Source organism: Gobio gobio, assembly GCF_949357685.1.
Source record: "Gobio gobio genome assembly, chromosome: 2".
NCBI lineage: Eukaryota > Metazoa > Chordata > Actinopteri > Cypriniformes > Gobionidae > Gobio > Gobio gobio.
Genome location: NC_137098.1, coordinates 1,797,073 through 1,903,044, shown reverse-complemented (window position 1 = coordinate 1,903,044; position 105,972 = coordinate 1,797,073). Strand labels below are relative to the sequence as shown.

The 105,972-nt window shown below is 44.5% G+C and overlaps 2 protein-coding genes across 2 annotated transcripts; both read left to right on the top strand.

Annotated features, from left to right (window-relative positions):
- Nucleotides 1-27,153: 27,153 nt before the first annotated feature.
- Nucleotides 27,154-46,896, top strand: LOC307119494 (cadherin-1-like). The gene is made up of 13 exons (XM_079805804.1): nucleotides 27,154-27,306; nucleotides 29,815-29,929; nucleotides 32,261-32,496; nucleotides 36,426-36,575; nucleotides 36,662-36,817; nucleotides 37,142-37,289; nucleotides 37,369-37,544; nucleotides 37,631-37,759; nucleotides 37,847-38,032; nucleotides 38,119-38,363; nucleotides 41,119-41,264; nucleotides 41,340-41,564; nucleotides 46,463-46,896. Exons 1-13 carry the CDS (start codon nucleotides 27,259-27,261, stop codon nucleotides 46,705-46,707), a joined length of 2,205 nt encoding a protein of 734 aa, XP_079661930.1. The 5' UTR covers nucleotides 27,154-27,258; the 3' UTR covers nucleotides 46,708-46,896.
- Nucleotides 46,897-66,553: 19,657 nt separating this feature from the next.
- Nucleotides 66,554-95,796, top strand: LOC307139566 (cadherin-1-like; the record flags this gene model as incomplete). The annotated part of the gene is made up of 12 exons (XM_079838575.1): nucleotides 66,554-66,686; nucleotides 69,856-69,970; nucleotides 80,015-80,250; nucleotides 92,843-92,992; nucleotides 93,079-93,234; nucleotides 93,617-93,761; nucleotides 93,841-94,013; nucleotides 94,100-94,228; nucleotides 94,315-94,500; nucleotides 94,587-94,831; nucleotides 95,319-95,476; nucleotides 95,552-95,796. The coding sequence occupies exons 1-12, from the start codon at nucleotides 66,639-66,641 to the stop codon at nucleotides 95,794-95,796; spliced, it is 1,986 nt and encodes a 661-aa protein (XP_079694701.1). The 5' UTR covers nucleotides 66,554-66,638.
- Nucleotides 95,797-105,972: the final 10,176 nt, after the last annotated feature.

Sequence of the window (105,972 nt, the reverse complement as noted above, 5' to 3'; positions counted from 1 at the left end):
GAATTCCCGCGTTTCGCCAGGAGATGGCATCGACTCACACACTTTTTAAGACCAATGATATTGGGCCCACTCACTTGTATCATCTCTAATTGAGCACGTCTGTTTACATACCCTGATAAACACTGATTAAATCGGTTAGTAGCTTTATTTTCACTTCTCTAATATTTTCTTCATATTCATAGAAAATAAATTCCTTTCCGATCTGATATATGATGGAAAAAAGGATCAGTGCGAGTTTGGTAAAAGGCGGATTCGAACCTCTGATCAATTTGCGTCAAATCTTAATGCTAAGCATCTTACCCCTACACTATTGCTACTGATGGAGATTGTGTATTCCGTAGGTGTGTCTTCCTCAACCAGACGTTTAAACAAGCCGATATATTAAATATATTTTTTGTACATTGCATCTACTCCAGTAAAATATTTCTGTTAAAGGACCCACCGACATTTTTTTTTGCTTCTGACGCCCATAATATAAATAGTAGCCTACTATAAAGTATGAAATATATCCTACTACGGTATATACAAATATTATTGTTATTTTTTTAATTAAATGCTTATTAGTTACTTTATTATTCCCCTTTCCAAGTAAGTTCAATGTCACACAAGTAAAGAGTTATAGGGTTAACTTTAAGCTTGTTGGCTCGTTTTTGGAGTAGTGGAGTAATGGAGAATGAGGGTACATAGGGCGAATCGGACAGCGGTAAGTTCATTCATTCAGGGCGCGACTCTCAGTGCGTTGAGAGTACACCGTCTGGTTGAGTGAGAGAACAGGCTTGTTTGAGATGAGCAAAATCTGCGCAGAACCGATCACCGGTGATCAGCGCGAGATGCATGCCGGTTAGAAATGTGTCCGAGGGAGGTCCGCCTTTGTGGGTTATGTGATTGTTGTCATATTTATAAAAAAAAATATATACAAACATGTATGTAGGCCTAATTAAAGTAAAAATGATTGATAAACACGTCTTTCGAATGGAAATAAATAACAAAAACTTTGGGTGTCTTGTTCATAATGTTTATTTTCATATAAAGGTAACAGAACTTAAATTACATCCAGTTTATCAGCAACAAAGCGCACGAGTGTGAATCCCGCGATATCCGCCTTTGATCTCGCAGGTGTCTGATCCACTACGATAAGATAGAACTGTCCGGCTTGCCTGCACTTTTTTCACTCCTCCCCTCACTGCAGCCGCCTAGTCTCGGCTGAATATCAGGCGAGGCGAGGCGCATCTCAAACAAGCCTAACGTTTCAAAAGCATAAGGAGTTGTTTCTCGTTTGCTCTCGAAATGCTCTCGCGGGACTTTGCTGTCATACGCCGATCGGGCATCGAACAAGCATATTCTCCAGCGCGTACATCTAATGTACACTCGTTATTGCGGTGCATGGTGGGATTGAATGAGTACACTCAAAAACGTCCACTATTGTTTCGGACACCACTAAAAATGAATGTTCACTCAAATAGTGCCCTATTTAAGGGTATAGGGGGCGATTTCGAACACAGCCTCAGGCTGCCTCTGAAAACCTAGGCAGTGACTTGTTGCCTCGCTGCCTTATCAGACAATTTTTTTTTTCTGAGAAGATCAATGATATCAGAAAGGCAATCAGTATATCTTCATGCTATGCTGAGGTCAGACAGACTCGTCCACAATTTCAGAAATTAGTCATTATGTCTTATTTCGAAGAAATCGACTGTAAAAGTTTAGAAGAAACGGTACAGCACCTTAAAACATCAACCTGCGCCCTTGACACACTCCCCACTTCGTTTTTCAAAAGTGTGTTGAACTGTTTAGAAGCAGATCTCCTAGAAGTGGTAAACTCCTCACTTCTTTCTGGGACTTTTCCAAACTCCCTTAAAACCGCAGTAGTTAAGCCTCTCCTGAAAAAGAGAAATCTGGATAACTCCATACTGAGCAACTACAGACCAATCTCAAATCTCCCCTTCATAGGCAAAATCATTGAAAAAGTTGTTTTCAGTCAGCTGAACAAATTCTTAAGCTCAAACGGATACTTTGACAATTTTCATCACAGCACAGAGACAGCGCTCATAAAGATAATAAATGATATTCACTTAAATACTGATACAGGTAAATTATCAGTGCTAGTACTACTCGACCACAGTGCTGCATTTGACACAGTCGATCACAACATACTTCTTGACAGGCTGGAAAACGTCTCGGTTATGTATGGTAACCCTCGTTCCCTGAAGGAGGGAACGGAGACGTACGTCAGACGTACCAACGAATTGGGATCACTTCTGGGAGCCCCTATCAGCTTCGAGCTATATAGAACCGGACAATGAACAATTGGCGTGCACTGCGGGTATAAACAGGAAGCGAGAGCAAATGCACGCTGTTTTTCACTGAGGAGCCAAACGTAGTGGCTCAACCTGCAGTGATGGTACAGCAACTGTGGTGACGGGACGTACGTCTCCGTTCCCTCCTTCAGGGAACGAGGGTTACCATACGTAACCGAGACGTTCCCTTTCAGTCGTCACGTTCGACGTACGTCGGACGTACCGACGAATTGGGATCCCTTTGGAAAACGCCATAGTTACTACCACTTCCAGCGCCCAGCGATGAGCCCCTCAGACCCCGATCTGATGCGGGCGGGGAAATTCACGCAGGGAGAGTCAAAGCTGCTGTTCCGCAAGACCCATTCAGCTGATTTTATCGGATAACGCTGGGAAAGCGTGCCTGCGAAGGCCGCTGCGGAAGCCACATCATGCCCAGGGGGAGTTACCATGTGGAGAATACACGTATGGGCTGGCCGTGGGCAGCACAACATACGGAAGTCCCAGGGGTGGCCCCGGCCAATTAGAGGAGGGGGACAACACGTACCTGGGACGGCAGAGGAGACTCTGCCGAGGGAAAGACACGGGCTCGCCGTAGGGAGCCGTACCGTGGAAGAATACACATATGGGACCGCCGTGGGGGTCACTACATATGGAACCCAGCCTAACACAAGTTCCACCAATGCATACGAGTGTTAGACCTGGCGTCGAACGCTCCGCCACGTCCGCTGCCGCGGGTTGCGGAGGACTCAACAGGGTTCGCCGTTCCGGGGAACTCGACTGGAGCAAAATAAGCGCACGCATCCGTCAGCGGTTTGAATCGCCGAATCTCAGCAGTTTGGCGGTTTGACACGCAATCCGAATCATGAATCGGCTTGCTGAATCATAATGCTTCGAAGCTTCATGATGCCTTGTTTTGAAATCGTCATCACTATGTAAGTCGTTATTTAGGGTTTTTTTGCGCACAAAAACTATTATTGCCGATTCATAAAGTTATTTTAGAACCACTGTAGTGAGATGGACTTTGTAACGACGTCTTTAGTACCTTTTAAGGGTCTTGAGAGTGAACCATGCCATTGTGCCAATGGAGGCCTTTCAGAGCCATCAGATTTCAACTAAAATATCTTCATTTCTGTTCCGAAGATGAACGGAGGTCTTACAGGTGTCGAACGACATGAGGGTAAGTAATTAATGAGAGAATTTTCATTTTTGGGTGAACTAACCCTTTAAGCGACAGGAACAGCAAGAGGTTAAGGAGAAAAAAAGACTATTTTTTTATTGCAATACTTTTTCTTTATTTTACTTAAAAGAATTGAAAAACCTTACTTAAACTTAAAACTTTACTTAAAAAAAACTCTTGTACACCTTCCTAGTGTATTGTATAATATAAAAGAAATACTGTATAGTGTAAAGATTTACACTGGCAGCTCAGAGCTGAACAGCAGCATTTAAGTATGAAATTGAATGAATAAATGTAAAAACAAAACACTTCATAGATAAAATATACACTGATTCTTATTAAAGCTGCTGTATTAGTTTTTCAGTCAAGAGCAGTGAGGGATTTTCTCTTTGTCTTTTGTTGTTGTATTAATATTAAAGGGATAGTTCACTCAAAAATGAAAATTCTGTCATCGAGAAATGAATACAGGTTTGGAACAATATTAGAGTGAGTAAATAATGACATCATTTTAGAGGTGAACTGTCCCTTTAAGGACAGCGTGTTCACTATAGGCTGTGCTGCATTAAATTTTCCTTCAAGACCTGCTTTCAAGACCTGCATGCATCTAATATACAGACACGTGCCGATTTTACTTTCACTTTAGACATAACCGACTGTGTTTATGTACACCATGTGTGTATTTGACAGTATTAGCGCAGTAAGACTACTTAGTCCAGTAATCACGTGTTTGACAAGCGTTTAGTGCGTGCGCTCGGAAAAGCGCACATTAAAACACGCCGGCAAGGCTTTAAAACACATGCAAATAATGAACATTCACAATTTTTTTTTTTCCCTGAGGAACACCGCAAACTAAAGGTGCTAAAGAGGAAGAAAAGTGTCCCAGATTCACGGCAACTGTCCTGTCCTTTAAATACGTAAACCACAGCTGTACCCTGGACACCAACCCAACATTCCAGACGGTTGAGAAGAATCTCATGGTCAATCTTATCAAAGGCAGCGCTCAGATCCAATAAAACTAGAACAATATGTGATCCTGAGTCCAACGATAGTAATATATCATTAGTGACCTTAAGCAAAGCTGATTCTGTGCTGTGACAGGTCCTGAAACCTGACTGGAATGTGTCTAAAATATCAAAAGTATTCAAATACAAATAGAAGTGTACGTAGACCACTTTCTCTAAAATCTTGGAAATAAAAGGCAATTTAGAGATCGGTCTGTAATTATTGTATACTGTTTGATCTAAATTAGAATTTATTTAACAGGGGATGAAGAAATGCATGTTTGAAACTGTTTGGTACTACTCCACTCATCAGAGAGCAGTTGATTATAGCTGTTAGGCTAGAACTAACAGAAGGAAAAAACATCTTTAAAAAGATGAGTAGGGGGAATATCCAGTGTACAGCTACCTCCTTTCATTTTCGAGACAATGTCAGCCAGCTGTGCTGATGAGACTGGATCAAAGTTAGAAAACCGCCAAGACCTTACCGGATTAGTCAATAAAAGGGAATGTGAAGGTAACATTGCACTTCTGATCTTTGCAATTTTTCGAGTGAAAAACATTAAAGGGTAACTAAACCCCTGCTCAGAGCTTAACTCCACCCACTGGCAATTTTTAAAAAATGCTGGAAAAGTGGGCAGAGCCCAGCGGAGACAGAGGGGATGAACCGAGGGCGGGGCTGAGCGGAGGGTGTGCACCTGAGACCCGCAGTGACGGATTGATTGACAGCTGTCTGACTCGCGAGTCGCAGAGATGGAGAATGACTGGAGTGACGCCAGCTTTGCAACAGAGCGGTCATTCTCCTACCTTCACCTGAAGTGGAGGAGGGTAAATTGTCTGTAGACACAGACCCAGAGCCTTATCAATGCGAGCCTCTGACTCAAACTGCGTTAACTCCCGATGCAGACTATGCTAGTGAAGCAGCAGTGCAAGAGAACTGACCTAATCTATGAACAGTCAAATCCTTACACTGAATGCCACTAAAAATAGATCAGATATCTGATATACATTCGATTTCATTCAAATGAACTGAATCAATAAGCAGCGCAGGACCAATAAGTTCAGACCTAAAAGCCTATTATAAACAGATTTCCTCAAATAAGTTAGACTTTAGAATATACGCCAGCACGTTACGGTATTGTTGTTCGTTAACGTTACTGCGGCAACCACTTGCGTGTCAGGGTTTGAAAGCATGCCTCATGTTGCCTCTGGCTTGGCGTGCTCAGTTGGGGACACTAAATTTTTCAACTAAACATCGAAATACCTCTAAATAATAAACTAAATTAACCATTTAAACTAAATTACTGATCAAATTATTGATCTAAAGCCCACACTGTCACTGTATGATACTTGAAATTTTTCCAGAATGGCTATACAGCTGAATAAAATTATGCTGCATTATTTTCCTGTTTAACACTGTAAAGCTGCTTTGAAACAATCTACATTGTTAAAAGCGCTATATAAATAAAGTTGACTTGACTTGACTTGACTTGACTCATGTATGAAACTTATCTGTACACATGACGGGCGGCAATAATATCGCAAGAAAAGCCTGACGTGTACTGACAACTACATTATTTAACCGCATTTTCTTCATTACAATGTTAAAGCAAGTGTCAAGTGAGTTTCATTCATAATTTTTCTACTTGATGTAACATGAGGTCCTGGAGTGAAGCCGTTCTCATCATGTGATTGGGGGAAACATTTTTGAGGGCGTGGTGAGCTCGCGCTAGGGGCGCGGATAGTGAGCCGTTGGAAGTACCATCCTACCACAACGTCCAATAGGAAAATTCAACTGCAGTAGCCACCGTTCAACCTTAAGAGGGCAGCACTTTGGCGGTTTTACACCATATTTTATAGAATTAAAACACTTCAAATCAAATCAAATCAAATCACTTTATTGTCACACAGCCATGTACACAAGTGCAACAGCAGGTGAAATTCTTGGTGCAGTTCCGAGCAACATAGCAGTCATGACATGTACAACATTTAAAGCAGCATCAGATTACACATCTGATGCGCCCACAATTACTCACAGCACAGTAAACACTACAATAAATAATTTACACAATGTGAGTGTAGTTCTCACAGCTTTAACCAATATACACATACTTACAATATACATATACTTTAAACAATATACACTAAACATACATTAAACAGTATACATTAAGCTATAATAGTAATAATAATATACAATGTACAGTATCCATTATTATTCACAGTAGAGATCCAATGTACAATAGGTGCTATATGATAAATGATAAATAATAAATTATAATAAATGTGTATATAATGTGTGTGTATCTACAGTGGGTTGTGCTGAGTGATATTCTGTCCGGTGTGTGTTATGATCCTGATGGGTCAAGAGTTAAGGAGTCTGATTGTTTGTGGGAAGAAGCTGTTCTGGAGTCGGCTGGTGCGTGTTCTGATGCTGCGGTACCGTCTGCCTGATGGCATCAGTGAGAGCAGCCCATGGCTCGGGTGGCTAGAGTCTCTGATGATCCTCTGAGCTCTCTTCACACACCGCCTGGCGTAAATGTCCTGGAGGGAGGGAAGCTCACCTCCGATGATGCAGCTGGCCGTGCGCACTACCCTTTGCAGGGCTTTTCGGCTGCGGGCGGTACTGTTGCCGTACCAGGTGGTGATGCAGCCAGTCAGCAGGCTCTCTATGGTGCTGCTGTAGAACCGTGTGAGGATGTGGCGGCTCATTCCAAACCTCCTCAGCCGTCGCAGGAAGAAAAGGCGCTGATGAGCCTTCTTCACAACGGCCTCGGAGTGGACGGACCATGAGAGTTCCTCTGTGATGTGGACACCGAGGAACTTGAAGCTGCTGACTCTCTCCACCGGTGCTCCATCGATGGTGATGGGGCGGTGTTCTCTCTCATTCCTCCTGAAGTCGACCACCAGCTCCTTGGTCTTGCTGACGTTGAGGGAGAGGTTGTGCTCCTGACACCACCGTGTCAGAGTGTGCACCTCCTCTCTGTAGGCCGTTTCATCATTGTCAGTGATGAGACCTACCACCGTCGTATCGTCAGCAAACTTGATGATGGTGTTGGAGCTGTGGGTTGCCACACAGTCATGTGTGTACAAAGAGTACAGGAGTGGGCTGAGAACACAGCCCTGAGGGGCTCCAGTGTTGAGAGTCAGTGGTGAGGAGATGTTACTGCCCATTCTGACCACCTGGCGTCTGTTTGACAGGAAGTCCAGGATCCAGCTGCATAACAGGCTGTTTAAGCCGAGAGCCCGGAGTTTCATGTCAAGTGTGGAGGGCACAATGGTGTTGAATGCTGAGCTGTAGTCTACAAACAGCATTCTCACATATGTGTTCCTCTTTTCCAGGTGGGAGAGAGCAGTGTGAATAGTGGATGAAATGGCATCATCGGTGGAGCGGTTTTTGCGGTATGCAAACTGCAGTGGGTCCAATGAGGGGGGGAGAACAGAGCAGATGTGGTCTCTGACTAGTCTCTCAAAGCATTTGCTGATGATGGGGGTCAGAGCAACAGGACGCCAGTCGTTTAAGCAGGTGGTTTTTGCTTGCTTCGGTACAGGAACAATGGTGGACGTTTTGAAGCATGTGGGGACCACAGACAGGGAGAGGGACAGGTTAAAGATGTCCGTGAAAACTCCAGCCAGTTGGCGCGCGCACGCTCTGATGACGCGGCCGGGAATCCCGTCTGGACCCGCAGCTTTACGGACGTTCACCCGCCGGAAGGATCGGGTTACATCCGCTTCAGATACGGAGAGTGCACTAACCTCTGTATCTTCAGCCGCGAGCTCTCTCTCCGCGAGGGCGGTGTTTGTTCCCTCAAAGCGAGCATAAAAGGTGTTGAGCTCGTCCGGGAGAGAGGCAGCGGTGTTCACGGTGGAGTTTGAGTTCCCTTTATAGTCTGTGATGATGTTAATTCCCCTCCACATGCTTCTGGAGTCGGTGGTGTTGAACTGTCCTTCAATCTTGTCCCTGTACTGGCGTTTTGCTGCTTTGATTGTTTTCCGGAGGGCATAACTTGCTTGTTTATGCTCCTCCGCATTACCGGAGTTAAAGGTGAGGGACCGCGCATTGAGTGCCGCGCGAACATCCCCATTTATCCACGGCTTCTGGTTTGGGTACAGCCGAATTGTTTTGGTCGGAACAACGTCATCTACGCACTTCCTGATGAAACACGTTACGCTATCAGCGTAGACCTCGATGTCGTCATCAGAGGCCGACCGGAACATCTCCCAGTCCGCGTGATCAAAACAGTCCTGTAGCATAGAGTCCGATTGGTCCGACCAGCACTGGATGGTTCTGAGGGCTGGTGCTTCCTGTTTCAGTCTCTGCCTGTAAGCGGGCAAAAGTAGAATGGACGCGTGATCTGATTTGCCGAATGGTGGGCGAGGGAGGGACTTGTAACCCTCCTTGAAGGGGGAGTAGCAGTGGTCTAAAACACGGTTCCCTCGCGTGTTGATGCTAACATGTTGGTGGTATTTGGGTGCGATGCGCTTGAAGTTGGCTTTGTTAAAGTCCCCGGTCACAATAAACGCAGCCTCAGGATGCGCGGTTTCCTGCTCACTCACTGACCTATACAGTTCCTTTAGTGCCCTGTCTGTGTCGGCTTGTGGGGGAATATACACCGCTGTGATGATGACCGCGGTGAATTCCCTCGGTAGCCAGAATGGTCGGCACAGAACCATGAGAAATTCCAGATCAGGAGAGCAGAAAGACTTGATAGAGTGTACGTTCCTCTGGTCACACCAGGATCGGTTGATCATAAAACACACACCCCCGCCTTTGCTTTTCCCGGAGAGATCTTTTTCTCTGTCCATCCGATGCACGGAGAACCCCGTGGTTTCGATGGCTGAGTCTGGAATCTCAGCGGACATCCAAGTTTCTGTAAGGCAGATAATGCAGCAGTCCCTCGTGTCTCGTTGGAAAGAGATCCGCGCTCTCAGCTCGCAGAGTTTATTGTCCAGAGACTGAACATTTGCCAGTAAAATACTGGGAAGCGGGGGTCGGTTTGCGCGGCGTCTTACTCTGACGAGTACGCCAGCTCTACAGCCCCTTCTCCGGCCGCGTCTCCGCGGCCGGGCCACCCAGACAAAGGGTTCCGCTGCTGTGTTTGTAAGCGGCGTGTCGTCGTTGATGAATTTAAAGTCCGGTTTTCGGTGTGCGATTGCCGAACCAATGTCCAAAAGTGTCTGTCTGTCGTACGTAGTAAGGCAGACAACATCCAAGACAAAAAACACAAAAACTATAAACAGAACAAACAAAAAACTACAATGCTTCAGCAGAGCTTGCGACGTTGCGGCCGTCCTCGGCGCCATCTCAACACATATCATATCACATACTTTATACTCAAATGTCAAAACATTTACTCGAATCAATGAACAGCATTAATAAAGCCCCAGTATTACAGATCATTAACTAAAAAAAGTTGGTTTAGGGTTTAGTTACCCTTTAAGAATTCTTCACAATTCTCTTGTGTAGCATCTCTCATAACATTCTTTGAAGGGTTTAAAACAGATTAAATTGTATAAAAAATTACTTTTGGCCGATTAATGTTACCTGAGATTACTTTTGAAAAGAATTCAATTTTTGCCTCCTTTACTGCCTTCTGATAGTTAGCCAGGCACTCCTTTAGTATCTCAAACGAAATCTGAAGCTTATCTCTTCCATTTTTTTTCTGCTTTCCTGCTGTTACGCAGGAGTTTCCTGTGTCACCTCCGCATTCACAGAGGGATCCATCTCCAGAGTATTGACTATGGCCATGCAAACTACATTTCCCATAATGCTGCTCTCCTGGACTGATCACACACCTGCTCTTCATTGATTACACTCACACCTGCACTTCATTTCCACATGTATAAGAATCCCTCTCTCACACCCATTCAGTGCGAAGTCTTGTCTTTCCCTGGCATACATACTGAGCGATTGTCTACTCATTCTGTTTATTCTGTTTATTCTGTTTATTCTGTTTATTCTGTTTATTCTGTTTATTCTGTTTATTCTGTTTATTCTGGTTTAGATCTTGGACTGTTTTTGGAACTCTTTGACCACTCTCTGGCCCCCTTGACCTTGGACTGTTTCCTGGCTAACTGAACTTACTCTGGCTCCCACGACCCTGCACTGTTACCTGTGTTTGAAACCTTGCTGCCTGCCCCGATCATCAGCACTAGCTTACCTGAGTATTCTTTGCCTTGCCCATACCATTCCTGTCTACCTATCAATACCCTAGCTGTGTCCCAATTCAAGGGCTGCATCCTTTGAAGGCCGTGTCCTTTGAAGTGCGTGGCCGACGCGGCCTCCAAAGGACGCACCGAGACTCGTTTACAGTGGAAGGTATAGCGGATTGCGTCACCGCGGCGCGACGAAGGCTGTCCCAATTCGTAGGTCCTTCGAAGGCTCCTTCAAAATACGGCCTGCAAATGCGTCCTTCTTTTCCCATGAAATGAAGGATAGTGGGATGGATGCTTCGCAGCCTTGCCTACCCCAGAATTCATTGCGCGCCGCGACGTCACATTTTTGAAGAGAAATTGCCAGATTACACTTTTAAATGCTAGTATTGTGTTTCAATTTACTCCAGTAATCTAATATATCTACTGATAAAAATAAAATGTTGACTCTATATGTTGCCAATATACGATTTTATATAGTTTACTACATATTTAGTGGTTTTGTTTTTAGGCAGTTGAATATAACTTTAAAGTCCAGTATAAATGTTAATTTCAGTTCTCTTCAACAGCAGCTGTCAACAGTTGCTAAATATTACTAATAATGTAACGAAATGTATTTACTCTGTATTTGAGTATAATTGTGAAGTACCTCAGATTTTTATTCAACTTCATCTCAGAGGCAAATATTGTGGTTTTATGAAAAACTGACTTTTTACACATGATTATTAGATTTCGTTATTAGTTATCGTTTAAAAAAAGAATATAAAAATAAAATACACTGTCTTAAATAAATATGTCTTCTAGATGAGGGATAGGCACCGTTGGTCTTGGAGGGCCGCTGTTCTGCAGTCAGAGTTCAGCTCATAGAACAGTTATGCATGTTAAAATATTTTATGGTTTGATTTGAGGATGTGAGGTAATTTAATTTATTCTTCCCTCTTTCTGAAAACATATTAGCTATATGGCAGCCGTCGAATAAGTCAGCACTGCAAACCTGTTGGTAGACAGTGGAATATGCACTGATCCAGATGATGTCCCGCTGACAGAGGCTTCACCAGGGTCTCCCAGTCCAGCTCAATAAAAGACTACATAAAAACATTTTCTTCCATCTGTTTTATGTACTGTTAATTTTAAAATGTATTTTGTTTTTCTAATCTTAAACGTAACTTATGTAAATAGTTGTAAAAAGTACTGTAAATAAAAATGTATAGAACAATTTATTGTTTAATTTACAAATGAATTGACATAAATGTACAGAATTATTTATTTCATTTACAAATTATAACTTGCATTACAAAAATAATATGTAGAACGATAATATTTAATTTACACATTTTAATTTACAAAACCAAAATTTTAGTTCTCAACAATCTCTCAAGAAGAGAAAACAATCAGTCCATTCTCTCCCTGCTCTCCTCTGTCTGTCTCTTCATGTCCTCCCTCAGTATCTCCATCAGCTCATCCTCTCGGTCTCGTCTCCTCTTGGTGGAGTTGCTCCTCATCTTGGTCATCCTCTGCTGAACTTGGCCCTGGTGTGTCCTCAGGGATGGAGGCAATGAGGACAGTGGGGTTGTCCCAACACCTCATTCATGAAGACAAACCATGGCCAAGTTTCCCAATTCCTCACCTGTCCCAGGACACTTTCAATACTAAGGCAGAGGAAATAAACATGTCACTCAATAACAAACACAACAGCACAATACATTTCAGTAAAGATGTGTCTGTTAACTTGCATACTTTGTTTGTTTGTTTTTAAGTTGTAATTTTTTTTTAACCTGCAAGGCAGGGGTGCAATCTTAAGAAAATTTAAAAAATATGATGCATCAGTAGCCTACAAACATACAAAATACTCCAGAAATCATATTTATAGATACTCAAACTCTATATTCTTTTTTTTGTGGGGTTTGTATAGGATAAAGCCTCCCTATAGCCTACCTACACAAGAACCTATGGAAATACTACAAATGGGTCGTACTCCAATCCACACTGGCCGAGTTTTTCGGCCCGGTAAATAAATACTCATTTGCTGCCCTCATTTTAATAAAGCTGTCATCCATAAAACTTCATCCATAAAACAAAACGAAATATTACATCAGATCACGTAACGAATAAAGCCGTGCAGTGGTAACACAGAAATAAAGACCACCGGCTTTTAAAACGTTTCGTTGGTTATTTGAGTAAATAAAAAAACACAATACTTACATTTATAAGTGTATTCCTCGGCCGCGGGATGGGCAGAGGAATACACTGCGAAGGATCCACTTGTTCTGGTTGGTTCTATCCTTCGCGGCCGGGGAGAAGGACGGTGGGTAGGGTTGCCAGGTCTCTGCAACAAAAGTAGTCCAAAACTCCCAATGCGATTTTCTCCATCGAGCGGCCAAATTCTCCACTGGAGTTATACGTTTGGGGGTGTTAGAGCGGCGAAATCGTACTTATGGGGTAGAAACAAACCCGCGGAAATAATTTTTCACCCGCGGAAACAACTTAAAAGTAGCCTAAATAGCTGAAAAGACGCGGACTTGGCAACACGAACGGCAGGCTGCATTTGAAGGCCCCTTCGAATTGGGACAGCCTTCGTCGCGCTGCAGTGACGCAATCGGCCTTCAAATGCGGCCTTTGAAGGATGCAGCCCCCGAATTGGGACACAGCCCCTGTCTGTCTGACTTTGTCACTAATTAAAGCTGCAAATGGATCTCTATGACTCTGTGGATTCATTACACCTGCACTCTTGTCTAAGAGAGCGGATAGCATTGCTTAACCAAGGTTGAGAGGTTCCCTTACATTTCTTTAATTTAAGAGGAGCAACATTATCTAGGGCAAGTATACACAACTTATTAAAAGCTTCAACCAGCATTTCTGTGTTGTGCCCATCTGAGGCATTGTCTATAAAATGTGATGAATACAATTCAGTAAAAAGGTTTGCAGTTGTGGAATTTATGGACCTCACATAATGTGAAGACTGGGAAGAGGTTGTAGGAACATAAGAACAAACAGCATCAAAAACCACTGAATAATGGTCGGAGATGCCAACATCTGAGACCACCAAATTAGATACAGAAATGCCATATGATAAAACAAGATCTAATGTATGACCTTTCTTGTGGGTAGAGCCAGTAACATGTTATGTGAAATTAAAAGCCTCAATAAGAGAAAAAAATCCATTCACCAATGGCCTGGATGGGCAGCATAAATGAACATTAAAATCCCCAAGGACCAGAAGTTTATCACAGCAAGACACCAATCCAGAGAGAAAATCAGAAAAATGCAGGATGAAATCCTTATTCAGTTTGGGCGGTCTATATACCAAGGCACAGAAAAAAGAATCCAGAGTATCAATCTTTAGTAACTGTACCTCAAAACTTTTAAAAGAGTTTTTTTTTTTTAAATTTGCATTTAAAACAGTCTCTAAAAACAGTGGTAACACCACCACCTTGTCCTGTGGCCCGGGGAGAGTTCAGAAAGTCACAGTCTTTTGGTGTCAACTCACCCAGAGCCATTTGATCACCGGGATTCAACCAATTCTCCGTAATAAACCAAAAATTTAAGAGACCCATTTTTATAGAGGTAATTTCTGACTTTTTCGGCACGACACTGGCAGCATTTTTTAACACGCTGAAATTGTTGACATTGACGCCCCATTTCACAGAAGTTGCACCATTTGGGGGCTGGCATTGTGAAGACCAAATGACCGGAATGTGACCATCAGATGAAGCTGTCTGAAAGCTGTGATAACAGCGATGTGATCAACGATACACATACCGTGGCCGACGCGTAAATCCAAAGGCAGCACAATGTTTATAAACTCCGGCTGGCAAACGGAGCACAGATTTTACACGTAGTAAATCAGATGATGAATAATGTAGACCCATATTGAAGATAAAATAATAGTCTGAGCATGCAGGTTGACAGATAGGATCCGCTTGATGCTGACGATCAGCAGTGAAAGACAAACAAACAAAGACCAGCAGCAGGGGTAACATTATCAGCTCCCGCGTACAGTCTAGAGTCAGTAGTAGACGTTCAATCCTATCATAGATGAACAGAAGACTGACATCAAGCGGCATCCACCTGTTGCACGTCGTTCATCGCTCTTTCAGGTTGACAGATAGGATCCGCTTGAAGCATAGATGAACAGAAGACAGAAATCAAGCCGTATCCACCTGTTCCGCTTCCTTCCTCATTCTACCGAGCCAAGAGAAAAACGGATTGCGTCGCGTAATCTCCACACCGTTAGGACAGTCCTTCAAATCATTTTGAGCCCTTTAGTCATTGAAAAAGGCCACTGGTAACACTTTAAAATGTCTGAAACACCGGAGAGAAGCGGCAGATACACACGCCAGCGTTCACTCAGACCAGAAGCGGAAGAGGGTCAAAAAATAGTGGGAGTTATTTTCCTAGTGTGAAGCTGGGAGACCAGGCCCACTTAGGACGCGAGCACTCTGGCACCAGGCATCGGCGTGAGTTGCAGACTGTAAAATCTTATGAAGGTGTGCGGAGTGGCCCATCCGGCCGCCTCGCAAATCTCCTGAAGCGAGACGCCAGAAAGGAGGGCCACGAGGAGGCCATGCCCCTGGTGGAATGAGCCCTCACGGCCATAGGTGAAGGCAAATTGCGCACCTGATAAGCCGCGGCTATAGCCTGGACAATCTAATTGCTGATTGTCTGTTTAGATACAGGCAGCCCTTAGTGTGCCCTTGGGTGTGCCAAAGCACACCAACAACTGGTCTGACTTTCTCCACTGGGAAGACCTCTCTAAATAAATTCTTAGGGCTTTGATGGGGCAGAGCAGGTGAAGTCTTCCCTCTTCCTCAGTCAGATGAGGTGGAGGATGGAAGACCTGAAGAACCAAAGACCGTGCACCTTGGGCACGTAACCCGGTCTAGGATGTAAGATGGCCTTAACTCCGCCAGGGGCAAACTCCAGGCAAGTTGGCGTAACAGCCAAGGCCTGGAGATCCCCCACTCTCCTGAGAGAGGTGATAGCAAGGAGAAAGGCCACCCTAAGGGTCAGGTTCTTTGCCTCAGCCAACTCCAGTGGCTCAAAGGGGGCTTCGGCCAACCCCTTGAGCACCACCGCCAGGTCCCAGGTTGGGACTCTGGAGCGAGCCGCAGGCCTCATCCTCCGAGCCCCATGGAGGAACCGTAAAACCGGATGGTGCTTCCCCAAAGGCCCATCACCTACAGGCGAGTGGAAAGCCCCAATGGCAGACACCTTAAGGGTGGACCGGGTAAGACCGGCGGAGAAACGATCTTGGAGGAACTCCAGCACTAAAGCCACTAGGCAGTTAACTGGGTCCACCTCACACTCTCTACACCAAGTGGAGAACACATTCCACTTGAGGCTGTTCAGTCTCCTGGTGGAAGGAGCTCTGGAGCTGAGTAGGGTCTCGACCACACCTGCTGACAGGCCTGCCTCTAGGTACCGAGCCCCCTCAGGGGCCAGACCCAGAGGTTCCATAGCTCTGGCCAGGGATGAAATATTGTGCCCCCTACCTGCGAGAACAGATCCCTCCTCAGAGGGACCTGCCACGGAGGGCAGTCTAGCAGTGCTACAATGTCCGAGAACCATACTCGGGTCGGCCAGCGGGGTGCCACTAGAAGTAGGCTGACCCGCGGACCCGCTCCAGAACTCCTGGGAGCAGAATGATTGGGGGAAATGCATACAGACTAGAGTGCGGATCGGGCCGCATTTTTCTGTCCGAGCCCGGCCCACGTCCGACAGAGTAGTAACCGAACCCGACCCGAGCCCGACAGGCATTAAGATATTTATGTCCGAGCCCGACCCGAGCCCGAATGTAGCGCACAGACTCTTCATAGTTGTGAAATTGCTGTTTTGTTTTGCACCGGCAGTGATAGGGTTAACAAAGGGAGTTCAGAGGGGCAGAAACAAATCCTGAAGACGTGTGCGCTTGAGTGAGAGTGTGTTCATCTTCGTTCTGATTAAAAGTTCGGAAACCTCCCTTGTCTGTCATTCTTCAGACATTACACATTTTTTTCTCATACTAATGACACATGTACGTTTGTTCGTGTGGAAAGCCCGCTTTTATTAAGCAACTGTAGGAAGGCATTCTGAAATGATTACAGATGAGCGCATCAGAGCGCAGATGGGGAAACAAATAAATACACTCGTTAACACGGGGCCAAATCAAATAGCCAATTGCGAAACCAAAATTAAATGAACAAAGTTCTACCAAAATGGCCCTGCTAACAGAACAAAACATCAACATAACACAAATGCAGCTTATTGAAGTAAAAATCACTCTTACCATTTTTCTCGAAAACTGTATGCTACTAAACTGCAACATGGGATTTATTTACATAATCCATCCATCAAAGTTTAGGCTAATCCAAGTTATTATGCAGAAAAAGGATTGCATCAACTGTGGATGGCTTCAAGGCTGTCCTCTGCTCGTTGACCTGCCAGCAGCTCTGAAGTTGCGCTGCCAGCCACATGTATATGCACGCACGTGTTGCGCGCTGGTTGCACGTTGTCACAGCTACATAAACAAATTTCCGTGCACAGGAAGACGAATGTTAAGGTAATATTTTTAATTTGTTTTAATCACAAAAACATCAAGTTAAAAAGGCCCATTGGCTACCTACATAAGCTGTTTTAAATTTCAGATGTTCAATGGCTTATTGTGCTGACGTGACCGAGCCCGACCCGAACCCGAACATTATTTATAAATAATCGGGCTCGGGTCGGGTATCCATCCTCTAGTGTGTGTGTGTGTGTGTGTGTGTGTGTGTGATGGGTAGGTTTAGGGGCAGGGGCAGTGTAAGGGGATAGAAAATATGGTTTGTACGGTATAAAAACCATTACGCCTGTGGAATGTCCCCACATTTCACAAAAAAAAAAACCTGTGTGTGTGGGTGTCTGCATGCATGTTGTGTGAAAGCAATGAAAAAATATTTTTTCTGGTCTGGTCTTGGTCTGCATAGACTTCTGTTTTGCTGAATGTGTGAAGAGTTTTGACGACCAAAAATGCTGTATTATGCATGTTTTCAAAAACGTGCACTTTGAAACCTATTCCAAGGTTTGCGTTCTCAGGCCACCAAAACACTGTTGTCGTGTAAATGAACGTCCAGAATGCATTGTTTCTTTGATTTTCTTTCAACTGAAACATTGTATTCACATTGACATGAAAGTCCCCTAAGTTAATAACTACTGATTTTTAAATGGAAACAAATCAATCAAAAACTTACTTAAGCTGGACAATGGCTTTCTTCTAGAGCTGCTGTACAGCAAAAATATTGTTACATTAATTTCCTGTTATCACTGTAAAGCTGCTTTGAAACTATCTATTGTAAAAAGTGCTATATAAATGAAAGTGACTTGACTTGACATCAGGGTTACACCACTATTCTTTACATGAAGTGCCATGGGGTAATTAATGACCAAAGAGAGTCAGGGCCTCGGTTTAATGTCTCATCCAAAGGACGGTGCTTTTACAGCATCACTATACTGGGGCATTAGGACCAAGACAGACCACAGGGTAACTAAAACACCCTCTGCTGGCCTCACTAACACCTCTTGTGTGCGTGAGACATCATTTGAGATTGATGAACACACAGCAGGATCGAGTACAAGAGATAAGCATGAGGTTTTAAAATGGTGACTAGCAGAGTTTTTTTTATATTGTCTGTTTTGTACAATTACATTATTGTTTTATTTATAAGAAGATACTGTTTATCTTAAGTAGTTTTTTTTGTAGTTAATTGTTCTGCACTTTTGCACATTACATTTTTTTTAAACCGAAAGCAATTTAATTAGTTGACTTGTTTACAGTAAATGCTTTTACCCCCTGTATATGCCTCATCGACACGACATCCTCAATAAACCCGTCTCCGGTGTGATGACTCCGATCCTTCAAATATTCCAATCTAATAAAGGCCTCATCGACACGACATCCTCAATAAACCCGTCTCTGGCGTGATGACTCCGATCCTTTGAATATTCCAATCTACTAATTGCCTCATCGACATGACATCCTCAATAAACCCGTCTCCGGCGTGATGACTCCGATCCTTTGAATATTCCGATCTAATAAAGGCATCATCGACACGACATCCTCAATAAACCCGTCTCCGGCGTGATGACTCCGATCCTTTGAATATTCCGATCTAATAAATGCTGTGTGTGTGTGTGTGTGTGAGATGGGTAGGTTTATGGGTAGGATTAGTGTGTGTGTGTGTGTGTGTGTGTGTGTGTGTGTGTGTGTGTGTGTGTGTGTGTGTGTGTGTGTGTGTGTGTGTGTGTGTGTGTGTGTGTGTGTGTGTGTGTGTGTGTGTGTGTGTGTGTGAGATAGGTAAGTTTAGGGTTAGTGTGTGTGCGTGTGTGTGTGTGTGTGCATGCATGTTGTGTGAAAGCAATGAAAAATTATTTTTTTCTGGTCTGGTCTTGGTCTGCATAGACTTCTATTTTGCTGAATATGTGAAGAGTTTTGACGACTAAAAATGCTGTATTATGCATGTTTTCAAAAACGTGCACTTTGAAACCTATTCCAAGGTTTGCGTTCTCGCCACCAAAACACTGTTGTCGTGTAAATGAACGTCCAGAATGCATTGTTTCTTTGATTTTCTTTCAACTGAAACATTGTATTCACATTGACATGAAAGTCCCCTAAGTTAATAACTACTGATTTTTAAATGGAAACAAATCAATCAAAAACTTACTTAAGCTGGACAATGGCTTTCTTCTAGAGCTGCTGTACAGCAAAAATATTGTTACATAAATTTCCTGTTATCACTGTAAAGCTGCTTTGAAACTATCTATTGTAAAAAGTGCTATATAAATGAAGGTGACTTGACTTGACATCAGGGTTACACCACTATTCTTTACATGAAGTGCCATGGGGTATTTAATGACCAAAGAGAGTCAGGGCCTCGGTTTAATGTCTCATCCAAAGGACGGTGCTTTTACAGCATCACTATACTGGGGCATTAGGACCAAGACAGACCACAGGGTAACTAAAACACCCTCTGCTGGCCTCACTAACACCTCTTGTGTGCGTGAGACATCATTTGAGATTGATGAACACACAGCAGGATCGAGTACAAGAGATAAGCATGAGGTTTTAAAATGGTGACTAGCAGAGTTTTTTTTATATTGTCTGTTTTGTACAATTACATTATTGTTTTATTTATAAGAAGATACTGTTTATCTTAAGTTGTTTTATTTGTAGTTAATTGTTCTGAACTTTTGCTCATTGCATTTTTTTAAACCGAAAGCAATTTAATTGGTTGACTTGTTTTACTGTATATGCTCTGCTACTTTTACCCCCTGTATATGCCTCATCGACACGACATCCTCAATAAACCCGTCTCAGGCGTGATGAATCCGATCCTTTTGAATATTCCAATCTAATAAAGGCCTCATCGACACGACATCCTCAATAAACCCGTCTCAGGCGTGATGAATCCGATCCTTTTGAATATTCCAATCTAATAAATGCCTCATCGACACGACATCCTCAATAAACCCGTCTCAGGCGTGATGACTCCGATCCTTTGAATATTCCAATCTAATAAAGGCCTCATCGACACGACATCCTCAATAAACCCGTCTCAGGCGCGATGACTCCGATCCTTTGAATATTCCAATCTAATAAAGGCCTCATCGACACGACATCCTCAATAAACCCGTCTCAGGCGTGATGACTCCGATCCTTCAAATATTCCAATCTAATAAAGGCCTCATCGACACGACATCCTCAATAAACCCGTCTCAGGCGTGATGACTCCGATCCTTCAAATATTCCGATCTAATAAAGGCCTCATCGACACGACATCCTCAATAAACGTCTCCGATGTGATGACTCCGATCCTTTGAATATTCCAATCTAATAAAGGCCTCATCGACACGACATCCTCAATAAACCCGTCTCCGGTGTGATGACTCCAATCTTTCGAATATTCCGATCTAATAAAGGCCTCATCGACACGACATCCTCAATAAACGTCTCCGATGTGATGACTCCGATCCTTCAAATATTCCAATCTACTAATTGCCTCATCGACATGACATCCTCAATAAACCCGTCTCCGGCGTGATGACTCCAATCCTTCGAATATTCTGATCTTATAAAGGCCTCATCGACACGACATCCTCAATAAACGTCTCCGATGTGATGACTCCGATCCTTCAAATATTCCGATCTAATAAAGGCCTCATCGACACGACATCCTCAATAAACGTCTCCGATGTGATGACTCCGATCCTTTGAATATTCCAATCTAATAAAGGCCTCATCGACACGACATCCTCAATAAACGTCTCCGATGTGATGACTCCGATCCTTCAAATATTCCAATCTACTAATTGCCTCATCGACATGACATCCTCAATAAACCCGTCTCCGGCGTGATGACTCCAATCCTTCGAATATTCCAATCTAATAAAGGCCTCATTGACACGACATCCTCAATAAACCCGTCTCAGGCGTGATGACTCTGATCCTTTGAATATTCCGATCTAATAAAGGCCTCATCGACACGACATCCTCAATAAACGTCTCCGATGTGATGACTCCGATCCTTCAAATATTCCGATCTAATAAAGGCCTCATCGACACGACATCCTCAATAAACGTCTCCGATGTGATGACTCCGATCCTTTGAATATTCCAATCTAATAAAGGCCTCATCGACACGACATCCTCAATAAACGTCTCCGATGTGATGACTCCGATCCTTCAAATATTCCAATCTACTAATTGCCTCATCGACACGACATCCTCAATAAACCCGTCTCCGGCGTGATGACTCCAATCCTTCGAATATTCTGATCTTATAAAGGCCTCATTGACACGACATCCTCAATAAACCCGTCTCAGGCGTGATGACTCTGATCCTTTGAATATTCCGATCTAATAAATGCTGTGTGTGTGTGTGTGTGTGTGAGATGGGTAGGTTTATGGGTAGGGTTAGTGTGTGTGTGTGTGTGTGTGTGTGTGTGTGTGTGTGTGTGTGTGTGTGTGTGTGTGTGTGTGTGTGTGTGTGTGTGTGTGTGTGTGTGTGTGTGTGTGTGTGTGTGTGTGTGTGTGTGTGTGTGTGAGAGATAGGTAAGTTTAGGGTTAGTGTGTGCGTGTGTGTGTGTGTGTGCATGCATGTTGTGTGAAAGCAATGAAAAATTATTTTTTTCTGGTCTGGTCTTGGTCTGCATAGACTTCTATTTTGCTGAATGTGTGAAGAGTTTTGACGACTAAAAATGCTGTATTATGCATGTTTTCAAAAACGTGCACTTTGAAACCTATTCCAAGGTTTGCGTTCTCAGGCCACCAAAACACTGTTGTCGTGTAAATGAACATCCAGAATGCATTGTTTCTTTGATTTTCTTTCAACTGAAACATTGTATTCACATTGACATGAAAGTCCCCTAAGTTAATAACTACTGATTTTTAAATGGAAACAAATCAATCAAAAACTTACTTAAGCTGGACAATGGCTTTCTTCTAGAGCTGCTGTACAGCAAAAATATTGTTACATAAATTTCCTGTTATCACTGTAAAGCTGCTTTGAAACTATCTATTGTAAAAAGTGCTATATAAATGAAGGTGACTTGACTTGACATCAGGGTTACACCACTATTCTTTACATGAAGTGCCATGGGGTAATTAATGACCAAAGAGAGTCAGGGCCTCGGTTTAATGTCTCATCCAAAGGACGGTGCTTTTACAGCATCACTATACTGGGGCATTAGGACCAAGACAGACCACAGGGTAACTAAAACACCCTCTGCTGGCCTCACTAACACCTCTTGTGTGCGTGAGACATCATTTGAGATTGATGAACACACAGCAGGATCGAGTACAAGAGATAAGCATGAGGTTTTAAAATGGTGACTAGCAGAGTTTTTTTTATATTGTCTGTTTTGTACAATTACATTATTGTTTTATTTATAAGAAGATACTGTTTATCTTAAGTTGTTTTTTTTGTAGTTAATTGTTCTGCACTTTTGCACATTACATTTTTTTTAAACCGAAAGCAATTTAATTAGTTGACTTGTTTACAGTAAATGCTTTTACCCCCTGTATATGCCTCATCGACACGACATCCTCAATAAACCCGTCTCCGGTGTGATGACTCCGATCCTTCAAATATTCCAATCTAATAAAGGCCTCATCGACACGACATCCTCAATAAACCCGTCTCCGGTGTGATGACTCCGATCCTTCAAATATTCCAATCTAATAAAGGCCTCATCGACACGACATCCTCAATAAACCCGTCTCCGGTGTGATGACTCCAATCCTTCAAATATTCCAATCTAATAAAGGCCTCATCGACACGACATCCTCAATAAACCCGTCTCCGGCGTGATGACTCCGATCCTTTGAATATTCCGATCTAATAAATGCCTCATCGACACGACATCCTCAATAAACCGTCTCCGGCGTGATGACTCCGATCCTTTGAATATTCCAATCTAATAAAGGCCTCATCGACACGACATCCTCAATAAACCGTCTCAGGCGCGATGAGTCCGATCCTTTGAATATTCCGATCTAATAAATGCTGTGTGTGTGTGTGTGTGTGAGATGGGTAGGTTTATGGGTAGGGTTAGTGTGTGTGTGTGTGTGTGTGTGTGTGTGTGTGTGTGTGTGTGTGTGTGTGTGTGTGTGTGTGTGTGTGTGTGTGTGTGTGTGTGTGTGTGTGTGTGTGTGTGTGTGTGTGTGTGTGTGTGTGTGTGTGTGTGTGTGTGTGAGATAGGTAAGTTTAGGGTTAGTGTGTGCGTGTGTGTGTGTGTGTGCATGCATGTTGTGTGAAAGCAATGAAAAATTATTTTTTTCTGGTCTGGTCTTGGTCTGCATAGACTTCTATTTTGCTGAATGTGTGAAGAGTTTTGACGACTAAAAATGCTGTATTATGCAGGTTTTCAAAAACGTGCACTTTGAAACCTATTCCAAGGTTTGCGTTCTCAGGCCACCAAAACACTGTTGTCGTGTAAATGAACGTCCAGAATGCATTGTTTCTTTGATTTTCTTTCAACTGAAACATTGTATTCACATTGACATGAAAGTCCCCTAAGTTAATAACTACTGATTTTTAAATGGAAACAAATCAATCAAAAACTTACTTAAGCTGGACAATGGCTTTCTTCTAGAGCTGCTGTACAGCAAAAATATTGTTACATAAATTTCCTGTTATCACTGTAAAGCTGCTTTGAAACTATCTATTGTAAAAAGTGCTATATAAATGAAGGTGACTTGACTTGACATCAGGGTTACACCACTATTCTTTACATGAAGTGCCATGGGGTAATTAATGACCAAAGAGAGTCAGGGCCTCGGTTTAATGTCTCATCCAAAGGACGGTGCTTTTACAGCATCACTATACTGGGGCATTAGGACCAAGACAGACCACAGGGTAACTAAAACACCCTCTGCTGGCCTCACTAACACCTCTTGTGTGCGTGAGACATCATTTGAGATTGATGAACACACAGCAGGATCGAGTTACAAGAGATAAGCATGAGGTTTTAAAATGGTGACTAGCAGAGTTTTTTTTATATTGTCTGTTTTGTACAATTACATTATTGTTTTATTTATAAGAAGATACTGTTTATCTTAAGTTGTTTTATTTGTAGTTAATTGTTCTGAACTTTTGCTCATTGCATTTTTTTAAACCGAAAGCAATTTAATTAGTTGACTTGTTTACAGTAAATGCTTTTACCCCCTGTATATGCCTCATCGACACGACATCCTCAATAAACCCGTCTCCGGTGTGATGACTCCGATCCTTCAAATATTCCAATCTACTAATTGCCTCATCGACACGACATCCTCAATAAACCGTCTCAGGCGCGATGAGTCCGATCCTTTGAATATTCCGATCTAATAAATGCTGTGTGTGTGTGTGTGTGTGAGATGGGTAGGTTTATGGGTAGGGTTAGTGTGTGTGTGTGTGTGTGTGTGTGTGTGTGTGTGTGTGTGTGTGTGTGTGTGTGTGTGTGTGTGTGTGTGTGTGTGTGTGTGTGTGTGTGTGTGTGTGTGTGTGTGTGTGTGTGTGTGTGTGTGTGTGTGAGATAGGTAAGTTTAGGGTTAGTGTGTGCGTGTGTGTGTGTGTGTGCATGCATGTTGTGTGAAAGCAATGAAAATTTATTTTTTTCTGGTCTGGTCTTGGTCTGCATAGACTTCTATTTTGCTGAATGTGTGAAGAGTTTTGACGACTAAAAATGCTGTATTATGCAGGTTTTCAAAAACGTGCACTTTGAAACCTATTCCAAGGTTTGCGTTCTCAGGCCACCAAAACACTGTTGTCGTGTAAATGAACGTCCAGAATGCATTGTTTCTTTGATTTTCTTTCAACTGAAACATTGTATTCACATTGACATGAAAGTCCCCTAAGTTAATAACTACTGATTTTTAAATGGAAACAAATCAATCAAAAACTTACTTAAGCTGGACAATGGCTTTCTTCTAGAGCTGCTGTACAGCAAAAATATTGTTACATAAATTTCCTGTTATCACTGTAAAGCTGCTTTGAAACTATCTATTGTAAAAAGTGCTATATAAATGAAGGTGACTTGACTTGACATCAGGGTTACACCACTATTCTTTACATGAAGTGCCATGGGGTAATTAATGACCAAAGAGAGTCAGGGCCTCGGTTTAATGTCTCATCCAAAGGACGGTGCTTTTACAGCATCACTATACTGGGGCATTAGGACCAAGACAGACCACAGGGTAACTAAAACACCCTCTGCTGGCCTCACTAACACCTCTTGTGTGCGTGAGACATCATTTGAGATTGATGAACACACAGCAGGATCGAGTACAAGAGATAAGCATGAGGTTTTAAAATGGTGACTAGCAGAGTTTTTTTTATATTGTCTGTTTTGTACAATTACATTATTGTTTTATTTATAAGAAGATACTGTTTATCTTAAGTTGTTTTATTTGTAGTTAATTGTTCTGAACTTTTGCTCATTGCATTTTTTTAAACCGAAAGCAATTTAATTGGTTGACTTGTTTTACTGTATATGCTCTGCTACTTTTACCCCCTGTATATGCCTCATCGACACGACATCCTCAATAAACCCGTCTCAGGCGTGATGACTCCGATCCTTTGAATATTCCAATCTAATAAAGGCCTCATCGACACGACATCCTCAATAAACCGTCTCAGGCATGATGACTCCTATCTTTCGAATATTCGGATCTAATAAATGCCTCATCGACACAACAGTCTTAATAAACCCGTCTCTGGCGTGATGACTCCAATCTTTCGAATATTCGGATCTAATAAATGCCTCATCGACACAACAGTCTTAATAAACCCGTCTCAGGCGTGATGAAACCGATCCTTTGAATATTCCGATCTAATAAATGCCTCATCGACACAACAGTCTTAATAAACCCGTCTCCGGCGTGATGACTCCAATCTTTCGAATATTCCGATCTAATAAAGGCCTCATCGACACGACATCCTCAATAAACCCGTCTCCGGCGCGATGACTCCGATCCTTCGAATATTCTGATCTAATAAATGCCTCATCGACACGACATCCTCCATAAACCGTCTCCGTCGTGATGACTCCGATCCTTCGAATATTCTGATCTAATAAAGGCCTCATCGACACGACATCCTCAATAAACCCGTCTCCGGCGTGATGACTATGATCCTTTGAATGTTCTGATCTAATAAATGCCCCCTTGACATGGCATCCTCAATAAAACCGTCCTCGGTGCGATGACTCTGATCTTTACATCACTCCATATGCCACACCCTTAGACAACCCCGCCCCCTAAAATGCCTCATCGACATGACATCCTCCATAAACCCGTCTCCAGCGTGATTAGCACTCTTGTGGGTTTGCTACTGTTACAATTAAAAACTGTTGAGGGCTAAAAACATGCCAGGAAGACATTGATGTAAGCAACTCAGCTACAACTAATAAAATTGATCATGTGTGTGTTAGATTTATAGTGTCTGAATTATCAAGCATCGACAATAGTCAATCATATTGGCAGCACTGAGGGGTCCCCAAATAAAATTTAGCTTAGAGACTCACAGACTTCTGTTTCGCTTACTGTGTGAAGTGACAGTGGTTTCAGTTTTGACCAATGCGTGTCAGCAACTGAAAAAAAAGGTGAGAATAACAGTTTGGGCTACAATGTTAATGCTGACAGTATATAGATTTTTGGAAAAAATACTTTGGTATAGAATGATTCTTGTTTGCAATTAAAAAAAGAGAGGCAAATAAAAATGGTAAATGATGTATAATTGTGTAAAAGTAATACATCATTTGTCACCATTACTGTTACTACTAACAACACTGTTACACTTGTTACTTTTAACAAGTGTAACAGAGTTGTAAGTCCTTGTTTCCAGTCAAGTCATAACAATACTGTACTACATTGTGAAATACTGCTACTGTACCCTTCACTCACTGAGAAATGTAGGAAGTTTACATCTTTAGTTTAATAATGTTATTTATTTTCTAGTAAATATATATTTGAAAGCCCTTTACATCACTCCATATGCCACACCCTTAGACAACCCCGCCCCCTAAAATGATTACAAATGTCACATGTGAGGGTATTTGTGCAACTCAAGCAATTAAATAGTTGTGCTGTCTTAAAAACCAACAAGGAAGTAAGACCTGAAGGACCTTTCGAGACATTTTGCTTCAAATGGACACAATGAAGATGCGATTGGGAGTTATTATTTTCCTCTGTAAGGTAGGATTTTATCAAGTCTTTATTAGTGTCTGATAGTGCTCATCATGTTCAGAGAATACTCATCTTTATTTTAATCTCACGAAAATATTAATATATGAAATTATAAATGTACGTTGTTTAAGATGTTTAATAAAGTTGAGAGTTAAATATTAAATAGCTAAACATAGTAACATGGGAAAGCATCGTAAGGGGGGAAGAAATCATCTGTGTTGTTGCTGCTGCCTCTTGTATTTTTATATTATGTGTCACACTTATGTTGCCAGGGGTAGATTTTATTAAAACTAAAAGGCTTTTTGGTTCTTTTGTTTTATGAAGGTTATATTAACTTTTTTACTACCTCCTTCTTTTTATTGATTTACCATTGTCCCAGACCAAAACATTAAATCTAAAAATCATGAAAATCTATATATATTAATTATTTAGCCTACATATATTTTTGATAATAGCATTTTACTAACGCATATATTTTACTAACGCATTGGCATATCATTACAAATCTCTGTATGTGTCTCCGGCACCATGTCCTGACAGTACACAAAAAGTTTCAGGGCAACGCCACCTTGTGGTCAGATGTTATAATGGAATGTGCAAAAATGCAAATAACGGACCCACTTTATATTAGGTGGCCTTAACTACTACGTACTAACATTTTAATTAATCATTTGATACAATGCACTTATTGTGTACATACATGATTTTACATTGTACTTACATTTTTAAAATACCTGCATGTAATTACATCTGTAATTAATTTCTGTAGTTACATTTGTAATTACACAGTTGACACTTCCCTTACACCTAACCCTACCCTTAAACTTACCCACACCACCACACCTGTCCCTAACCCTACCCTTAAATTTACCCACACCACCACACCTGTCCCTAACCCTACCTGTATCCCACCTCAATATCAGCAAAAGTGTTTTGCAATACAATTTGAACACAGTAAGTACATTGTACTTATTGTTTGATATAAGTACATAGTACTTAAGGCCATATTACGCCCCGCCTCTAGGGGAATATAAAGACAACACTAAAGAGGCGTAATAAATAATTGGTTGGGTTGTGGAAATGGAATCCCAGCACGCATCCCTCCGGTCGATAATCAAAAAGAAGCAAAAGCACAAAATTGAAGCAAAAAGTAATACATTTATTAAAGGTAACAATTGAAATAAAGAGCAAATCTTCAGGGTGTCCAAAAGGCCAAAATAACAAACAAAACGAGTATAAAAAGGAAAGAGGGGAAACTGAATAACCTAATCAAATACCAAAAGAAAAATACATTTACTTCACCTATCTCCCTGCCCAAAAACAGAGATCAAACAAGGTCAAAATAAACAAGGCAGGACACCCCTACGCTCCACACTGTTATGGTTCAGACATAGGAGAACGGTTCAGAGGTTTTCACAAGATACACGTTCACTCATAAGAGAACGATTCAGAGGTTTACACAAAATGCACGTTTGCTTAAGCAAAACAAAATTATCTAATCACAATTTGATCATCGGCCGGAGGAGGGATTCCGGAGCTCTCAACCCACGTGCGACCGAACCAAGAATGAGCTCCCCGATGAGTGTCAGCAGCGTCCTTTTAAAGACCCCGCCCCGACTAAGCAACCAATGGCTGCTTACATCCTCATGAATGGTGCACCTGTTTTGAGTTAGAGAAAACAGAAAAAAGAAAAGAGAAAAGGAACACAAAGCAATAGAAAACTAACACAGGTCGTAACAGGCCACCTGATATAAAGTGGGGCCCAAATGGGACCATTTATTAAATTATTGAAAAGATTCCTTGGTTCATGCCGAGAACAAATATGCCAATTTTGCCCTAGTCGGCCAAACTTCCTGTCCACCATTTTGAACCTACTTTTTGGAACTCCTCCTAGACCACTTTCCCGATTTTCACCAAAATTTAATTGTATCATCTTCAGACTGTGCCGACAAAAAGTTATGTTTTTTGTGTTGATAGAAGAAACCGTGTTTTTATGCCGGAGCAACAAATTTGAGGAAATATGCCAAAATGACTCTATGCTGAAAATGATGCTTTTGGCAAATTAACACCAAACTTTGCATGTGTCATTGTCACCTCACTCTGACCACACCACATACATTTTGTCACACCGCCATCTATTGGTAAAAAGTGATAAACCATTAAATCAAATTACTAATGATTGTACTTATGATTTTTCAGCCATTTGCCTAAAATCATCTTAATATGTCTTTAATTGCTCATTGTTGCAGTTGGTCTGATGCTCCCAGCCATGTTGGCATGAGTGTATTTGTTCTTGGTCCGATAATTTCTGCTTGCAGATATATTTATGTATTACGTTTGTTTTTGAACTTTGAACTTAAGTGTAACAGTCTTGGGGAAAAAAAGTATGTAAATGTTCAAACTGGTCCTGTAATTACATAGAGTTTAGGTTGTGTTTGTGTCCGAGTGAGAAAAGAATTAATGTCATTTGAAAGATGTTTTGTGCCAAAGCAACGATTTAATATTGTTTCAAATTAGGTATTTTTGTGTGAATATGCGGAGGGGTATTCATGTACACCTGGCTTTGAGTCAGAGTTGCTGGTTTTTAAAGTGCACAGAGATGACCTTCACCAAGGAGAAAGACTAGGAAGAGGTAGGCTGATCTCTTTAAACAAAACACTAAAGAAAATTAACATTAAGAGTTTAGTATTTGGCTAAATAATATCTCTACACAATGAGATCTTTTTAACTGTGACTTTAACATTTGATTAAATTGTATACATGCACTGTATCTACTAAATGTGCTTTCATCATGTGCTCTGTGTCTGTCCTTGAACTTTTACGTTAAAGTGTTTCTTGTGCATTATTTTGTAGTTCTTTGTAATTTTTCCTGTTGATTAGTCTCCCAATGCGTGTCTTGTTAATTTGTTAAGCTTGTTTGCCTTTGTGTATATATATATATACACTCACCTAAAGGATTATTGGGAACACCTGTTCAATTTCTCATTAATGCAATTATCTAATCAACCAATCACATGGCAGTTGCTTCAATGCATTTAGGGGTGTGGTCCTGGTCAAGACAATCTCCTGAACTCCACACTGAATGTCAAAATGGGAAAGAAAGATGATTTAAGCAATTTTGAGCGTGGCATGGTTGTTGGTGCCAGACGGGCCGGTCTGAGTATTTCACAATCTGCTCAGTTACTGGGATTTTCACGCACAACCATTTCTAGGGTTTACAAAGAATGGCGTGAAAAGGGAAAAACATCCAGTATGCGGCAGTCCTGTGGGAGAAAATGCCTTGTTGATGCTAGAGGTCAGAGGAGAATGGGTCGACTGATTTAAGCTGAAGAGCAAATTTGACTGAAATAACCACTCGTTGCAACCGAGGTCTGCAGCAAAGCATTTGTGAAGCCACAACACACACAACCTTGAGGTGGATGGGCTACAACAGCAGAAGACCCCACCGGGTACCACTCATCTCCACTACAAATAGGAAAAAGAGGCGACAATTTGCACCAAAATTGGACAGTTGAAGACTGGAAAAATGTTGCCTGGTCTGATGAGTCTTGATTTCTGTTGAGACATTCAGATGGTAGAGTCAGAATTTGGCGTAAACAGAATGAGAACATGGATCCATCATGCCTTGTTTCCACTGTGCAGGCTGGTGGTGGTGGTGTAATGGTGTGGGGGATGTTTTCCTGGCACACTTTAGGCCTCTTAGTGCCAATTGGGCATCGTTTAAATGCCACGGCCTACCTGAGCATTGTTTCTGACCATGTCCATCCCTTTATGAGCACCATGTCCCCATCCTCTGATGGCTACTTCCAGCAGGATAATGCACCGTCACAAAGCTCCAATCATTTCACATTGGTTTCTTGAACATGAAAATGAGTTCACTGGACTAAAATGGCCCCCACAGTCACCAGATCTCAACCCAATAGAGCATCTTTGGGATGTGGTGGAACGGGAGCTTCGTGCCCTGGATGTGCATCCCACAAATCTCCATCAACTGCAAGATGCTCTCCTATCAATATAGGCCAACATTTCTAAAGAATGCTTTCAGCACCTTGTTGAGTCAATGCCACGTAGAATTAAGGCAGTTCTGAAGGCGAAAGAGGGTCAAACACAGTATTAGCGTGTGTTCCTAATAATCTTTTAGGTGTATATATATATATATATATATAGCCTAGTGCTTCAGTTGTTATTTTTTGGTCGTTGCTCCTGTATGTGTGTTCCTGGCCTGTTTGTGGATCCTCGTGTTTGTGGATTTTCTGTTTATGTTGTTTGTGATTAAATTGTTTGTGCTGCATTTGGATTCTCACTCCGCTTCATCCCTGCTCACACGTTACAGTTGAATTGAGTCTAAGTGTTGAAGCTCACAATAAGTGTTGATTAATGATGTATATCACTGATGCTTCATGTGTAGCTGATGCTATGAGTTCGACAATTGTCTGAAGCCTGTATAGAATCACACCAATTTCTTGACTGATGGCACTAGTGCCGCCCTCCAAAACGCTGCATCACCTGTGCCTCAACAATACATGCCATCGCTCCTCAGATGTTTCTTATTCATGAAACAATTTATCTGACCATATTTTGTTATAATTTCCAGCGACATAGTGTTCTCATCCTAACCATCAAGAGGACACACATGAGAAGAGTTTTAAGTGCTTAACGATTCTTTGAATTGCTCACACTGAGATCAGTGGGTACTGGATTGACCCATTATACCTTACTACAGAAAAGCTGGTATCATTACGTTTTAAATTGAGTATTGACTTGGCAACCCTTTTTTTACTGACTAATCATGAAGTTAATGTTTTGGTATTTTTGACAACACTATTTCAGCTCATTGTCACACCTGGAGTGTGTTCCCATTGCATCAGCTACTGACACAGCGTCTTGTTCCCCACTCAGGGAACCAGGTTTACATGTGTGACAAGACGCTTTATTGTGCCAATTGAATCTCTTTTTCTGACAGTAATTTTTAATACATGCGATGGAAGAACAAGAACGCTCTTTCAGTCCGCTGACAAGTGGTTTGATGTGAACACGGATGGGACTGTAACACTCAAGAGACAAGTGACTCTTCATGAAGACCACAAGGTGTTTTCTGTGCACGCTTGGGACTCCAGTGGCAAGAAGCACACGGTATCTGTCAGAGTTGAGCGTGTTCACCATCACGAGGACCATCACATGAACATCTCCTCTCCACAGGTACAAGCATGTTCCTTTAAGAAACTGCAGTCAGTACAGCTCAAGCCTGACTTTTTTGCTTTTGTTTCCATTGCTGCCTTGTTTGTTACCATATTCATTACTCACACCTGTTCCTCATTAGCCTTGTTGTCTTGTGTGTATAACCCTCAGTGTTTTTTGTGTTGATTGTCAGGTCTTGTCTTTGTATGACTGTTTGTTTGGTGTTCTCAGTTCTGTGCCTTGTGCTCTTGTTATTATTTAGACTCTTATTTTCATTAAGTCTTACCCTGCATTTGGATCCAGTCCTCCCTCGTTATTGAGTTCAACCAGTGTTACAGTAAGGCCATGATTGAGAACATGGTCCACAATAGTGGCCTTTATTACATCAGAAATGTGCCTATGTTTTGCCTCCCTACCCTTCCACCTCCATGCATCCTTATACTCTTCTTCTTCCTGGCTGTTGACCCTGTTTGTTTTCTTGTTGTTCTCCTATTGTCAGAAATTGTAGCACTGTGTTTTGCTCTGTCTATATATTCTCTAAAAATGTGATAACGTACATCCAGTGTTATGGATGAAAAATCGTTGTGCTCTTCTGGGATCTACTTGTCTGAAGGAAATGGACAGTTGTTTCATTAGTCATTTGTTTATTGACCGGGATCGTCTATTCCCTCTGATGATTCGTGACGTTGAATATTCTTCACTGGATTTCGTGCTGAACTGTTATCTGCCATCTGCCTGAACTTGCCACCCGGTACAGTTGTGCCTGATGTTCGTTTATTAACAGGATTTCAAACATCTGCTCAAGTTGTGAGTACTACAAGGCCTGTGCAGTCACACTATTTTTGTGTTTCCTTTTAAAGTGAAGCGGCCAGTTTTGTTTTTTTGGACACCACAAGCCACGTTACAGGCCTGCAACAAATTTTTGTTTAAGACTGAGTGAATGAGAGACAGGTGTGTGTGTGTTTGGGCCTACTTGATATACCAACATTCTACTGATTTGCATTTTAATTGATCCTGGTGTCAACTGTTTTATTTCATATTGTATATTGTTTAACTGTTTTATTGTCCATTTCAAACCATTTATTTCCCTCTACTGAATTCTATATAACGTTTACTTCAGTAAAGTGTACATAATTTCTCCTATTCACATATTCACTGTTAGAAAAAACAGCAAGACCCACACCAGAGAGCAGTGCTTATCATCGTCTTCGAACCCTATCAGGTGTAAGCCCTACCCCTGTAGGGGAAGAGACTTTAGACAGTTGGAGCAATCAGGCCAGACTCATGATTGAAGAGTGTGACTGCTCAAACAAAAAGAAGAGGAGAAGGATAGAAAGTCTAAAGGGTCCAGCCTTGGAGATCATTCAAGCTGTGAGAATGACGAATCCAGATGCAAGTCCTATGGAATACATAGAGGCTTTAGAAAGTGTGTTTGGAACAGCTGAGTCTGGTGAAGATCTCTACTTCACTTTTCAGCTGCTGCACCAAAATCCTGGTGAGCTGTTATCTGCATTTTTGAGAAGGTGGAGCTATCTCTTACCAAGTGTAGCGCCCACATCAGTACACTTGTGAGGGAAGGTTAACCTGAATTCTTTTAAGCTCTATAATTTCCTAAACAGTCAATTTTTTTTATACGGGCAAAGGATTAAGAAGGTTGCTAGTGTTATCAAATGAACCCACTGAAGCAAATGGCAATGAAATAATGGCAACAACAATTAAAACAAATGGACAAGACTTTTACTGAATATATACACTCACCTAAAGGATTATTAGGAACACCTGTTCAATTTCTCATTAATGCAATTATCTAATCAACCAATCACATGGTAGTTGCTTTAATGCATTTAGGGGTGTGGTCCTGGTCAAGACAATCTCCTGAACTCCAAACTGAATGTCAGAATGGGAAAGAAAGATGATTTAAGCAATTTTGAGCGTGGCATGGTTGTTGGTGCCAGACGGGCCGGTCTGAGTATTTCACATCTGCTCAGTTACTGGGATTTTCACGCACAACCATTTCTAGGGTTTACAAAGAATGGTGTGAAAAGGGAAAAACATCCAGTATGCGGCAGTCCTGTGGGAGAAAATGCCTTGTTGATGCTAGAGGTCAGAGGAGAATGGGCCGACTGATTCAAGCTGATAGAAGAGCAACTTTGACTGAAATAACCACTCGTTACAACCGAGGTATGCAGCAAAGCATTTGGGAAGCCACAACACACACAACCTTGAGGCAGATGGGCTACAACAGCAGAAGACCCCACCGGGTACCACTCATCTCCACTACAAATAGAAAAAAGAGGCTGCAATTTGCACGAGCTCACCAAAATTGGACAGTTGAAGACTGGAAAAATGTTGCCTGGTCTGATGAGTCTGGATTTCTGTTGAGACATTCAGATGGTAGAGTCAGAATTTGGCGTAAACAGAATGAGAACATGGATCCACCATGCCTTGTTACCACTGTGCAGGCTGGTGGTGGTGGTGTAATGGTGTGGGGGATGTTTTCTTGGCACACTTTAGGCTGTTTAAAGCCCTTTGAAGCTGTACTGAAACTGTCATTTGGTCCTTGAACCGTTTGTAGCCCACTGAAGTCCATTATATGGAGAACAACCCTGGACTGTTTTCATCCAAAACCTTAATTTCTTTTCGACTGCAGAAAGAAAGACATGGACATCTTGGATGACATGGGGGTGAGTAAATTATCAGCAAAAGTTTATTTAAAAGTTAACTAATCCTTTAAGGCAGTTCTGAAGGTGAAAGGGGGTCAAACACAGTATTAATATGGTGTTCCTAATAATCCTTTAGGTGAGTGTATATACAAATAAAATAAACAAGAATATAGATTGACAAACATTCAAAGGATGATTGGCAGTGTAATTTAGACTAATAGCCAGCACAAATCAAATACCACAGTCCTCGTTGCAGGCCTGAATCGATGCTCGGGGTCATTGTAGCCAAAAACCCATGGCTACTTCACTCCGTAGAGCAAAAGAAAATAAACAAATGAGCTCACCACACGTGTGTTGCGCAACAGTAATGTCTCAGCCGATCGCGCGCGTGCTGTCCCGTGCAGCTCTCTCTACTCAGACGAATGTTCTAGACTGCAGCTCCGGTCCGTTTTGTCAAAAGCCCAGTCTCTCGTCCAGTGTTCTCATCTGTAAAACTCGTGCTCTCTCTCCACTCTTTTCTCTTCCCGTCTCCCGTCCTTCCTTTCCCTTCCGCGCTTACCACCACCACACATGAGGCCACGTGACTTTCACTTTATAAAATTAACTAAACATTTTACATGTTGACTAACAATAACAATGTACGTTTCTTTTACAGAACTGAAACAATGTACAATATGAAAATAATCAAATTTAACAACGACTGACTCAAGTCTATTTTTTTTATTTTTGTACCCAATTATATCCCCATGTTACACAAGATATTGCAGAAAGGAGGCCTAGATTCCACACTAGCTGACAAAGCACGGGTGGAGCAGCTTATCAGAGGGGTTACATGTACAATCAGCACTGGCCCCCAGCGGTGTATGCTCTCCCTCCTGCTCTTCTTCCTCTACACCAGGGGTGTCCAAAGTTGGTCCTGGAGGGCCACTGTCCAGCAGAGTTTAGCTCCAACTTGCCTCAACACACCTGTCTGGAAGTTTCTAGTATGCCTAATAAGACCTTGATTAGCTGGTACAGGTGTGTTTAATTGGGGTTGGAGCTAAACTCTGCAGTTCTTGTCGCTGTCATTCTGTCTGTTCACTTGACGCTTCTGTCAACAAGGCAAATTCCTTGTTTGTGTGTGTGTGTGTGTGTGTGTGTGTGTGTGCGTGCGTGCGCGCATACTTGGCAATAAAGTTCATTCTGATTATGATTCTGAAGATGCAATTATTATCCAAATATTTGCTGGCTTGTGTGCTATATTTAATTGTTAACAAAACATTTTTGTTGCTCATTGCCTTTCACTAGCATTTCCAGATGGAATCTCCCTCTGATGATCTGGTTCTGACGTTTCCAAAGTCTTCAACGGGTCTGAAGAGAGCAAAGAGAGGTTGGGTTATTCCTCCGTTCAATTTACTTGAAAACAGCAAAGGTCCTTTCCCAATAAAGCTGGTCCAGGTGAGTGAAAGTCATTCAAAATGAGATGGACGAGAGAGAGGTTTGCCTGTTATTGACTTTGATCTCTTATTTCTTTCTGTATTTAGATAAAGTCACCGTACTCTAAAGAAACTCCGATGCAATACAGGATCACAGGTGAAGGGGCAAATCTGGACCCTAAGGGGACTTTTATTATACACAGATTATCAGGGTTTGTGTCAGTGACTCGGCCACTCGACAGAGAAACAAAAGCTTCATACAGAGTAAGTTGATTTTTAGTGTCTCTAACATTTAGGGTTAGTTCTTGGTGTATTTCAGCATTGGATTGCTCATTCTTAATTCTTTGAAAGCTGTCATCAGTTAATCAGATAAAAAAAGGCCCCATGAAATGACAACCATTTTTTGTTTTCATGTGTTTGGAGAGTGTACATTTTTTGTATTTATTGTAATTTGTTTATCTGCTAAAAAATTAAGTCTGTTTTCTTTAGAAATACACTTGTATATTCATGTCTCAAAGCTAACAGACCTGGACTAAAAGAAACAACCTCAGATATTTGCCTTTTAACATGCCTGTATTTCTTCTTTAGCTTATAGCTCATGCTACTGGACTTGACAAGCCTTATATAGAAGAAAGTCCAATGGAATTTGTTGTAAATGTGATGGACGCAAATGATAATCCTCCTGTTTTTACACACAATCCATTCAATGGAGAAGTTCCTGAAGCTGCTCAAATAGGTAGGTGTATGGTGCAGATTCTTCAAATGCCTCTTCAGCTCGTACCACCTAATCAGTCTTTATTCTTCTCTCACTGAAGGTCCTGAGTTTATGACCGTCACAGCCACTGATGCAGATGATGCATTAAACACTTACAATGCAGATGTCAGATACAAAATCATTAAGCAAGAACCAGAATTACCAAATCCAAACATGTTTCAAATTAACTCTTTTACTGGAAGAATTTCTGTGAATTCTGCTGGCTTGGACAGAGAGGTGAGAAATGACATTTGGTGAATGGATTTTAAAGTGGTTGTAAATGATTTTATGCAAGCAAACTCATCAGTTATCTTCCCTTTCAGAAATGGCCCAAATACACTTTGACAGTTGTGGCTGCTGACAATGAAGGAACTGAATTGATAACCACTGGCACAGCTGTTATTACTGTGACTGACAGCAATGATAACGCTCCTCAGTTTGAGGAGACCACGGTAATATATTATAACATTCTGAATATATAAATATACAAGTGTTTTAACTGTATTAATACTTGTATGCACCATACATCTCTGTTTTAGCTCACTGTATCCGTCCCAGAGAATAAAGTAGGAGCTGTAGTGGCCACACTTAAAGTCACTGATGGAGATGAAGTTGGATCTCCTGCCTGGTCAACCAAATATCGGATTATTGGGGGTGACAAGGGAGGGTTTTTCAATGTCACTACTGGACCCAGCCGGCTAGAGGGCATCATCACCACTGTAAAGGTACTGTGTGTAGCTCATGTGTTTGCACAGGCAATCGGTTATAATGACGAGCCTTTAGTAAAATACACTTTCTTTTCCACATTTAGCCCCTGGACTTTGAGAAGAACAAGCAACACATTCTGTCTGTGATTGTTGAGAACGATGATCCATTTGTCGGGGCTTTGCCCACTTCCACTGCCACAGTCACAGTGAATGTTCTAGATGTGAATGAGCCTCCAGAGTTTAATCCAAAGGAGAAGAGAATTACCAATCTTGAAGATACGCCTCTTGGTACTGATTTGGTTACTTTTACAGCCACTGATCCAGACATTGGAAAATCACAGAAGATAACGTAAGAAAAGTTGCAAATTATTTTCCCATCCGAGACAATCAAACCAAAATTTCATTCCATTTGACAATTCTGACTCATTTCACTAGAGATTTCCAGATCTCACAGAACAATAAAAATCCCATAAAAATCCCACTTTATAATAACGTTCAGTTGTAAGTCATTTATAAGTGGTTAGTTAATGATGAACTAATCATTTACAAAACATTCATAAATGATTATCAATTGATATGCTAACATTTTATGTATATTTTGTAAATTCCGTTACAAGTAATTTACAAGTGATTAGTAAATGATGAACTAATAATTTACAAAACATGACTGCATTTCATAAATGTTTAATAAATGATGTTACATTTTTTGTATGTTTTGTAGATTCAGTTATAAATTATTTACAAGTTATTAGATAATGATAAACAAATAATTTACAAACCATGACTATGCTTTCATAAATGATTAATAAGTGAAATATAAATTATTTTACGTATGTTTTGTAGATTCAGTTATAAGTAATTTACAATTGATTAGTTAATGATGAACTAATAATTTACAAAACATTACTGCATTTCATAAATGTTTAATAAATTATGTTACATTTTTTGTATGTTTTGTAGATTCAGTTATAAATTATTTACAAGTTATTAGATATTGATAAACACTTATCATTCACTTGACTATATGATCATAAATTATTAAGTAATATGCTAACAAAAATAACATATCATAAAATAATCAAACAGATCCTAAGTAAATGGTTATTAAGTTACTAGTTAATATATTATTAATCACTGAAATGTCAACGTACCATTATCTCAATAAACAATTGTTAATCATGAACAAATGATGATCAAACCATTAGTAAATGATGAGTATATCATTTATTGATGCATCGTTAAAGTTGTAAACTGGTCTGTTAAAATCAACACAGTCTCACTCCTATTCGTCACATATTGACGTTTGGTCAGTTCATATTTCTTCTTCAAATGATACACAAGACTCTTTAGCATGACGCAATCGGTCACAAGACACACAAGAGCCAATGGCATTTTACAATCAAAGCTGACGTAATGACGCAATTGGTCACAAGACATACGACAGCCAATGCTGTCAAAGCTGACGTAACGTTTCTTCCGCCGGCAAATTTTGAAATGTGTTCATGATCTTCGGCGAATGGACTCGACGCTGCTGATCGCTTTTGGGGATTTACTTCACACAAACCAATTGTTTGGCTTCGGGACACTTGGAATATTTGTACTTTTTGAATAAATTGTGCCTGCAGTCGTATCTGCCTGTTATATCCTGTGTTTTATAATACACAAACGGGTAGGTTTAGTGAAGGGGATGGCTTACATGTTCAAAACGTGTCTAAATATCGTAAATAAAAAAAGAAAAGAAATGTAAAATTTCACTAGGAACTGACCAAGCATCAATATGTGATGAATAGGAGTTAAATGCTTACAGTAATCAGATGATTTACCTATTTACACATTTCTATTGCAACAGGTGAGGGATAGCAGAATGTAATTTTCACATATAATGCAGAAAAGGTTGTAAATGCCTTGTATACATGTACAGATCATTTGTAACGGGTAAGAAAGATCTACGAATGATGTGTAAGACATTCTCAAGTGATGAATAGTCTACACTTTAGATTAGGGGACGCAGAAAGAGTTCTAAATGCCTTGTATACACGTACAGATCATTTGTAACGGGTAAGAAAGCTTTGTAAATTATTTATTCATGCGTTTACAACATCTTCTATAACAGGTGTTGAACACTTTGTAGTGTGTACTTTAATGTAAATGCTGACAGCTGTCTTCTCTGACACACATGGAGTCTTCGTGCACCTGATGTGAGCTTCAGTGGAGGGTAAAACCAGTTCACATTATCACTAGATCCCACACAGAACACAAGTCTGCACTGTTGAGTGAAAGGATTTAACTTAACACACTGCTTTAAGTCATTTAAAAATGTTTATTTATTTGACAACTAGTAATTTATTCTTTAAAAAAAATAGCTTTAGCATAATTGCATTTTTGTGGGTTTTAACAGACCAGCTTACAACTTTAACGATGCATCAATCAATTATATACTCATCATTTACTAATAGTTTGATCATCATTTGTTCATGATCAACAATTGTTTATTGAGATAATGGTACGTTGACATTTCAGTGATTAATAATATATAAACTAATAACTTAAGAACCATTTACTAAGGATTATTTTATGATATGCAATTTCTTTAAAGATAACTTACGACAGATTTGTAAATCGTCAGCAAATTGCTTAATAATCATTCATGATCGTATATTCATGATTTGTAAATGATTCGTTTATCATTATCTAATAATTGTAAATAATTTATAACTGAATCTACAAAACATACATAAAATGTAACATAATTTATTAAACATTTATGAAATGTATAGTCATGTTTTGTAAATGATTCGTTCATCATTTACTAATCACTTGTAAATTACTTGTAACGGAATTTACAAAACATACATAACATGTTAGCATATCACTTGATAATCATTTATGAATGTTTTGTAAATGATTAGTTCATCATTAACAAACCACTTATAAATGACTTACAACTGAACATTATTATAAACTGTTACCCCCAGAATTCAACTGCAGCATGCCTGTATATTCTTTGAACTTCAAATAGTTTTAAATGTCCAGGCAAGACTTTGTCAAACCAACATTAAGTTGAACATTTCCAGTTTTAACCTAATATATTTGGTTCCTTCCAGGTATAAAATTGGCAATGATCCTGCCGGCTGGCTGAGTGTAACTCCAGACACTGGAATTATTAAAGTCAAGAAAGAAATGGATAGAGAATCTAACTATGTGAAAGATGGCATATACAGAGCTATCATTTGGGCGGTGGATGATGATGGTAATTTGTGTTTAGTCTTTAAGAATAGACTTCTTGCTGGCATGGCCTTTTTCTAATGTCTGTGCTTGTGTGTAGTCGAATCTCCAGCAACTGGCACAGGAACCCTGATAATTACATTGGAGGATGTAAATGACAACGCTCCTGTCATCAATGAAAGGGAGATCAAAATTTGCAACCGTGGTTCATCCCCAGTGCTTCTCTCTATAACAGACAAAGATGGACCTGATAATGCTGGTCCCTTTAGTGTTGAGACCCAAGGAGAAACCAGTAAAAATTGGTCCACCTCTATGAATGAAACATGTGAGCAACTACTAATGTTTTTAAGGGGACATCGGATACAAGATGTAAAATAAGTCTCTGATGCATGTGAAATTTAAGCTCAAAATACCCAACACATTTTTTTTATAACACGTTAAAATTGCCACTTTTGGGGGGTGAGCGAAAATGTTTTTGTGTGTGTCCCATAAAATGCAAATGATCTGGTGCTCCTGGCCCCCTTTCAAGAAGAGGGCGGAGCTTCAGGAGTTCAGGACAATCTCACACTGATAATACAAGAAACTGTCAGAAGCAGTGTTGAGTTTGAAACAGGAGTCAGACAATGATGCCTATAGACCCAGAGAATACACTGATCAAGCATTACATTATGACCTAATATTGTGTTGGTCTGTTTGATCGGACCACACGGGCCAGCCTTCGCTCCCCACGTGCATCAATGAGCCTTGGCCGCCCATGACTCTGTGACCGGTTCTCCACTGTTCCTTCCTTGGAGCACTTTTGATAGAGACTGACCACTGCAGACCGGGAACACCCTACAAGAGCTGCAGTTTTGGAGATGCTCTGACCCAGTCGTCTAGCCATCAAAATCGAATGCCTCTGTGTGCATACGAGTCAAAAGAAGTATACTTTGCAAGGCTGTGTGCTAGGGTTAGGTCAGCACCCCCCAAATAACGGATATGGCATAAATATCTATATATGAAGGTCTGTGTATATATATATATATATATATATATATATATATATATATATATATATATATATATATATATATATATATATATATATATATATATATATATATATTGTGACGAGCACCCGGAGGGCTCATCAGCGTCGTCCTGGAAACAAACGAGGAGCACCTGCCCGCCCTCGTCACAGGCTGATCGTCCCCAGCAATGGCTAAATAAGCTGCATGGGTTTTGCCAGAGGGTGAGACACCTCTCCATGAGACAGAACCTAACGCATGTTCTCTATCTTCCTCCAGACAGCAGCGGGTGACCGATCAGCCTCCCAGGAGCAGAACCCGGTCTCGCTGCCCCACAAGGAAGAGAGCACGCACTTCCCCGGAGCACCCACCCTAATCCTTCACTGGGTTTCTTTCACCTTGTAAATAAATCCACCCTCCGCGCACTTTGTTTGAGCTATCCTTGTTGTGTGATTCTTCACCCCATGACACTGGTGGAGAATGCGGACAGAAGAGTGAAAAATCACAGACAAACGAGCTCCTTCACCTCTTCTCCCTCTCTTCAATCTCCGCTTCTGTCATAGACGAGCGCTCCTCCACCAACATGGAGGAACTTCTCAAACGGATCACCGAGGTTAGCATCCACCAGCAACAAATAATTGAGCACCTCGCTACCCGCCAGGGTGAGAGTGAGCAGGAACTTGCAGCGCTGTGGGCCGCTCAACACATTCCGCTGTCGGACCCCCGAGCACAAGCCGCCAGGTTGTTACCGAAGATGACCCCAAACGATGATGTAGAGGTGCACCTACAGATGTTTGAAGCCACGGCCACCAATGAAGGATGGCAGCGCGATGACTGGGCACAGGTGTTGGCCCCTCTCCAAACCGTTGAGGCGCAGCGCAGCGCCAAGCGATGCGACGACGTGAAGCGGGAAATTCTGGCCCACCTGGGTTTGTCTCCGATATGCGCTGCTCAGTACTTCTTTGAGTGGGAATATAAGCCCCGTCGGCCAGCCCATGCCCAGGCCGCTGAACTCTGGCTGCTGGCTGCAGCACTGGCTGCTGGAGGGGGATCCAACGGCCAGTCAGGCGGCGGAACGCGTTGCCATCGACCGTCTGCTTCGCGCTCTTCCTCGTTCGCACTGACAGGTGGTCTGGATGAGGAACCTAAGCACCACCCTGGAATTCGTTGATGCCATCGAGCTGGTAGATGCTGCCCTACAGCGGGAGGCAGGGGAGCGAGTGCCGCCGTTTCCTCGGAGGGTGGTCCTGGAGCAACGCACACCATAGGGCCCTCAGCGACAAATAGACAGGCCAGCGGCTCCTTTGCCACAGGACGAGCCTATGCCAACGGAGGCCTCTGCACCTCCTGTACGAACCTGGCTGGCTGGCTGCATTGTTCACAGCAATCTGCCTGTTGGAGCTCCAGAAGCTGACGTCAGGGTCAATGGGAAGCCATTTCGTGCCATCCTGGACTCCGGCAGTGCGGTAAGCCTGGTTCAGTCGGATATTCTGTCCCCACATATGGAGTCTACAGCCTTCCTTCCTACAACCTGTGTCCTCGGGGACACCCGACAAGTACCAGCTCGCAGAGTGATAATTTCGGCCGGCCCTGAGGCCTGGCCGGTGGAAGTAGGTGTGATGAAGGATCTTCCGGTTCCCAGGCCTACGCCGCCGCCTACCTCGATGACGTTGTGATCCACTCCGAGGCATGGGAGGATCACCTGGACTGTCTGCTGAGGTTGCTGTCGGAGCTCTGGAGGGCTGGGCTCACCGCTAACCCACGAAAATGCCACCTCACGCTCTTCGAGGCAAAGTACCTGGGTTTCCAGGACGGTAGGCGTCTCATCCGACTGCAAGACAAAAAGGTGGAGATGATTCGGTGGGCCCGAGGCCCAAAACCAAAAAGAAAAAGAAAAGAAATCTTAGGGTTGGCAGCGTATTATCCCTGCTTCATCCCTAGCTTCTCCTCCTTAGCCGCCCCTCTAACAGACCTGACCAGGAAAGGACAGCCGGAGTAGGTTCATTGGACGCCAGAAAAGGAGGAAGCATTCCGAAATGTTAAGACAGCCCTCACCTCGGAACCGGTACTCTGAGCGCCAGACTTCAGCTGCCCCTTCCTGCTACAGACAGATGCGTCCGATACGGGACTGGGAACCGTCCTGTCGCAGGTCCAGGAAGGTGAGGAGCACCCTGTCTTATATATCAGCAGGAAGCTGACCTCAGTCGAGAAAAACTATGCCGCGGTGGAGAAGGAGGCCCTGGCAGTCAAGTGGGCAGTCTTGGAGCTGCGGAATTACCTCCTCGGTTGGAAGTTCACCCTGGTCACGGATCACGCTCCCCTTTAGTGGATGGCCCGAGCCAAGGACACCAATGCCAGGGTGACTCGATGGTTCCTCGCGCTCCAGGACTTCCACTTCATTGAGCGCCATCGGGCTGGTGCCGCGAACGGCAATGCTGACGGTCTCTCTCGGATTTGGGCAGCTTTTGCAGGTCTGTCAGGGGTCACTCCCCACCCATCCCCTTTTTCTCCCCTACTGTCTCAAATCATCCACAGGACCAAGAGGACGCTTGGGGGGGGGGGGTGTATGACGAGCACCTGGAGGACTCATCAGCGTCGTCCTGGAAACAGATGAGAAGCACCTGCCCGCCCTCGTCACAGGCTGATTGGTCCCAGCTGCGGTCCATCAAGCAATGTCTACATAAGCTGCATGGGTTTTGCCAGAGGGTGAGACACCTCTCCATGAGACAGAACTCTAACGCATGTTCTCTATCTTCCTCCAGACAGCAGCGGGTGACCGATCAGCCTCCCAGGAGCAGAGCCCGGTCTCGCTGCCCCACAAGGAAGAGAGCACGCACTTCACCGGAGCACCCACCCTAATCCTTCACTGGGTTTCTTTCACCTTGTAAATAAATCCACCCTGGGGGCACTTTGTTTGAGCTATCTAAAGTTGTATGAACTTTATATTGAGTTCATGGCCACAGGTGTATAAATCAAGCACTAGGCATGCAGACGCTTCTACACACATTTGTGAAAGAATGGGCCGCTCTCAGGAGCTCAGTGAACTCAAGCGTGGTACCGTGATCGGTGGCCACCTGTGCAATAAGTCCATTTGGGACATTTCCACACTAATATTCCACCCTCAACTGTTAGTGGAATTATAACAAAGTGGAAGTGATTGGGAACAACAGCAACTCAGCCACGAAGTGAAGTCACAGAGCGGGGTCAGCGCATACTGAGGGTCACAGAAGTGGCCAACTTTCTGCAGAGTCAAGAGCTCCAGACCTCCAAACTTCTGTGGCCTTCAGATGAGCTCAAAAACAGTGTGTATAGCTTCATGGAATGGGTTTCCATGGCCGAGCAGCTCATCCAAGCCTTACATCACCAAGTGCAATGCAAAGCGTGGGATGTAGTGGGGTAAAGCGCGCCACCACTGGACTCTAGAGCAGTGGAGACGTGTTCTCTGAGTGACCAATCACGCTTCTCTGTCTGACAATCCCATGGACGAGTCTGGGTTTGGCGGTTGCCAGGAGAACAGGACTTGTCTGACTGCATTGTGCCAAGTGTAAAGTTGGCTATGGAGACTACAAGCTGGATCACGAACAGTGTTCCATCCTTGAGCTTAAACTTTTTAGCAAAACCTGCCTTGAATTGTCCCTCATTCAGCAAGCAGTCTGGAGTAAAATGATTTGCACAGACATAACAAATTTGGGTGTATTCGGTGGTGCATTAACTTCAAATACAAAACGAACCACTGCACCCTCAACGGCTCTGATGTCAGGAGAAAATGAAGACTCTTATGTTCACTAACATCCAACAACAAAACACCCACATTGCTTACGAGACATTGTTGTCGGTACAGCTGCTCGAGCGGTTTGAAAATGGCGGACAGTGTACAACTGGCTGAGGTTGGAAACTATGCTAATATGGGACAGTCCGTCAGCGGTCTTTGGCGGGGCCTGAGCAATATGACGTCACACTGCTCAGAAAATCAAAACGGCTTGGAAATTGAGACTGTTTTTTGGGTATTAAAAAAAAGTAGTGAATGGATTTTTGTCGTTGAAGGGTGGTTGTGTCCACACACTGCTAAACCACATTTATATGTAAACACCATGTGAATTTTGCATCCGATGTCCCCTTTAAAAATAAATTAATCTCAATCTTTCATACGTTACTCATTGCAATATCTGGATGGCTTGGTATACATGTCTAACTATTGTAATGTTCCCAATTTTAGCTACCGGTGTCTTTCTGAAACCAAAGTTAGCATTGGAGCGGGGCGACTACAATGTTATCCTGAGAGTTTTTGATCAGCAAAGACTGTCTCAGGAATGCACCATTCAAGCAACTGTGTGTGACTGTGAAGGAGATGAAGTTCACTGTACTGACCGTGCTCCTTGCCTAGCAAGCAATACATTTTGTCTATTGCTAACATCGCTTGCATTGTATTTGTCTTTTACGTACATCTTTATAATTCATTAATCATTTATTAATATTTAATCTTTTTTTTTTTTTGCTAAACATTATTTTGCATTTATTAAATCTATGCCATCTTAATATTGCTGCAATCATTGTTCTCTAAAGGATCATGTACAGCCAGATGGTTTAATCTGAAATTAAAACAGTTTAATCTGTGTTTACCTTTCTTATAAAGTAAATGCATTAAACTTTCTCATTTGTATCTGTTCATTTGAATACATTTGACAGTCAATCCAGCAGATCGTAATGTAAAGTAAAGATTTTATAGACCTGAATTGCAATTTCTAAAACAGATGACCAAATATAATAAATCTTTGCCTCTTAAGATCTGGGACCATTTTTGGGATTTCCGCCTGGATTTGGCCTACCCAAATTGAAAAGCTTCCCATACATACATACAGTGTCTCTAAACACACAATACTGGTGTCATTTTACAGTAAACCCTTTGAAGTTTCATAAACCACTGCTAACAGTGATAAACATGTAAGTATATGTTGGCTAAACTGTAATAACCCACCTGGACCATTATTTTAAAGTGAAAAAGGATGTTTTTCACTTTAAAATAACGGTCTAGATCCCTAGTAGTCCAACTTCATAATGATGTCTCACTCGGACAAGAGGTGTTAGTGTGGTGTTTACCCTGTGGTCTATCTGGGTCCTAATGCCCCAGGTTAATGATGCTGCAGAAGCACCGTCCTTTGGATGAGACATTAAACTGAGCACTTTTTACAATAGATAGTTTCAAAGCAGCTTTACAGTGATAACAGGAAATTAATGCAACAATGTTTTGGCTGTACAGTAGCTCTAGAAGAAAGACATTGACAGGCTTAAGTAAGTTTTTGATTGATTCATTTCCATTTAAAAAATCATTAGTTATTAACTTGAGGGACGTTTTCACGCCAATGTGAAAACAATGGTTCAGGTGAAAGAAAACGGCTCGGGTTATGACTATAACCCTTGTTCCCAGAGAAAGGGAACGAGCACTGCGTCGGAATGACAAATTTGGGGACAGCATACCCGGAAGCTACATAAGGGGGGGCGGCGCATAGTAATGTCAGTTATCGCGATGAAGCATGCGCTCCAGGCGTGATGAGGTATGGCGAGGAGACGCACTGCTCGTTCCCTTTCTCGGGGAACAAGGGTTATAGTCATAACCCGAGCCGTTCCCTTTTGAGGGAACTCGCACTGCGTCGGAACAAGTACCCACTAGGCCACACCGAGGGTCGTGCATGCCCTAGTGTGAAGCTGGAGAGCAGGCACATCTAGGACTTGAGCACCCTAGCGCTGGGCGTCGCAGGGAGGTGCAAGCTGTAAAATCTAATGAAAGTGTGCGGAGGCCATGCCCCTGGTGGAATGAGCCCTCACGGCCATCAGTGAAGGCAAATTGCACACCTGATAAGCCGTGGCTATAGCCTGGACAATCCAGTTGCTGATTGTCTGAGTCGAAGCAGACAGCCCTTTCTTGGGTGAACCAAAGCACACTAACAGCTGTTCTGATTTCCTCCACTGCGCAGACTTCTCCAAATATATTTTAAGAGCTCTGACTGGGTAGAGAAGGTGAAGTCTCACTTTTTCCGCCGTCACGTGAGGCGGAGGATGGAATGCCTGAAGAACCAATGACCTGGCCACACTAGATGGCACCTTGGCTTAGCCCGGCTTAGGATGTAAGATGGCCTTAACTCTGCCAGGGGCAAACCCCAGACACCCTGTACAACCTCCTGGTGGAAGGAGCCCTGGAGCTGAGCAAGGTCTCGACAACATCTGCTGACAGTCCAGCCTCTAGGTACCGGGCCCCCTCAGGGGCCAGACCCAGAGGTCCCACAACTCTGGGCGGGGGTGAAATATTGTGCCCCCTGCCTCAGACAGCAGATCCCTCCTCAGAGGGACCTGCCACGGGAGACCGTCTAACAGTGCTACAATGTCTGAGAACCATACCCGGGTCGGCCAGCAGGGTGCTACTACAGTAAGAGTAGGCTGATCCCTTATCGGCTGACCCGCTCCAAGACTCCCGGGAGCAGAGTGATTAGGGGATATGTATACAGACACAGCCTCGGCCACGTCTGCATCATGGCAACCAACCCTAGTGGGTTTGCCCAGGGACCACAGGAGGGTCTGGTGAGCCAATCTGCATAGAGGGCGTGACCTCAGACCCCCCTGATGATTCAGATATGAAACTACAGATGCATTGTCTGTTCGTATCAGGACATGGCGGCCGCGGAGGTCCATGAAAAAGCTCATCAGAGCTCTGTAGACTGCCAGCATTTCCAGGCAATTTACGTGCCAGGAGGAATGCTGGGTCTCCCACGGACCTCTCGCAAAGCGGCTGTCCATGACCCCATCCCAACCAGTGAGGGAGGCATCAGTTGAAGCGGTTTTCCGGCAACATGATGCTCCCAGCACTGGCCCCCGGGACAGGAACCAAGGTCTCTTCCATATGATGAGGGAACAAAGGCATCTGCGCGGTACCCTGATCATACAGAATGGTTTTCCCCTCGAGGAAAACCCCCTGATTCCCAGCCACCACTGTAGGGGTCTCGTGCAGCAAGCCAAGAGATATTCTGTTGGACGTAGCCGCAATGAGCCCCAGCAGTCCTTAAAACTGCTTCACAGTGATGATGTGGCCCAGCTTCATTTTAGAGACCACCGCCCGTATGGACTCGATACGTTCGGGAGACAATTGTGCCCACAACGTGGAACACTGTTCTCTGAGAAGGCATCAACACGCTACTGCGTGTAGAGTCTCAATCCCAAGCACTGAGAGCAGCCAAGGACAACACCCCAATGCCGAACTGCTGCTACTCGCGACTGGGCCAATAGGAGCCCAGTCGATGTAGTTCAGCACACGGATGCCCCAGAGACTCAGTTGGAGCCAGAGCTGCATCCATGCACCCGAGAACATGCGAGGGGAAAGAGCCAGGCCATATGTAAGAACCCAATATTGGTACGCTTCGCCCCAGAAAGCGAACCTCAGGAATTTCATGTGACACAGAAGGATGGATACATGGAAGTATGCCCTCTTTAGATCCATCGTGACAGACCAGTCCTCAGACTGGATCTGAATCACGATCGAGGAATTGTAAGCATCTTGAATCTGAATCTCCTCAGAGAATGATCCAAGTACCTCAGATCTAAAGACATAACTCGCCATCCCTCTTAGGAACTATGAAGTACCGGCTGTAGAACCCGGACTCCCTGTCTGACGGAGGAGCACGTTCTGTGGCCTCCATACCAACAGGGAGTGAACTTCCTGTTCCATTACCCGAACCTGCCCAGGGACCACTGCCGTCCAGACCACCCCATTGAACCTTGGGGGAAGGTAACTGAACTGCAGTCTGTATCCCCTTTTCTACAGTCGCAGTCCCATGCAGATTAGCCTCTCGAGGCTGGCTTCGGGTGTCCACTTAGCCTCACCCACGACCCCCTGAAGCGGCTGACCGGCAGGGAGCAGTCGAGAATGATTCTCAGTGCGCGGACACATTCGCTGCCAGCCGCAGGTCTTTCTAGAGGCGGATGGAGTAGCATGCGTTCGCAGGAAATCAATGTGGCCCGAAGCGTACTAGACGGCACAAGCACAGCATCGATTCCCAAAAGCTCCACAGGGGAGGCGACTGCGATCGCTCCTTCTGGGGAGAGGGGGCTGGCCAGCAGGGGCCTCATCTAAGGGATCAGCTCGACAGGGCCGCAACAACTGGGGCGGACACTGCAGTTAGCAATTGCTGGAAACTGATGTGTCCCGCAGGCCACAAGGCGGCGAAAACAACATCAAATTCCTGAGGGCTCTGAGGAGGAGCAAACCTCACAATGCATGAAAGCAGCCCCCTCAGGAACTGCCCATGCATGTTATGCTCCCATCTTAAATGAAAATTCAGACAAGTGAAACACGCTTTGGATGACAGGCTGATTTAAAATGTCTAACTTATCAAAGTCAGATAATATGCCATTTAATTCCTTAGAAATAAATGCAGCCATAATCACCAGACGATACTGATTTAATAAGTATTTATACATTCTCGTAATCTACACGTTGCTGAGGCAGTTATAATACAATTGGCTTTAAACCCTTGAGAAGAAAGTCAACAGGCGCGAGGCTGAAAAACCCGAAAGGCGCACGGCTGTACACATCGAGATATTTCTCAATGAAAACAGCCAGCACCCTCACAAGCTGACTGCATGCCTCGAACCCAACCACTATAACATGCACACTGATCGCATGTGTCAATTTAATTGCAGACCCATAACCCGTAATTGAATCTTGCATTATGAAGTGGCGAGCTCTCCTTATAACTTCAACTGCCTCGATGCTGAACACGTCTAATTCCTCAGAATCAGACCCCTCAAGCATCGGGTCCTCCACCCCGGGGGAAGAAACTGCAACGCTGGCTTCCACACGGGGAGGGAGAACATCTGAACTGTCAGACGAAGACTGGGAAGATGCCTCAGCAGTCCCAAGTCTCGCTGACACGTCCATCTGTGAGCCCCATGACTGGCGTCGCCGCATCCGCCGAGGCTGGCCGGCCTCGTCGAACACGGCCATCCGCGAGCGAAGCACCCTGAGCGGCAGCTTATCACAATTTCACTTTTATATATATATTCTTTTTTGTGACAAACAACACCAAATAGACAGACAGTTTGCATACACAGAGCACTTATGCTGAAGAGCGAAAGCTAACATTACTATGCGCCGGCCCCCTTGATGTATCTTCCGGGTATGCTGTCACATACTACGTCATGACGCAACACCAATCAGGATTGGAATAGTTTCATTCATACTTCAGACACGCTGTTGCTAAGGGAGCGTCCCCAAATTCCGGTGCGAGTTCCCTCGAAAGGGAACCAAAAAAACAATACGTTCTGGCCATTCATTTACACGACAACAGTGTTTTGGTGGCCTGAGAACGCAACCCTTGAAATAGGTTTCCAAGTGCACGTTTTTGAAAGCATGCATAATACAGCATTTTTAGTCGTCAAAACTCTTCACACATTCAGCAAAACAGAAGTTTGTGCAGACCAAACTGTGAATAATTTTTCATTGCTTTCACACACACACACACACACACACACACACGCGCACACACACACACACACTCTCTCTCTCTCTCTCTCTCTCTCTCTCTCTCTCACTCACACACACACACACACACAAACACACTACCCCTAAACCTGCCCATCACACAAAACTACAGGAGTTTTCACATTTTCAAAAAACATCGGTAAGATTTTAGGGACAAAAAATGTCTTTTTTTTTACCAGGAACACACGCATATATAAATGCTGTGTGTGTGTGTGTGTGTGTGTGTGTGTGTGTGTGTGTGTGTTTGTTTGGTACAGTTCTACAAAACCAACAGAAGAGGGCAGTATTGACTTTAAAAACCAGTAGTATCTGTAAAAGCTTCAAACACGTCTAACAGCCTACATTTGTTATTTGATCATGTTGTCCTGTAACTTTTAACAATCAGATCATTCAGTAACAAACAATGCAAGAGACCGTACACGTTTTAAATCAGCCTTGTCTTAGAAATAAAGATGGTACAGTAATACAGGCTCATGTTTATGGTTTCATCTATCTAACATTTCAGTTGTTATCTACAGACGTCTGTGGGTGTACCAAATGATTAACCATTAAGAACAGTTTGATTAAATTATAGAAAATTTATTAAACTGATTGATGCTAATGAAATTTTTTTAGTAATTGCATTATGAATGGCAGTTCCTGTGAATGAAACGTCTATTATCTGTAGTGAAAGGAGTAAAACGGTGTATTGTACAAACATTATTTAAATGAAATGTTTGAAAAATAGATGTTTGAATCCGGAAGAGATATGTGCCTATACAGAAACTGACTTAAAAATAACCTGCCATGAGAAATATCAGCTGTAGTGAAAAAGTAAAAAGTGTCTTTTATTTGAGGTATGAAATCATTTTAAGTGTAATGACTTTCTCACAACTTCCCAGAACAAGCATTCTGAATGCTTTCTCCTTCTGAATATAAGACTATTTTAAATAAACCTGAATTGACACCTATAATTGTATAACCTTTAGCATGAAAACACAGATTCACCCAGTCAAATAAGCCGCAGGAAATGTTCATCTGTGCCACTGTGTGCAGAAGAGACTGTATCCTTCTGCCGGGGTGGGAATTCTTCCGTTCGAATATTTAAATTCTTCATAGTTGTCATTTAAATGTTTGCGTATTTCACCAAAGAATGCATGATATTATGATATGATATGAGAAGAAATCCGTAGAGAAATATTGAACGCAGCAGAACTACTTTGACATGCGTGTGGTCAGTCAGGGGAATCTGATTCTTTTCCACGAACTGGTTCTTTCGGATATGTGAGAAACAAAGAAACTTACAATTCACTATATGCATGGGCATTTCCAGTTAAATGTCAGCTGTCAAGATGTCACAAATACTTGCTTCAAGATTTGCCTGGACTCATTGTGGGTTTATTATTTCCACCTGTGTGTGATTAGTTTATGTTTGGCTATATAAGCTTTGTGTTTTCACTCACTCACACTTGACGTTTTGTTAGTGTTATTTACTTTTACATTTATGCATTTGGCAGATGCTTTTATCCAAAGCGACTTACAGTGGCCTTATTGGAGGGACAATCCCCCTGGAGCAACATGGAGTAAAGTGCCTTGCTCGAGGACACACTGGTGGTAACCACTGGGATCGAACCAGCAACCTTCTTCATATCAGTTCCATGGTTTAACCTACTGGACCACCAACTCCATTTTGAGCGTGTTTGGGTTTTATGTTCTATGGTTTTGATTGTTTTCTGGATTGCCTTGATTGCCTTTTTTGATGTTAGGATAACATTCTGAATAAAAAAAGTAAGGGTGTATACAATTTTCCAAATAACATCAAATAAATATTTTTGTGAGCAGTTCGGAGGAGAAACTGGTGTTGAAAATTAGAGTGAGCCTGCACATGAATTGCATGATTGCTGCTGAACGTGATATGCTTATGTTTATGATTTCTACTACTGCTGCACTGTCTGAGTTGATGAATATTGATTTTCTAGACTATTCATGCCCATTCAAGGATGGCGGCTATTATGTGAGGTGAGAGAACTGAACTCTGGGGACCATATGGAGGCAAATCAGTGTCCACCGTAATAGCCACCGAAGCCTATGGGTGCTTCATTGGTGTACAATTGATTGTCATCGGGACTACTGCCGTAATCATTGTAGAAAAATTCAATGCTGTTTATGGAGAGAAGGGATGGCCGCTGCTTTTGACAATGTTGGACAAGAAAGATTTCCCTTGAAGGACTATCAGGATGGCAAAATGGAGGTGGTCTAGAAAGGCTAGTAACTTTTGCTTTAAGCAGTGTGATTCGATGGATTTTTGTAGGGTGTAGAGATACTTGGAAGGAGATTGTGTCAAGGTTGATGCCTAATAACTTGATGGAGGTGCCAGGCCTGGAGATTTTCTCCTCTGATAGTTCAGTGAAGACTTCGATGAGAGTAAAGAGCCCTGACCGTGGTGGTGCAGATGGAGGTGTGACATTTGGGAAGTCATCGAGAAGGTGGAGGACGTAAGGGAGTCTGTCATTGTTGATGAGAATCCAGCATTGCGCTTCTGAAAGGGAGTGGAAAATCTTAGACCTGCTTCTGCAACCGAAGGTAAGGCATGCAGAGAATGTCACATTTAATGGCTATAAAAATCGCACAACAAAGAAGGGTATCACTTTGGCTGGTCTGGACGGAACCTAGGGACTGACTGATGGAGGCGAAGCCAAAAGTGATGGAGACCCAGATGGAGCTGAGAGGCCAATGGACCAGGGAGATACCCACGGCCTGGAAGCCCAAGGTGGAGCCATTGGCTCACAGGACTGAGGTTAGGTTAGGTTAGGTTAGGTTACTTTATTGATACCCGCAGGTAAATTTGTTTGTAGTATGATGATGACATAATGAGTAAAAGGCATCCGTATCACAAAAAACAAACAAAAAAACAAAGAAGAAAAAAATAAATAATAGTAATAATAATTTTTACATAATACATGTGATCAAGGCTCCACCACTCAAGACTTAGTATATAAACCTGTACCTTCATATACAAATACACATCCCTACATATCTACATATCCCTATACCTATATAAACATACATACACAGAAAAAACCCTATTTATTATTCAACACTGTTAAAAGAGCAGGAATAAAGCTGCTTTTATATCGCTTTGTTCTGCGTCTTGGGACTAAAAACCTCTGTCCAGAGGGAAGAAGCTTAAACCCACTGCGCAAAGGGTGGTAGTCATCATTTAAAATAGAGGTAGCCATCCTCTGTAACTGTCTAGTATACAGGGATGCTGGATACAACTGTGACTCTCCAACCAACCGACTAGACCATTTAACGATCTGGTTTAAGGAATTTCTTGCTTTTAAGGATGTATGACCAAACCATGCCACCTAGGAAAAGGACAAAACTGACTCAATAAAAGCATGATAAAACATTGTCATTATCATTCAGTCAATATGAAAGTGTGAAAGTTTCCTTAGACAATATAAACGTTGGTGGCCCTTTATACACACCGCTTCACAGTTAGCCTCAAAGTTCTAAAAAAAAATAAGACTGCACAGTCTCAATAGTCTGACCTATAATTAAAGTAGCTTCATTCATGTGCTAAAATCAATTAGCATATCTTTAGTTTTGATATATTAAGCTGGAGGTAAGATTCCTCACAGCAGTGTACAAAATCATCAATAACTGGGCCATGGCTAATCTCGTTTCCTTGAAGCAGACTAACAATAACAGAATCATCTACATATTTTATGATGGTTCTATTGTCATAACTGCTCTGACACATATAGGTGGACAGGTGGGCTCGGCAGACCGGGGCAACGATGATGGGGAAGCCGGAGAAAAGGAGGAAATGGAGGTTTGAGGCCCAGGCGGAGACCCAGAAGTCCGTAGTGGAGGCAGAGCAACGACTTGATGAGGCTTAGCCAGAGGGACGAAGGAGCCCAGAGGAGTCCTAGGGCTGACAGGCCAAGGTGGAAACATGGGCCTGGAGGTGAAGCAGTGGACTCTATAACACTGTGCCGAGATGGGGATTGGGAAGCCCAAAGCGAAGCCAGAGAGTTGCACTGAGTTAGCGGTGGGGGCAGAGCTAAAGAGCTGGATGATGCCAGTGGCGGATCCAGGGGACTGGACTGGAACCAGAAAGTTGGATGGGAACAGGGGAAGGTCTTTGGAAGGAACCAGAGCATCCAAACAACCGGACGGGACTGGCAGAGAAGGTGTTGTTTTGAGGGTGGGGACTTGGGAGAGAACTGGACAGCATGCAGAGACTCTGGGACTGATATGGTGGCTGGCCCTGGCTCCGGCATGGACTCTGTGGCTGCCTCTGTCTTGCAGACTGAGAGAGGGAAACCTCTGTGCAGGAGCACCCAACCCAAATGCTCTACCAAAGTCATTCGTTCGAGGAGGAGATTAACTGCTGGTAAGTTCATGTTTATATTTTTTTACTTGTTTTGAACCTTGGTTAACTAGTTAACTCCCTCTTGTATTGCATCAGCGAACACCACTCTTGGTTTTCCTCTCCTTTGTCCTCACCACATTCTCCCTTTCTGAACCAGTCCTCTTTCCCCACCAACCCGATCCATATTTCCAAAAAAAATATTTTTAAGCCATACCTGTCACAATCCACGCCTGTCCCAGACTCCATTTCCCATGATCCTCCCTTTCTCACACCTGAACTCCCTTCCTCATCATCTCTCCCACTCTCCCCGGATTCCATGCACCTGGTCCTCGTCATCTAGCACTCCTTTATATTGTACTCACTCCCTGCACTCCTTGTCCTTTGTCAAATGTTATACTGTGTGTGTGTGTGTGTGTGTGTGTGTGTGTGTGTGTGTGTGTGTGTGTGTGTGTGTGTGCGTGCGTGCGTGCGTGCGTGCGTGCGTGCGTGCGTGCGTGCGTGCGTGCGTGCGTGCGTGCGTGCGTGTGCGTGCGTGCGTGCGTGCGTGCGTGCGTGCGTGCGTGCGTGCGTATGTGCGTGCGTGCGTGCGTGCGTGCGTGTGTGTGTTCTGTATTCAGTTGTATATTAAAACCCGTCTTTATGGAAGCCCTGGATCTCCTCTTCTCTGCTGCACCACATGACCGTAACAGAACAATGGACCCAAACTGCCAGGACTTCCATTCAAAAGATGGATACCTTCGACACCCTTATCTCTCTCGTGTCCCCTCTTGGATGCACGTCGGTGGTGGATCGCCTGTGGGGCCTCAGGCAAGATGGTCGCCCGCTGGAGAGGTACGTGGAGGAGTTTGCTGAGCTATCATCTTTGGTGAACTGGCCAGATGCACCGCTTCCTGTTGGGCCTGGACAAGGATACAATTCGCTTCATTGAACCTGCCTGTTCCTTCTCCCTTGTAGAAACCATTAATCTGATTCTGTTTTTAAAATGTTCCAATTTCAAAATTCAGGAGGTTAAAAGCCAAGGGTGTCATCCTCGTCCAGTCCCCACAGAAAAACAGGCAGCCTGGTCAGTTCAACCATCACCAGCTCCCTAAACATATAATAATAATAATAATAATAATAATACATTTTATTTGTAACGCACTTTACATTAAACAAAACCTCAAAGTGCTACAGATTTAAAACAAAAAAATAAAATAAATAAGAATAAATTAAACAGAAAAATAAAAGTAACAAATTAATCAAAAGCTCTGCTAAAAAGGTGGGTTTTAAGACCAGATTTAAAAACATCAACAGTCTATGGGATCCGCAAGTGGTCAGGGAGAGCATTCCACAGACGAGGGGCTGCTGAGCAGAAGGCCCGATCTCCCATAGTACAGAGTTTGGTCGTGGGAGTTTTAAGAAGACATGTTGAAACAGACCGGAGGTTATGTGTGTATGTTTGTGTGGTGAGGAGTTCCTTGAGATAGGTGGGTGCGTCACCATGTTTGCATTGATGAGTGAGGAGGGAGATCTTATACTCAATCCTGAACGAGACAGGAAGCCAGTGGAGTGATTTGAGAATGGGGGTGATATGGTCGTATTTGCGCACCCTCATCAGGATCCTAGCAGCGCTGTTCTGAATACATTGCAGCTTCTGGAGATTTTTTCCAGGGATCCCGATACGGAGTGCATTGCAGTAGTCCAGCCTGGAGGCGACAAAGGCGTGGACAAGCTTCTCCGCATCTGCCAGTGTTCGTAAGGGACGAAGTTTGGCAATGTTTCTGAGGTGGAAGAAGGGGGTCTTACACAGATGTTTGATGTGAGCTTCAAAAGTAAGTTGGGATTCCATTCTGACCCCCAGGTTGGTGACTGATGGAGAAAGTGGAATGTCCTGATCAAAGAAAGCAATGCTGGTGATAACGGATTTCCATACCTGAAGTGGAGTGCCGACTAGGATTGCATCAGTCTTGGAGCTATTTAGCTGCAGAAAGTTTTGCTTCATCCACGCCTTTATCTCATCCAGGCAAGTGATCAAAGTGGATGGAGTGAGGTCAGCAGAGGGGGAAGAATTTGTCCTAAGGTAAAGTTGAATGTCATCAGCATAGCAGTGAAAAGAAATCCCATGCCGGCTGATGACACGGCCGAGGGGGAGCATGTAGAGGATGAACAGGATGGGGCCGAGCACTGAGCCTTGAGGGACACCGCAGATGACGCTGTGAGACAGGGATGTAGCTTCTCCCAACGCAACATGTTCAGTTCTCCCAGTGAGATACGATGAGAACCAGTTGTGGACAGTGTCAGAGCCCGATGGTGGAATGTAAACGGTGAAGGAGGATGTTATGATCAACCGTATCGAAAGCTGCAGATAAGTCCAGCAGGACGAGAAAGGATAGGGAACCGGCATCTGCCGCCATCAAAAGGTCGTTTGTGACCCTGACCAAAGCTGTTTCTGTGCTGTGTCCTGTGCGGAAACCAGACTGAAATTTCTCATACAGATTGTTTTGTTTTAAATGGACCTGAAGCTGTGCAGCAACAACTTTTTCCAGCACCTTAGAGAGGAATGGAAGGTTGGAGATGGGTCTCTAGTTGTCAGTAATATCTGGGTCTAAAGTGGGTTTTTTAAGAAGTGGTCTGATGATAGCCGTTTTGAGTGATGAAGGAACATGGCCAGCCTGGAGCGAATGATTAATGATCTTGGTTATAAGGGGACTTAAGACACAGAGGTTAGATTTTACCAAGGCTGTGGGAAAAGGATCCAGTGCACAGGTGGAGGGTTTCATCTTTCTGATGTCCTCAACCTCGCACTGTGTGATGATGGAGAAGCAGCAGAGATGTTGGAAAGTCCCAGGCTGTGGATCAACAGTCGGGACAGGCAGAGCGGAGGTGCTAGAAAGATGTAAGTGGATGTTGTCTACTTTGTTCCTAAAAAAGGTCATGAACTTATTGCACCTCTCTTCTGTGGAAAACTACACCTTCAAACTACCATTGGTCTGTTGTGATTGCATGATAAAGGCTGATTTATACTTTGTGTCGGACCTGCGCCGTAGCCTCTACGCCGTGGGCTACGCGTCAATTTTCATTTATACCCTCTGCATGTGTAACTGCACGTCGACATAAATCAGCCTTTATTATGCAATCATCACAGACCAATGGTAGTTTGAAGGTGTTTTCCAGCCAGAACAAACTTTTCCAGAAAGTTACCTTTGGTAAATTGGTTTGAACTGCCAACAAACTTCATTTTGGCCTGATTTTGTTCGAAATGACGACACACCAGTTTATTCTTCGATTTCACTTGAAGTATATCAGGGCCTTAAAGGGCACATTGCAGGTTACATTTTTTTTTAGATTAATATATAACCTTGTATGAAAATACCATATGAAAAGGTAGTGTAGGATTTAAAATGTTTTAAAAAGACATAAGAGCATAAATTTAGAAGATAAAGAGGCCATTTCGTTGGCCGCTTGGAAAAAGCGCTTTTTTTTTTCAACGTCGCGTCATATTACGTCACGAGAGGGAGTGGTTCGCCGAGCTCTGTGTTGGCTCAGTGCAGAATAGGTTGGTATTCAGTAGAGTCTGTGTATTTTCGGTAGTTTTTCTATTCCAATTTATCATTGTCATGGTAAATTATTATCCAGCCTGTCAGGGCATCGAGTCCACAGGTTTCCTAAAAAAAAAAAATAAGTTAGGAATTCTGCATGGTGGCGTTTTGTGCAGGTGAAGAAACGGGACTTCCCTTCGCGCATCTGCTTCAAAACACACGGTGGTGTGTATAGTGCTTTAGACCGGAGGATTATCATCCCGGCGATTATGATGGAGTCAAACATTGTTATACTCATGTAAGGCCGGCTACACACTGGCTGCATGACGTGAGCGTGGCGTTTTCTATCTGTAGACCGGCTACACACTGCAAGCGGGGCGTTTCTGTTGCGTTTCAGCTGCGTGGCGTTTTCTGTGTCTTTGCACACCAGAAGCGTGTCTGACGCGGCGCTGCTGCTGCTAGGTGACGTAGTGGAAGGCCTATACTTCATGTTAAACATAAAATATATAAATAAATATATAGCCTACTGATACAGCAAAGACAACGTCAGCACTCGGCAGTATTGACGGCCGAATAGGCTACAAAATATTTTGTTCTGCATTGGCAGGTGCAATATTTGAAAATCGATAATGTATCATTTTTTTTTTTATTACAATTATATCTGCATTTATGTCAAATCCTAGGGACTTTCACACATAAAAATGTCATTTAGTAATATGTATTCGTGTCAAAATGACAAACAGCTTTTCCTATTCTATTTTGCCTGGAAACGCTTCCAACACTCTTGCGTGTCGCAACAGTTCTATTTCTAGCATGTGCTTTCGGCGCGGCTGGTGTGTAGCTTGCCTAAGGATGAATAAACATCCACACGCGATGCTTCTTTGCCGTCGTGTTTACATTAATGAATACAAAGTATGTACATTAACACAAATGAATACAGTCTCACACTTTTTCGAAAAAAGTTCTGAATTATGTGATATTTTATTCATGCCATGTATGCACATTCAAGTTCACTCAAATGCATACTCATAACGTCATATACATCCTCACACTAGCGGTGAATCGGCACGAAATAAACCCATAATACAGAATTAATGAATAAAGGCTAAACACAATAACACAACGTTACTGTCTGTGGTTCGGCGGCCGGCGGGAGATGTGACGGTCCCGGATCCGTCAGAGATGTAGCTCGGAGAAAACGTGAACTGTGCACCGTGGCGTGAGCCTTGTAAGTTACCAAATCAGTCGCGATGAGAAACCGCTAACGTTATATCACATAACTTAGTGTGAACGGATATTAACGAGAGTGACTTTTCCTGACGGTCAAGCCTATAAGTTTCTGTTATTGGTAAGTAAATCAATAACCTACTAGATGACAACGTTACCAGCTTTGCTATTGCCTGATACATGATAATAATCAGTACAGTGTTGTGATCTGAGCACAGTGATCATATAGTTAGCTAGCTTTATCTAGCTAACACTGGTCTCTCTCTGAGACACCTGCCGCTGTTCTCCACTGTTTCTCCTCACATAAATACTCAATCTGTCTCCTGTAATCGTTGTTCTGTCTAATCCTGGTCTGTCCCTAATTGTGTGTCATAATTGTATGGCTGTGGTCTGCCATATGAGTATTAATAAACATTTATAATGTCCTCAGCGTCCGAGCTGTCATTGCGATCCATTGTTTTCCTATCGTTGAGATTAACCGCACTCCCTATCGTTATGTCACGTCCGGTTTTGTCATTTTTTAGATGCGGAAGTAAAATTCTCACAAAAACGACTCCAAAAGCCTTATTAGTATATTTTAAAGAAAATCTAGTTCCTACATTATTTTTCTATACATTGACTCACTGGAGTCTCTAACCTGCAATATGCCCTTTAAAACAGAACAACCGAGTAGACTTTCAGCTGAAATACAAAGTTCAGTCATGAAACTCTATTAATCATCGATTGGTTCTTTCAGTTCTACGACCAGAGCCGGCTCTCCCTATAAGCGAACTAAGCGGCTGCTTAGGGCCCCGCCGCCACTAGGGGGCCCCCTAACTACAGATTGCACTCGCCAGCGTCGCCGCAGTTTATCACGCAAGACGCTCAATTCGCGTCATTGGCACCGTGCGAAAAGCGCCTTCCGCGCCGCGGGACCTCTAGACGCGCGTCAACTAGACATGTGCCGGTAAACGGTAATACGATATACCGCAATAATGAACATGCACAATATTGTTATCGTGGGCACTTCAAAATACCGTGAATAATTATTTATTATTAATAATTCAGATTTTTAGAATGAATTTTAAGAATACTTTACCCATCAACCGTTTAAAATTAACAACACGTCAAAGAGGAACACGCACTGATGTAAATAGACCGTGCATGAGCCGAGCACATGGCGGGATGAGGAGACACGCTGAAGTGCACATTCATTCTTTGACAGCAGAGGGCGCTAACGGAACAGCAGAAATGCAGCCGTTTCCCCAGTAATCACATAACCTAATACATAATACTTAAAGACTTAAGGCTATTCATTTTCAAACTTGCATTTTATATTTTAATCTGGACTAAATTACATGCCCTAGATATTGTTTGAATATGTTCTGACTGTTGTTCAATCACACACACTTTAAGGCTCCAGTATTTAACATTAGTTCATTCATTAACAAACTGACAATGAAAAATACTTCTAAAGCATGTATTAATCTTAGTTAAATGTACATTTCAGCATACCTATTGTTCTTTATAATTCTTTTGCACTTTAATCTGTTTTAAATATTTGTTTACTTTATACATTTTTGTGTGTTGCTTTACTGTATTTAAATGTTTGGTTCTTTTGTTATAAGAAAGTGATTTAACCTGTTGTAGTATGACACCACTTTCAATATCATGATAATACCGTATACCGTGATAAAAGCTTCAGCAATTAATCGCAACATGAAAATTTGATACCGGCACATGCCTAGCGTCAACGCGCCTTTCCATTGACTTAACATTGAAATCAAATCACTCGCGCCAGACACTCTATTTGCGTTTGGTGTGAACGCAGCATAACGTTAGCTGTCCGTCTATTATGCTGAATCAACATTGCTTGCGCTATGGTCCAGCCGTCGGCCCCAGCTCTGGGCTACAGACCGCGTAGAGACAGACCCACCTCCTGTGAATGTATTTTCTTTTTAACAGTTAACGTTACATGACCTACACTAGTTCTGGGAAAGAAAAAAACGAAAAATCTTTGTCTCAATAGACGCTTATTACAATAAAAAAATAGTTTAAGAATATTCGAGAGAAAGAAAGTAATAGGAAGAGAGAGCAATCATTTGACAGTCAAAATCAAAATGAAGTTTAAAATAAAGCGGTTAAATACAAGCTTTTTCTTATGGTCTTAATTGAATAGGCAATTAAAGATTATTAATAAATATTAATCTATATACTATTATGAAATATTTTATTTAGGCTATTGTTAAGCTAAATCGCCCAGACCATTTAAACCTAAAGAAAACACAGTGTCCTCTCTGAAACATTATTGAATGATGATCGATACAAGACACCTAAAAGCAAAATGGATTTGTGGTAAATTTTAGTAAAGAACACTGTAAAAAAAAGGTCCCCAATTGAAAATTTTCTAGTGAGCGATCACATCTAAATTTTTCAGTTGGCCAAATTGAATTAATGTGAATTGATGCATTTTAATTCAATTAAATTTCAAGAAATTAAATTTGGCCAACTGAAAATTTTAGATGTGATCGCTCACTAGAAAATTTTCAATTGGGCACCTGATTTTTTTTTTTTACAGTGAATGTATTACTGTATGTAATCATAAAAGGTAAAAAATATCTCACTCCATGCTGTGAAGGTTTAAAATATGAACAGTATGTAAGAGTTAATCAACCAATAATTAAATAATATAATTTAACATTGGATTTCTTTTAATTTACCCTTAACATAATTGTAAAAAACTAAATGTCACTTTCTCAGGAGGAGCCATTCTTAAATATTTTGGTGGTCGTGGAGAAACATTTCATGAGGCTGACACCAGAGATGACACAAGGAAATATTTCCCACTGCCTTTCTTTTGAATAGTTTTGTGCGCAACTTCAACATAGCTAATTTCTCCTCTTGCCAATAAAAAATTTAGTTTTATAATCATAATTCACTATGTTGTCTAATTGTACTTTAATATTAATTTAAAATTAATGTGTTTTATCTACTCTGCATACTGTATTTATTATTAATTATATTGTAATCTCAACAGCTGGAGGAGGTGACTCTACTGCTGCTTCAGTAGAGCATAGCGAGCCGCATACCACTATGGCTAATGTAGTAAGTTAGCTATATATTGTTAATGCTAAATTATTAATATTTATTTCTTTACAACAAATTGACCTTAAATTTGCAAATCTATAATCTTTACTTTTACAGTTTCAGTGAGTGTACTTTAATAAGCAGTAAAATAATTGTAGGCAATCATGTTAAAAGATATACAGATGAAATATGTAAGTGTTAGATTGTATACAGTTGCTGGTTTGCAGTGCAATACTCCATTATTCACTGCAAGGCAGGGCCCCAAAATTATCCTGCTTAGGGCCCCCAGATTTACAGAGCCGGCCCTGTCTATGACACCAACCAATCGGAGGTACTTCCTCATCTACGTGGGTTTACTTATACCGTATCCTAGCAGCTATCCGCATGCTGCGCAATTATGAGAACTCCGATAATCCCACCCCCTCCACAGCGCCCCCTGTAGAGATCTGCTTGGGGTTACATCTTGTTATCTTGACTAAGCTGAACATTATGTATTTGCTCAGCAGCAGCAGCAGCAGCGTAGCAGATCTCGTCCGCCAAAATCAAGCCTATGTACATTCCATGCTCTATGCTAATAAAATGCTGGTTGAATCTATTTCACTCCGAGAGTTGTCATGATTTAATTGAATTTAGCTGTTTTTGGAATTATTATCATTTCATTTTCTGCTCAGATTTTCTACATTAAAAAAAAAAAAAAAGTACTATAGAAATGCAATGACATTTGCCTTTGTTTTGAATGTGTTTTTAACTATTTTGAAAGCAGTGAGCTATAGCATTTGAAAAATGTGCTGCACATATATAGTGTTTTTCAGGTGATGGCGTATGAGGAACAAAAAAGTTCATGGGTTTTGGATGTGGTCATTAAATGCATGTTGTGTGAAAGCAATGAAAAATTATTCACAGTTTGGTCTGTACAGACTTCTGTTTTGCTGAATGTGTGAAGAGTTTTGACAATGTTCACACAGATCCGCGGAACTACAAAAAATACTGTATTATGCATGCTTTCAAAAACGTGCACTTGGAAACCTATTTCTCAGGCCACCAACACACTGGTGTCGTGTAAATGAACGGCCAGAATGCATTGGGTTTTTTTTTTTTTTTTTAGTTAATAACTAATTATTCTTTTCAATGGAAAGAAATCAATCAAAAACTTACTTAAGCCTGTCAATGGCTTTCTTCTAGAGCTGCTGTGCAGCCAAAACATTGTTACATTAATTTCTTGTTATCACTGTAAAGCTGCTTTAAAACTATCTATTGTAAAAAGTGCTATATAAATGAAAGTGACTTGACATCAGGGTCATACCACTATTCTTTACATGAAGTGCCATGGGGTATTTAATGGGGTAAATAGGGCCTTGGTTTAATGTCTCATCCAAACGACGATGCTCTAAAGCGTCACTATACTGGGACCCAGACAGACCACAGGTAAACACCTCACTAACACCTCTTGTGTGCGTGAGACATCATTTGAGATTTGTGAACACACAACAGGATCGAGTACACGAGATAAGCATGAGGTTTTGAAATGGTGACTAGCAGAGTTTTTTGCAAAGATGTTTATCTGAAGTTCTTTTATTTGTAGTTAATTGTTCTGCACTTTTGCACGTTGAAACGTTTTTTTTTTTTTAACAAAAGCAATTCAATTGATTGACTTGTTTGCAGTAAATGCATTGTCTGCTGGTTTATTTAGCTACTTTTCAGAACACCACATTAATTATACCACTTACTGTAAGACTTTGAATATTAAAGTGCAAATGAACACCTGAGCACTCTTGTGGGTTTGCTACTGTTACAATTAAAAACTGTAGAGGGCTAAAAACATGCCAGGAAGACATTGATGTAAGCAACACAGCTATAGCTAATAAAATTGATGAAGGGTGTGTTAGATTTATAGTGTGTGAATTATCAAGCATTGACAATAGTCAATCATATTGGCGGCAAATAAAATTCTGCTTAGGGCCCCATAAAGGTTTGGGCTGATCCTCACAGACTTCTGTTTCGCTGACTTTGTGAAGTGACAGTGGTTTCAGTTTTGACCAATGCGTGTCAGCAACTGAAAAAAAAAGGTGAGAATAACAGTTTGGGCTACAATGTTAATGCTGACAGTAGATAGATTTTTGGAAAAATACTTCAGTATAGAATGATTCTTGTTAAAAAAGAGAAAGAAAAGCGTAAACTGCTGTTTTGACCAGAATGTTTTGTATAGACAATGCTAAAATTATGTATAATTGTGTCACCATTACTGTTACTGCTTACAACACTGTTACACTTGTTACTTTTAAACTTTTTATGGACGTATTTTGTTTTGAGCCCAGAAACTACCTTTGAGGTTATTGAAAATGCTAATAGATACAGCTTTCTGAAGATATCACAGACCTCCTTGTGTCCATTCAAGTCATAACAATACTGTACTACATTGTGAAATACTGCTACTGTACCCTTCACTCACTGAGAAATGTAGGAAGTTAAAATTTTTAGTTTAATAATGTTATTTATTTTCTAGTAAATATATATTTGAAAGCCCTTTACATCACTCCATATGCCACACCCTTAGACAACCCCGCCCCCTAAAATGATTTCAAATGTCACATGTGAGGGTATTTGTGCAACTCAAGCAATTAAATAGTTGTGCTGTCTTAAAAACCAACAAGGAAGTAAGACCTGAAGGACCTTTCGAGACATTTTGCTTCAAATGGACACAATGAAGATGCGATTGGGAGTTATTATTTTCCTCTGTAAGGTAGGACTTTATCAAGTCTTTATTAGTGTGTGATAGTGCTCATCATGTTCAGAGAATACTTATCTTTATTTTTATCTCATGAAAAGATGATTTTATTTGACGTTATAAATGTATGTTCTTTAATATGTTTTTAAAAAGTTGTAGAGTTAAATATTAAAAAGCTAAAAATCATGACATCTTCAACTAAAAGACAATATCAAGCATATAAGGGAAAAAAAAAAAGAAAAGGAAAAAAAATCATCTGTTTTGTTGCTGCTTCCGCTTGTATTTTTATATTATGTGTCACTTTTATGTTGCCAGGGGTAGATTTTATAAAAACTAAAAGGCTTTTTGGTTCTTTTGTTATATTAAGGTCATATTAACTTTTTACTACCTCTTCTTTTTATTGATTTACCATTGTCCCAGACCAAAACATTCAATCTAAAAACATGAAAATCTAAATATATTAATTATATAGCCTACATATATTTTTGATAATAGCTTACACATGATTTCTGAAACTATGGTTATGCCTTTTCTCTAAACTTTTCTCTCAATTGTAACCGATACAGGTAAAGTAACAACTTGAGAGCTGTTGCAACATCAAGGACACTGGGAAGGATAGAGAGGTGTTCAATAATACCCCTTTTCCACCAAAGCAGAGCCAGAGCTAGATCGGAGCCAGAGCCTAGTTTCAAATCGGTTCTTTGTGTTTCCACACACAAAGCCCCAGCTCCGAGCCAGGAAAAGTGGTTCTTAAGTAGCACCAAAACATTGCTGGGCTAGAACAGGGCTAGAAGTAAGAACCGATTACGTCAGGCGCTGGGGGCGGAGTCAACAAGACAAACACAAACTTTAGATCCACCATTTTTGAAATAGCAGCTAATGGAGCTAACAGCTGCTGCTCGTTTGTAATCTCCGTCTATACAAATTACGGCGAGCTGCATGAATGCGTTGGATTCGCTGTGTTTGCGTTGTGTTTTGATGCCGATGTAGGATCGTAAAGCCATGTGAATGAATAGTAACGCAACGTTTGCATTGTTGATGGAAGGCTTGTTCGCAGCAGTGCTGTGCAGAGACCGATCGCCGTATGATAACGAGTCCAGCGAGAGCATATGACTCCTTATGCTTTTGATTCACTCATGCGTTTTTTTATATCATACGTGGATCGGTTTGCGCAGTGACGATGCATCTCGAACAAGCCTGGTGTGTTTGTGTTTCCCGCTGCCCAGGGTTGCCAGGTTTTCACAACAAACCCGCCCAATTGCTACTCAAAACAAACCCAATCGCGTTCCAGGGGGGGATTCCCCAGTAAAAATCACATTTGGGGGTAAAATATGTGTTTTTTTGGGACTAAAATTCGCATTCCTGGGGCTAAATATCACATAATTGGGGTCGCTTCATCCCGCGGACATGAAAAAACAGCCCGCGGCAAAACCACATACTTGGCAACATTGCCGCTGCCTTGCTAGCGTAGCTGAGAGAGATGAGACGTATACAGTGACGTAAGACATGGCTCTGTTGTGGCTCTCAGCCCGTGGAAAAGCAAACCGGTTCTTAGAAGGCTCCTCAGTCGAACCAACTATGAACTGGGACTAGCTCTGGCTCTGAATTAGCTCTAGCACTGCTTTGGTGGAAAAGGGGTATAAATAACAGCTGCGAAATATCTGCATGAAATTAAAAGTTTGATCTTGATATAAGAGCAAATATTTAACAATGGACAGCATGCCAAACCTGTTTACCATAATTTGTCAATACTTAGGTCACTTTTTCAAAACTTCACACAATTCTTATTACAAAGTTTTAGCTTGGTACAGCAGTACATTTCACATCCAAAATGCACTAAAATTACCAAAACACTTTATAAAAATCAAATCAAGTCATTCTTCCATAACTCTATCATTCATGGATTATTCAGATTATAAGGGCCATGCGCCGAAGGGATGTAGGCAGCTATTGTATCCGTTGACGCTCTTCTACTTCTGCACTTGAGTCTATGGCAGTATTCAAAGTTGCACATGTTTATGCTAATAACTTTTGAACCATAAGGGCAAGAAACAAAATGATTTTTTCCTCTGATTCCATGACATTCCATGCCTACTTTTTTTTTAAATCCTCCTAGACCGTTGCTCAGATTTTCACGAAAATCTAACCAGATCATCTTCAGACCATGCCGAAAAAAATGTATGGAATTCAAGTTGATTTGTCAAACCGTTCTTGAATAAAATGCTAAATAATTTGACAAAGTGGCCGCAAAAATTTATGTGAGGCTGTATCTCCGCAACACTTTAGCGAATTCTGCCCAAATTTAATGTGTTATGACAACCATGACCTGAGGCGACCTGCACATATTCAGTGCCGTGCCACCTAGTGGTCAGGAGAGGGAAATGGCTATTTGTGCTTATAAATTCTGAACGCTTGGGCCAACATAACCAATCTCTTTAGATTCAGTCCAGCATGTCGAATCGAATGCCATATCGGCCATTTTTTTTCCCGTATCGGCCATTTTTTATTTAGTTGTAAAATGATATATTTTACTAACGCATTGGCACATCATTACAAAACTAGTCAAATGTTATAATTAAATTTGCAAAAATGCAAATAACTATTGATTAAATTATTGAAATGATTCCTTGGGTCATGCCAAGAACAAAGATACAAATTTTGCCATAATCGGCCAATCTTCCTGTCCACTGTTTTGATTTTCTTCCAAAATTGAAATGTATAATTCGGTCACAGTGCCACCTATTGGTCAAAAGTGATAAACCATTAAATCAAATTACTAATGATTGTACTTATGATTTTTTTAGCCATTTGCCTAAAATCATCTTAATATGTCTTTAATTGCTCATTGCTGCAGTTGGTCAGATACTCCCAGCCATGTTGGCATGACTTATCGTGTGTTTGTTCTTGGCCCCGATAATTAATTACTGCTTGCAGATATATTTTTGCATTACGTTTGATTTTGAAGTTTAACAGTCTTGGAAAATAAGTATGTAAATGTGCAAACTGGTCCTGTAATTACATAGAGTTTAGGTTGTGTTTGTGTCCGAGTGAGAAAAGAATTAATGTCATTTGAAAGATATTTTGTGCCAAGGCAAAAATTTGTGATTAATTAATCATATTAATCACAACCTTATATTTCAAGTGTATATGTTACATAAAGAGATTTAATATTGTTTCAAATCAGGTATTTTTGTGTGAATATGCGGAGGGGTATTCATGTACACCTGGCTTTGAGTCGGAGTTGCTGGTTTTTAAAGTGCACAGAGATGACCTTCACCAAGGAGAAAGACTAGGAAGAGGTAGGCTGATCTCTTTAAACAAAACACTAAAGCAAATGAAGATTAAGAATTTAGCATTTGGCTAAATAATATCTCTACACAATGAGATCTTTTTAACTGTGACTTGAACATTTGATTAAATTGTATACATGCACTGTATCTACTAAATGTGCTTTCATTAGTGTTGATGTCACATGTGCTCAGTGTCTGTCCTTGGACTTTTACGCTAAAGTGGTTCCTGTGCTTTATTCGGGAGTACTCACTCACTCGAGGACCACATCAGAGACTTTTTGAACATTGCTAACATCACTGACCTCCCGGACTTTGCTTTGATAGATTTTTTTGCTATGGACAATGCAAATTCATCCGTGATGGTCCTCGAGGGTCACTGAGTGAGTTCCTTGATTATGCCTTTCAGGGAAGCGGCTAAGCATTCACTGTGGGAGTCGCAGAGGGTGAATGTTGCAATTCTACAGGAAAGACTCTGGAGAATTATGTCGACAACAGTGCATTTATTAATAGCTCAGCAAGCTAATAATATACAAAGTAATTTGGCGTAGGCCCCATCCGTAGGCATAATCTGAGGGTATCGGATCTGCAATTCCTGCCTGAAGACGAGAGCAGGGGCGCAGCCGACCCCCCGGGAGGTATGGACAGGACCATCCTGGTGGTGGTGGGGAGGATGGGAGTAATCGTCACTCCAGTATCTGCAAACTCAAACGTGTAAGTACCGAGCTTTTATACAGTGACCATGAGAATATAATTGGATTGGAATGAAGGCAATAAGTGAGTCTTCCCAGCAGAACTTATGCTAGAGCTTTCATTTCCGTCATGGCTGCCACACCAGAGTCTCGTCCCTTCATGGCCGCCAGTTCAAAGTCTTGTCCCGTCAAGGCCGCCATTCCGGAGTCTCGTCTTGGCCGCCAGTCCAGAGTCTCGTCCCGTCTTGGCCGCCAGTCCAGAGTCTCGTCCCGTCATGGCCGCCAGTCCAGAGTCTCGTCCCGTCATGGCCGCCAGTCCAGAGTCTCGTCCCGTCATGGCCGCCATTCCAGAGTCTCGTCCCGTCATGGCCGCCATTCCAGAGTCTCGTCCCGTCATGGCCGCCATTCCAGAGTCTCGTCCCGTCATGGCCGCCATTCCAGAGTCTCGTCCCGTCATGGCCGCCAATCCAGAGTCTCGTCCCGTCATGGCCGCCATTCCAGAGTCTCGTCTCATCATGGCCGCCATTCCAGAGTCTCGTCTCATCATGGCCGCCATTCCAGAGTCTCGTCCCGTCATGGCCGCCATTCCAGAGTCTCGTCCCATCATGGCCGCCATTCCAGAATCTCGTCCCGTCATGGCCGCCATGGCCGCCATTCCAGAATCTCGTCCCGTCATGGCCGCCATTCCAGAGTCTCGTCTCGTCATGGCCGCCATTCCAGAGTCTCGTCCCGTCATGGCCGCCATTCCAGAGTCTCGTCCCATCATGGCCGCCATTCCAGAGTCTCGTCCCATCATGGCCGCCATTCCAGAGTCTCGTCCCGTCATGGCCGCCATTCCAGAGTCTCGTCCCGTCATGGCCGCCATTCCAGAGTCTCGTCCCATCATGGCCGCCATTCCAGAATCTCGTCCCGTCATGGCCGCCATGGCCGCCATTCCAGAATCTCGTCCCGTCATGGCCGCCATTCCAGAGTCTCGTCCCGTCATGGCCGCCATTCCAGAGTCTCGTCCCGTCATGGCCGCCATTCCAGAGTCTCGTCCCGTCATGGCCGCCATTCCAGAGTCTCGTCCCGTCATGGCCGCCATTCCAGAGTCTCGTCCCGTCATGGCCGCCATTCCAGAGTCTCGTCCCGTCATGGCCGCCATTCCAGAGTCTCGTCCCGTCATGGCCGCCATTCCAGAGTCTCGTCTCATCATGGCCGCCATTCCAGAGTCTCGTCTCATCATGGCCGCCATTCCAGAGTCTCGTCCCGTCATGGCCGCCATTCCAGAGTCTCGTCCCATCATGGCCGCCATTCCAGAATCTCGTCCCGTCATGGCCGCCATGGCCGCCATTCCAGAATCTCGTCCCGTCATGGCCGCCATTCCAGAGTCTCGTCTCGTCATGGCCGCCATTCCAGAGTCTCGTCCCGTCATGGCCGCCATTCCAGAGTCTCGTCCCATCATGGCCGCCATTCCAGTGTCTCGTCCCATCATGGCCGCCATTCCAGAGTCTCGTCCCGTCATGGCCGCCATTCCGGAGTCTTGTCCCGTCAAGGCCGCCATTCCGGAGTCTCGTCCCGTCATGGCCGCCATTCCAGAGTCTCGTCCCGTCATGGCCGCCATTCCAGAGTCTCGTCCCGTCATGGCCGCCAGTCCAGAGTCTCGTCCCGTCATGGCCGCCAGTCCAGAGTCTCGTCCCGTCATGGCCGACCATTCCAGAGTCTCGTCCCGTCATGGCCGCCATTCCAGAGTCTCGTCCCGTCATGGCCGCCAGTCCAGAGTCTCGTCCCGTCATGGCCGCCAGTCCAGAGTCTCGTCCCGTCATGGCCGCCATTCCAGAGTCTCGTCCCGTCATGGCCGCCATTCCAGAGTCTCCTCCCGTCATGGCCGCCATTCCAGAGTCTCGTCCCATCATGGCCACCATTCCAGAGTCTCGTCCCATCATGGCCGCCATTCCAGAGTCTCGTCCCATCATGGCCGCCATTCCAGAGTCTCGTCCCGTCATGGCCGCCATTCCAGAGGCTCTTCCCGTCATGGCCGCCATTCCGGAGTCTTTTCCCGTCATGGCCGCTAGTCCGGAGTCTCGTCCCATCATAGCCGCCATTCCGGAGTCTCGTCCCGTCATGGCCGCCATTCCAGAGTCTCGTCCCTTCATGGCCGCCAGTCCAGAGTCTCGTCCCTTTATGGCCACCATTCCAGAGTCTCGTCCCTTCAAGGCCGCCATTCCAGAGTCTCGTCCCTTCATGGCCGCCATTCCAGAGTCTCGTCCCGTCATGGCCACCATTCCAGAGTCTCGTCCCTTCATGGCCGCCATTCCAGAATCCATGGCCACCATTCCAGAGTCTCGTTCCATCATGGCCGCCATTCCAGAGTCTCGTTCCTTCAGGGCCGCCATTCCAGAGTCTCGTCCCTTCATGGCCGCCAGTCCAGAGTCTCGTCCCGTCATTGCCGCCATTCCAGAGTCTCGTCCCGTCATGGCCGCCATTCCAGAGTCTCGTCCCGTCATGGCCGCCATTCCAGAGTCTCGTCCCGTCATGGCCGCCATTCCAGAATCTCGTCCCGTCATGGCCGCCATGGCCGCCATTCCAGAATCTCGTCCCGTCATGGCCGCCATGGCCGCCATGGCCGCCATTCCAGAATCTCGTCCCGTCATGGCCGCCATGGCCGCCATTCCAGAATCTCGTCCCGTCATGGCCGCCATTCCAGAGTCTCGTCTCAACATGGCCGCCATTCCAGAGTCTCGTCCCGTCATGGCCGACCATTCCAGAGTCTCGTCCCGTCATGGCCGCCATTCCAGAGTCTCGTCCCGTCATGGCCGCCAGTCCAGAGTCTCGTCCCGTCATGGCCGCCAGTCCAGAGTCTCGTCCCGTCATGGCCGCCATTCCAGAGTCTCGTCCCGTCATGGCCGCCATTCCAGAGTCTCGTCCCGTCATGGCCGCCATCCCAGAGTCTCGTCCCGTCATGGCCACCATTCCAGAGTCTCGTCCCGTCATGGCTGCCATTCCAGAGTCTCGTCCCGTCATGGCCGCCATTCCAGAGTCTCGTCCCGTCATGGCCACCATTCCAGAGTCTCGTCCCATCATGGCCGCCATTCCAGAGTCTCGTCCCGTCATGGCCGCCATTCCAGAGTCTCCTCCCGTCATGGCCACCATTCCAGAGTCTCGTCCCATCATGGCCGCCATTCCAGAGTCTCGTCCCGTCATGGCCGCCATTCCAGAGTCTCGTCCCGTCATGGCCGCCATTCCGGAGGCTCTTCCCGTCATGGCCGCCATTCCGGAGTCTTTTCCCGTCATGGCCGCTAGTCCGGAGTCTCGTCCCATCATAGCCGCCATTTCGGAGTCTCGTCCCGTCATGGCCGCCATTCCAGAGTCTCGTCCCTTCATGGCCGCCAGTCCAGAGTCTCGTCCCTTTATGGCCACCATTCCAGAGTCTCGTCCCTTCAAGGCCGCCATTCCAGAGTCTCGTCCCTTCATGGCCGCCATTCCAGAGTCTCGTCCCGTCATGGCCACCATTCCAGAGTCTCGTCCCTTCATGGCCGCCATTCCAGAATCCATGGCCACCATTCCAGAGTCTCGTTCCATCATGGCCGCCATTCCAGAGTCTCGTTCCTTCAGGGCCGCCATTCCAGAGTCTCGTCCCTTCATGGCCGCCAGTCCAGAGTCTCGTCCCGTCATTGCCGCCATTCCAGAGTCTCGTCCCGTCATGGCCGCCATTCCAGAGTCTCGTCCCGTCATGGCCGCCATTCCAGAGTCTCGTCCCGTCATGGCCGCCAGTCCAGAGTCTCGTCCCGTCATGGCCGCCAGTCCAGAGTCTCGTCCCGTCATGGCCGCCAGTCCAGAGTCTCGTCCCATCATGGCCGCCATTCCAGAGTCTCGTCCCCTCATGGCCGCTATTCCAGAGTCTCGTCCCATCAGGCCGCCAGTCCAGAGTCTCGTCCCATCATGGCCGCCGTTCCAGAGTCTCGTCCCTTCATGGCTGCCAGTCCGGAGTCTCGTCCCGTCATGGCCGCCATTCCAGAATCCATGGTCGCCATGGCCGCCTGTCCAGAGTCTCGTCCCATCATGGCCGCCGTTCCAGAGTCTCGTCCCTTCATGGCTGCCAGTCCGGAGTCTCGTCCCGTCATGGCCGCCATTCCAGAATCCATGGCCGCCATGGCCGCCTGTCCAGAGTCTCGTCCCGTCATGGCCGCAAGTCCAGAGTCTCGTCCCTTCATGACCGCCATTCCGGAGTCTCGTCCCGTCATGGCCGCCATTCCAGAGTCTCGTCCCGTCATGGCCGCCATTCCAGAGTCTCGTCCCGTCATGGCCGCCATTCCAGAGTCTCCTCCCGTCATGGCCACCATTCCAGAGTCTCGTCCCATCATGGCCGCCATTCCAGAGTCTCGTCCCGTCATGGCCGCCATTCCAGAGTCTCGTCCCGTCATGGCCGCCATTCCAGAGTCTCCTCCCGTCATGGCCACCATTCCAGAGTCTCGTCCCATCATGGCCGCCATTCCAGAGTCTCGTCCCATCATGGCCGCCATTCCAGAGTCTCGTCCCGTCATGGCCGCCATTCCAGAGGCTCTTCCCGTCATGGCCGCCATTCCGGAGTCTTTTCCCGTCATGGCCGCTAGTCCGGAGTCTCGTCCCATCATAGCCGCCATTCCGGAGTCTCGTCCCGTCATGGCCGCCATTCCAGAGTCTCGTCCCTTCATGGCCGCCAGTCCAGAGTCTCGTCCCTTTATGGCCACCATTCCAGAGTCTCGTCCCTTCAAGGCCGCCATTCCAGAGTCTCGTCCCTTCATGGCCGCCATTCCAGAGTCTCGTCCCGTCATGGCCACCATTCCAGAGTCTCGTCCCTTCATGGCCGCCATTCCAGAGTCTCGTCCCTTCATGGCCGCCAGTCCAGAGTCTCGTCCCGTCATTGCCGCCATTCCAGAGTCTCGTCCCGTCATGGCCGCCATTCCAGAGTCTCGTCCCGTCATGGCCGCCATTCCAGAGTCTCGTCCCGTCATGGCCGCCAGTCCAGAGTCTCGTCCCGTCATGGCCGCCAGTCCAGAGTCTCGTCCCGTCATGGCCGCCAGTCCAGAGTCTCGTCCCATCATGGCCGCCATTCCAGAGTCTCGTCCCCTCATGGCCGCTATTCCAGAGTCTCGTCCCATCAGGCCGCCAGTCCAGAGTCTCGTCCCATCATGGCCGCCGTTCCAGAGTCTCGTCCCTTCATGGCTGCCAGTCCGGAGTCTCGTCCCGTCATGGCCGCCATTCCAGAATCCATGGTCGCCATGGCCGCCTGTCCAGAGTCTCGTCCCATCATGGCCGCCGTTCCAGAGTCTCGTCCCTTCATGGCTGACAGTCCGGAGTCTCGTCCCGTCATGGCCGCCATTCCAGAATCCATGGCCGCCATGGCCGCCTGTCCAGAGTCTCGTCCCGTCATGGCCGCAAGTCCAGAGTCTCGTCCCTTCATGACCGCCATTCCGGAGTCTCGTCCCGTCATGGCCGCCATTCCAGAGTCTCGTCCCGTCATGGCCGCCATTCCAGAGTCTCGTCCCGTCATGGCCGCCATTCCAGAGTCTCCTCCCGTCATGGCCACCATTCCAGAGTCTCGTCCCATCATGGCCGCCATTCCAGAGTCTCGTCCCATCATGGCCGCCATTCCAGAGTCTCGTCCCGTCATGGCCGCCATTCCAGAGGCTCTTCCCGTCATGGCCGCCATTCCGGAGTCTTTTCCCGTCATGGCCGCTAGTCCGGAGTCTCGTCCCATCATAGCCGCCATTCCGGAGTCTCGTCCCGTCATGGCCGCCATTCCAGAGTCTCGTCCCTTCATGGCCGCCAGTCCAGAGTCTCGTCCCTTTATGGCCACCATTCCAGAGTCTCGTCCCTTCAAGGCCGCCATTCCAGAGTCTCGTCCCTTCATGGCCGCCATTCCAGAGTCTCGTCCCGTCATGGCCACCATTCCAGAGTCTCGTCCCTTCATGGCCGCCATTCCAGAATCCATGGCCACCATTCCAGAGTCTCGTTCCATCATGGCCGCCATTCCAGAGTCTCGTTCCTTCATGGCCGCCATTCCAGAGTCTCGTCCCTTCATGGCCGCCAGTCCAGAGTCTCGTCCCGTCATGGCCGCCATTCCAGAGTCTCGTCCCGTCATGGCCGCCATTCCAGAGTCTCGTCCCGCCATGGCCGCCATTCCAGAGTCTCGTCCCGCCATGGCCGCCATTCCAGAGTCTCGTCCCGTCATGGCCGCCAGTCCAGAGTCTCGTCCCGTCATGGCCGCCAGTCCAGAGTCTCGTCCCGTCATGGCCGCCAGTCCAGAGTCTCGTCCCATCAATGCCGCCATTCCAGAGTCTCGTCCCCTCATGGCCGCTATTCCAGAGTCTCGTCCCATCAGGCCGCCAGTCCAGAGTCTCGTCCCATCATGGCCGCCGTTCCAGAGTCTCGTCCCTTCATGGCTGCCAGTCCGGAGTCTCGTCCCGTCATGGCCGCCATTCCAGAATCAATGGCCGCCATGGCCGCCTGTCCAGAGTCTCGTCCCGTCATGGCCGCAAGTCCAGAGTCTCGTCCCTTCATGACCGCCATTCCGGAGTCTCGTCCCATCATGGCCGCCATTCCGGAGTCTCGTCCCGTCATGGCCGCCATTCCAGAATCCATGGCCGCCATTCCAGAGTCTCGTCCCGTCATGGCCGCCATTTCAGAGTCTCGTCCCTTCATGGCCGCCAGCTTTCATTTCCGTCATGGCCGCCATTCCAGAGTCTCGTCCCTTCATGGCCGCCAGCTTTCATTTCCGTCATGGCTGCCACACCAGAGCCTCGTCCCTTCATGGCCGCCATTCCAGAATCCATGGCCGCCATTCCGGAGTCTCGTCCATTCATGGCCGCAAGTCCAGAGTCTCGTCCCGTCATGGCCGCCAGTCCAGAGTCTGCAGCCAAGATGGCCACCACACCTGAGCCCTCAGGCAAGATGGTCCCCACGCCAGAGTCTCCAATCCCAGAATCATCTTCAGAGTGTGCAGCGCTGACCATTGTGGCCACAGCTATGTGGTGTGTTTAGGCAGCGCACGCATCAACTCCAGCCCCAGACCAGCATCCAGCAATGGCTCCAGCCCCTGACCAGAGACTCTGTCTCCTGTCCCCAGTCCAGAAAAGACTCCGTCCCCTGTCCAGGGGCCAGTGAGGACATCGTTCCCTGTCTAGGGGCCAGTGAGAATGCTGTTCCCTGTCCAGGGTCTAGAGAGGACTTCAGTCAGGAGTAGCTCCGCCCAAGAAAATTGGGGAGGGGGCTACCAGTCCACGGAGGCCATACCTGAATGACCGTCGCCACCATAGTCCTCTGAGCTGCCTGCACCGCCATGATCCCTTGAACTACCAGTACCGCCATGGTCCCTTGAACTACCAGTACCGCCATGGTTTGTTAAGCTTGTTTGCCTTTGTGTATATATATAGCCTAGTGCTTCAGTTGTTGTTTGTCGGTCGTTGCTCCTGTATGTGTGTTCCTGTCATTGCGCTTCTGCCTGTTTGTGGATACTCTTGGATTTTCAGTTTATTGTTGTTTGTAATTAAATTGTTCGTGCTGCATTTGGATTCTCACTCCGCTTCATCCCTGCTCGCACGTTACAGTTGAATTGAGTCTAAGTGTTGAAGCTCAAAATAAGTGTTGATTAAGGATGTAAATCATTATCAGTGGGTACTTGATTCACCCATTATACGTTACTACAGAAAAGCTGGTATCATTAAGTTTAAAATTGAGTATTGACTTGGCAACCCTTATTTTACTTACTAATCACGAAGTTGATGTTCTGGTATTTTTGACAACACTATTTCAGATCATTGTCACACTTGGAGGGTTTCCATAGCATCATTTACATTTACATTTACATTTAGTCATTTAGTAGACGCTTTTATCCAAAGCGACTTACAAATGAGAGCAAAAGAAGCAACTAGAACAGTCAAGGGCAACCGTATGCAAGTGCTGTAGCAAGTCTCAGTTAATCTAGCTCAGAACACACAGGACAGTTTTTTTTTTTTTTTTTTTTTTTAAATTAGACAGATAGAAAATGAACAGAATGATAAGTGCTATTATTGATTGGTCAGGTGCTGCTGGAAGAGATGTGTCTTTAGGTGTTTTTTGAAAATGGCTACAGACTCGGCCGCACGAATTGAGATAGGCAGGTCATTCCACCAGGTGGGAACGGCCCAGGAAAAAGTCTGTGAGAGCGATTTCATGCCTCTCTGGTATGGCACCACAAGGCGTCGTTCACTAGCAGAACGTAAGTTCCTGGAGGGTGTGTAGAGCCAGTGACCACAGAGCCAGTGGTTGCTTTGAAGGCGAGCACCAGTGCCTTGAATTTGATGCGAGCAGCTATTGGCAGCCAGTGCAGACTGATGAAGAGAGGCGTGACGTGTGCTCTCTTCGGCTCGATAAAAGACCACTCTCGCCGCTGCATTCTGGATCAGTTGCAAGGGTTTGATAGTGCATGCCGGAAGGCCCGCTAGAAGAGCATTACAGTAGTCCAGCCTGGAGAGAACAAGAGCTTGGACCAGTAGTTGTGTGGCATGCTCTGATAGGAAGGGTCTAATCTTCCTAATGTTGTATAATGCAAATCTGCAGGATCGGGTTGTTGCAGTGATGTGGTCAGTGAATTTTAGCTGATCATCAATCACAACTCCAAGGTTCCTGGCTGTCCTGGACGGAGTTATGGTTGATGAACCTAGCTGAATGGAGAGATTGTGGTGAAGTGCTGGGTTGGCTGAGACCACAAGAAGTTCTGTCTTTGCAAGGTTAAGTTGAAGGTGATGTTCCTTCATCCAGGCAGAAATGTCTGTTAGGCAGGCAGCGATACGAACACCAACCGATGGATCATCTGGTTGAAATGAGAAGTAGAGTTGAGTGTCGTCGGCATAGCAGTGATAGGAAAAGCCATGTTTCTGAATGACCGATCCCAGTGATGACATGTAGATGGAGAAGAGAAGTGGTCCAAGCACTGAGCCCTGGGGAACTCCAGTAGCTAGATGATGTGACTTAGACACTTCACCTCTCCATGACACTCTGAAGGACCTACCTGAGAGGTAAGACTTGAACCACTGGAGAGCAGTTCCTGAGATGCCCATCTTCATGAGAGTTGACAGGAGGATCTGGTGGTTAACTGTGTCAAAAGCAGCAGACAAATCCAGTAAGATAAGTGCTGTGGATTTGGAAGCCGTTCTTGCCTGTCTGAGTGCCTCCGTAACCGAGAGCAGGGCAGTCTCAGTTGAGTGGCCGCTTTTGAAGCCGGATTGGTTGATGTCCAGGAGGTTGTTCTGTTCAAGACACAAGAAACATCTACTGACACAGCGTCTTGTTCCCCACTCAGGGAACCAGGTTTACATATGTGACAAGATGCTTTATTGTGCCAATTGATCTCTTTTTCTGACAGTAATTTTCAATACATGTGATGGAAGAACAGGATTGCTCTTTCAGTCCGCTGACAAGTGGTTTGATGTGGACACGGATGGGACTGTAACACTCAAGAGACAAGTGACTCTTCATGAAGACCACAAGGTGTTTTCTGTGCACGCTTGGGACTCCAGTGGCGAGAAACACACGGTATCTGTCAGAGTTGAGCGTGTTCACCATCATAAGGACCATCACATGAACATGTCCTCTCCACAGGTACAAATCCAGGCACAAGCCTGTCCTGTTTGCTTTTGTTTCTATTGCTGCCTTGTTTGTTGCCATATTCAATACTCACACCTGTTCCTCATTAGCCCATTGTTATCTTGTGTATATAACCGTCAGTGTCTTCTGTGTTGATTGTCAGGGATTGGCTGTTTGTTTGGTGTTCTCAGTTCGGTGCCTTGTGTTCTTGTTATTATTTAGACTCTTATTTTCATTAAGTCTTACCCTGCATTTGGATCCAGTCCTCCCTTGTTATTGAGTTCAACCAGTGTTATAGTAAGGCCATGATTGAGAACATATTCCACAATAGTGGCCTTTATTTAATCAGAAATGTTTTACCTCCCTACCCTTCCACCTCCATGCATCCTTGAACTGGTTGATCATTGGTGATCTAATGATTTGCATTCCCCTTTATTTAAATTTAAGATTCACCTGTGCAATTCATCAATTCCGGACACTTTTACCAAAGAAGTCTAATACAAATTTATAGAAAATGTACTTGATAAATTATGACAACTATTTGTGGTTTAAAATGAAAAAAAAAAAAAACATTAATGTCACCCTCGTGTCATTCCAAACTCGAAAGACTTTTGTTCATCTTCAAATCACAAATGAAGATATTTTAAATCTGAGAGATTTCTGTCCCTCCATTGACAGTCCATGCAACTACCACTGTCACTTCAAAAAGTTAATGAAAAGATTGTAAAAGGAATACATAATCGAACAGTTTAGTCTACATTTTCCGAAGAGACACAATCGCTTTATATGACAAACAGATTTAATTTAGGCTTTTTATTCACATACATATTGATCAAGTCAGGTCACCTTTATTTATATAGCGCTTTTTGCAATACAAATTGTTTCAAAGCATAACATAAAAATAATGCAAGAAAGATTGTTTTGGCTGTACAGCCACTCTAGAAGAAAATGGTTTCAGTCCAGCTTAAGTAAATTCAGTGATCGTTAATTTCTGTTGTCCATCCATCCATCCATCTTCTTCCGCTTATCCGGGGCCGGGTCGCGGGGGCAGCAGTCTAAGCAGAGATGCCCAGACTTCCCTCTCCCTAGACACTTCCTCTAGCTCTTCCGGGGGGACACCGAGGCGTTCCAAGGCCAGCCGGGAGACATAATCCCTCCAGCGTGTCCTCGGTCTTCCCCGGGGCCTCCTCCCGGTTGGACATGCCCGAAACACCTTCCCGGGAAGGCGTTCAGGAGGCATCCGGAACAGATGCCCGAGCCACCTCAGCTGTCCCCTCTCGATGTGGAGGAGCAGCGGCTCTACTCCGAGTTCCTCCCGAGTGACTGAGCTTCTCACCCTATCTCTAAGGGAGCGCCCAGCCACCCTGCGGAGAAAGCTCATTTCGGCCGCCTGTATCCGGGATCTTGTCCTTTCGGTCATGAACCAAAGCTCATGACCATAGGTGAGAGTAGGAACGTAGATTGACCGGTAAATCGAGAGCTTCGCCTTACGGCTTAGCTCTTTCTTCACCACGACAGACCGGTACATCGCCCGCATTACTGCAGAAGCTGCACCGATCCGTCTGTCAATCTCCCGTTCCATCCTCCCCTCACTCGTGAACAAGACCCCTAGATACTTAAACTCCTCCACTTGGGGCAGGAACTCTCCACCAACCTGGAGTGGGCAAGCCACCCTTTTCCGACTGAGGACCATGGCCTCGGATTTGGAGGTGCTGATCCCCATCCCAGCCGCTTCACACTCGGCTGCAAACCGTCCCAATGCATGCTGAAGGTCCTGGTTAGAAGGGGCCAACACGACAACGTCATCTGCAAAGAGCAGAGACGAAACCGTGTGGTCCCCAAACCTGACACCCTCCGGCCCTTGGCTGCGCCTAGAAATTCTGTCCATAAAAATTATGAACAGAACCGGCGACAAAGGGCAGCCCTGCCGGAGTCCAACATGCACCGGGAACAAGTCTGACTTACTGCCGGCAATGCGGACCAAACTCCTGCTTCGGTCATACAGGGACCGGACAGCCCTCAGCAAAGGACCCCGGACCCCATACTCCCAGAGCACCCTCCACAGGACGCCGCGAGGGACACAGTCGAATGCCTTCTCCAAATCCACAAAACAAATGTGGACTGGTTGGGCAAACTCCCATGAACCCTCCAGCACCCTATAGAGGGTATAGAGCTGGTCCAGTGTTCCGCGACCAGGACGAAAACCACACTGTTCCTCCTGAATCCGAGGTTCCACTATCGGCCGGATTCTCCTCTCCAGTACCCTGGCATAGACTTTCCCGGGGAGGCTGAGAAGTGTGATCCCCCTATAGTTGGAACACACCCTCCGGTCCCCCTTCTTAAAAAGAGGGACCACCACCACGGTCTGCCATCCCAGAGGCACTGTCCCCGACCGCCACGCGATGCTGCAGAGGCGTGTCAGCCAAGACAGCCCCACAACATCCAGAGACTTGAGGTACTCAGGGCGGATCTCATCCACCCCCGGTGCCTTGCCACCGAGGAGTTTCTTGACCACCTCGGTGACTTCAGCCCGGGTGATGGACGAGTCCTCCTCTGAGCCCCCAGCCTCTGCTTCCTCAATGGAAGACGTGACGGCGGGATTGAGGAGATCCTCGAAGTATTCCTTCCACCGTCCGACAACATCCCCAGTCGAGGTCAACAGCCGCCCATCGCCACTGTAAACAGCGTTGGTAGGGCACTGCTTCCCCCTCCTGAGGCGCCGGACGGTTTGCCAGAATCTCTTCGAGGCCAGCCGATAGTCTTTTTCCATGGCCTCACCGAACTCCTCCCAGGCCCGAGTTTTTGCCTCCACGACCACCCGGGCTGCAGTCCGTTTAGCCTGTCGGTACCTGTCAGCTGCCTCAGGAGTCCCACAAGCCAGCCAGGCCCGATAGGACTCCTTCTTCAGCTTGACGGCATCCCTTACTTCCGGTGTCCACCACCGGGTTCGGGGATTGCCGCCTCGACAGGCACCGGAGACCTTGCGTCCACAGCTCCGAGCAGCCGCTTTGACAATGGAGGTGGAGAACATGGTCCACTCGGACTCAATATCTCCAGCCTCCCTCGGGATCCTGTCGAAGCTCTGCCGGAGGCAGGAGTTGAAGATCTCTCTGACAGGAGACTCGGCCAAACGTTCCCAGCAGACCCTCACAGTACGCTTGGGTCTACCGGGTCTGTCCAGCTTCCTCCCCCGCCATCGGATCCAACTCACCACCAGGTGGTGATCAGTTGACAGCTCCGCCCCTCTCTTCACCCGAGTGTCCAAGACATACGGCCGCAGATCAGATGAAACGACCACAAAGTCGATCATTGACCTACGACCTAGGGTGTCCTGGTGCCATGTGCACTGATGGACACCCTTATGCTTGAACATGGTGTTCGTTATGGACAAACTGTAACTAGCACAGAAGTCCAATAACTGAACACCACTCGGGTTCAGATCAGGGGGGCCGTTCCTCCCAATCACGCCCCTCCAGGTTTCACTGTCATTGCCCACGTGGGCGTTGAAGTCCCCCAGTAGAACGACGGAGTCCCCAGTCGGAGCACTCTCCAGCACCCCTCCCAGAGACTCCAAGAAGGTCGGGTACTCTGCACTGCCGTTCGGCCCGTAGGCACACACAACAGTGAGAGACCTATCCCCGAGCCGAAGCCGCAGGGAAACGACCCTCTCGTTCACCGGGGTAAACTCCAACACATGGCAGCAGAGCTGGGGGGCTATAAGCAAACCCACACCAGCCCGCCGCCTCTCACCATGGGCAACTCCAGAGTGGTAAAGAGTCCATCCCCTCTCGAGGAGTGTGGTTCCAGAGCCCAAGCCATGCGTGGAGGTGATTCCGACTATCTCTAGTCTGAACCTCTCAACCTCACGCACAAGCTCAGGCTCTTTCCCCGCCAGCGAGGTGACATTCCATGTCCCAAGAGCCAGTTTCCGTGTCCAGGGATCGGGTCGTCTAGGCCCCCGCCTTCGACTGCTGCCCGATTCGCTTTGCACCGGCCCCTTACGGTCCCTCCCGTGAGTGGTGGGCCCACGGGAAGGTGTCCCCACGTCGCTCCTTCGGGCTGAGCCCGGCCGGACCCCGTGGGGGAAGGCCCGGCCACCAGGCGCTCGCATACGAGCCCCAACCCCAGGCCTGGCTCCAGGGTGGGGCCCCGGCTGCGCCATACCGGGCGACGTCACGGTCCTCCTTCTTTTTGTCATCATAAGGGTTTTTGAACTGCTCTTAGTCTGACCCGTCACCTAGGACCTGTTTGCCTTGGGAGACCCTACCAGGGGCATATAGCCCCGGACAACATAGCTCCTAGGGTCATTCGGGTACTCAAACCCCTCCACCACGTTAAGGTGGCAGTCCATGGAGGAGTGGTCCTTCGAGCCGGAATTTCTGTTGTAAAAAAGTTAATTTATTTCATTTATCTATATAGCCTCTCTAGAGAAAAGAGTTAAGTTAGTTCATTTCTCATACAATGGTGTCAATGCAGACAGATCAATAATTTTGTTGAATATGAAGTGATCAGCGAACATAAACAGAAGCTCAATGTGAATCTCAAACGTACTGCCTAACACACGAGACTGAACCTCATTGGTACTCGCCCATCAAGCAAACATGCTTGAACTTTTGTTAACCACATCTAATGTGTGTGAATGTTTATATAAAGAAAGCACCAGGCCCAGACGGTTTCACCAGCCTATCTGAAACACAGATCTTCAACAGATCAATGGAGCTGTGCAAAGTCCCTTCCTACTTTAAATGCTCAAAATAAATCAAAAATGACCTGTTGCTTTAACGTCTGTGGTCATGAAGTCAGCCTGTTGTAAAGCCTTGAAGGACATCACTGGATCCATGCTAGACCCGCTGTAGTTTGTTTATCAGGCAAACAGGTCTGTGGATGATGGGACTGCAGTACATCTGAAACATCTCGACAGATCTGGGACTTATGTGAGCATCCTGCTTGTGGACTTCAGCTCAGCTTTCAACATCATCCCTAGAACTCCTCCAGACCAAACTAACCCAGTTCCCATTCAGTCGGTCACGTTCGACGTACGTCGGACGTACCGACGAATTGGGATCACTTCTGGGAGCTCCTATCAGCTTCGAGCTATCTAGAACCGGCCAATGAACAATTGGCGTGCGAGATTTGCATCTCGCGCTCCGCCCAACGCCGCGGGTATAAACAGGAAGCGAGAGCGAATGCACGCTGTCATTCACTTCGGAGCCACACGGCATGAAGACGACTCTCAAAGCATTGCTTGAGTTTATCGCTGCTATCAGCAAGAGTAATTACTTACCGGAGAATCCAGAGGAAACGAGTGTTGGAGGAACGGCACACTTCAGCGGGACCCGCGCTGACTCATCGGCTGCCTCTGCAAACAGAGAAAAACTGCTGTTTTCACAGCAACGAGCAATTGTTGGTCTGGTTGGGCGTTTTTCCTGTTTTGAGTACAGGCACGGGCTGCACAACAATCCCGTGCGCTGTCGCGTTTCCCCCTGAGTGCTTCAGCACAGAGCGTTTCCTCACAAAAGAGTTCACGGGTGACGTGCCGTCCTTTTCAGGATGTCTTACCACCCGTGCGTTTCTGGATGCAGTCGTTCCCTGTCCCCTGCTGACGGTCACAATCGCTGTCTCACGTGTTTGGGCACACAGCACGCTGAGGCGGCGTTTGTGGATAGTTCGTGTTCCCACTGCGGGAACATGACTATCTCGGAGCTAAGATCGAGACTCTCCTACCTCCGGGCTGGGGGAGTCCCCTTACCCATCCCACGAACCAGGGCTGCCCCTAATCCGGGCGGACCTGCTTCTTTGGATGGCCAGGGTGATCTGAGGATTACGTTTAGGGCAAACCCGCCGAGCGACCCTCCGCAGGCCCCTAAACCCTCAGCTCCACAGCCGGTAGAGCCTCCAAGAGAACCCGCTGGACCCTCCCACGGGAGACCGGTGGTGACTTTTGGAGCTCCAGCGGACGAACAGATGTCGATCGCTGCATCGGAGGGGGAGTTTCAGTCCTCGGAGGATGAAGGGTCAGCTGTACTGCCTCCCTCTGGGAGAGTGGCAACGGCTGCCCCGGACCCTGAGATGGCTGCTATGCTTTCCCGGGCCGCCGAAAGGGTTGGGTTGGAACCCTCCACCGTGTCCCGAACCCTCTAGGTTGGACGATTGGTTCCTCGGGGTGGGTCGCGCTGGTTCTCAGCGTCCCGCCCCGACACCTTTCTTCCCGGAGGTGCATGAGGAGCTCACGAGGTCGTGGACGGCACCTTTTTCTGCCAGAAACCGACCGAGTGACTCCTCCCCCCTCACTACCCTCGACGGCGGGCCAGCCAAGGGTTACGTGGGAATCCCGCCAGTGGAGCGCGCCGTCGCGATGCAACTGTGTCCGGCGACCGCCTCTAACTGGCGCGGTGACCCACGTCTCCCGTGCCGGGCCTGTAAGTTCTCTTCCAGTCTGACTGGGAAGGCTTACAAGGCCTGCGGGCAGGCTGCGTCCGACTTGCATGGCATGGCGCTGCTCCAGGTCCACCAGGCCCAGGCGCTCCTTGACATGCACGAGGGTAGGCCTGACCCAGAGCCCCTCCGGGCGACGAAAGTCACCGCCCGTTCCATCGGTCAGGCGATGTCCACGCTTGTGGTCCAGGAGCGTCATCTCTGGCTTAACCTGGCTGACATGAGGGAGACCGATAAATATCGGTTCCTGGACTCCCCCATCTCGTCAGCTGGGTTATTCGGCGACGCGGTCGAGAGCTTCGCCCAACAGTTCTCGGCCGCCCAGAAGCAGACGGAGGCGATCAAGCACATCCTGCCCCGGCGGCCCGCTGCTGCCTCCACCCCGCCGCCGGCGGCAGCGCCTCCGACTACTCGTCGCCGAGGACGTCCACCCGCCGCCGCCTCCGCCCCCGCCAAGGCACCGCAGCAGCCTTCCACCAGCCGACGGCGTGGGGCCGGCCGTGGGAAGGATGTCCAGCCCGCTCAGGCCGCTGCCAAGCCAGGTGGCAAGCGTCGTCGCAAGCGACCCTGAGACGGGCCGCCCAGAGATGGAGGAAACTGCTCTGAGGGAGATGGCTGCAGCACCACTCCTTCCCCCGGAGGAGGGCCGGGGGAAAATCTTTTGTTTGTCTGTTCCGCCGCTGGTCCCAGTGCCAGCGGCACCCAAAACATCAATAAAAGAGCAGTTTCCAATATCTCTGGGTGCCAAGAGAGCGCGCTTGGCGGTGGTCGACGCTCCCATGCCTCGCCACCCTCAAGTACCTCTCCCTTCGCCAGCAGGGGACGCCGGCTGTCGGGACGCACACAAGCGGCCTCCCCACACTCGCACGTCCCCTCCGCGGATGCAGGTAAGTGTTGCACAGCACACTCAGATCCGCTCCCATGTCCAAGCCTCCCGGATCCCTGCGTTCCGCCTCGCTGCCCCGCTGCGGGTACGTCTGTGGTGCCGATGGTCCCCCTTGCTCGGAGTCTGGGAGCCTGGCTAGCGCTTCCCAGCCCGTCTCGGTGGCTCATCCGTACCATCAGACTCGGCTATGCGATTCAGTTCGCCCGGCGTCCCCCCAAGTTCAGGGGCGTTCACTTCACGACTGTAGTGGAGGCGAACGCCCCCGTGCTCAGGGCGGAAATCGCTGTCCTACTGGCGAAGGACGCGATAGAGCCGGTCCCTCAAGCCGATATGAGGTCCGGGTTCTACAGCCCGTACTTCATTGTACCCAAGAAAGGCGGCGGGTTACGACCGATCTTGGACCTGCGATTCCTGAACCGGTCCCTTCACAGGCTGCCGTTCACGATGTTAACGCAGAAGCGCATCTTCAGGTGCATCCGTCCCCGAGATTGGTTTGCAGCGATCGACCTGAAGGACGCGTACTTTCATGTCTCGATTCTCCCTCGACACCGGCCCTTTCTGCGCTTCGCGTTCGAGGGACGGGCATATCAGTACCGCGTCTTACCCTTCGGCCTGTCCCTGTCGCCCCGCGTCTTTACGAAGGTTGCGGAGGCAGCCATTGCTCCCATGAGAGAGCATGGCATTCGCATCCTCAACTACCTCGACGACTGGCTGATTCTTGCCCAGTCGCGAGAGCAGTTGTGCGAACACAGGGACAAGGTGCTCAGTCACCTCAGCCAGTTGGGACTTCGGGTCAACTGGGAGAAGAGCAAACTCTGCCCCACGCAGAGGATCTCTTTTCTCGGTATGGAGATAGACTCGGTCGCCATGACTGCGCGCCTCACCGAGGAGCGCGTCCAGTCGGTGTTGAACTGCCTGAATTCGTTCAGAGGCAGGACAGCGGTTCCACTGAAACATTTTCAGAGGCTCCTGGGGCATATGGCATCCGCAGCCGCAGTAACTCCGCTCGGATTGCTTCATATGAGACCGCTTCAACGCTGGCTACACGATCGAGTCCCGAGATGGGCGTGGCACAGCGGTTCCCTCCGCGTCCAAGTGACTCCGAGGTGCCGCCAAACCTTCGGCCCGTGGTCGGACCCTCTGTTTCTCCGGGCGGGAGTTCCCCTAGAACAAGTGTCCAGGCACTCCGTTGTCTCCACGGATGCCTCATCCACGGGTTGGGGTGCCACGTACAACGGGCTTGCAGTTTCGGGTCTGTGGACGGGGCCTCAACTGCAATGGCATATCAATTGCCTCGAGTTGTTAGCAGTTCGTCTTGCACTCAGCCGCTTCAAAGTGCCGCTCAGAGGCAAGCACGTTCTGGTCCGGACGGACAACACTGCGGCCGTAGCGTACATCAACAAACAGGGTGGTCTAAGCTCCCGTCGCATGTCGCAACTCGCCCGCCATCTCCTCTTATAGAGTCAGAAGCATCTGAGGTCGCTTCGTGCCGTTCACATTCCGGGCCTGCTCAATCGTGCGGCCGACGAGCTGTCACGTCAGCAGGTACTTCCGGGAGAATGGCGACTCCATCCCCAGGCGGTCCAGCTAATCTGGAGTCGTTTCGGGGCCGCACAGGTAGACCTGTTTGCCTCCCCAGAGACGACCCACTGTCAGCGGTTTTATTCCTTGACCGAGGGGATCCTCGGGTCGGATGCCCTGGCCCACAGCTGGCCCCGGGAAGAACGCAAGTATGCGTTTCCCCCAGTGAGCCTTCTTGCGCAGACTCTGTGCAAAGTCAGGGAGGACGAGGAGCAGGTCCTGTTGGTCGCTCCGTATTGGCCCAACCGGACTTGGTTCCCGGAACTAGTGCTCCTCGCGACAGCACCTCCCTGGCCCATTCCTCTGAGACAGGACCTCCTGACTCAGAGACGGGGCACCCTATGGCACCCGCGTCCGGACCTCTGGAAACTCCATGTTTGGTCCCTGGACGGGACGCGGAGGTTCTAGGTGACCTACCGCAAGCGGTAGTTGACACCATTACTTCCGCTAGAGCCCCCTCTACGAGGCGCCTCTATGCGTTGAAGTGGAACCTGTTCGTCGACTGGTGCTCTTCTCGCCGAGAAGACCCCCGAAGATGTTCGGTCGCATCTGTGCTTACCTTTCTACAGGATGGGTTGGAGCGAAGGCTGTCTCCCTCCACCCTCAAAGTCTATGTCGCCGCTATCGCCGCTAATCATGAGCTCGTAGATGCAAAATCTCTAGGTAAGCACGATCTGATCGTCAGGTTCCTTAGGGGAGCGAGGAGATTAAATCCTCCTCGTCCTCCCTCCATACCCTCTTGGGACTTAAATCTGGTGCTAACCGCGCTACAGAGAGAACCTTTTGAGCCTCTGCAGTCAGCTGAGTTGAAAGTTCTGTCGTTAAAGACAATACTCCTGACTGCGTTGGCCTCCATCAAGAGGGTAGGGGACCTGCAGGCATTTTCGGTCGACGAATCGTGCCTGGAATTCGGGCCCGGTAACTCTCATGTGATCATGAGACCCCGGCCTGGATATGTGCCCAAGGTTCCCACTACTCCCTTCCGGGACCAAGTGGTGAGCCTGCAAGCGCTTCGGAGGAGGCAGACCCAGCCCTAGCTTTTCTCTGTCCCGTCCGTGCTCTCCGGACTTACGTGGATAGAACGCAAAGCTTCAGGACCTCAGAGCAGCTCTTCGTCTGTTACGGAGGACAGCAGAAGGGAAAGGCTGTCTCCAAGCAGAGGATGGCCCACTGGATAGTGGATGCCATCGTCTTGGCTTATCAATCCCAAGACGTGCCCTGCCCACTCGGGTTAAGAGCCCACTCCACTAGGGGTGTTGCCTCTTCCTGGGCACTGGCTCGTGGCGCCTCGCTGACAGATATTTGTAGAGCTGCGGGCTGGGCGACACCTAACACGTTCGCTAGATTTTATAGCCTCCGTGTAGAGCCGGTGTCTTCCTGTGTGCTCACTTCCCATCGTCAGTAACACCGAAGTACCCGTTCTAGTGTCGGCTTGCTGCGCCATTCCCTCCCCTATGGTACGGATGCGTGTGCTTATTCTGCTCCAGTCGAGTTCCCCGGAACGGCGAACCCTGTTGAGTCCTCCGCAACCCGCGGCAGTCGGACGTGGCGGAGCGTTCGACGCCAGGTCTAACACTCGTATGCATTGGTGGAACTTGTGTTAGGCTGGGTTTCGTATGTAGTGACCCCCACGGCGGTCCCATATGTGTATTCTTCCACGGTACGGCTCCCTACGGCGAGCCCGTGTCTTTCCCTCGGCAGAGTTCCTCTGCCATCTCAGGTACGTGTTGTCTCCCTCCTAATTGGCCGGGGCCACCCCTGAGACTTCCGTATGTTGTGCTGCCCACGGCCAGCCCATACGTGTATTCTCCACATGTTAACTCCCTCTGGGCATGATGTGGCTTCCGCAGCTGCCTTCACAGGCACGCTTTCCCAGCGTTATCCAATACAGTCAGCTGAGTGAGTCTTGCGGAACAGCAGCTTTGACTCTCCCTGCGTGAACCTACCCGCCCGCATCAGATCGGGGTCTGTGGGGCTCATCGCTGGGCGCTGGAAGTGGTAGTAACTATGGCGTTTTCCATAGGGGATCCCAATTCGTCGGTACGTCCGACGTACGTCGAACGTGACCGACTGAATGGGAACGTCTCGGTTACGTATGGTAACCCTCGTTCCCTGAAGGAGGGAACGGAGACGTACGTCCCGTCGCCACAGTTGCTGTACCATCACTGCAGGTCGAGCCACTACGTGTGGCTCCTCAGTGAAAAACAGCGTGCATTCGCTCTCGCTTCCTGTTTATACCCGCGGCGCGGGGCGGAGCGCGAGATGCAAATCTCGCACGCCAATTGTTCATTGGCCGGTTCTAGATAGCTCGAAGCTGATAGGGGCTCCCAGAAGTGATCCCAATTCGTCGGTACGTCCGACGTACGTCTCCGTTCCCTCCTTCAGGGAACGAGGGTTACCATACGTAACCGAGACGTTCTCTGTTCCTAGCTCCGTCTGTTAATGGATCACCAGCTTTCTGACAGACAGGCAACAGTTAGTGAGACTGAGAAAACTCATATCCAACACCTGTACAATCAGCACTGGCACCTGTGCTCTCCTATACACCTGGGGCCGGTTGCATAAACTGCTTAGACTAGTCTTAAAAGTTAGTCGTATATTTTTTTCTTTAAGACTGTTCTTAACTTTTTAAAGTCAGTTACATAATTTTGATTGGTCTAATTTGAATCAGATAAGTAAGACTGATAACCTCTTGACTAATTGCTAGAGTGTCAAATTAGTTGCTAAGACAAGTCTAAACATAATGGCTAAGTTTATGCAACTGGCCCCAGGGGTGTCCAAAGTCGGTCCTGGAGGGCCACTGTCCAGCAGAGTTTAGCTCCAACTTGCCTCAACACACCTGTCTGGAAGTTTCTAGTATGCCTAATAAGACCTTGATTAGCTGGTACAGGTGTGTTTAATTTGGGTTGGAGCCAAACTCTGCAGGACAGCGGCCCTCCAGGAGCAGGCTTGGACACCGCTGCTGTACTCCAACGACTGCACTGCAGAAGACCCTCATGAAGTCAATCTCATGAAGTTTGCAGATAACCTGAGGAAGTTTAACCTGCTTCTGCAGTCGTAGAGTCTATCCTCTGCATGTCTGTAACTGTCTGGTTCAGCTCAGCTACCAAATCAGACCTCAGAAGACTACAGCGGATAGTCCGGACTGCTGGGAGAATCATCGGGACACCCCTCCCTGATCTTCTTTCCTCAGGCCATCTTCCTCATGAACAGTTAAATTCCCCCACTGTGCAATAAACGTGCAATACAAAACACTATTTATACTTGTATTTATTTAGCATATCATACCTATTATTCACAGTTGTTTATAACATGCATGCACATACACATCTTTTGTCTATTTTGTATATTGTGTATTTTTTATACATATTTTTATTTGCTTATTTTATTTTTATTGTCTGTTTCTTGTCGCTGTCATTCTGTCTGTGCACTGGAAGCTTCTGTCAACAAGGCAAAGTCTGTGTGTGTGTGTGTGTGTGTGTGTGTGTGTGTGTGTGTGTGTGTGTGTGTGTGTGTGTGTGTGTGTGTGTGTGTGTGTGTGTGTGTGTGTGTGTGTGTGTGTGTGTGTGTGTGTGTGTGTAAGAATACGTAAAGTGAATTCTTATTATGATTCTGCAGATACAATAATTATCCAAATATTTGATAACTTGTGTACTGTATTTAATTGTTAACAAAAATGTTTTGTTGCTCATTGCCTTTCACTAGCATTTCCAGATGGAATCTCCCTCTGATGATCTGGTTCTGATGTTTCCAAAATCTTCAATGGGTCTGAAGAGACTAAAGAGAGGTTGGGTTATTCCTCCGTTCAGTTTACTTGAGAACAACAAAGGTCCTTTTCCAATAAAGCTGGTCCAGGTGAGTGAAAGTCATTCAAAATGAGATGGACGAGAGAGAGGTTTGTCTGTTATTGACTTTGTTCTTTTATTTCTTTCTGTATTTAGATAAAGTCAGACTATTCTAGAGAAACTCCGATGCAATACAAGATCTCAGGTGAAGGGGCAGATCTGGACCCTAAGGGGACTTTAATTATAGACAGATTATCAGGGTTTGTGTCAGTGACTCGGCCACTCGACAGAGAAACAAAAGCTTCATACAGAGTAAGTTGATTTTCAGTCTCTCTAACTTTTAAAATCAACAGTTAGTTCTTAGTGTATTTCAGCATTGGATTGTCTGCTCATTCTTAATTCTTTTGAAAGCTGTCATCAGTTAATCAGATAAAAAAGGCCCCATGAAATGACAACCATTTTTTTTGTTTTCATGTGTTTGGAGAGTGTACATTTTTTGTATTTATTGTAATTTGTATATCTACTAAAAAATAAAGTCTGTTTTCTTTAGAACTACACTTGCATATTCATGTCTCAAAGATAACAGACCTGGACTAGACTAAAATATACAACTCAAATGTGTATTTAATTGTGTTTTCAAACAACCTCAGATATTTGCCTCTTAACATGCCTGTGTTTCTTCTCCTGTCTTTAGCTTATAGCTCATGCTACTGGACTTGATGTGCCTACCCTAGTAGAACGGATGGAAATTGTTTTAAATGTGATGGACGCAAATGATAATTCTCCTGTTTTTACACAAAATCCATTCAATGGAGAAGTTCCTGAAGCTGCTCAAATAGGTAGGTGTATGGTGCAGATTCTTCAAATGCCTCTTCAGCTCGTACCACCTAATCAGTCTTTATTCTTCTCTCACTGAAGGTCCTGAGTTTATGACCGTCACAGCCACTGATGCAGATGACCCAACGACTTACAATGCAGATGTCAGATACAAAATCATTAAGCAAGAACCAGAATTACCAAATCCAAACATGTTTCAAATCGACTCTTTTACTGGAGGAATTTCTGTGAATTCTGCTGGCTTGGACAAAGAGGTGAGAAATGACATTTGTTAAATGAATCTTAAAGTGGTTGTAAATGATTTTATGCAAGCAAACTCATCAGTTATCTTCCCTTTCAGAAATGGCCCAAATACACTTTGACAGTTGTGGCTGCTGACATGGAAGGAACTGGATTGATAACCACTGGCACAGCTGTTATTACTGTGACTGACAGCAATGATAACGCTCCTCAGTTTGAGCAAACCACGGTAATATATTATAACATTCTGAATATATAAATATACAAGTGTTTTAACTGTATTAATACCTGTATGCACATACATCTTTGTTTTAGCACACTGTATCCGTCCCAGAGAATAAAGTAGGAGCTGTAGTGGCCACACTTAAAGTTACTGATGGAGATGAAGTTGGATCTCCTGCCTGGTCAACCAAATATCGGATTATTGGGGGTGACAAGGGAGGGCTTTTCAATGTCACTACTGGACCCAGCCGGCTAGAGGGCATCATCACCACTGTGAAGGTACTGTGTGTTGCTCATGTGTTTGCACAGGCAATCGGTCATAATGACGTGCCTTTAGTAAAATACACTTTCTTTTCCACATTTAGCCCCTGGACTTTGAGAAGAACAAGCAACACAATCTGTCTGTGGTTGTTGAGAACGATGATCCATTTGTCGGGGCTTTGCCCACTTCCACTGCCACAGTCACAGTGAATGTTGAAGATGTGAATGAGCCTCCAGAGTTTAATCCAAAGGAGAAGAGAATTACCTATCTTGAAGATACGCCTGTTGATACTGAATTGGTTACTTTTACAGCCACTGATCCAGACATTGGAAAATCACAGAAGATAACGTAAGAATTGATTTCCCTCTCCAAGTCAATCAAGCCAACAAATTCTGACTGATTTCTCTAGAGATTCAGGACAATAAAAATCCCATAGGATTGCATTGATGGACTTTTCATGAGTTTTGTTATTTGTCAAACAGCCTCTCTAGATCTAGTAACCACTGAGAACCAGCAACTGTCTAGCACAGGGTTCCTCAAACTCGGTCCTGCAGAGTTTAGCCCCTACCCTGGTCAATCTCTCCTACCTGTGATTTTTCTAGTGATCCTGAATACCTTGATTAGCTTGCTCAGGTGTGTTTGACCAGAGTTGAGCTCAACTCTGCAGGACAGTGGCCCTCCAGGACTGAGTTTGAGGAACCCTGGTCTAGCAGCTACCTATCATGACCTATAACCCTGTTAATGTCAAATCTCTCATACACTGAATTCAAATCACAGCATGTACTGTATATCCTTTGAACTCTAATTTTAACCTAATATATTTGGTTCCTTTTAGGTATGAAGTTGGCAATGATCCTGCCGGCTGGCTGAGTGTAACTCCAGACACTGGAATCATTAAAGTCAAGAAAGAAATGGATAGAGAATCTAACTATGTGAAAGGTGGCAACTATTTTAAATACTACACGGCTATCATTTGGGCGGTGGATAATGATGGTAATTTGTGTTTAGTCTTTAAGAATAGACTTCTTGCTGGCATGGCCTTTTTCTAATGTCTGTGCTTGTGTGTAGTCGAATCTCCAGCTACTGGCACAGGAACCCTGACAATTACATTGACGGATGTAAATGACAACGCTCCTGTCATCAATGAAAGGGAGATCAAAATTTGCAACCGTGGTTCATCCCCAGTGCTTCTCTCTATAACGGACAAAGATGGACCTGATAATGCTGGACCCTTTAGTGTTGAGACCCAAGGAGAAACCAGTAAAAATTGGTCCACCTCTATGAATGAAACATGTGAGCAATTACTGATTTAACCCTTAATCGTCCCTTGGGGTCCAGCTGACCCCACTGGACTTTTCCTCCATTTTTTAAAAGTGTTCCCTTCATCTCAGGGCCATGAGACTCGGTGACTTTTCCTAAATAATCTATCTAAACATGCACAAAAAATCTGGGCTTGATTTGGTTGTTCTAAAGGTGTGTAAAAAAAAAAAATTACCGTTTAAGTCCCTCTGGGTCAGATTGACCCCACATTGAAAATGAATGGGAAAGTGTAAAAAATACATTTTTTTCACTTTTGTCAATTTTTTTTTACTAAATCCAGTATAAATCTGAAAATTTCCACATTTATATCAAGGTCTGGTCCTAGAGCATAAACACAAAGTAGAACGAACTTTCTGTCTCATACACACACGCACACACACACACAAACACACAAGTGTGTGACTGCAACAGAGAGCATTTTTATAGAAACTGGCAAATAAAATCAACAAAACTGGCATAAATCTGAAAGATTTTCATACATAAATGAAGTACTAATACTAGAGCACAAATGCAATATGGAACAAGCATGTTCACTCACACGCACACACACACACACACACACAGGTGTCTGGAGCATTTTTTTGGATTTTGGCAATGAATGGGGAAATGTAAAAAATGCTTTTTTTTTTTCACTTTGTTTGTAAAAAAAAAATCAACTAAATCCAGTATAAATCTGAAAATGTCTACATTTATATCAAGATCTGGTCCTAGAGCATAAACACAAAGTGGAACGAACTTTCTGTCTCATACGCACACACACACACACAAACACACACATGTGTGTGACTGCAACAGAGAGCATTTTTATAGAAACTGGCAAATAAAATCAACAAAACTGGCATAAATCTGAAAAAATTCCATACATAAATGAAGGACAAATACTAGAGCACAAATGCAACATGGAACAATCATGAGAAAGAGAGAGAAAAGGGCAAATAAAAGAAAGATGAAAGGCAGCTTAACTTCTGCATAACTTCCCTCTGGACCTCTAGTGGATAATGTGCTCATTGCTCTCTCTCTCTCTCTCTCTCTCTCTCTCTCTCTCTCTCTCTCTCTCTCTCTCTCTCTCTCTCTCTCTAACTATAATTCCTAAAGTTTTTCCACAAACCTACAGATGGCGGTATTCTATCCCTAACACATAGAGCAATGTCCAAAAACTATTTATATTTATTTAAGATCATCATTCAAGTGATTTTTTCATAAAAAAATAATTTTTAATGAGCCAATTTATGACATAGTTAAGTATTTGTGCAGTAAATAGGTAAAAAACTACCAAATACCCACAAAAACACAGCATAAATGTATAGTTGAGAAGTAAATAAAAAAAATGATATATAGTTTTCCATGTAAAAAAATTATATTTCCTTATGCAATCGCTCTGTAAAAGTTTGGGGTCTATCTGAGCACAAGGGACTCAAATGTAAACCCTACTTGAGGGGCGATTAAGGGTTAAGGAGACATTAATCTCATTCTTTCATACATTACACAATGCAATATCTGGATGGCTTGGTATATATGTCTAATTATTATAATGTTCCCAATTTAGCTACCGGTGTCTTTCTGAAACCAAAGTCTAGATTGAAGCGGGGCGACTACAATGTTATCCTGAGAGTTTTTGATCGGCAGAGGCTGTTTCAGGAAAGCACTATTCAAGCAACTGTGTGTGACTGTGAAGGAGAAGCAGACAACGCTCCTTGCCCAGCAAGCTATTCATTCTGTCTGCAATGATTCATCTATCAACCCTTTGCCCACTTCTGCTGTGAAGAAGAAAACAAGGTTAAATCCAAAAGAGAAGTTTATTTTATAGTTGAATTAGAGGACATAAATGAAAGGACTCCCTGATTGTTTAATAATAATAATAATAATAAATATAGCTGCAAGCAGCAATACCGGGGCCAAGCGCAAAGAAGAAGACAAGACATGCCAAAATGGCTGGCAGTGTCAGATCAACTGGAGCAATGAGCAATTAATCACGTTTTAAGATGATTTTAAGCAAAAGGCTGAAAATGCATTGTAGTCTGAGAGTGTCAGACCAACTGCAACAATTAACAATTATACAGTTTAAGAAGATTAGGCAAAATGGCTGAAATATCATATATTGAGTCACTGATAATGTAAGTTAATGGTTTATCACTTTTGACCAATAGGTGGCACAAATACGAAATTGATGTGGTGTGGTCAGAATAAGGGAACAATGACACATGCAAAGTTTGATGCCAATATGTCAAAGCATTGCAGAGATACAGCCTCAAGAGTAATTTTGGCATAATGGCTCAACTTCGTCGCTGCGGTTTACAAAAACGGTTTCATCTATTGATGCAAAATCCCTAACTTTTTGTTTACACAGTCTGAAGATGATACGATTCGATTTTGGTGGAAATTGGACAAACGGTCTAGGATGAGTTTGAAAAAGTAGGTTTTGATCAAATAAGAACATTGAGGACAGGATGTTTGACCAAATATGGAAAAATTAGTATCTCTGTTCTCGGCATGAGCCAATGACTGTATTATGACCAGTTTCATTAAACTAGGCTAATTTAATCAAAAGTTATTAGCATGTTTGTAAATTTTGTTATAACCTCTGACCACAAGGTGGCACTGCCCCAAAACGTTTTGAGTACCTTCAAAGCATGGTGCGGAAGACATGATTTTTGGACAAACAGTTCAAAAGTTATAAGCAAAAATAGCCATTTTTGTATCTCCGGACCAGTAGGTGGCGCTGCGCCGAAACACTGCATGTTGCTTCAGGTCATGCTTGTGATGACATGTACCAAGATTGGTTTGAATACGATAAAGCGTTGTGGAGATATAGGCTTATGAGTGTTTTTGCAACCACTACGCAAAATTTGTGTGCGCGTTTATCGAAAACGATTTGACAAATCAACTTGATTTGCAAGATTTTTTGTCAGCATGGTCTGAAGATGATCTGGTTCAATTTTCGTGCAAATCGGACAAACCGTCTAGGACGAGTTCGTAAAAGTAGGTTTTTTGGAAAATTAAAAATGGCGGGGAAATTATCATGACCGAAAATGACATCATAGGTTGCAATTGAATCGGCATGAGCCAATGACTCTATTATGACCAGTTTCAATATACTAGGCTAATTTAATCAAAAGTTATTAGCATTTTTGTCAAGTTTGTTATATCTTTTGACCACAAGGTGGCACTGCCCGAAAACTTTTTGAGTACCTTCAGGGCATGGCATGGAAGTCACATACCGAGTTTAGTAACAATACACTAATGCATTTGTAAAATATAGCATTTTTTGACAAAATTCAAAATGGCCGACAGGCAAAATGGCCGATATGGTAAAATTGAATATCAGACGACTCGGCATGCCGTCCTGAATGTAACGAGACCACTTTTATGATTTTTGGACAAACAGTTCAGAAGTTATAAGCAAAAATAGCAATTTTTCGTATCTCCGGACCAGTAGGTGGCGCTGCGCCAAAACGCTGGATGTTGCCTCAAGTCATGCTTGTAATGACATGTACCAAGTTTGGTTTGAATACGATAAAGCGTTGCGGAGATATTGCCTTAAGAGTGTTTTTGCAACCGCTACGTAAAATTTGTTTGCGCGTTTATCGCAAATGATTTGACGAATCAACTTGATTTGCAAGATTTTTTGTCAACATGGTCTGAAGATGATCTGGTTCAATTTTCGTGCAAATCGGATGAACCGTCTAGGACGAGTTCGTAAAAGTAGGTTTTTCGGAAAATTCAAAATGGCGGGAAAATTTTTATGACGGAAAATGACGTCATAGGGTGCAATCGAATCGGCTTGAGCCAAGGAATCAGAGGAAAAAAGAATTTTGTTTCTAGCCCTTATGGTTCAAAAGTTATTAGCATAAACATGAGTCAAATTTTGGACTGATGGTGGCGCTAGAGGGATTGAGTTTGAGACTCCAAATTTGCTACGGTGACATTTCAGACTGTCCTCTATTAGTGTGCCAAATTTCACAACTTTTTACCATACGGTTCTATGGGCTGCCATAGACTTCGTGGCGGAAGAAGAAGAAGAAGAAGATGAAATATAGCTGCAAGCAGCAATACCGGGGCCAAGCGCAAAGAAGAAGACAAGACATGCCAAAATGGCTGGCAGTGTCAGATCAACTGGAGCAATGAGCAATTAATCACGTTTTAAGATGATTTTAGGCAAAAGGCTGAAAAATGCATTGTAGTCTGAGAGTGTCAGACCAACTGCAACAATTAACAATTATACAGTTTAAGAAGATTAGGCAAAATGGCTGAAATATCATATATAGAGTCACTGATAATATAAGTTAATGGTTTATCACTTTTGACCAATAGGTGGCACAGTTACGAAATTGATGTGGTGTAGTCAGAATAAGGGAACAATGACACATGCAAAGTTTGATGCCAATATGTCAAAGCATTGCAGAGATACAGCCTCAAGAGTCATTTTGGCATCATGGCTCAACTTCGTCACTGCGGTTTACAAAAACGGTTTCATCTATTGATGCAAAATCCCTAACTTTTTGTTGACATAGTCTGAAGATGATACGATTCGATTTTGGTGGAAATTGGATAAACGGTCTAGGATGAGTTTGAAAAAGTAGGTTTTGATCAAATAAGAACATTGAGGACAGGATGTTTGACCAAATATGGCAAAATTAGTATCTATGTTCTCGGCATGAGCCAATAAATGTATTATGACCAGTTTCAATATACTAGGCTAATTTAATCAAAAGTTATTAGCATTTTTGTCAAGTTTGTTATATCTTTTGACCACAAGGTGGCACTGCCCTAAAACTTTTTGAGTACCTTCAGGGCATAGCATGGAAGTCACATACCGAGTTTAGTAACAATATACTAATGCATTTGTAAAATATAGCATTTTTTGACAAAATTCAAAATGGCCGACAGCCAAAATGGCCGATATGGTAAAATTGAATATCAGACGACTCGGCATGCCGTCCTGAATGTAACGAGACCACTTTTATGATTTTTGGACAAACAGTTCAGAAGTTATAAGCAAAAATAGCAATTTTTCGTATCTCCGGACCAGTAGGTGGCGCTGCGCCGAAACGCTGTATGTTGCCTCAAGTCATGCTTGTGATGACATGTACCAAGTTTGGTTTGAATACGATAAAGCGTTGCGGAGATATTGCCTTAAGTGTGTTTTTGCAACCGCTAATTAAAATTTGTTTGCGCGTTTATCGCAAATGATTTGACAAATCAACTTGATTTGCAAGATTTTTTGTCAGCATGGTCTGAAGATGATCTGGTTCAATTTTCGTGCAAATCGGATGAACCGTCTAGGACGAGTTCGTAAAAGTAGGTTTTTCGGAAAATTCAAAATGGCGGGAAAATTTTTATGACGGAAAATGACGTCATAGGGTGCAATCGAATCGTCTTGAGCAAAGGAATCAGAGGAAAAAAGAATTTTGTTTCTAGCCCTTATGGTTCAAAAGTTATTAGCATAAACATGAGTCAAATTTTGGACTGATGGTGGCGCTAGAGGGATTGAATTAGAGACTCCAAATTTGCTATGGAGACACTTCAGACCGTCTTCTATAAGTGTGCCAAATTTCATAACTTTTTACCATACGGTTCTATGGGCTGCCATAGACTTCGTGGCGGAAGAAGAAGAAGATGAATAATAAATATAGCTGCAAGCAGCAATACCGGGGCCAAGCGCAAAGAAGAAGACAAGACATGCCAAAATGGCTGGCAGTGTCAGATCAACTGCAGCAATGAGCAATTAATCACGTTTTAAGATGATTTTAGGCAAAAGGCTGAAAAATGCATTGTAGTCTGAGAGTGTCAGACCAACTGCAACAATTAACAATTATACAGTTTAAGAAGATTAGGCAAAATGGCTGAAATATCATATATAGAGTCACTGATAATATAAGTTAATGGTTTATCACTGTTGACCAATAGGTGGCACAGTTACGAAATTGATGTGGTGTAGTCAGAATAAGGGAACAATGACACATGCAAAGTTTGATGCCAATATGTCAAAGCATTGCAGAGATACAGCCTCAAGAGTCATTTTGGCATCATGGCTCAACTTCGTCACTGCGGTTTACAAAAACGGTTTCATCTATTGATGCAAAATCCCTAACTTTTTGTTGACATAGTCTGAAGATGATACGATTCGATTTTGGTGGAAATTGGATAAACGGTCTAGGATGAGTTTGAAAAAGTAGGTTTTGATCAAATAAGAACATTGAGGACAGGATGTTTGACCAAATATGGCAAAATTAGTATCTATGTTCTCGGCATGAGCCAATAAATGTATTATGACCAGTTTCATTAAACTAGGCTAATTTAATCAAAAGTTATTAGCATGTTTGTAAATTTAGTTATAACCTCTGACCACAAGGTGGCACTGCCCCAAAACTTTTTGAGTACCTTCAAAGCATGGTGCGGAAGACCCATACCAAGTTTCGTAACGATAGACTAATGCGTTTGTAAAATATAGTATTTTAACACATAATTCAAAATAGCCGAGAGCCAAAATGGCCGATATGGTAAAATTGAAAATCAGACAACTCTGAATACCGTCCTGAATCTAACGAGACAACTTTTATTATTTTTGGACAAACGGTTCAAAAGTTATAAGCAAAAATAGCCATTTTTTGTATCTCCGGACCAGTAGGTGGCGCTGCGCCGAAACACTGCATGTTGCCTCAAGTCATGCTTGTGATGACAAGTACCAAGTTTGGATTGAACACGATAAAGCATTGTGGAGATATAGCCTTATGAGTGTTTTTGCAACCGCTACGTAAAATTTGTGTGCACGTTTATCAAAAATGATTTGACGAATCAACTTGATTTGCAAGATTTTTTGTCAGCATGGTCTGAAGATGATCTGGTTCAATTTTCGTGCAAATCGGACAAACCGTCTAGGACGAGTTCGCAAAAGTAGGTTTTTTGGAAAATTAAATATGGCGGGGAAATTATCATGACCGAAAATGACGTCATAGGATGCAATTGAATCGGCATGAGCCAATGAATGTATTATGACCAGTTTCATTATACTAAGCTAATTAAATCAAAAGTTATTAGCATTTTTGTCAACTTTGTTATAACTTTTGACCACAAGGTGGCACTGCCCCAAAACTTTTTGAGTACCTTCAGGGCATGGAGTGGAAGTCACATACCGAGTTTAGTAACAATACACTAATGCATTTGTAAAATATAGCATTTTAGCACATAATTCAAAATGGCCGACAGCCAAAATGGCCGATATGGTAAAATTTAATATCAGACGACTCGGCATGCCGTCCTGAATCTAACGAGACCACTTTTATGATTTTTGGACAAACGGTTCAAAAGTTATAAGCAAAAACAGCCATTTTTTGTATCTCCGGACCAGTAGGTGGCGCTGCGCCGAAACACTGCATGTTGCCTCAAGTCATGCTTGTGATGACATGTACCAAGTTTGGTTTGAATACGATAAAGCGTTGCGGAGATATTGCCTTAAGAGTGCTTTTGCAACCGCTACGTAAAATTTGTTTGCGCGTTTATCGCAAATGATTTGACGAATCAACTTGATTTGCAAGATTTTTTGTCAGCATGGTCTGAAGATGATCTGGTTCAATTTTCGTGCAAATCGGATGAACCGTCTAGGACGAGTTTGCAAAAGTAGGTTTTTCGGTTAATTAAAAATGGCGGGAAAATTATTATGACGGAAAATGACGTCATAGGGTGCAATCGAATTGTCTTGAGCCAAGGAATCAGAGGAAAAAAGAATTTCGTTTCTAGCCCTTATGGTTCAAAAGTTATTAGCATAAACATGAGTCTAATTTTGGACTGATGGTGGCGCTAGAGGGATTGAGTTAGAGACTCAAAATTTGCTATGGTGACATTTCAGACTGTCCTCTATTAGTGTGCCAAATTTCATAACTTTTTACCATACGGTTCTATGGGCTGCCATAGACTTCGTGGCGGAAGAAGAAGAAGAAGAAGATGAATAAATATAGCTGCAAGCAGCAATACCGGGGCCAAGCGCAAAGAAGAAGACAAGACATGCCAAAATGGCTGGCAGTGTCAGATCAACTGGAGCAATAAGCAATTAATCACGTTTTAAGATGATTTTAGGCAAAATGGCTGATATATTATATAAAGATTCACTGATAATATAAGTTAATGGTTTATCACTTTTGACCAATAGGTGGCACAGATACGAAATTGATGTGGTGTGGTCAGAATAAGGGAACAATGACACATGCAAAGTTTGATGCCAATATGTCAAAGCATTGCAGAGATACAGCCTCAAGAGTCATTTTGGCATCATGGCTCAACTTCGTCACTGCGGTTTACAAAAACGGTTTCATCTATTGATGCAAAATCCCTAACTTTTTGTTGACATAGTCTGAAGATGATACGATTCGATTTTGGTGGAAATTGGATAAACGGTCTAGGATGAGTTTGAAAAAGTAGGTTTTGATCAAATAAGAACATTGAGGACAGGATGTTTGACCAAATATGGCAAAATTAGTATCTATGTTCTCGGCATGAGCCAATAAATGTATTATGACCAGTTTCATTAAACTAGGCTAATTTAATCAAAAGTTATTAGCATGTTTGTAAATTTAGTTATAACCTCTGACCACAAGGTGGCACTGCCCCAAAACTTTTTGAGTACCTTCAAAGCATGGTGCGGAAGACCCATACCAAGTTTCGTAACGATAGACTAATGCGTTTGTAAAATATAGTATTTTAACACATAATTCAAAATAGCCGAGAGCCAAAATGGCCGATATGGTAAAATTGAAAATCAGACAACTCTGAATACCGTCCTGAATCTAACGAGACAACTTTTATTATTTTTGGACAAACGGTTCAAAAGTTATAAGCAAAAATAGCCATTTTTTGTATCTCCGGACCAGTAGGTGGCGCTGCGCCGAAACACTGCATGTTGCCTCAAGTCATGCTTGTGATGACAAGTACCAAGTTTGGATTGAACACGATAAAGCATTGTGGAGATATAGCCTTATGAGTGTTTTTGCAACCGCTACGTAAAATTTGTGTGCACGTTTATCAAAAATGATTTGACGAATCAACTTGATTTGCAAGATTTTTTGTCAGCATGGTCTGAAGATGATCTGGTTCAATTTTCGTGCAAATCGGACAAACCGTCTAGGACGAGTTCGCAAAAGTAGGTTTTTTGGAAAATTAAATATGGCGGGGAAATTATCATGACCGAAAATGACGTCATAGGATGCAATTGAATCGGCATGAGCCAATGAATGTATTATGACCAGTTTCATTATACTAAGCTAATTAAATCAAAAGTTATTAGCATTTTTGTCAACTTTGTTATAACTTTTGACCACAAGGTGGCACTGCCCCAAAACTTTTTGAGTACCTTCAGGGCATGGAGTGGAAGTCACATACCGAGTTTAGTAACAATACACTAATGCATTTGTAAAATATAGCATTTTAGCACATAATTCAAAATGGCCGACAGCCAAAATGGCCGATATGGTAAAATTTAATATCAGACGACTCGGCATGCCGTCCTGAATCTAACGAGACCACTTTTATGATTTTTGGACAAACGGTTCAAAAGTTATAAGCAAAAACAGCCATTTTTTGTATCTCCGGACCAGTAGGTGGCGCTGCGCCGAAACACTGCATGTTGCCTCAAGTCATGCTTGTGATGACATGTACCAAGTTTGGTTTGAATACGATAAAGCGTTGCGGAGATATTGCCTTAAGAGTGCTTTTGCAACCGCTACGTAAAATTTGTTTGCGCGTTTATCGCAAATGATTTGACGAATCAACTTGATTTGCAAGATTTTTTGTCAGCATGGTCTGAAGATGATCTGGTTCAATTTTCGTGCAAATCGGATGAACCGTCTAGGACGAGTTCGCAAAAGTAGGTTTTTCGGTTAATTAAAAATGGCGGGAAAATTATTATGACGGAAAATGACGTCATAGGGTGCAATCGAATTGTCTTGAGCCAAGGAATCAGAGGAAAAAAGAATTTCGTTTCTAGCCCTTATGGTTCAAAAGTTATTAGCATAAACATGAGTCTAATTTTGGACTGATGGTGGCGCTAGAGGGATTGAGTTAGAGACTCAAAATTTGCTATGGTGACATTTCAGACTGTCCTCTATTAGTGTGCCAAATTTCATAACTTTTTACCATACGGTTCTATGGGCTGCCATAGACTTCGTGGCGGAAGAAGA

What these genes read in the sequence shown, in the direction of transcription:
- LOC307119494 (XM_079805804.1), top strand. Translation starts at nt 27,259, where the DNA reads ATGGACACAATGAAGATGCGATTGGGAGTTATTATTTTCCTCTGTAAG. An exon ending in AGGAGAAAGACTAGGAAGAG is followed by an intron (nt 29,930 to 32,260) that starts GTAGGCTGATCT and finishes TTTTTCTGACAG; the next exon opens with TAATTTTTAATACATGCGAT. An exon ending in CTCAGTTTGAGGAGACCACG is followed by an intron (nt 37,760 to 37,846) that starts GTAATATATTAT and finishes TCTCTGTTTTAG; the next exon opens with CTCACTGTATCCGTCCCAGA.